The sequence below is a fragment of the Agelaius phoeniceus genome, chromosome 1 (genome assembly GCF_051311805.1).
Source record: "Agelaius phoeniceus isolate bAgePho1 chromosome 1, bAgePho1.hap1, whole genome shotgun sequence".
Classification (NCBI taxonomy): Eukaryota; Metazoa; Chordata; class Aves; order Passeriformes; family Icteridae; genus Agelaius; species Agelaius phoeniceus.
Window position 1 is genome coordinate 144,045,796 of NC_135265.1, and position 144,179 is coordinate 144,189,974.

Consider the following 144,179-nt stretch of genomic DNA (forward strand, 5'->3'; position numbering starts at 1 on the left):
ATCTGATAGACTAATTCTGCACAAAATTAGGTACAACAAATCTCACTCTCTTTAGCACTCTGCCTTTCTACAAAATGTGTACTGCTTTTAGACCAGTTTTTGAGGTGTTAAATAAATCTAGGTGGGCAGAATAAAGACCAATGCATCCAGATTTATCAAGACTTTTCTCTGTATTCTCTTTTCTTGGCTTTCCTCACCTTTCATAAGAGACTTGCTCACAATAGAGAATGGCAATCCAAAAAACCACATGAGCTTCTGGAAGTGTGAATTTCAACTATGAGTCTCAGCTTTGTCTTGCCTGATGTTACACTTGAGACTTTGAAAAACAAAAGTCTGATCTTAATCTCATTTAAGATGTTATAAATCAGGGATTATTCCACTGAGCTCAATGTAAATTTGTGGTGAAGCTGATATGAGTAATAAATATCTAGTTCATAGACTTGAGCAAAACAAGTTGGGCTAGTAACTGAATATGTTATCATGAGGGCTTTGAGTTAGATATGATGGAAAAAATTACAGGATGGCTTCCTTCTAAGAAGGATGATTTTCCCTCTTGCTTTTGTCCACTTTTTGCAGTGTTGTCTCCTATACCAGTTTGTTATTTCTTCTCCTTGCTCCATTCCAGGCTGCAGTTTACCTTTCTTGTGTGCAGATAATTGACACTTTGGACTCAAGGTAGAGTTATATAAATATAAATACTTGACCATACCGGACCAGATGATGTAACTGAGCTTCCACAGTGTTGACTTATTCCTGCAGAGGAGTCAACCTGGTCTTAAGCAGCCACACAAAGGCTTGTTGTATCTCTTGCATTTTCCCCCTTCACTTTGACACTTCATGCTCACCTGCCAGCCAGTATGACTGCTTTTCTCATTCCATGTAAGTCTGTGTTTGCAAGCAAAGGTACCAAATTGAGGCTAAATTTTATGCAAGATTTTATCTGTCAGCTGCATCTGCCTATTTGCTGTGTCTATCCCTCCTGTCTGCAAGATGTGGCAGAGACTTCAAGAAAGGATGGTCTCATAAAGATGACATGAAAGGAGATTTTGAGGTGAGGGTAAAGGTAATAAAGGTCAAAGCTATAATTATCTCCATGTAGAGGTATTAAGACTGAGTACTGCATAATCTTACATCTGAAACCTCTTAATATATTCAGACACATTAACATACATTCCTCTGCCTGTGTTCTGAGCCAGCCAGCTCTGTAAGCAGGAAGGAACTGGCACAGGGCATGTTACAGTGTGGCATTACACATTTTAATGGACCCACTTTGAGCCAATCTCACCACCAAGGACCTGTGCAAATACAGCCTGGATGTTTCCTTCCAGCTGCCTGGGCTTGTGTCTTTCCCCCTTATTGCTGAGCCTCCTAAGATAGGAACTGTACATACTTTTACCTCTTCCTCTTGGATGAAATCCACACTTTCTCCATTTCTCCATCTCCCTCATGGATGTGAAGAGCATTTTCACACCTTTCATGTGATCCCCTGGGATTCTCAAAGACTTGTGTTTGCATTCATTCCCATACTTTTGGTTATGAAAACTCTTATGATACCCATATTATTTTACCTTTCTTTACTATTATGAATATGCCTGATGATGCTAACTCTGAGATTTTTTTTATCAGAGACCGGTAGGACTTGTGGACTTAAATAGCTGCATAAGGATATTGAGGATATGAGCCAAGGCTGCATGACAGTGCTCTTCTGTGTCCTAAGCGCAGAAGGGCATTATATGCAACTTTTGAAAAAACATGAGGTCAACCTCTCTGTGTATCCCTATTCTGTGCATCACACAATCAATCACTAGAACTCTATGGAATTTCAACAGAGCTGTAAACATATACATCATGTCACATGATAACTGTGCCTGTGTTCTCTGGAGAGGACCCTTAGAAGGTCACTTGCCACAGTATGTGAGCATGTAAACAACACCTGACGGCTACACTTGCATTTAACCATTATTTTGGGTATGAAACTAATGGGAGATATAGGCCTGTATATTCTTGATGTCCATTAGATTTTTCATTTTTGGAGTCAAGCATAACTTAACTCGCTATTGAAGCACTGTGCTCCTCTCCCTGAAAATGTTGGGGAAACTTTAACCATGTTGGAGGAAGGAAGAGCAATGCCTTTTGCTCATGATAACCAAGCATGAAAATGCTTCAATGCCACCACCCATCAGGAGAAAAAGGGCTTTTTGTTATAATCAATTACTTTCTTTTTCTCTATACACTGCCTGGATGTTGAATGGCAGTTTTGTGGAAGATGTAACACCTGTATTACATAAGCTTTGATATCAGTATCCCACTTGGATATCCTTGGTGTCTATGTTAGTAAAAAGAATGATGAGTAGAAATTTTTGACCAAAGCTTTTGTGACACAAAATGTTAAAATATTTGAGTCCTTATCTTTGCCAGTTACGGCATGACAAAGACAAAGATGAAACCATTAATCACCCACAGCCCTGTAAAATTCTGTTTTGATCATGAGACAGTACTTGAAGTGATGATGTGCCAGTACTGTTATTTTGACATGATAAAGCAATACAGAGTATCTGTTTCGTACTTTCATCTCTTGAACTTCTCCTGAAAGGAAAGTGAAGAATGAGAGACTACAAAAACATGTAAACATAACTGTATGACAAACCTCAGAAAGGAATGAAAGTTAAGTGTTGAAAGCCTGCTGATGTTTCTTTTATCCTTTTCTTGCATGAGACATGCAAACTTCTGTTGTTTCTCTTCCACTTACTGATTTATTGCTTGGTGGTACTATTGAAATTGGAAACTTTCTTGGATGCTGCTTTAATATTTGCCTTCTTCAATCCCTTTTTTAAACATTAACATAAGCAACTTCACTTCTAGTCCACCACAGTTTAAAACTTTAATAATTGTATTGATTTCCAATTAACAAACACTAATTCATTATTATTTTTAAGCAGAGAGGAAAAATAAAAGAATGACTGCTTTGAAGCATCAACCCTGATGGTGACAAAACCATGATCCCAGTGGTTAGCCAACTACTAACTCAGGTAGAGTCAACTGGAGCAGATTGCTCAAAGCTACAGCAGACATCAGGCAGTCCAAGTCTTAAGGAGGACTGCAAGGTTGTTCACAAATTATGAGAGAAATTCTGTCATCTCCCATCAAAATGTGAGGTGTAACAGAAGTCTGTGACGTGTAACAGAAGTCTGAAGGGGCAGGGATAACTTGCAGCATGGAAGTCCTGTCTATATTGCCACATCTTTATTGCAAGATGTGTATTGCAACAACTGCATGAACCAAATATATCTGATAGACAAGTTTCTCCTTAAACTCACTGACTGTGAGAGGGGTGAGGCACTGGAACAAACCAGAGAACTTGTGGCTGACCCATCCCAGGTGGTGTTCAAGGCTAGGCTGGAAGAGGCTTTGATCAACCTGGTCTACCATTTCAGAGCAAAGAGGAACTAGATGAACTTTAGGGTTCATCACATCCTAAATTATTCTGTGTCCGAGATCAAATGTACACTACAGACAGTGACAAAAGCTCACTCAGTTCACCAAGAGCAGTGTGATCACATCACTGAAATATAAAACTTGGGTTAATATATTCTTTAACTGAAGGGGAGATAGGATTTAGATTGGGTAGTAGGAAAAATTCCATACTGAAAGCATTGTCAAACTTTGGACCAGGCTGTCCAGGGAAGTGGTGGAGTCACCATCTCTGGAATTATTTTAAAGATCTGTAGATGTAACACTTAAGGACATGGTTTAGTGGTTGACTTGGAGTGCTGAGCGAATTGTTGGACTTGACAACATTAAGGATCTTTTCCAGCATAGACAATCCTATAATTCTTCGATTCTAGGATGTATTAGCTGGGCTTGGCTCCCGGTTGACAGCCAGCCTGGCACGGCTGCTGGCTCCTGCTGTGGGCCAGGCCACAGGGCAGGCTCACGCTGGCTTGTAAGGAATCCTGTGGCCATATCCCATGCTGCTTCTCTGTTGAGTGGGTGCAGCCACCAGTAGTGCAGTCATTCCTGAGGAATTGGGATTTAAAAGGGCGTAGGCAGTGCTTGGCAGGCTGTAAGTTTGAGGTATTGGTTAATTAAATTCCTTGTAGGTTTTCCCTTCATGATAATGCTAAATCCAGGGATAAGTTGTCCTGGCAACAGCTTTGGCTACCGTTCTTTCCACCCTTGCTTTTAGGATTGTGATTAGAGGTACTTGAGTATGTAAATCACCATCTGAGGCTGGTGGATGTATTTATTTATTTCACAGAAAGTGGTGCCCATATGAATTGAAAATACAGTGCACTTTCACTTGTGTTTGAATAATAAAACAATATACTCACTCTTCAGAGCTCAGTCTTTAGCCAACAACATATATATTATTCATTGTTTCAAAATGTAATAAAGATACATACTTAATATCTGCTTTCCAATTAAACTTTATGAGTGGGGGCTGACTGTGGTTATATTTTTTGGCTGTGCTTTTTAATTTTCTTCCAATGCCTCCCTGGGAATTCAAGAGGCAGCTTCAAGCATAAACATGTTGAGTGTTAAAATAGTGCAGTGTATTTTATGGCCAAAATTTTATGGCCACACAGATTTGTGGGGCTGTCAAATGTGGTGACTGAAAGTAGGCGTTGAACCCGCTACACTTGATTTCTTCAGTAAGCTTCAGTATTTGCAATTTCAGGTAAAGCCAATGGAACCAGGGGTAAGTGGCCTGTTCTTTTTTTGTTTGACAAATAGTGTCAATTATTGAAAACTGTGGATTCTTGGTACTCCTAGAGATTCAATCATTATTCTTATTCTTATTCTTCTTATTCTTATTCTTATTCTTATTCTTATTCTTATTCATTATGTTCACTTATGAGTACTCAGAGATAAGTGAGATATGCACCATAGGATTACATATTTTGCTTTAGTTGGATCTGTTTATATGTTGGGTTCTTTACAAAAATTATAATTTTAGTCTCAGGCACTTCTGGGAGAGGGGTAACTAATTAAAATGGTTCCTCTTTGTAGGCATGTGCAGGTTTTTTTACTGCCTCCATCTTGTTCTTCCCATGATTAAAATCCTGGCAGATGACACTTTGGCACATCTGTGAGGCTGTGTGGCTGGGACATTGGAGACAGAGGTCATCGTCTGTTTTGGAGGGGACAGTCCCCTTCTGCCAACAGGCTGCTGGGGCAGGGCAGTAGCAATAGCAAATGTCTAATTGGGATGCTTGTGTAATTTAGAAAATACTATTTGACAGCATTTATACTTTGCTTTAAATGATCCACATATTATTCTGTATACAATGGCTTGAGATGGAACAGTGACTGTGTCTATAATTGGGTTTGTTTCATTGGTTTCTTTTTCCTGCCTGAAGCCAGAAAAGATTTTCTCAATCTGAATACAAGTCAGTGGCCATACTTAAAGGAAAAATTGGAAGAACAAATGCAGATATCACATGCTATGACTAAATGACTAAAGAGCTGCTGAATAAGGAAATGGAGGATGCATCAGTTTTGAAATTACAAATCTCCAATAAGGACATTTACACTGGTTAACAGAGGCTGAAATGTCAATGTGTCAACCAAGCATGTAACATGGCTCAGGGCAGGTGACAATGGCTGTGAAATCAAGATATCCAGACCTCCTGATCTGGCACTTTGTGTAATTGGTGAGTTATAGAGGCACTTTCCTTTGTTCTGTCTAGCCAATGCCATTGGAAAGGGGATGCCTCTAAGAACTGCTCTCCTAATGACTGTTATTTATATGCCTGAATAATTTCTTGAAGGGATTTGCTATTTTCCTGTGGCTGCAGAAGAAGTCTAAGGAAATTTGCATCGAAACTCAGCCAATAAAGTTATATCATGTAACACTCTCCTTTACAGCTCCTTCAGTTCAACCTGGCAAAGAGGAAAAGTAATAGGTTGGAGGTATTTTTTAAGTAATTTGAGGTAGCCCTTTTATTTTCATGCCTCCAATATGAAAACAGCAGAACCTGTTGCTGGAGACACAGCTGGCTGTCTGAACTAGACAGTGATGAGGTGACATACCTGTGGCTGGCTGGCAGCCCAGTCTGCAACACAAGTGAGCGTGTCTAAATGGAGATCTCCAGCAGGCTAAAGAGAAAAGATGGTCCTGTTAGCAATTCTGTGCCAAAAAAACCAAGTGAAAATATTTTCAAGGAACAAGTAAAAAGGCTGTGCACTTTCCAGAATGATGATAGGAAATGGGAATCAAGAGCTAGAAAGGCTTCTGGCTCTGAGGCAGTGGGTCTGTTGGTGATGAAGGGTATGGACAATGGGGAAGGGGTTAAAACAAAGAGAGCTCAAGAAACTTTTGAAGAAGGGAAACCAAAGTAAAGAAAGAGCATTCAGCAAATGAGCAGATCACTTGGTAAGAGGGGTAGCTCTTTTGCTCTGGAAATCTGATTCTCTTACTAAGAAGACAGGTGAAAGAGAGTTTCAATCCTCAAAACCAGAAGAGCAGCCATATTTCTGAAAAAGGAGGATGCTACCAGAGGAGGTTAAATTAATAACAAAATGAATTAAAATGAGAACTCAAGATAATGTAAAAGGGTCTTGAGAATAAAATGAATCAAAGTATCAAGAGACATGGAAAGGAGGTTTTGATTAGCTTTATGCCAATAACTGGGAGATGGAATGATAAGTAGTAAGGATTTGAAATTATTTCCATGTAAGAATTTATGAATAAGCTTGAAATTTATAAAGCCTGATAGGAAAGTCTGTGTGACTGAAATTTTTTTAAAAAAGAACCCCATGGTGAATTTTGTGAGTGGACTATGCAAAAAGGACAAATTCTTCTGAAGTTCACATACAAATTGCCAGACCAATCACAACTTGACAGCATCTGTAGCAGATCACCAAGGCAAGAGAGACAGCAGGATGAATGACCTCTCATTTTACAGCAAGGAAAAGCTGTACTAACATGTACTGTGGGAGACTGTGTGACATACATTTGAGTTCTCCTGCTGAAAGAAGATAAAAGTTCTTTAATTTTATCATCTAAGCTTGGGGAACTCTAACTGAAACATCATTTTGAAAGATTGAGAAATAGATCACAAACCTGAAAGATAGTGTTGCTTAGTTACAAATGATTTTTGCTTGATTACATTTGCAAGCAAAATAACAGCAGTAAGATCAATGGACTAAAATAGATAGTTGATGTTTTAAAACTTTCTGTTCCACAGAAATGAAAACAATTAAGAGGTAAATCAGCTGTGGAAAAGACTATCAACAAACTGATGAATTATTATCAAGAGAGGATGCAAAATGTTTCACTGCATCCTTGAATGCCACATTCTGACAATGGAAAAAGAAGACTTTGCCACTTTTGAAAACAAAGCAGAAGGGTTAGAAAGCTTGAGTCAGGGGTGAGGTGAAAGGTGTCTACAAAAGCACTGAAAATCAGTGGGGCCCTTATAGGGAAAAAATTCGACACGCATCATGGAAGCAGGTAATGTGTATTTCAGTGCTGCTATGTGTGAATATTTCATAATATTTCATAATATTTGCAGGTTTTACCACAATGGTGAAGCAATGAGTAACCAGCAACAAGGTACAATTTAGCAAGAGCAACGATGAAGATTCTTGCTTATCTCTAAGGTGAAAATTTAAATTGCTTTCTAAAAGCAGTTTAGTTCAGATGGGGTTAATCCAACAAAATGTTTTATTTCTTTCATGTAGTTCATCTTTTGCTTATACAAGGAACTGTTCCTGTGCTTGCTTTACTTTCTCAAGGAATTAAAGACATCGGAGGGTCCAGTGCGGGATCATGACCTGGTACTGAGGTCATAGTTTGGTACAATGACCCACAAATATTAAGTAGCAGAAGTAGATGGTTTTTTGCAGAGCATTTGGTTCTGTTTTCTGGGATGTGTGCACATATACTGCTTTTGTGGACTTTGCCATCACTCAGCCCTGAGCTTGAGTCATAATCCACTGTGTAAAATATTTGTATTTCAAGGTCTTTGAAGAAGAAATTTGTTTCTGGGAACCTAAAATATATCCAGAGTCTGTGATATCGCAGGAAAATTGAGTTGTTGGAGGCATTGATGAGACAGCGTGAACATAAAAATTATCTCTTCTTGTAAATATACACATATATTAGCTACTTCTTATGCACCCTGAATCCTATGTGCTACTTTCTCTTTTTCCTCATAGCGTTTTTTCTTGGCAGAGTTCTTTGATGAGGTTATTGACAGAGAAGTTTAGTGCAAAAGTCAGTATCTAATAAGTTGCTAAGACTTTACGGGAAAACAAACTAAGGGATGTTTCCTCGGCTCCAGGCTGTCAGACAGAGAAACGAGCATCCTGCAGCTTTGGAACTGCATCTTCTCTGCTTTTGTTGCATCTGTATTGCTTAAAGAGATGGCTACAAAGACAGAGGAAACTAACTGGGCTCTAAAGGAAACTCTCTGTTTTTCCAGCCTGGACCAGCCTGGACAACCAAGGTTACAAGGAACTTTTTCCAGCTGCAAGCCAGCTGTGCATTGCAAGAACAGGGAAGAAGACATTACAGGGCTTTTATATTTCTATACTGCAATGACAGCACACCTTCCATGATGTATCCACAGAGGTACGCATGCATCCAAGGAAGTTGTGTCTCTGCAACATCCCCCACTTTACCTCTTCATCTGGTAGTTAAAATCAATCTATTCAGGTCTATTGGTTCAGCTCAGGACAACTGCCCAACAAAGTGGCTACCAGTGAACTCTCAGTATCTCAATAAAGATACCTCAACATTTTAGACTGAAAAGTCTATTAGCTGCCATTTTATGCTGCCTGTGCAACCCTCTTTGTCCTTCTTCTCCTTTGATTTTGAATGCTTTCAGTCGGAGAAAATAAAAATCTTCTATGAGTGTCCTTTGTAACCCATAGGGTAACTTCAGCTGCCCATCCTTGTGTCTTATGCTCTGTTGAAGGTGGCCACATTGCCCACTTTCCTGCTGGTGTCTGAAGGCATGAGATGAATTGGGCTAATACAGGTGGTGTCTGATCCATGCATATTCCCCAGGATGAGGTACCTGGGACACCTTCAGCTGAGGCAATTCACCTGGCTGGTAGTTCACTCCCTTCTGCAAAGGCCCTTTGGATATGACCTGCTGGCCACTCAGGGAAGGAGATGGGTAACTATCAGCAGTGCCCTGATCTGGGTTCCCAGGACCTCTCTGCTCCCAGGAGCCTGGTATGACTCCCATGAGACAGGAATGCTCCATTGTGGAAAATGGTATCTGAGAGCAGACTAGAGGAATTATCCTCTGGTTAATAACAAGAGTTATTTCCCATGGACTGCAGATTGTTCATCCATTAGTCATCAGAAGAGAAGATTCTGGAGGGAAATGTAAACTTCTCAGGTTTGTGAAGATAAGGAAATGTCTTAATTACAATTGCTGATATGACAACATCATCTTGTCAATCTAAAAATCAGAGAACAGCAGATTATGTGGTGATATGCTGCCCAACTTTAACTCAGTGGAATGGCCTCCACCACAGAGGACTGTTATAAATCATTCACAAACCTTGCAAAAACTTCATATCTACAACTACTTTATATCCATGCCTTCATGATTTCATACCTGTGGTTTCAGACATTCTGTTGCCATTTCTCTTTATATAGGTGTTCCTGCCCTTCTTTTCCATTTTGCTAAACTTTTTGCATTTGGACATTAAACCCTTAATGACCTCCTTCATGAGGTTTTGGTTCTTGTTCCTTTATTAGTACTCTCAAATCCCAAATTTAATCTCTGAGTTAGTTAATTTCTTTTGCAAGCACTGTAATCCCTTTTGTTTTTCTCTTCAGCCACATCCTCAGGCTTTTTACTTTTCTTCCCCTGTGTGTAGTTCTGTTCTCCCACAAGCTATTTCTCTGGAGTTTATTATTTCAATAAAATCACTGTTTGGATGAATTCTGTCCCATCAGGACAGGGTTTTTGTACATCAAAATGACATTTAACATCACAGAAGGAAAATCTTCCTTCTTTTTTCTTCATATAAACTCTCCAGTCATTCAGTGAAGTCCCTATTCTGTCCTCTCCCTCCTTTGCTCTGAGTGAGTAATATGTAATACTGCAGAGGTTACTTTTACAAAAGTCACCCTCACCCTTTGTCCTACACCTTATATTAGTTCCTCTTATTTCTTGTCTGATTGCAGTCTGGTTCTGGTGACCTTGGTGCCTTGAAGTATGCTGATATTTTTTTTTCATGTTCGTTTCTTATATTGTAACTTAAGAGATTTTACTGCTGCTTTTGCTTTACCGACCACACTTTTTAACTCTGAAGGCCCTTGGCAAAATACTATAATTTTATAGGTCAGTACATCCTCCTGACCTGGAGGGAGATCTGTACTTACAGTTGAATCTTCATCTGTGATTTCTCATGGTAAATTCATTATTCTTGCATAGGCATGGCAGTGAATGTTTTTCACTGTGGAGTTCTCTCTCATTCTGCAACATGATTTAAGATCCCCGCTGCAGCTTTGGCTAGTAAAGACCTCTGTACTGTCAGTATGTGCTCTTCTTCCACTATCCAAAGGCTCTATATTGTCTTTCCACTACCCTCAGACACATTCCTAATTCCTATTTAATCCAGGAATAGAGTTTGGGAGTGAGTGCAGCAAAACCAGGGTAGGGTTGACAGTTATGGCCCCTATAACAGCCACAGAGGGAATGAGGCATATCTAAGTGACTGATTGTTATACATAAAAAAATCTTCAGCAATCATAGATTATTTGTCTGCAATTCCACTCTCATTTTTCACTGGTTATTGTTAGTGTTATTTGACATTCCATCTTCCAATTTGCTGTGGTAATGGACTCAAAGCTGACAAACAAAGTGATGAAATACTGCTTATCTCAGCTTTATTTCTTCTCTGAATAAAACCCTGGTGGACAAAACCATCTTGGATAGAAAACTACTCTCAGTAATGATGCAATTCATGATCATCCACCATCTCAGCTCTCCTGAGCTGATCCTACAGCCAAAGTTATCTTCTATATTCCAGCAATATAAAATTTGCTAATTGTCTCACTAATTGGTCATATGCCTTGCTTATTGTGTTGAAACAGGGTTTCCTACTCTCCCAAGTGTAGGAGATTGTTAGGCATGTTCATACCTGAAAACTTGTGAAACACAAAGGTTCCACAGGTGTTTATTGTGGTTTATTCATGCAAGTTTTTTGGTACAGGGAACAGGCTGGGACTCGAGCCAGGATCTCCTGATACTGTGCCCTGTCAGGATTTGTCCTGGGTTAAACCAGGATCTTCTCCATGTTACAGGATGAGGATGGCAGAGTTATCAAGTTCTGCTGCATAAACTAATGATGGAGATACTGACCTCTCTGTTGCATTATTGGGAGAGAGAGAGAAACTCTAATTCTGGTTGAACATTTAAGTAGCATAGTCCAAGTAGACCAAGACTTCATAATATTATATTCTCTGGGAAGTTTTCTGAACTGTTATCAGTCAGAAGATTTCTGCTGAAGAGAGTCCCCTTGTAAAAGAAAATCTGACAAGGTAGAGTGTGTATTCATTTAGTTGTCTTGTAAATAACTGCCTTAAATTACAAATTATAGGCTTTTACTCTATATCTGGAATGTACCTAGCTGACTCCTTCTGCCATAGTACATCCATGGTGGCTGAGCACTGAATAATGCTGTACATATAATTTATATTGGTATGTCTTGAAGTTCACTTTTGCCCCAAATGATTAAGCTACAAGAAGCTGAATGCTTGCAAACTTACTATAAAATGAGACAATTTAGCAGAAAATTGAAGAAATACTCTTCCAAACATTTTGATTCATGTTTCTTATTTCTGTTTCTGAGTGAATTTTTTTTAGGTGTTTGAATTTTTGTGAATTCCTGACCAATTTCCTATGCCCTGTCTTGTAAGTCCTTTGCCATATGTAGATCAATAGAGATTTGTGGATTGTGAGAACACAGCCCCAACTTTGTTTCAAGAGGAGAAACTGTGCAATGCTATAATGAAGGGGATTCCCTGAGATGCAGGAAAGGAATAACTTATTCTTTTTTGTCATTTTTGTATCTGTATCTCTCTGAAATATGTTTTAATCTGTTTTTATGTGTATCAGAAAAATTCAAGAATTATGAAGAGTTCTGTGAAACTGACATGACTTCTGAAAAGTTAGACAAGGTAACTGGAAAAAAATTTGTAATGAAAAGATTGTTTATTCTTAATAGCTGAGGAGATTAGCATTTTTCTGTAATTCATTGAATTTATGGCTGATATGCCAGGAATAGAAGTGTAATAGAAACATCTTACTTCAGAGGATGACTGCATATTTTTTACTGCCTGCGTTTGATTGCAAATTTTTTGATGTGTTGAAAGTTAAAAATTGCACAGTACTCAGGCAAAAAAACCCCAACTATATCTAGTTCTGAAAGGTTTCTGACGAGTTTTTAATTTTTTTGAGGATTAACATAGAGCTTGCTCCCAGCATTTACAGCTGCTTTAACTCAATTGTAGTTGACACAATGTCTACATTTACACCAGACAGTCTCTGCACTGGCAAATCTTAAGAGATTTAAGATGCCTATTTTTATCCAGACAGAAATAGGCAGTGCAATTCTCTCCTCTTGTAATCATGCTAGTGTCACCAACTGATATAAAATTTGCTTTAATGTCAAAATGATTGACATTGCACAGTCTTAAAGTCTATTTTGTTTGTTCATTGTTACTCACAGCCAACTGTTGATTTTGACTACTCATTAAGGTACCATTTTTTTTCATCTGCATTAAACATATTCCAAAACCTCACAAGAAAATCTCCTGCAAGTGTATTTGGATAGCTCTATTTGGGCATCATCAATTAGCAAAAGCTCTGATGAAACTGGTGGAAATATTGGCTACTTCAGTGCTGTAAATTCATCCATTGCCTTTCCAGAGGTGAGAAATGCTTAAGACATTTCTTTTAGACATTAATTGATAAAATATGTCCTTAGGATGGAAACTGAGTCTCTACAGGCTCCCAGGCTCTTGCCAATACAAAATCTTCACTGTATTTAGCAGGAGAATGCCTGCTTGAGGGTTGCTCCCAGTGTGACAGCTCAGGAACGAAGCAGCTGAGATTCTCAGAGCCTGCCCCAGTGTTTCTGACAAATTCCACAACTGAAGGACTGTGGGCAGGGAGACAAAGGCTCAGCTGGAGACAAGCCCTGGAGCAGCCTCTGATACACCTGATGCTGGCCACTTGTTATGGAGAATCTTCCACTTGTGGAATGACACAAGTGGGCTGAGAGGGCTCCAAGGGGAGTGGGCAGAAAAGGGTGCAGGAAGGATGTCCAAGTTCCAAACATCCCCAAAAATATGGATGTGTTAAAAAAGGTGTGGGGGTGGGGGAGCAAAACTAAATGGGAAGCAAAAGATATAGGAACATTTGAGATTGCAGAGGGCTTTTTTCAGTTTGATGAGTTCCACAGAGGAAAATGAACAACAGTACTACTACTACTACTACTACTACTACTACTACTACTCTACTACTACTATAGCGATTGCATGGGCAAACTTTTGGAAAAAAGAGAATAAAAGAAGTTTTACTTAGTTACTTACACCCCTAGACAGGTGTCAGACACACTCACAGCCCTTTTGTTCTCCCTGAATATAAACAATCCAGTACTTACAGTACATAATAAAGTGTGTTCTGCAGCCTTACTCTCAGCAACAGCTGTGCTATTCTGGCTCCAAAGGCACTGTGCCTGTTGGAAGCAAAATGCTGGTAAAGATTGATGGAAGAGGCATCATCATACCACCTCCTCAGCCCCACGGCACAAAACATGCCTTAAAGGATGATAAAAACCAGTTAATTCTCCACTAACTTTTCAAATCAAAACCAGACCTACAAGCTGAATTTTCCATAGCAAATCTATCTTTACGTTTTGATTTTACGCATATATGGAACGGTGTGGATAAAATTGTTATAAAACAATTATAAAATTGTGTGATAAAATTGTGGATAAAACAGTTGGAGCTGTTTCAGTCACTTGTTTTTATATTTGTGGTGTAAAGACCCCAAATCTAAAAAGAAAGCATTTGTTTGGAAGTAAAACTCTAGTCTGTTTTTTCTAAACTTGGGAACTTCTAGCACTTGGTATATAGCTTTAATTAAGAGCAGCTAACCTCCACAAACACTACTTCACCTACAAAGGGAAGTTAATTAGTGGTTGGGAAAGAGTTGAAGGGAAAATCTAAAGGTCCAGTTTACCTTGAATCTGTTGTGGTTTTAAGCCCAGATGAACATGAAACACCACACAGCCTCTCACTCAACCCCTCCCTCTTCCCCCAGCCCTGGTGGAGTGGGGAGGAGAATTGAAGTAAAACTTTTACATTCAGATAAGAACATTTTAATAATTGAAAATACAGTACAGTGCAATAATAGGAATGGTAAATTATAGTTATAATAAAAAGGAAAAAAGGTTATGCACAATGCAATTTCTCACCACCCATTGACTGATGCCAGACACCCTCCCCAAACCCAGACTGGCCCCCTCTGGGTAACTCCCCCCAGTTTGTGTACTGGGCATGGCATTCCATGGTGTGAACATCCCTTTGCTCAGTTTGGGTCACCTGTCCCAGCTGGGCTCCCTCCCAGTTTCTTTCATGTTCCTCCTCACTGGCAGAGCAGGAGACGAGGAGAAAAAAAGTTCTTGACTTAGGATAAACACACTGAAGCAAAAAACCAAAACATCAGTGTGTTATCAACACCATTCTCATCCCAAATCCAAACCACAGCACTGTAACAGCTGCTGGGAAGAAGTGAGCACTACCTGAGCTGAAATCCGGACAGAATCACACCTGGTCTTTCTCAGTTATAAATCTAAACTCCCCAGATTGAATAAACTCTGATCCAGACTTTGAGTCTTGTGAAAGGATCATCTCTAAAACCCTTAGAAATCAGTGTATTTGTTCTTGCTTTTGGAAAAGAATTCTTGGTTTTCTTGGGCTTTAACTGCAAGGTGATTTATTTTAAGTCTATCTACTCATGTTCAAATCCTGTTTACTTCTCAATGCCTGCAAAATTCCATGAGTTCAAAACTATGAGGAAGGTTCCCACAGACTCTGAGATTGTTAAAATAAAAGGTTTCAATTTTCCATCTTGTCTCTGATCCCTTCAATTAAACTGTATTCATTGCAGCTTGGCAAACTTAATTGCGTGCTTCAAAAAATTCAAAAAGAGAAGAAACAAAAATCAGAATGATGAAGAAAGATGAGGTTTTTTTTAATTGTATGTCTCAGACCAAAAAAAAAAAAAAAAAAGAAAAGACACAATAAGACATGGAAAGCCAAGAAGGCATAATTTTGATTGTAGCTTTATCTTGCTAAATTTTGGTGGGAAAATGAGACCTTGTTAACTGTGGTGAAAGAAAAAGGTTTGAAGGGGAGCTGGTTTTTAAATTTTATTTTATGATACCAAAAAAAAAAATACAAAATGGCCAGAAATCTGTGTAATGAATGCCTATCAATCCCATTTCTGATTCTGTGTTTTTTCACTTGCAAGAATAGAATTTACCTAATAAAGTTGGAGCCAGTCCAAAACTAAAGAGTTTGTTTCTTGTATTCATATGTAAGACCTCCAATATTTTGGGTGCTCGTTCCTAGTAAAAATCAGGGGACAGCAATCACATATCTTGCTATTACACATGCATGATTTACCTTAGGAAAGATAAGAGTGGGTGGGAGTTATTTTTATCTTCACATGGCAACAAAACTCCTTGCACCCACGCTGCCAATGCAATTTACAGAGGGTTAAAGGGATTTTGTTTCCTTGGGAAGGGAGGGGAGTCAGTGAGGCAGGAATGCTTGAGAGATGAAATGATCCTTACTTCTAATCAGAAATATTTAGACTCTCCAGACCCTATAACAGAACCAGCTAGAGAATTTGTTGCTATGTGTGAAGAACATTAGAAGAAGGGTATGAACTTGAAATGTGCACAGAGGAATCTTAAAACTGCCTGTATACTGTGTGGTGCTGGGTGTGGCCTGATTATTGCTGTGGAATGGTTCTTACAGCCAACTCTTGCCAGAGTATGAGTTGTTGTGGCTGTGTCTGATCTCGAATCCAGCTGCATGGAGAGGAAGGAAAATAGGTCAACAAAAGACAGCTCAGATGTGTGTGATATGTTCAAAAGGGTGACAGCATCCTTCTGAGAGCACCCTGATATTTTCTGGACTCAAAATAATTTAGCTTGGAAGAGATCTCAGCAGAACCTCTAGCTTTACCTCCCACTAAAAGCAGGATCAATTGCATGGTGGAAATCTAAGAGGTCATTTCCAGTATAAAGGATTTAAAGTACTGCTGAAAGTTGGAGTTGTTTGGTTTGTTTTCCAGTAATAATACACCTCTTTGGGATTATTTTATTGGATTATGAGGTATTCTTAGAAAGAGAGGTGCTCAGCAGTTATATATCTTGGGTATGGACATCTAGAAATCCTGTATAGTATTTTAGGGAAGGCTTCTCTTTTGACCCAGCTGACATGGTAGTAGAGATGTAAAGCTAAGGGCAACAGCATAACCTTTATTTTTCTGGCAAGACAAGGAGGCTCACACTGGCTGTTTTTCAAAATATCATCTTTTCTCAGGTTCCAAGGTTTTAATCAGGTCAAATGCACAGCACAAACCCTACATTCAAGGACTCTGAATTCTGGTCTGCTAGGAGTTTGACATACAAGAAAAAGAAAAATAAACACACAGTGGACTGGAGTCCTCCATTTTAGAACTTTGTTTTCAGGTAGGCTTGAATTCCAGAGAAGGATGAGAAAGGTACTTTGTATTCTATTGAGTCAGCTTACCCTATTTACACTTGAATTCAAAGAAATTACAAAATATAGTGCTTAAAAACATCACTTCAACACTTATTTTACCCATAGATGCTCACAGAATGTCTCAATGTGACCTGACATGGCTGTAAAGGGCTGAGCATGTGTGCTTTTGTGGAGGGAGGGGAAGCAACCTGGTGTAAGTGAAGTAAGAGAGAGACAAACCTGCAGGTTTTCAGTCCTTACATTTGAATGGCACTGAAATCCAGAACCTGAGCCCTGCTTTACCAACACAGGACATCCAAGGTTTGTTACAGCTTGAAGTACTTTGAATCCAAGAAATTGGTACAACAACTGGTGTCTGTCTGCTTGACACCCAGCGTTGACCTTTCCCGCCCCGCTGTGCTTTATCAGCCTGAGACATCAGCTTTTGTTTAACAGAGGCTGCTCACAAATTTTGAGTGTCTTCATGGTCAGTGTGCAATGCCCTCGTGGCCCTGAGCTCTGGCACATTTCTCTCCATGGCTGGATTCCCATGTAACAGTTGGGTCTCCAGCAGCAGGGGGACCTGTCTGGAGGGCAGAGAGGCTGCGTGGACAATGACAGTGTGTCCCAGCTAAGGACCAGATCAACTCCAGACCTGAATGATCCATACAGGCAAATACTTTGTGTGAACACACTCCAAAACACAAGCTGATGTAATCCTGCATGTTTGGAATTTTTTTGGATAATATTAAAGTCATGGACAGAATTGCTATGTGACAAAAAACACACGATGTTTTTTTCTCTTCCTAAAAATGCATCATTTAACTTCCTTAGAGGAATCTAGAATTACTTTCCCTGAAACATACTGGCTGAAGAACATCTATTTCATATGGTTTGCTTAACACATTCTGAGAGAAATACAATTAAATTTCATGAATAAGATCCTTCCACTTGCATGCATGCCTTGATTCAGAAATTCAAAGTCAGTAAGCAGCTGCAATAGAAACAGTAGTCTTTATAGGGAGTTGCACAATATATAGTAACTTTCTAACTTGTTTAAAAAGAAGGGTTATATTTTTCATTCCAGTGTCAACCTTGCTTTCTGCATTATAGGTCTAATACACAGGATGAATGATTTTATTCTGCAAATAATTGCATGATGATTAATCCTACAAAGTATCTGTTGTCTCCATAAAGCAGAATTGAATCAAACATGATCCCAAGCCTCCTGTTAGTCTTTACCAAAAATGTGGCACTAGTTTGTCCTCTATTTGCCCTCAGTGCTGGTTGTAAATGCCATACTACTGTGTTAATATATATATAATATATATAATAATGAATATATCTATGAAATGGCTAAAGCTGTGCCACTTGATGGGAAAGGAGAGAGGGCAGACACCTGTAGGACATTCCTAGTGCTGTGCACAGGCCTGACCCCAAGACACAGCAGGAAGGGTGATGCTCACGTGTGTGGGAAAACTGAAATTTTTGCTTGTGGGAAAGTGTTTTCAAATCTGGGAGAACCTGGAAAGGCAGAGGTTTGTGTTTGCCATAGGCAAATCTGTAGGTCATAGGCATATTTATGTTCTTCAGGCATTCCTCTCCTTTTCCATTTTTCTTTGCATGTCTCTCCTTCTATTTAAACATCTACATATGTCAGAGACATCTTAAAGGTTAAAGCAGTCCATGCTGTATTTATTCCACCTGCCCAGTACTACTTGATATGTAAGATTTTCTGCCTCCAGCCCTGAATTTTTCTTTCACCAAATAACCCAGGGAGCAAGTGGATTCAGGGTATCTGAGCAGGAAGCTGAACAAAAGTCTTTGACTAAAACATTTGAAACAACCAAACCTATCTGCATAACCAAGCACTCCCCTATAGGCAGGAAAACCACAGTAGCTTCATATAAACTCTAACTACTATTCACTTATTTTCCTTCCTGTTTGAACCCTGCAACCTTTTTAAGGTCTGATTTAATTGCTAGAAAGCAAACATAAGAGAAGGTATTTTGCAGCATAAGGGCAGAAATACCAAAATTAGTGCATAATGTGGTCTTATAAGCATAACAGCAACCCATAACTGGAAGCATTGTGTAGAAACATTAACCCCAAATTTCTGTTTTGAAGAATGTGCAGCAAGTTCAACTAACCCCCCTGTGTGGGTTAGTGACTTAAGAGTTGATGACCTTTGTGGGTCCCTTCCATCTCCCTTCCTGTGACTTGGAAGTGTGACAAATATGGTTCTTACTGTAAAAACAACACTGTCAAACTGGACTCAATGCAGTGTCACTCTGTTCTCAAGGCTCTCATATGAGCTTGCAAGACCATTTTTTTCATTTTTGCCATGCAACACTAATGAAATCAATGGCATAAATAATGCAAAATTTTCTGTGGGACTTTGGTCTTTATTAAAAACAAGGTTAATTACAGTGATGAGTTTTTAATATGTTGCTATTTACCTTCATTTACAATGTCAAGGTCTGGGACTCTACTGGTCAATTAAATTTCATCTTCAAATCTGCAGCATCAGATTTTATTGACTCATTAGATTCATTAGATGTTTAGGAGTAGGTGTTTGTTTGCATAGGTTTTTCTTTCTTTTCCAAACTTCAGCAGATCCAAATTCTTTGACCAGCAACTCTCACACAAGAAATTGTTGTTGCTTCATTTGGAGCTGTGACCCTTGGATGTGGTGGGTAGGGAAGAGCAGGGACTCAGCTCTCAGAATTGCATGGATCTGTAGTGTATATCTATCTATCTATCTATCTATCTATCTATCTATCTATCTATCTATCTATCTATCTATCTATCTTTCAGTTACTCCACTTTACATGGAAGCAATCCAATGCAGAATGTGATCCATGAACATCAATATAAGTTGGTCTATAAATAGTTAACTTTAAGTGACAGTCTCTCACTCTGTTCCAAATGATGGAAATCCCAGCTGGTAAATTTTATATCTTGTGTATATGTGTGTGTGTAAGTTACATGTATGATACATGTTAAATAGACAATTTACATATTATTTCCTCTGTCTAGGGACCTACCTTGCTCGATTTGCTTACAAAAAATTTGCTTTGCTACCTTTGGTCACAGTGACATTAGACACCTTCAAAGGTCTGCAAGGGGGAGTGTGGATTACTCTTCTCATTATGTCTGAGGGAGTGACTGGGAGATATTTGCTCTGCACTATACATAATGCCAGATGATCACTGTCCCCCAGCAAAAACACAGCATGGGAGTAAGAATCAAAGTGTCCACTTTTATTCCCAGCTCAAAGCACTTGGCAGCTGTGAATCTGCTCTCTTCACTTCTCCAAGAACTTCCAAGACTGATCTTTTGTATATCGGGTTGTTAATCATAGAATTGTTTAAGTTACAAAAGATCTTGAAGATCTTCAAGTCCTGCCATTAACTCAGTACTGCCAAGTGCGCCACTAAACCATGTCCCCTGGAGCCACATCTATACCTACACCTACACATAATTACAGATCTTTAAAATACTTCTAGGCATGGTCCTTAGAGCAGTCTGTACCAGAGCTTGAAAACCCTTGTGGTGAAGATTCTTTCCCTAATATCCACTGCAAACTGCAGCTCTGCTGACACCCCTTCTTACTTCTCCAAGAACTGAAAAGTCAATCATTTCATGATGTCTTTGCTCAAGAGTCCAACCTTTGCATCACCCACCAGTCCTTCTGTGTTCACAAACAGCAGGTCCAGAGGGGCATATCCACGAGTTGCCTCCCTTGCCAACTGTGTCAGGAAGTTCTGTTCCACACACTCTGGAGCCTCCTGGACTGTTTGCTCCCTCCTCTGTTGTATTTCCAGCAGACCTCTGGCAAGCTGGGTCCCCCATGAGAACAGGGCCAGAGACTGGGAAGCTTCTCCCAGTTGCTTATAGAATATTTCATCTGCCTCTTCATTCTGGTTAGGTGCTCTGTGGTAGAATTCCACCATGATATCTGCCTTGTGACCATCACCATCAAGCTCAAGGCAGTCAAAACAGTCCCTAACACACAGGGCTAACCCATCACTCTCCTTCCTTGCCTGCCCAATCTGAAGAGTTTATAGCTATCCATTGCAGCACTCCAGCTGTGTGAGTCATCCCAACATGTTTCCATGATGGCAGCTGTGTCAGTTTTCCTGCTGCACAAAGACCCCAGCTCCTCCTGTGTGCTGCCTGTGCTGCAGGCACTGGTACAGGTGCAGTTGGACTATCGAGCCCAGCACCTTTTTTGGGGGAGAGGCCCTAATTTGTATTTGACTTTTCTCAGCTTCTTTGGTGTTTTCTAGCATTGATAACCCCACATCTTAATGCATATTTAAGAAATGAAAGGCTGATCTTGGTTGACTTTGGGTTTTTTTTGAGCCTTGCATATTCTGTCTTTCCTTCCTGACCCTGAGGTCTAGAAACTTCCTCTTTTTAAAAGAAACAAAATTTCTTATTTAGTCACAAGATGCTGGGAGCTGGAGTTTGTGAGAAAATATTGGTACACTGGTGACATAATCAGAAAACTCAACAGATCTTCCAGCAGTGCAGAATTTCTGTCAGCTTTCTCTCTGGGTATGAATACTCAACTGCTCTGAGCCTGAAACCCCAGGTCTGGGGCTTTAGCTGTCTGCAGCACAAGGGCTAGAGCCCAGGGGTCAGCCTCCCCCTCTAACTTGCTGTTGCAATTAGGGAAAGCATGGGCTGTGGGATGGAACCCACCTGGAGAGAAAGACACCACAGCTGTATCCTTTCCACATTCATTTGCACAGCTGCTGAGGGCCAGTGACAGTGTGGTCCACTGGTTAGGGCCATTACCCAATGGCACAAGGTCGTATGCTAAAAAACAATAAGTTTTTAATTACAAACCTTGTTTTTGGTTAACCTTGACAGGCAGCTAAGCACCACAGAGCTGTTCACTCCCTGCTTCCAAACCAAAGTCCTAGGAAGGAGGAGAGAGAAAAGGAAAAGCAAGAAAACTTGTGGGTAAAGATAAAAAAACCCAAACCCCAAACAAACAAGCAAAAAACAAACTTAAAAAGAAGAAATGGAAGAAGAAAGCAAACAAAACAAGTGATACTAAATGCCTACTTGTTTTCCTGAGCAAAACACAGGCAACTTCCCTAAACCCCATGGAATCTGCCTGGTTATGTCCCCTCCACACATATTGTGCAGGCCCAATCCATTCACCAAGGGTGGGGAGCAGAGTAAGAAAGAGAGAAGGCCCTGTTCAGCAGCAGGTAAAACCCTGGTCTATTACTGGCATTGTTTTGGTCATAAATCTAAATCACAGAACCATACAAGCGCCTATGAAGAAAATTGACTTCAACCTGGTTAGGACCAGTATAATCCCCTGTCTTTGAAAAGAAAAGATTAATCCAGGGCTGCTGTTAGGAAATGCTAGCAATGATTTCAATAGAATTTAGTACCTGCTTCTTATTCTTTTTCATTTGTATAGCTCCTCTGAGCTGCAGGAAAGGATTTGAATAAAAGAAAAGGCAAAGTAAACCCTCATCCTCCTGGGACAAAATGTTCCTGCTGGTTTCCTACAATGTTCAAAGTAAGAATATCGGGAACAGCTACAGCACTGAGTATGATGAACCATGGGTGTACTTAATGTTATTCAATAGAAAATGTGTCAGGAGAAAGTAATCCAGGAATATCACTCACTGTTGTGCTGGGAATGATGAGTCAGATGGGTGCTCAGTGCAATACATCACCCTCTGAACACTTGCACGGAGGCTCAAGAAGTGCACGTGTCACTCCTCACTCTGCTTGCAGCCATGATTAAACATGAGCTGGTACTGTTGTTTTTTGGGGCCATTGGGTCATATTTTCCTGGAAATCCAGAATCTTTGGCAGCAATGCTTAAATTTGGAGGGACACCTGTGTTTCCCATTACTTGCCAAGGCAATCATTCACACAGAATCACAAGGTTGGAAGAGACCCTCAAGATCAACAAGTCCAACCCATGCCCTAAACACCTTAACTAAGCCATGGCACCAAGTGCCACATCCAGTCTTTTTTTGAACACACCCAGGGATGGTGACTCCACCACCTCCCTAGGCAGGCCATTTCAATATTTTATCACTCGTTCTGTAAAAAACTTCTTCCTAATATCCAACCTATATTCCCCTGATGCAGCTTGAGACTGTGTCCTTTGGTTCTGACATTTGCTGCCTGGAGAAAAAGACCAATCCCACCTGACTACATCCACCTTTCAGGAGGTTGTAGAGAGTAATAAGGTCAGAACTGAGTCTCCTTTTCTCCAGGCTAAACAACCCCACCTCCCTCAGTTGCTCCTCACAGGATTTGTGTTTTAAGCCCCTCACCAGCCTTGTTGCTCTTCTCTGGAAGCACTCAAGTGTCTCAACATCCTTCCTAAACTGAGGGGCCCAGAACTGGACACAGCACTCAAGGTGTGGCCTCACCAGTGTGAGTACAGAGAAGAATGACCTCCCTGCTCCTCCTGGCCACACTTGATATACAAATGATACATTTGCATTGTCTTATCTTGATCTTTACTCAATACAAGGCTGCCTCATTTGGGAGTGGGTGGGCTCTTTGTTGGTCCTATTTTAGTTATGTGGGGTCTTCTTCAGCAAGTCAGTTCCCAGGATAATTTTTTAAGCTGTTATTGAAGGGTTTTAAAGGACAGAGGTGGAGGAGATATGTGAACAGTGTTTTGGATTTAATAAATGTGTTCTGAGCATGTGTATGTGTGTAGGGTATGTACTGCATGATGTGAGGGCAATACTCACCATGGACCTTACACAAACTGATGACCCATGATCTCAGAATGACAGAAAATGCCAAGCTGGAAGGGACCCACAAGGACCACTGAGTCCAACTCCTGGCCCAGCACCAAGAGTCACACCCTGTGCCTGAGAGCATTGTCCAAATGCTTCTTGAACTCTCAGGCTTGGTGCTGTCACCGCTTCCCTGGGGAGCCTGGGTGCCCAGCTGGGACTGAGAACAAAACCTCAAGCTCCTCTAGTTTGTTCCTTGCACTGCCTCATTAATGTAGAGACATTTCAGGTGCAGTACTTTGTAGCAAGACTTCTTAAAGCAGATTGAGGGATCCCATTAGTGCTCATTTAGTCAAATTCTGGTACACCATCCCAGCACTCATCATGGCAAGCCTGCTATTTTCCTTTTCCCATTTCCAAGCTGGTTTAAAGCTCTATCAAAGAGCACTGTTAGCCCCTGTGCTAGACCCTTTTCCCCTCTGAGAAATCCTGGGGAATTCATGATGAATGCCCATCAGGTATCAGTAGACCAGGTGTTGAGTAGATTATGATCAACAACCCAAAAATTTTTCCATTGTTACCAGCCTTGGAGCCATGCATTGACTTGATGCCTTACTAGTCTGGAGAGTTTTGCAGGATGTCCCTTATTTGTGCCCCTAGGAGACAGGTAACTTCTCTGTGAGACACAGTCTGTGTATTGGATCCTCTGTTTCCTTTAGAAGGGAGCTCCTATTACAACCACCCTTCCTTTCCTCCTAACAAAGGAGGTTTTTTGATGTGAGGTACAGGTGGTGTTGATTTAGGGAGCTTCACTATCCCAGAAGGACCTTCACCCACCTTATCAGGTGCCTGGCCTTCTGTTCCAGAGCCTCACACCTGCTGCAGAAGATACCAGTCCTACTTTGTCAGATTCTGGGAAGGAGGAGGAATCTTCTGGTACGTGCAGTGACCTGCTTCCAGCCTTTGAGAGACCCTGGGCTAACAGCCCTTGGACTAATTGCCCTGCAGGGTTCTGAGTCCATGATGAAGATGCTACAGACATTTTTCTGCATGGCATTTTTTGAATCTCACTCCTTTTGATAACATTAAGCACAGATAAAAATAGCAATTATACCACAGAGAAGCCTGTGTTCTAGAGTGTGTCCTCAAAAGGAGCAAACCCAGTTGAGGTGACTGAATTCCCCATAAGTGTCAGGAGGCTGCACTGAATGCATTTGCACAAACCTGTGCTCTGCCCTGTTCTTTATAGGCTACAAACTCACAGCTAGGGACACTCACCAGAAACAGTCTCTTCAAGGATCTTCTTCTCATAACAAAGAAAGATATTGTATTTATTGCTTTTCTTGTGAGAAAAGCATTTCCCTTACATATATGCTAGGGTATTGCTATGCCTTTCTCTCTAAAAAGCATAGACAACTTTTATGGTACTTAAAAGTCCTTCCTTTAGTAAACAGCTCCAGAATTATTAAACCCTTCAAGGGCTCTTGTAGCAAGATTTCTCTTACCATGCAGGTAGTACAAGAGATGCCAGAAGCAGATGTTGTGAAAGTTGCAGAGAAGAATCAGTGTTTAGTACAGAAGGTAGAAAAAGACAGTGATGAGAATAAATGAAAATAAATTTGTCTCAACAAACATTTGTCAAGGAGCCTAATTTCTGTGGTACGGACCAAAATTGCTGCTGACATTTTCTGTAATGAAGTTTCTTCTGATTTGTTCAAAGTCTCCATCTGCACTCTGACTCATCCACTTTATTCCTGGACTGGGCATGTAAGACAGACCTCCACATCTGCAGGACCCTGGCATCCTTCTGCAAAATGCTCAACCAAGGAAAGGCTGAGGCAGATGGGTACATACAGACCTGGGGCTGTCCATTTACCACTATATAAAATAAGGCCTTCACTGAGAAAATTCAGCTTTGTATCCAGATCCTTCCTTCTGCCTTTTTTCTTTTCCTAATATGAAGTGTTCATTAAACTTTGTTCTGAATGCTTAAAAGAGTGGTTGTGTTGCATTTTTATGGTTTTTTTCTTTTCTGGCTGGATTTATAAGCAATACAGGTTGGCATAGCTCTATTGAAATCAGAGGAGTTATCCCAATTTCCACCAAATGATGCAGATCTGGGGTTTAAAATGCATATTCAGAATGAAAGAGTCATGTAAAGAAAGTAGCTGTGGGTAATGAGGCAAGGATTTCAGCTAGAGATTTCAGAAGTGTATTTATGAGCCTTAGAGCCACATTTCTCATAGCTAGGGAAATAATATCTGTTCTGTTGCTTGCTTAATAAAATTATTCTCTGTTTCAGGAGAACTAGCAAGCCACAGTGCATTTAGAAACTGCTGCATTGGCATTTTGTAAAGTTGAAAAGGACAAGATGTTTGACACATTTAGTGGTCCAACATGTATGTTGTGTTTGTCTTTGGACACACATTCTGTTACCTCTCCTTCTCTGCAGACAATCATTGGCCCATCAGCATGAATAATTTGTTTTGCTCTGGAAAATTTCAGCCCCTGCTAGGATTGACTAAGAGGAGTTGTTGCTTCAGCAATAATCTCTGTTGATATGCTGTGTATTAAGCAATAAGTGGCTGTTGAAATTGATTAATTGTTGAGGTGGAGATGAGATTTTAAGGAAATTTCAAATTCTGTTCATTGCACTCATATTTTTTTATTAACTATCCTTTGTTGTGCTGCTATGTACAAGATGAATAGAACTTTTTTTTATAAGGCTTTTCAGTGTCATACATTACCTTCTAAATGTTTAGGATGTTTGAAAATCCCAGATATCAGCAGCTCTATTTCCAAGCCTTCACCAAGGAAGGAGACAAGGATAACCTTGTCTTTTAAAACATATTTGTCTGTGGTTTCTTGTGTGACAGCAGACCTTTTTTTCCACTTTGATATATATAGGACAAGGAGAAGCACTAGAGCAGGTCTGACCCAAGGTTGATGAAGGCCAGTCTTCTGCAGCTGGCAGCAGACAGCACCAGCTGCTTGAAAAGAGCAGACAAGAAGTTTCACAGCTAGTGGCAATTTGAAAATTAACCTTTCAGACATTTTCTCCCAACTTCCATGGGTGGAAAATTCATTTATGCCTGGAGGCAAGAAGGTTTGCAGGTCTTCCTTTCTTTTTTTCCCTCTCTTTTTTTTTTTCTTTTTCCTTTAGGGTTTGCTACTATAATTCTGTCCATTCTTGATACTTGTAGAAAATCTTGGATCTTTTTTCTTGCTGTGAAGCTCTTTGGCTGTGATGGTATACTGTGCCAAAGACAGGTGAATTGAAATTGGTGTGAAACACCGTATCATTGTATCAGTACAAAATATGTCCCTTTCCAATCTCAGCAAATCTATTGTGTTTCTAAGAGTTTGTGTTATCTGTGCCTGATTAGTTGCAAATTTTAGGCCACAGTTGTTTTTTGTTTACTTACTGTTATCCCTGTCCCCTTTTTAGCTCTTTGGTCCTTTGAGTGCAAGTTCTTCAAAGCAGGCTGGTCCTTACACAGCTTTTGTACAGCACTCAGTTCATTGTGAACATCAGCTATTTGCAAAAGAAAGATATGCATCAAGGTCTAGGGGAACTAAACATTATTAACATATTCTGACTCTTATTTGACTAAATATGACTCGGAAAACTAAAAAAAAACCGAGCAAAATGAACACCTCTGCAAATGAAATGCGTTAACAATGTCACTTGCTCCCAGTGAATACTAAGGTACTGGGTCTTCTGATCCACCAAAGACTTGAGGTACCTGGAGGAGTTGTGAGGATGGAGTATTTTGATGGCCATATAACTGGTTTCAGGCCTCTGCTTCCTGCTTTTCTGGGGTTTCTTATCTGTAATGTGAATGATCATGAAAATGATGGCATATTTAATTCTGTGAGAGTGTTGTATGAGGTCAGAGTTCTTCCACTGAGACTGCTGGAGCTGCTCCTGTTTGCACTATGCAAGGTGAGAATGCTGAAGTGCTGTGTTGGCTGGGGAGCATGAGCTACTTCCCTGCTGCTCCTTATGGCTGATCTCTGAGCTGTCCAAATTTAAAGAATCTAAAAACACCTAAACTTGACATCAATTTATACTTTCACTCAGAGCCTTTCTGAAGAATTTGACTTAAAGGGAACAGCTTTCACATTAAGACAAAATGGAGTCTATCTTTATTATGTTTTTGGAGGAGAGGAGGTAGGTTTGCAGCAGAGTCTACATAAAAAAATGTCTTTTTTTTTTGTCTTTGTTTAACTCCTGATCAGCAGGAGTGGAGTTGGAAAGGTCTACTGAGAGAGATAGAAAAGTTCAAGCTCAACAGTAAGTGAAGGACTTTGCTCTTCTGGTTTGCCACTTGTCTTTTTGAAGAGCTGCATATTGATTGTTGCATGGTGCTTTCTTCAGAAGGTGTTTTGTGGGAAATCTAGAGTGGATGGAGCAAGCTAGGGGTGACAATGGCCAACCTTTAAACCTGATGAAAACTTAAATTCATATAGTGTGGCCATTATAAACTCAATGCTCAACTCTTTATGCATCTGAAAAAATATCTGACTGCCTTTGCGGTTCAGGAAGGAACCTGGATCTTAAAGCAACTTCTTTTTATGCAAAGACTCCTCATAGCAACTTTTACAGCACAGATTGTCACTCTGTTTAGTTTTGCTACAGTCCTAATTCTTGTGTAAATGTGGGTTGCACAATAAATACATATAATGTCTATGTGTGTTTGAGGAGGGGAGGGATCTGGGTCTCATCATACTTGTGAATTTTGTGTGAGATTATAGAGTCACATCAGGGCAATCATGTTCTAGCTGATCTTTAAAGCCAGTTCTCAGGGTATTTAAAATTCAAGGTAAATAAATGCTAGCCTTTTCACTACAAGTAGTCCAAGGTGATATGAAGTAGGGGCACAGCCCTGTAGAAATGGAGTAACTGAGATTGTTTCCATTCATTGTTGGCAGCATGGCAGTGAGTTATACCAGCTGAAATCAGACTGGATGACACACCTCGCAGGAACACGGCATTTCTGGTATCAAAAACTGGTGGAGCTTTTTGTGTTTGTCCCATATTTTCCTGTTTTCTGAGTGCTACTTTGTCAAACAATAGCCATTTCAGTGCTGGTTTATCAAGTCTTCGTGGGTTTGTGCTAATCAGTATTTGTCAGAAAGCAACATATTTCTTTTCAGCCCAGGAAAATAATTCAATTGGAGAAAAAAATCATTCCATTGCCATAGTTAATCTGCATGATATATACATCAGTGCATAGTAGTGGTATCTCAGGAGACCTCAAATGCAGAACCTGTACTAAGAAGAAAATATGAGAGCTAATTTTTCTTGTAAGTTACTCTTACAAGAGTTTATTTCTTATTTCCATTCTCAGATGAGGGAAGTAGCCTTTCTCTCCACGTGCCTGTGAGCTTTATGTGTGCTGGTCTTGGTGGAGGTTCCTATGCTATGAGCACTTTCTGTTCAGGCAGAGACTTGTGCAAATCTTGGGCACCTGCCAACCCTTCCAGCGCTTCACCAAAATGGGAATTACAGATGGCAGCACAAGGAAGCACAGGTGGGGCCAGCACTCACAGAGAGAGAGGAAATATTTTGCTGGACATCATGAACATTTTCAACTTTTTGTATGATGACACAGTTCTGCCCTCCAAATCTGCCCTTGAATGATTCAAGAAAGAGGTGCAACTTCCGATGAATCAGATGATGGGGTTAGAACCATTAAATTTCACAGGAAAGATTTGCTTCATATTCCAGATTTTTCTAAGCCTGGAGGAACCAAAAAGATGCAAGTAGTGCTTTCAGGGAGGGGAAATGTTGTAGTGGTATTGATTAGGGAAATTTCTATATCCCAGGCCTATTTAATTTCCCTTTGGCCTCTTTGTTTTATACTGTTAGGTCCTGCACAGTGCTTTATAAGTTTCCTTGGCAGAGCTCTCTCATTTATGGTTATCTGACTCTGCTTCATTTTTATGCCCATATCGTGGGTTTATTGGATTGGAAAGTTGACTACAAGCCATCTAGGGAGGCTGTCAGCAGTAGAATATCACATTACTGAAGTGAACAGAAATTCAGCTCCTGTATGTTTCGATGGTATTTGCTGAACTAAACAGAAACATCCTGAGATATTTCCCAGAAGAGGACAATTTTTCATTCAGATATGGTCATGCTATCAACAGGCAACTGGCCATGGCTAAAATAATGCCCTCAGCATCGTACAAACTCACATAAAACATGAGTTAAGGATGTGTGAAGCAGCTGGAATATGGCATAGCTCAATGCAGTTTACACCCTAGGTCCAAATCCGGCTCTGCTCATGAAAGGGAACATCAGTGCAAATGTTATGGACAGATTTTGGGGATCTTGGATTAACCACAGGCTAAAGGTGTAACTAACAACAATTAACCCCAAACTGCACTCTAAAGTCTTATCCCATTTTCAAATTCTCCATGGGACTTATACTCCAAAAATCATTGCATCATAACTAAAAACATTTGTGTATAGTCTTTGTTTTTGACTGCACACCTGAACAAAGAGCTATAAAGCTCAACTGAAGCACCCCTCCCTCTTTCAGAATCATTACTCAATTTGAATATTACGTATTGATGCAAAATTTCTTAATATCATGGCTGGAGGAAAAGCTGTCTCTCTTTTTAAATAGAGATGGAGCCACCTGCTAACCAGAGAGCAGCACAATATATTAAATTGACATTGATTTTGCAGACAGTATTGTTTTCACACATTAAAAAAAAAAACAGTCACATTTTTGTCATGAGACTAAGCTGGTGCTGTACATGACATTAAATAACACTTCCTGGATGGAGCAGTTAGAGAGGTGGAGAAACTAATAACAATTTAAGTTCTTTGGTGCAAAATCAGTTTATTGTATTGGCAGACACATAAAGAAACAGGCTGCAGGGTGGTGAAAAGGTAGGCAGGTTGACTGATATTAGAATGTATAACTAGGAATAATGGGATGAGTTAAACAGAGAGACCCTCATAACATGAACATCTTGCACTGCAAAATAGTCTCCCCTAGGATAAGAAGAAACAGTTAGCTTATTAAATGAGTCATTTAATATGATTGGAAAAAAAGTTGGAAAATATGCTGTAGGGAACAATCCTGGAGACAGACTACTAGACATTACTCTTCATTGCCTGTGGATTATCTGCAGTCACATTTTTTTCCTCATATTCAAAATGTGGCAGTGAGGTAAATGGAGGTTGTGCCTTTCAATTGCTCAGTTGCACAAGCTGAAAAAAAATGCGGGTTGCTTTCTTAATGGCATTATTTAAGTGAAGAGCACTGACCTTTTCTTTAGAAAGGAGAACAGGAGACACACTTATAAACTGACAAAACAAAGAATTGCCAGCATGTGAGTTCAAGCTCAGGTAGGAAGATCAAACACTGAATTCCAGTGCAACGACAGGAAGACCCCTCAGATACTTCCAGCAGTAATGCATGCTTAATCATTTTTTTTTCTTATACAAGCATTTGGAATCTCAAATTAATTTGTGCAATATTTATTAAAATCATGCCTAAGGAGTTTGCTTTGTCATCATTTTTATTCTCTTCCTACTCTCAAATACTCAGAGAGGCAACTACTTTTTTTGTATGGTTTGAGTTTCTGTTAAATGTTACATATCTCTGATGATGAAGAGTCATTTGTGCATGCAAACAGAATAAATTATAGTTTTCCCCACCTGACAGAGTCCGTTATGCTGCTAGAATGGTCTACATGGTGGAAATATACTCGAAACTTCAGGTTTGTAGTGATTTAAATGCACAAGGATGTTTCTGCTTCTGAAATAAGTGAAATAGTTATTAACTTCAGTTGACACAGCTTTATACCCTAAGTTAGGAGAAAGAAACTTAAGGAAACTCTCCTCTCCCCCATCACTTTGTGAGAAACTTCAAATTGCTTTGCTGAAAATTTCCTATTACTACTGACTCCTACAGATTAAACTCAACAGAAAAAAATGGAAGTGAGATATGACCTGAGCAGAAATCCCCTTATTCTCCTGGACATTAAGACACTTTTTCACTCAACAGCTTTCTTACAATCTTTACGCTGTAGTTTCTCAGTACACTGTCACACAGTAATAGGCAAAGTGATCCAAGAGTGCTGTAGGAGCTCTGGTCCAGAGGGCAAAATGGACCCACAGAACCCCTGAGGAAAGCAAATTCTGTTTAGTATCCACTCACTCCTGCTTTGCACTCAGTGAGAAAGAGTGCCTGGCTGTGTGAATTCAGATTTGGCAACTCAATGACCAGTAACAGCAATAAAGTGCTTTCTCATTGATTTTGGCTTTGGGAACAGATAAGCAGTGGGCCAGACACAGCATTCAGGTGCTTTTTCTTGCCTGTTAGACACTGAAAGACAAAGAATTAGCATGTGCATGGATGTCTATGTATGAATGTCCACCTATACACAAATACGTACCATTACTAGTCTATCTGCTTGCATACCTAGGGCTTATGAAATGAAAAGCAGATGTCACAGACAGATATTTAACTAGCAAAGCTTTAGCAATGTCCATTATCTCTGGATAAAGAAGGTGATTGAGATTTAATGCTCTTCTCTTCCTAAGCCTGTGTGAATGGTGGAGCCCAATACTGTTCAAATTATTGAAGAGAGGTCCTCACAAGCACAGGTATTTATAAGAGAAATGGGCAGTCAAGTAGGGAATGCTCTAGGGTTGAAGAAGCTGTTTCTGTGTCAGTCAGTGCTCTGCTTCATGACTCTTATCCATTAGCTTGCAATGTCTCTGGAGCCAAAGTTAATCCCTCTGGTACACAGAGACTCTTCCCATCTGGGAAGCTCACTCGAGGCCTCTCTCTGCTGCTGGGCTGCCAACAGCAAATGGCATAAACTGAAATTCAGACATATTGGGAGATTAAATTCCTCTTACACTGCTAATCCTCGGGGGTTTTAGGCATAGCCAAGTGCTAATGCCTTATCTTGCCACCTCTAAAAATGCTCATGTGACTGAGAGGCACCAGATGGGTGAGGAAGCTGGGCAATGTTGGTCTTTTTCCCTCCTTCCTCCCCAGCTCTCAGATAAGGCCCACAGCCCTTCCTTCTGCTCCCAAAGCAAAACGTTCAGGTCACTATCCCTGCTCTCAACCACCCCACTCCCAGCTCTGGTTGCCACACCCAACCCTTATTTTGCTGGGTGTGCAGATGCAGCCTGGCTAACTCTTACCCTGTATGGTCTGAAACAGGTGTGCAGCAAACAAGGAAGCCCTGACATGCAGCCTTGGACAGAAAGCAAGCTGCAATTTATAAGTTTCTGCTTTATGGATATGTATTTCTATTCAGAACCAATTTGGCAATGTCCAGATGGTCTTGCTAAAACACACATAGCCCAAAAGGAATTCAAATACTCAGTTGTGGGCATAATGCTTGTGCAATTGCATAATGCTGCGTGCAATTTTTCTCTTCATATGGGTTTGATTTGGTCACCACTGTTATGTCACAAAGGATCCTGAAGCATTTCAGATGTCATTTATGTCCCCCAAACTTGTTGCTCTTATGATAGTCTCCCTTGCATGTCACAAATCCAACTAAGAATAATCTTTCCTTCCATTTAAGATGTACTTTGTCTCTCCTTTAAAGCAGTATGGGAAAAATGTTTACATGCTGTCAGTAAAAGCTGTATGTAAGAAGCTACACTGCTTTCTTTTTCTTATTTTCATGTTTGGTTAAAGGTGAGCTTGATTGTTTTTTTATTTATAAACTTTATTTTTAAGGAATATCAACTGACCAACTGATAGCCCAAGAGTTATTCAGACTTTTATCTGGACATTTGTTACATCTGATTATAATTTTGTTTTGTATCTTCAAGAAATAAGGGACTAATCCTGCCTCAGTTAAAAAAAATTATAAACACATAACAGTTGCAGTCTTGCATACACCTGTTTGAATAGCATTGTAATTCTGTAAGAGATACTTGGAAACAGGGTAGGTGATCTCTGTGGATAAAGCATTATCATGCTGCAAGTGAAACTGAATATCCAGAGTTCTCAGTTGGTCCTTTCAGTTTGAATGGGCAATAATCAGGCTGTGAGACTCACCTTGGGGATGGATTGCAGACTGTTTTGAACAGAAAGAACTCTCTGGATTAGAAGAGGCCAGAGATTTGGTCTGTGCACAGACTCTCTCCTGCATCCTGATTTTTAGTGGGGCCATTTTTCTACTAGTTTGCTTTGATCATTCTGATTAATCATCCTCAGTGTGAGTATCTCACCATAGTGAACTAATGGCTTTTCAAGTCCTGATATCCTGGTACATGGTCAGAGCCCCAAAGGGAGAGGAAACACCCCCTTAACAAACTCTCTGTCTGGTCCCAGCATGGGTGAGGGCAGCCTCTACACAATCTGCAGCTAAAGGGAGGCGCTTCTGCCTCCCGTTCTGCCAGTGCAGCTCCTGGAGCCGTGCTGGGAGCTTGAGCACCTGCAGGGAGTGGGGTCAGGACTGCAGCAGGGCAGAGGGGATGGGGAGCTGCTGGGAAAATCTCCTCATTTCCTCATTCCTTGGCCCCCAAAATTTGTGTCTGTCTGCATTTAACACTGGAGAGGAGGATGGGGGGAATACTCTCTGATTGCTCCAACTTACACTTCATGCAGGTACTATTACCAAGGTATGTGCTGTTTTATGAAATTATCAGGTTCTTTCCTTAAACACATTTGTAATTTTTTATTTATTTCAGTCATCAACAGCTGGTAAGAAAGTGATTTCTTGCTGTATTTCAGCTCAATATTTGGATGGTTTAGCTTTTGATTAGAGGTTCATTTTTAAACTTAATTATTATGAGTTGTTAAAAAGAAGAAAATCAGTTTAGTTTTTTCCATGAAAAAGCATCTATGTCAGGGGAAGGCATGAGCAGAGTGTGCCTGTTTGCTAAAAAGCTGCTTTGCATCAGACCCTAGGTCCATTACACCAGCACGATGTTAGTGCCCAGGAAGAGTTTGCAAACCTGTTTATTTTTGTATGAACCTGCTATCTTTCATAGCCCAACAAGGAAAACAGCAGCCTTGAAAAGAATTTTGTACTGGATAAACATGAGAGGGTTCTCTGTCAGCCTCCCACTGAGCACGTACAGAGCAGTGGCTGTGACATGGGGTTTGAGGGATGGTGCCAGATCCCTTTCTGAGACAAACTGCTCTGACTGGTGCCTGGGATATGATGGATGAGGCTACATGGCCCAGCCTCCCCTGTGATGTCCCCTGCTTTTCCAGGACTGCCACCACCCCTCAAGGCTGGCTGCTGTGGCAGTGAGGCAGAGCCTTTCTGAGCTGCGCAGGCAGGTATGTAAAACAAGAACTAAATAACACGAGCTTTCCTCATTTTAACAGAATGAGAATACCAGAGCTATGGGTGTGAATTTCCTTTAAGAAAAGAGGTAACATGAAGGGATTTGCCTGATAAAACCCTTTGCCTCTTTGCTTTTCCCAAGGCTATTCCTGCAATCACAATATGGTATTTCTTCCAGAGCCAGTGAGCAAATCTCCCCATACCCTTTTTCCAATGAAGAGACAGGGATGAGCTGGTCCTGTGGGATGTGTGTGGGTTGTGGCTGTTTCACAGCAATAGCAAGGATGGGTGACAATCTTGCTGCACTGCAGCTTTGAACCCTCATGCAGACCAGGCTGAAGGGTCCAAAGAGACTGAGTAGGGACTGATTTGGGGTCCTGGTGTGGCAGCACTGCTGAGGAGGGTGAGGTGGAACCTGCAAACAGGGGCACTTCTGCCCCTCGCTGTCCAGAGGGCTCGGCTGGTCTGGGCAGTTACTCGTGGTCACTTCTCCACGTGAGACAGGCAGATTTCTGTGAGATCACCTTCCTGCCCAGGGCAAAGCAGCCCACCAAGCCCAAAGGCTGCTGCACCACAGCCCAGCCCATCTAATCCCTGCTGATGATTACAGACGAATCCCCAGCAGTTCCACGCTGTAGGAGATGGTGTCCTCTGCTGCAGAGGGAGTCACAGGGTTCAGTACGTCTCCAGTGAAGGTGCAGTGATAGAGAAATCTGGATGATTTGTCCCCTCTAGTGATGGTCTGTCCATTTGGACAGTGACACAACAGGGTGTGCTGGTGGGGCCTCTACATGGAAAAATCAGGCTGCAGCCTGCTGAACAGGCATTGCCATCATCTTTGAGGATGCATCCTTTTTTAGCAATGCCTAAAATTAGGATGTGGGCCAATTTTCATGTTGTTTTTTTCCATTTTCAACCATGAAATAGCTCATGGTTCCAGAGACAGAAATTCTGCCACCTTGAATATTTGAGATATTAAAACAATCATCTGGTTTAGCCCCTTTAGACTTCAGGCAAAAATGGTTTTAATTTGGTGCCCAACTAATTAGCTTGCTGAGAGATGTTAATAATTAAGCTAATAATTACTACACCTTTGCAATGGACCCTGAGGTAACTTTAATGCAGGTAATTTAAAGATAAAAAATAATTATTTCTGTGTTTTTTATTTTATTATTTTTATTTATATTTCTTTATATTCAGGATTATTTTATATTTATATTTCTTTCCCTATTTCAGATGATAAATATGAACCAAAACACATGAAAGTTCCCTAACTATTGACCAAAGGGAAAAGGAAAAATTGCCATGCTTCAGCATGCTATCAGAGACATTTGGGAAAAAGGACTTTGTTGCCTGGTGCAGTTCTTTTTTGAGTTATACTGCTGTTTCAGTTATTGAGAAAAAAAAGCACACCCAGCTTCCTTCTTTGTCCTCTTCTCTCCCCAAGCAGTGTTTAGCCAAGAGTGACCAGCACATCTGGGATGTGCAGAATTGGCAAAATAAATTACAAAAGTGAATTCTGTTCCAAGTTCAGGAAAAACCCAAACTTCAATCAAAAAAATGAGTGAAAACCAAACTTCTACAAAAAAAGTTACACACACTTTTAATGGACTTCTTTCCAGCAGAAGGGACAGTGCAACCTTGGAACAACCAATTTTTTCAGATGGGGACATAGGGATAGAGTCATTAAATGGCTTCCCTAAACCTTAGAGTGACCCATTCTGTGTGGATGGCAGAGCTGGGCACCAGGTGAACACTGTATCCAGGAGTTCATGTCTCACCCTTCCCAGCAACTGCAAGCAAAACACAGAAGTAAAAAGCTTTTTTCTGTTTTGGAGCTGAGGGACCTTCCTTCTGATCCCAGCACTCTGAGGTTACTGCACAGATGTGATTTATGCAGTAATTAAATCTGCAGAATATAGTTAGGCACCCAAATGCCTCTTAAAATGGTATTTAAAAGATGAATCCTTGAGGCCCTACATTCCAAGGCACTGACTCCCACTGCTCCCCACTTGGTGCTTAAGCCACAGCATAGCCTTAAGCCAGAGTGGAGTGTCATGATCCCAGCATGGCCTCTTCCAATGCACAGCTCTGTATTTCATGCTCATTTGGGAGACTTTGAAGCAGGAAGTCAGAATGGGGCAGTCTATCCCCTTGCTGAATAGCACCCTGGAAATTATTGCATTAGGTAGATACAGCAGGACTGACAAAGGAAATGTTGTTTTCTGAGGCCTGCAGGTGCCAGCTCCCTGAGCACTTGCTGTATTTGATCTGGCATTTGTCTGCTGTGACTCATTCCCTGTGGCCTCAGAAAATCAGCATTTTAGAGGCTCTATTGCTCAGTGTCAGGAAACAGAAGGAAATTCCTTCCAAATGTGTTTCACCAAAACAGTGGGCTAAATTTTCATAAGATATCAAGCCTGTTAGGAAAAGAGGCAAATGGCATACCTGTATGATCACAAAAGAGGAGGAATTTTGTTTACAGGCAAAGGCTGAAAGATGGTGACAACATGTTGTATTTATAAAGTGACATTTTTCTATATATTCCAGGGAAGAAGGGATTTCATGCTGGCCCTTTGGCACCCTGTCTTGCTCCCCACCTATTTCCTGCAAAGAAGTAAGTGGAAAATTTGTTCTTGCCTTTAAAACCAGAGCTGTGTGTGCTATGGTGACACAATTACCTAATTCTGTTACTCGATACTATATTACTCTGTATTATACCCATGCAAGGCCTGGCATCCTGTGACAGGAGCTGGGTGGTGTGTGGACAGCTGCTGGATGGTCTGTAAAAAAGGATCCACCTACACTGGGGGAGCTGAGCTCCCAAACACCATTTTCATTTGGTCTTCATGGATCAGGTTTGGACAAGGTAGCAGAGAAAACACCTGAAAGAGAAACTGGCCTCATGAATTCTCCCTGTTATTCAAAAAAGAGATGGTTGTATTTTAATCTAAAAAATGTGCATTATTTAAGATGAACTAGATAAATGGCTCTACTTTATATCTGCAATAGAGTGTGAAAAAGTGGATTTATAACTACCTTTTACCTCTTTGGGCCTGGATGGTGCCAGTTTTCAGACCTGTTCAGCAAAGACTCGGTGTGAACATTATTTTGTCCATGTACCTGGGCAGAAGAGAGGAGATGATGGACATTTTGGGCCAAATATACTCATTAAGCCCTTTTTTGTTTTCAGGTGTTGCTGATTTGGGTACAAATCAGGACAGGGATGGGACAGCTCAGCAGGTTTAAACAGCCCATGATGCTGCAGTGGGGCATGCCCAGAATCCCCAGTGTTTTCCCATGCCATCACAAGCACATCCTGTCCTTCCTAGCTCCCATTCATTCCAGTTCCTTCAAGGAATTAATTGCCTTTCCCAGACAAGCACAGAGAACTAGGCAATGGTTAGATGAAGTGGGCTTGATAGAAGATTTACCTGATGAGGGATTTAGCAAGGAAGGAGATTTAGCATATTTCCTCTCTGTTGACCTCATCCCCAACACAGAGCAGCTTCTCCTGCAGCTAGTCACCTCCCTGCAGATAATCTGACCTTTTCTTTCTGCAGTGCTGATAACATTTAGGAGAAAATGATATATTGGACAACAAACAGGTTTTATTGGCGGTTTAGAGGTATCCCAAAAACCCCAGAGGGCTGGGGCAGTTCTGGGGAGTGTGGGCAGCCCGGGGGCTGCTGAGGTGTGGTGCCCATGGCTTCCCCAGCACTGTCACTGCACAGCTGATGGGGGATCTTATCTCATGCATTCCTCCAGCCAGGCAGGCAGAGAGGATTTCAGCTCGAGTCCCCAACACACATGTCAGCAGAAATAATTTTAGTATTCTGCAGGTTAAATCAGAGTTCCTTTCTTCCTTCTTTGTGTGTCATGTTCTGATGAACGCTGCTTTGTCTTGGCAGGCAATTGCTATTCCTAATTTGTATAATAAAATCTGTTGTCTCCTTGGACAGAAGTTTTCCTCTGAACTACATAGATGCCAATTGTTGTTGAAATGCATGACATTCATTTTGTGTGTTTGTTCTCAGGAAACAAAATGAGCAGATTTTTCATTTTGTTCCTGTGGTTTTGCTAAGCTAGCAGGCCATATTTTATCAACACCAGACCTGTAAGCATCTGCTCTTTTGAAAAATTTAAACAGAATTCCTGCTTTGCTCTGTGTAAATATGGGGGAAAAGGAGCAGGAACTGTGAATCTACTCTTTATAATGTCTCATTATAAACTCCCTATGATGTCTCATACAGTGAGTTGCATCAAAGCAGTCCTGAGAGGGGAGCAGTGAGATTATACACACTTTTACAGGTGGGAAAACTGAGGCAAAGCTTGGTGGTAAAGCTGGAATAGAGCTGAGATGTGATTCCCAAAGCTCTTTGTTGCCATGTCAGGCAGCCCCCTTCACAGTGCTTGCATTATCAGGGCTGACAACCTCTTCTTCAGTGCTGCTGAGTTCATCCCTGTAACACATCCATGAAGTACTGAAGCTTTGCTTGTGTAGGTGGGATATCAAAGCAAATATGTGTGTGTGTGTACTTTACAAGCAGGGGAAGGAGTTGCACACAGGCACACATGCACAGAGAAGGAAGGAGAAACATATTGCAAACCCTGATCTACTGGGGAAAAAGAAAACTTTATTAATTTTAAACATTCTTCTTCTTGCTCTGCTCTGTGGGGCCCAAAATGTTCCATTCTTAATATGGCTCTTACTGACCTGAGGCCCTGGTGCTCAGTGAAATTTGTGGCTCCTCTTACTGGGAATCCCAGGCTGAGCCCAGCAGCAGGCACTGTCCAAGGCTGAACATGGACTCAGAAACTTGCACCATGTGAAGTTCTATAGACCTGGGTCTTTTTTCTTCAGAGCTCATGGAGCTCTTTGCCATGGAGAGGGGTCCTGCCACATCCTGAATCTTGCTCAGTGAAGTGTCAGCTGTGTAATCCCAGTGGCTCCCCAAAATAGCCTCATTTTGTACTTTGGCTAATGGAGAATCTCTTTTTGGGAAGGACTCTTCCAGAGAGTGGAAATCACAAGAAATCTACAGTGGACAGGAAGTATGGGAAAATATTTGCTGGTGTCAAGGAGCTGACCCAAAACTTTGTACCCCTTTATTATCTCCCTGGGGAAATGGGTTAGAAAGCACCACTGAAATACCTCAAGTACACCAAGCAGAAGGGTCTCTTCCTTAAATTTCTTGCTGGAGTAAGGCAAGGGCACATAAAGCCATGGATTTATATTTGCAAAGATCCAATAATCTCAGGGTTTTAAAAAGCTGATAGGGGAATGTATTTGCTGCATGCTGGGGGAGAGAGTGAGAGAGCAAGCAGATCTGGAGACTGGCTTGTGAATTTGTTTCACCCCTGCAAGCATCCCCTCCCCTCATGCAGAACCTGATTTTGAAAGGTTCATACGGCTGCAGCAAATTTCAGCTTATAAATATATTAATTTTTGGGTTGTGCACTTTGTGCAACATTGCAGTGCTTCAAATGTTGTCTCAGCATGTTGTTCATTACTGAATCATGGGGAACATACAGTAAGAAGTATGTGGGCTGAGAAACATTTTGTTTTTGTAATGCTTGGCTTGAGTCTGTGCAGCATTTAACTTCCAGTCTACATTTGAAGTGTATAGGTTATAATCATGTTTGACATGGGTGTCACATCTGTTCATCTAGCTAGAATAAATCCTATTTCTCTTCTACATTTATCAGTCCAAAACCATGGGAAGATTTCTGTCAAAAATGAAGGCAAGGAGGTTTCTTTCTTCAGAAAAGGAAAAATAGAATATCAATGTATCTATTCTAAGGTCAAAAGTACAAGAACAAATGCAGAGTTATCATAATTTTGACAGCTGTGTTATCTTTCTCATGGCAAAAAAAGAATTTTCAGAGAATTTTCTCTATTGCTTTCACAGAATATCCTGGAAGTTAGCCTACTAGAAGGATTTTTAAAAATATTGAAATCTTTCTTTTTAATGCCAATATGTCCAACTACTTTGAGAAAAAAAAAGGAGGAGCAATGAGAAATTATTGTATCAGAATTTGATTTTCAAACTTTTTGCTAACATTTCTGAAATCTACATGTGTAAATATATAGGTTACAATCTATCTCCATATTTATGCTTGGAAATGTAAATAAGAGAATACTATATGTGAAGTTGGCAGGAAAAAAAGAAGTTGGGAGATGGAAATCTATTGTCAAAAATCTGGCCAGGAGTAGTTGTTTAAAATATTTTTATAACAAAATATATGGTTTCTATTTTGTGATTTACATTTTCAAGCGATCGTGGAATGAAAAGAATGCTGTCAAAATATGTAAAACAGAAATAATTCTTTTTTAAAAAATCCATTGTTTAGAGTCCTACCCTAAAATACCAAATAATCAGTGCCTATCTAATCTTTAACATCTTCTTGCATTTATGTGACTTCTGTGACTTCATTTATTTTTTATAAGAAAAAATATTCCTTATATTTTTATTAGGCTCAGCTAACAGACAGGTGAGGCTCACAGACACTGCCTGAACTGTCTGTCTGCAGAGAGTTACCAGAGAGGCTCCAGCCAAGCTCATATAGGCAGAAAAGGAGAATTTGTCTTTGCTTTAATCTGGACTGAGCTCCCTGGAATGTCAAATTTGAGCTGGCTGCAAAATGGAGACAAATTTTCATTTTAAAATTGGCAAGATAAAAATTGTCACCATTTTCTTGCTCCCTTGCCCTCAAATTTCAGCAGTGGTAATGTGGGCAGAGGAATTGTCAAGCTGAGAAAATGTATTTAGAGGCTCACTACAAATGTAGTCCTGGCTGTTTGCTTTTAAAGAGTGGAAAGATGGATTTATACAGGAACTCCAAAAGACCCTGAAACTGCTTCTCCTTCGGTGGATAAGAGCAAATGCCAACAATCAGCTCCACTACTTAAGTTAATGCTGACCTTGGCCAGCTGCAATTTATAGAATTCTTCCTTTAAACTTCCTAATGCTGGGGAGATTATTGCTTTCTTGTGAAAAAAAAAAATGAACAACTTTTTTTCCCTCAATTTGAAGTTACAGCTTAATACAAATACAGGACAGAGCTGCACAGGCTTTTAGGCAAACATCCAGGGACCATGAAGTGACACACTTAAACAAGGACACCTTTCCTGAGACACAGGTAAAAGTACCTGTAGGTGCTGTAGCCCTGACCTGACTGCTCACACTGACATTGCCACTGCTTCCAATAGGATTTGTTACACTAAGGATCAGGGATTTTGTGAATAATGTTCTAGAAGCAGAGGCTGTTTCTCCCAGTGCCTGCTTCCCCAAGCCTCTCCCCCTTGGTCCCCCACCACTGAGATAAAAGAGCTCTCAAGTGTCCATTAATGCCAACCTCTGCCAAAGCCCACAGGCCTGAAAGCAAAAGTAGCATGTGAAATACCAGTGGGGATGGTCCCAATGCAGTGTAAGGCTTGGCAAAGGGAATAGAAGAGTTAAAACACCAGAACTCTGCTTTCCACTTGACTGTGAGCTCTAATATGGTCTTTGATAGGACGTTTTGGGGCTTTGGGTTCCATTCTGGAAACTTTCATGTGAACTCAGCAAAAGCAAGTCCTCACTGGGATAATGAGAATCTTCTGGGACACAGAGTATAATTCCTAATTAGTGTCACTGGAAATGGTACACGAAAAGTGAGGTCATAGGCTATTTCCAAGAGGTTTTTCATATAAAGGAAAATTAATTTTTCACTGCCAAATAGAATGAATGCCAGGCCCTAGTAATCAAAGAGAGATTCTTGACCAAAATGTTAAATATCCAAATACAGCAGATATAACTCTGCTGATTTGAAATAACCTTTTTGTATAGGACTATACTGGGAAATCAGTGGCTCCCAAAATCAATTAAGTTCACAAATATAGCTGGGCAGGATTAGTTGCCCACCTAAACTTATTTTCTTCATTTGAGGCTTTAAATATTGATCCATGACAAACTCAAAGTGCAGGGTCAGGACTGCACTCAGTTCTGACACCTGAATGACAAATTGTGAGTTTAGTGGCACCTGTCCAGTTGTTATAATTTCCATAGATAAGCTCAGATGGACCTAGCAGGACATTAATGAGCAAATCAGTAATCAGTGGAAAAGAATGAATAGAAACATGGCTCTTAACTTTGAATAAAACTCTGGCACTACAGAACTTCTGGATGTATCACAGTGGAATTTAATGTTGAATTATTTTCACCTGAGCCTGGTTTGAGCATTCTAGACTCTGCTGCCTTTCTTGGAGAAGAAGTCATTGCTCTATTTGTTCTGATATCTGGAAAGGTAGATTCTGGGAAGGGTTTGGAAGAAGCGATACAAAATCCAGTCCACTTCCATTTTCAAAAAATCTCTGTCCCTTGCGTTTTAATGTTATCACATAAATCACAGTATATTTTTGGAAATTCTTTTTTAAACTGAATCTCTGTCTTATGCTTCTTTATGCAATTACAGAGCAAAGGACAAAGATTGGGGGTTCCCTTTCTGGTTTTCTGCCAACTCTAGATCAAGGACACTTTCAATGACAGAAGGAGATGGCAACATCCAAACTGCATAAAGAACTTATTTCTTCATGCAGCTTTTAATTTATGCTTGAACTCACAGCTTCATCATAGAGGCCAGAATGGTACAGATTTGTCTCAATAAGGATAGAAAGTATATAGGGATAATAAAATATAGTGCTATGAACTTGTAAAAGCTAACATTTTGGGAAACATTTAGGTTTATTTTTCCCTCCTGGATTTGAGCCAAATGCTATTCAAGATTAGAAGACACCAGAGGTTGGAGGTGTATTAAAAACCATCTGCCAAGTCTGGGAAATCTTTTGCCTTCTGAAACATGGAACACAATCTCCTAACAGAAACTGAACTGATGGACTGGAGGACATGGATTTCTGTTTTCCCATACTGATATGAAAAAAAAAAAAACCTGCAGACATTTGTATGTCTAAAAAAATGTATGCATATGGTCCTGGAAAATTTACTTTATTCATTAATTTATGAACCATAGAACTTGTCTTCACTTAGCCCAAGCCCTAAAGTGGACTGAAGATGGACAACTTTCCATAAAGCAGCAAAGGAAGTTAGCTTGCTTAATGACACTGCTGGCTGTTTAGTTATGCAAAGGAATTATCTTCTCCCCTTCACTGTTTGTAAAAATGAGCTTGCTACTTTCAGATTTTAAGTGGCATATCCATAAATTTAAGTTTAATGCTGCTGTACAGAGGCTTTCCCAGATAATTCAAAAGCCTATCTCCTTGAAGTCATAGACACTGTCATTCTGACTAGACAAATTTTATGTTCTGTGTATAATAGCAAAGATGGATGATATGAGCTGTGCTGAGAGTGCTCCCAAGCTTTGGGAAGATCTGTGTGGATATCTGATTTTGGCTTATGATTCTTCCAATCTCTATACACTGGTACCAGAGGTTTAAATGCAGCAATGTTACCTAACACCTGCTTCCTGCTCTGTTAAAACTAGTTGAGATCAGCACGATTACCTGGACTTCAATAGGGTCAGAGTGGTTTATGCTGCCTGGACATTTTGCCCTGCTAAGCTGGAATTCAAGGCAATTCCTGGTCAAACTGAGCTGAGCTTTTTTTATGTGTCTGAAGTTTCATCTTTATCTAATTTAGTTATCCATTAATTCCACAAGGATAACAGCACCTTTTTAAAAGTCTGAATTGCCCCACTCAGCTTGATCAAAATTTCTCTGCCAGACACAGAAAAGTTGTTGCCCATCTCTTCAGAGTGGGCAGGATTGCATCAGTGAAATGACTCTCCCAGTTCTCTTGGAACCCTTTGAGGTGAATACATTGGGGACATTATTGGACTTGGAAAGGCATGGGAAAATACACATAGTGGTTAGCATGTGGAGAAGGAAAAACTAATTCAAACACAAATATTTGTTTCAGCACCCTCTTGTTAACGTTCACCACAGTGCAGAGGGATTTACTTCCTCAACTTCCATTAAATATATATTAATGGAAGTTTCGTAGATAAATCCCTAAGCTTCTCTAGGAACAGCTCTTCTGTATTTATTACTCCTCTTGAATTTCAATGCCCCTCAAAGCTTAAGGAACCTCAGATTTTATTTTACTTCTCTGGTAGTTTCAGTAAGTTGTGATAACATCCTGGGAACATGACAAGTGTGACAAAGACTGTTCTCTTTATTGCACTGATCACAGCACTTGCATATGAAGGGAGAACATTTCTGTTTCTCAAACTTCAGTTTGTGCTGATGCAATATTTGTGTCAGCAGCTATCTGCAACCCCCTGAGAAAGGAAGAAACTGTGAGAAAGGGTTCTTGGGTAATTCATTCTTAATGTTGAATTTTTCCAGTATTGGTATGACTTCTCTTATGAAATACAAATTGATCTGTCCAAAAGGATAAAGTAAACTGGGTAATGTCATTAGCTCTGGGACTGTCAAAGGTTAGTGAGATTAATCACTGGTTTCTCCAGATACTGTCCCCCATATTCCTATGGAGGTCATCCCACAGTAACTGGGACCACCCAGGAGTCACTCTGGCAGTCACACACCCCTCACTGGAGCATCTCACTGCTGGCATCAAAGCCCCTTTACATGAGACCCCACTTGGCTCCACACACACCCCACTCATGCAAAGTCAGACCAGGCTTCCTCACCAGTTCCACCCTGGGTTTTCCATAGCAGGCAGTCTCAGATGTCTCATTCCAGAGAGCAATTTATTCACAGCACAGGAACACAGAAACAGCTCCAGGTGGTGCCTCCAAGGAGGGACCCCTGGGCTTTAATCCCCTCACAGTTTAAGCTTGTTGAGGTCTCACCCTTCCTCCTGAGCCATTGGATCCTGGTGTGTCTCTGAGTGTCTGGTCACCTGGCTGGAGCCACTGGTCCCTGCATCCTTTGCTGTGCAAAGAGCCAGCAATTCATGGCCTCTTGCCTTGGGCTCCCATCCCATGGAGCTCCATCTTTAGCTCATATGCAGCTTGTATTCCTCAGCACTAGCAGTGTTATTTCCTTCTGACTGATGACCTTTGACGGTATAGAGTTGTCTGTCAAATACAAGGTTGCTCATAATAGCTGCTAGGTTAGGAATGGATTTTACCTTACTATTGATTAAGGTCATGCTCTTCCTTTCCACAAGCTGCATTGAAGTGACATGGTCTGTGGGCTGTCTGAGTGCTTTACTCCTTTATTACTTTAGTACTATGCCAAAGACGAAAGAAATATTTTTGTTCTTCATGTTCCTTATTCTCTTTAGTTCTCAGACTTTCAACTGAATTTTCATGTCTGTAAAGAATTTCCCCCATTCATCTCTGCTTTCTGGAACTGCTGTGTAAAATATGTGGTCTGAGCTCTGCATGAAGATAATCCAGAAGCTGCAAATGGTCTCTCTAAGCTATTCATCTATATACAGTATGTGTAGGTTAAAGACAGGTTTTAAAGAGAAGCTGTGCTTTAGACTCGTTTTAGTGTCTCTTCAATTTAAACCTACCAGGGAGAGATTTCACCTGTTAAACCAAAATTGAATGACATTACATGACACTTTCACACTTTCAGCTTGGTTTACCAGCATTCAAAGGCCCTTACCCTCTGAGGGCAGGAAATAACATGTCACAGGAACAATCTTTTGGAAGCAAAGCAGTCTTTGTTTGTCAAAAAGGTGTCATACAGAGCACAAAGAGTAAAGTCAGAAAAGATTTATATGATGATGATTCTTTCATCCAAACTGTAGTTTTTTCTCTCAGACAGTGAACTGTCTCCTTAAAAGCATGCAATGCTCAGGATCAGGCAAGTGCCTTTAAATTGCTTGGTCCCTCTCTAATCACATCTGCTTGACTTGACTGAATACCCTGTAACCTGAAAATTGCACCTGCACTGCTAAGTGCATATTCTCCTGAGAGTAAAACCTGGCTCCCAGGACAGGTGGTGTGAATTGGCTTTTGCTGCATTGCTGTGAGCAAATTTCAGAGCACACTGACTGCATTCACCCTACACAATCCTTGGCCCAGACCTCTTCTACGTCCCCTGTCACAACTCTGTGATTTTAAAATACAATTATATTTTTGGGTGCAATTTATTCATTTCAGTGTTCATAAATAATGACAAATGCCCAACTGCTGAAATATTAGCAAGCTTTCCTTAAAGACAAACTGTACTGTAACAGGAAGCTTTGTAAGGCGTTAATTAATTCCCATTTTATTGTTGCTAGATTTATTTTTTTCCCTTACTTGGCATTTCTCCAGAAGTATCCATGTTTTTTTCTAGACTTTTAATTTATCTTCCTCTCTAAAGCAGAGGGAACCTAGAAACAGAGCAACATAGTAGTTCAGGAGTACTGGAGAAGTTTGAGGTTTTGGACACCTTTGCATGACACGGGACAAAAAGAATTTTCTCAGCTTGACTCTGGATGTTGCCATGGTGCTCTGCCTGTCTAATACTGTGCTAGTGCAAAAAGGTATTTCCCCACCCAGGCTGTTGTGCAGAGCCATGTGAAATGACTTACCCTTTAGGAATCCAATTGCTCAAGAATTTCTGTACCATTTTGCCTTTTTCAGGCAAAACTTGCAGTTGAGGATGCAATGTGTTCTCTTGAATCATTACCATTGCCAAAGATACTCAAGGAAAGGAGATCTTAGTGTGAGCTATGAGATTTCAAGTAGAGTTTGCATGGAGGGTTCTACAATATTTATAAAGTCAGTGTGTTTGATCTAGAAATCATGAGAAAAAGCAAACAGAATTCTGTCACAGCATGATTTTTTCAAAACTAAGTCACAGTCCCTAGTGTAAAATATCCTAAAATATGTTAAAAATTCTTGTGATTAGTACTACCAAATGAGAAATGTAGTAAAATACCAGAGTCTGCTCAAATCACCAGAGATCAAGAGCACATTGAATCTTCCTTTGTAAATAAAGAAGTAGTGTGGGATTTTTATTAGATTCTTGCAAAGAATTTTATTTTTTAGCTGTGATGTAAATCAGGACTAACTCTCCTTTTATCACCAGTTGTGCCTAGCTATGTCTAAAAGAAATGTTATTATATTTTAATGCTGTAGGGGATCTTAGAAAATGAATGGTCTTGGGAAAAATATGAAACGCAAAAATCTCCTTGTACAAATCCCGAGTAATAATAAAAATTAACAAAAAGACACCAAATTCTTCATGCCTGCTCCATGAGTTCAGAAGCTTGCAGGAAATGGACAGCCTGGAGTGTATTAAAGTGTCGCTGCTACTTTAATAGAGGAAGATAAGTGAGCTCTCAAAAAGTCTTGAATTTACTGACCTTCTCTTCCAATTTGAGCTAATTCATTAGCTTCATAAAAGCCTTTCACCACTCTCTCAATAATTATTTTTTTCCACGTAGTTGAGTTCTAAATTAGTATTCAGCCCTCTGAAGAAAAGAGAGTGTTATAAACATTCTTTCTAATGGGTGGATCTGAAAATCACTTGTCCTGATGGCTGTGATACATCTGTGGGGAATTTTCTGTGATTCCTCTGAGGAATTTTTCTACAAGACCACTCCATGCTTTTATCTTGCCAAGTTTTCAATGAGGGAGCATTAGTATAGCCCCAGAATAGATGGACAGTGCTCTAACATAGCTACAGGTTTTCCATTTGGCTTTCAAAAGTATGAAGTACATGGAGCTTTTCTTTCCCTGAAGGCAATTTAGTGATACTCTGCGGACCCCCAGCTTGCCCTTATTCATAAAATGGGATCCATAATGACTCATATTTCCACACTTATGAGCTTCTAAGCTTTCTTAAATGACCACTTGTACTGAGAGACAATTTCTGTTTCACTTCTTTAACATTTGGCTGAGATATGACATATTTCAGTTGGAGTAGGTGGAGTTCTGCATCTTTCTAATGACAAATGTGCCTGCAGTTGTTGGAAGCCAAACCATAGCTATCCTTGTTTGCTACAAAGCCACCATATATTATGGCTATGCTATCCAAACTATTTGTTACCAGAATGTCATTAAGGCTGTAAAGGTTCAGTGGAATTTGTTCACTTTAGATATACAAAAGCTGTGATCTGAGCTCTATTGCCTGCAGAAGGTTTTTACTGCCTGAGACAGTACCTGATAGGAAGATGGTGAAACAGATGCAAGAACAAGAGATGACTTCCTTGCCTGCATGGTGCTAGGCTGGGAAAGGGTGTTATGAAGTAGTTTGTGGCTGAAAAAAGCAAGTTTTTAGGTGCAAATGAAAAGCCTGAGAGAATATTCCTATGTTGGCTAAACTCCATGGATCTGTTCTAGCTTCAGCCTGGTGTGCTCTCTAATGGCTATACTTTATCCAATTTTAGACACACAATTTTAGATGGCAGTACCTTGGAATAGGTCTAAAATTCTGTCAAGGATAAAAATAAGCTCATTTTTTTTCAAACTTCTATTCCTACCTTTTCAAATTATGAATGTTTTCAACACTATTGTAAATCTGGTTTATTCCAGAAGTGTATATTGGTAGTGGTTACAGTATATCCAAAGTAATTCAAAAAATCCTGCTGGAAATTTCTGTCTCCTTCAGTTTAGAGCAGCGTTGCCTCAAAAATAGAGCCTCAGGGTTTGGCCTATGAATAATCACCTTTCTTTGTGTCTTCAGAAAATAGTTTCTTGGATATGCTTCAGGGAAAAAAATTTTTGTGACTATACCTGATTTTTGATCCTACTCTGCAATATCATTTGTGTGTGCATGTGTCTATGATTGCTTGCATGATTATGATTAATACAACATTGACTATTAATGTTGTGGCTCAAGTGGGAAAAAACCAACATCCATAAACCTTCCTAGTGACACAATTTCTAAATTGTACTGTACTGAAAGGAGTTTGCACCTGCATCACAAGACCAATATAGACATATTTGAAGCTGTCATATTTCAGGCTTCACTGAGGGTGAGTGAAGGGAGCCATGAGAAGGTTGAGTACTGCAATGGTAATAAAAAGTAAGAAAAGTCCCTGCTGCAGTAATGGTGGCACTCAGTGACAGTGAAGCAATAGTGAGAATGGGAAAGGGCTTCCTGACACTGGGTATGAATTCAGAGGCTAAGAAATTGTTTGACAAATTGAATGTGTGGGAAGAAGACAGGAGAAAACCAACAGAAAACTAGAAAAACAGCTGTGAGTGTATCCCTGAGGAAAAAACAGCAGGAAGAGATTTTAGGGAATGTAATGAACTGAAAAAGTAGGTTTGGAAATTGTGAATGAAAGATTTGTGTGCTGTCATTTGGTTTTGCCTATTCAAAAGACAGAGTTTTGTTGGTCCCTTGCAAAGAAATAAGGTTACATCAAAACTTTAACTTGTTTTGTACCAGACTTCCCTTTAAAAGGAAATATTTCCACAAGTTCCTATTTACTGCTTTGGTCAACATGCTAACAACATTTAAACCTTAAGGAAAAGTGCCAAAGTAACCGGGGGAGACTCTTTTGATACTGCCCAGCAGCTTCCTCTGTGTATGTATGCTGGTAATTTTATTGCAATTAGCACTAGCACTACAGTTGCTTAGCTGCCAGCTTTTGATAAATGAGGGTTGGGAGCTCGTGGGGATGTTTTAAAAGAGCAGCTCCTGCAGGTAACACTTTTCCATATTTCAAGCTTTTGTGGAATGTCTTAACTACTTGGCAATGAGCACAAAGGATTTGCAATAAGGCTTACCTTAAATCACTTCTTTTTATATAGATATCACTTTTAAGTAATCACATTCCTCTTATTTAAATGTGCAGTGATTCTCTAAAAAGAAAACTATGCTATTTGATTTACTCCAGTGGCACTTAAACAATACTGACTGGGTCCTATTCTCCCTGCATAATATATGGACTAAGCAGGGCAAAGAAAAGATTTCTATTTTGTCTAATTATGAACCTTCCCTAACAATATGAAGAGGATAAAAAGGTCAACTTGAATGTGAATGTCACTGAGGATGTAGAAAGTACTTTAAAAACAAGTGATAAAGACAAAACTCATGACAATCCAATCAATACAGTTAACAGAGCATTCAGAGCACTCTTCAGGAAGCAGAAGGAGTTCAATCCAGCAGGTGAGATACAAATAGGTGTCCAAGCTCCAGCTCAAGCCACATTTTTTAGCCCCTTAGGGCTTCCTCAAATAACTAAAAGCATGTTAAAGAGATCTGGACAGTTGGGTTAGGCAACTGGACTGAGTCTCAGTTAAACAGCTGCATGTTGCTTTGTGAGGAGGACTTTAATTTTGTTCTCCACCAATAAGTATTTCTTGCAGTTTGAATTATCCTGTATTGCTCTGCCTGGTCTTCATTTATAACTCTCAAGGAGGGCAGGTCTCCCATAGGTCTCTTGCCACATCTACCAGCCCCATGCAGGTACCTCAGGCAGCCAAACCATGACCTTATATCTTTATACCTCTGTGCCTGGCCAGCTTAATTGAACATCACTATCTACATCTTAATTTCATCTGCATTTCACCTGATGTTTCTCAGCTCCTGATCACTCAGTGGCAGATGAGATGCCCAGTGCCATCACTGACAGTTGCCTGTAACTGGATTCCTCCTTCCTGCCTTACACAGGCATGCTGGGGGTGAAGGATAAGATGGTCAGGTCAATGTATGTTGTGACATCCCTGAAAGAAAGCACAGCAATGAATGGTATCAGATGAGGGGAGCTAATGATCAAAATGGGCTCTTATTTAATTGTACATCTCTTCTACAAAAATAAAGTTATGATCTCTGATTTACTGGGGTGGCATTTAAACAATACTGATTGGGTTTTATTCCCAACACAGGAATTAAGCAGGGAAACATATTCTTTTGAATGCATGATGTATTGGGTTTTTTAAATTTATTTTTAGAATTCTTTTAATATTCAAAGCTTAAGTAAGCTTAGGTTGTTATCATAATGAAATGACATATGTTAAGGCATATCTCACTCCTATAATGAATATTACTGCTGAAAATGTGGGGCATAATGATATGGGGCCAAGACCAGGTCTAGATCCCCATTCCAGCAGTGCTGGAAGCTCCCACTGTCAGGTAAAACTGTCAGGAAAAGGAAGAGAAATGCAGAGTAAGACTGCAGAGCTTCTACCCATGGGCCTTCCTCTTAACTGTGTTGCAAATTTTTTCTGCATCATTGATTTAAAACAGGCCTGACAAAATAAATCATGCTTTAAAATTAAGGCAGTAAATAATGGATGCATTACTGGAAGAACACTATAGAGGGTCAGCATGCCATTTAATTCCTGCAGACATTTAAAACAAAAGAAGCACAGTTCTAGAAAAAATAGGGGTAGAGAGTGTGATAGAAACCATTGCAATTAGTATCACATCAGTCTGATGGGCACAAAACACAGGAATAGGAGGAAAATGTGACATTTCAAACCACACCAAGAAATCTGGCTGAAACAAAGATGACTTTCTGGAGAGACATTACTGATGTGGAGACACGATTCTTTGAAGCTGATTTTTCCATTTGGCGTATTTATAGTTCAATCAAATATTCCTATTGATCTGAGAATGTGGTATTTTCCTTAGGAAAGGGATAATGAGTGTCTAGGTGTCTAGTAAATCCTCCAGAGGTTTGAGCTGCCTGGATGCTGATTAAGGCTGACACTGTTGGAACACTGACTGTGTTGCTCTGCTTGGCTGCCTACTGTGCCATGCCTCAAAGATCAGGTGTAGACCAATTAGTTAATTTTAATTGTGCTTATATTAATTTCAATTAGCCTATCAGATGTCAGAGAAGCTAAGAGAGCTTTTTATTCTCACTCTAAAAATCAGTAGAATCAAAGAAAGTCTCAGGGAGAATTTGTATATGTTTCAGTGTTTTGGAAAAGATGCAGAGCGGGTCTTCCTGATCACAGTCAGAACTAAAATGAGACTTTAATAGAGTGAGACCTTAAAAGAAGCCAATTTTCTTGACTCCTGGTTGATTTTTTTTTTTTAACCTTTGCAAATAAAATAATTTTAATTGTGCGTGTGATTTAAGAACTTACATCTCAGAGTCACAGAATCACCTAGACTGGAAAAGACATTTGAGATCATTGAGTCCAACCTATGGCCTAACACAGCCTTGTCAACAAGACCACGGCACTGAGTGCCACATCCAGTCTTCCCTTGAACAGCTCCAGGGACAGTGACTTTGCCACCTCCCTGGGCAGCCCATTCCAATGCCCAATCACCCTTTCTGTGAAGAACTTCTTCCTAATGTCCAACCTAAGCCTCCCCTGGTGCAGCTGAAGACTGTGTCCTCTTGTCCTGTCACCGTTCCCTGGGAGATGAGACCAGTCCACACCTGGCTGCAGCCTCCTTTCAGGGAGCTGTAGAGAGTGACAGGGTTCCCCCTGAGCCTCCTTTTCTCCAGGCTAAACACCCCCAGCTCTCTCAGCTGCCCCTCCTAGGACTGGTGCTCCAGACCCTTCACCAGCCTTGTTGCTCTTTTCTGCACACACTCCAGCAGCTCAGGAGACTCCCCAGTGTAGAAAGCCACTCCTCCACCTCTCCTACCTCACCTGTCTCTTCTGAAGAGCCTGAAGCCACCCACCCACTGTGGCACTGCAGTCATGAGAGCATCTCACCACATTTCCATGGTGACTATTATGTCACAGCTTTCCTGCTGTACCATGGCTCCCAGCTCCTGTTTGCCACCCGTGCTATGTTCATTCCTGTAACTCCACCACTCCATTTCTTTTTCACTCTCCCTAATACTCCCTAGCCTTTCAGTTTTTTCCTTAAGCTTGGCCACTAGACAGAGCATCTCATTCACTTCCTCCCACCACATGCAGCCCTGTCCTCCAGGCTCAGATGCTCCCTGCAGCCGCTGACCTGGAGAGCTGTGTCCTTCTTGGGGTTCTGTTTGGGCCAGCACACTCTGGCTGCATGCACCAGCAATGGCTTTTGGCTGTTTGTAAAACATCACTGGCTCAATTCAAATTGTGGGGAAAAAACTCCAGTAAAAACACCACACCCACCTAACACCTGGTGCACCACCAGCAGCCAGGGTGTGGCTGTGTCCTTCCTGGTGTGGAAACTGCCCCTGCCATGGCCCTGTTTGCCTGTTCCTGCACTCACAGAGTTGTTTAAATCTCCTGCCAATGGTCCTGGCACTGCCCCTTGCTCACCCGATTAAAGTGAGTTTTGGAACATTAGGGTGAGCCTGGAAATTACTTTTAGTGAAACTTTAGGTTCATATGAGTCTGTCTTAGACAAAGACACTCATCTTTGCAAATCTGAAGTTCTCTTTCAAAGCCCCAGAAGAGTATTTTTGAAGATTCCCCTTCTCCCAATGCTTTGAGACTGTATTCAGTACCTTGCAAGTCTGATGAAGTGAGATTTCCATGCATTTGGAAATCTTAGCTGTATTTGAAGTTCTCAGCTTCTGAGTGTATGACTCTTGGTGGGTCAGTTTATGCAGTGACATGGGTTCTACCAGAAAGTCAGCAGACAAAGTCTGCTTTTCTTTGTGGAAAAATAGGTATGGATGAAACCAAGTCAACTTTGATGCTGTAAAAAGACCTCCCTGAATCAAATTCCATTGTCTTTAACATCTTATCCCACTGGTTACTGCCATATTTTATCCTGCATTTTGCATATGCTGTTTATCATTGGAAACCCCACAGTGAATGATGTTGCTGGTGTCCTGTGCATGGTGAAAATCACACACACCTGCTGAATACCATACCCCTGGAGGTGAGGGATATCTAGTTTTCATTCTGTCCTAACTCCATGGAATCCCATGAAGCTAAGCCAGCAAAACTGTCCATGATGTTTAGCTCATTAACAGAGATCAAAGCAATGGAGCTTGCTTTGGGATGCTTGGGTAATATTCTGTGATAAAATTTTGCAGTTTTCTCTACCCAGACTCTGGAACATAAATCACAGCTTGAACTAAAAAGCAGTCTGGGACATTACAAAGAAGAAAGAAATTGGGTAGCAGTTACAAGGGGTTTGTTTTTTTTTTTTTGCATACAAAGCCTCTGTTTATGCTGACAAAAATTATTTTTCTCATTGATAATTAGGTAAATAAATTTTAAAAGATATAATTTTCTGCCTGGGAAGAGATTCAGTTGCAAAAAGCAGTACATTAATTCATTTAAATAGAGATATTTCATGAATTGTTGTGAAGACTAGACCCATATGCACAGAGCCACTAGAGAATATTTTGATGACTGGTTTGTACATGACCTTGACTCAGAGGTAAGAGATGTTTTAATTGTCCCTTAGATTACTATTTCAACCAATAAGCAGAAAGTTTTTTGCTCGAGTACTGATAAATCTCACTACTGACAATTTCACATAATAATAATTTTCAGAAGATTTCTCTCTTGGAATTCAAAATTACTCAGGCCAAATCCATTAAAAAACCCAAGAAGCTGCAGTCCAGGAGCATCTCTAAGAATACAGCAGCTGGAAAACACAAACTTTCAAGGTTCCACTTTGATAACCTTGAGGAAGGCTGAAGACAGTGGCCCTAGCCCCAGCCTGCAGCACACTTTTACTCAGCATGGACCAACCACAGGAAAAGAAAGCTGTATAAAAATCCAGGACTGTTTTAATTTGCATGTGTTTGTCTGTAACCATTAGTGACAAAGAAAGCCCAAGTGGAATTGCTGATGTCACACCCCCATATGTGATAGAAATGTAAGAGGGCCATGTTCCAGCTGCATCTCCTGAAAGTCCCATAGTTATGGATGCTCTTCTGAGCCAGCAATACTGCTGTGTAATTTGTTTTGTGTCTGTTGCTGAAATGGGTTTATTTAAATTTTTCATTTATCCACATTTATCTGTTTTAAAGCCTGTGCTAAACCTTTTGTGCTTACAGAACTGCTGTGCCAGTGACATGGCTTTGCTGAGTATGGGCAGTATTTCACTAACTGGAATTTATGAGATTCTAAGGAGAGAAGTTTCAGCAGCTTGAAATATAAATGTTTCAGGATGATGGTGATAATAAGGTGTGACATAAGACATGCTCTGATACACTGGGAAATAGTGAGGAACAAGTTTATGACTCCAGAAGGTATTATTGGAGAGGGATCCAGTTCCCATATATCTTCTCATCTATGTGGGGATGGAGTAAGGCCAGTCTGAGCTCCTACCAGCATGAGTTGGCTCTGGATACCTTCCCTCAGAGCAAGGTCAAACATATTTAGAATAAGGCAGCTCACAGAGGGGCAAGCTGCCATTTGGGCCAAGATCCTGGGAAATGGGCCAAGGAGCACAGCTGGGTCAGGAGGGGGCCATGGGTTCCCAGCAAACCAGACCACTGGCAGCACCATGTCATCTGCACGGCCTGGAGATCCTGGATCTGTTCAGCTCTGCAGATCATCTGGAGGAAAAAACTTTTTGGGGCTTTTTGTCTAATCTACAGAGCTAAAGCTACCTGGGGAAAAAAAAGTAGGCAGAGAGAAGTGTGTGCTTTTTTGAGTCCTGCATGTGATACCTTTAGGGGTTTAATTTGGATGCCAGCTGTGTCTTAGGATTTTAGCAGCTACAATTTTCAAAGAAACAAATTAAAGCTACAGCAAACTGGTCTGAGAGCCTTGTTTTCCCTCAAACCTTCCTGTTGCTTTATTTATTTAGTCTTCTCTCTCTTTCCACCTATCATTTTGTCAGGTTTAATAGGGCCTGAAAATAAGACATCAGAAAACACTAGTGGCACATCTGATCTATGTGTGATTAGCCCTTGGCTACATTACCTGCAAATTGAAATATATAAACAACATATAGCTGTTATGTGAGTGTTCTGACCATAAATAGCTTCAGGTGCAGTAATCTAAAACAAAACTGGAAACCACCATATGGTCACAGACACAGATAGCACTGTTTGAAAAATCCCTGCGTTTTGTATTACCTTCCAGTGGGGGAAAAAAGGCATGAAGCCACCTTTGGAATATCAATCTGAAGAGCAAATTATACACATTTAACATAGCTTGAATAAAAAATGTTGTCCCTCTAAGCCATTTTTCACATACTAATTTTGCATTCGTTTCGCTGTGTAACATTAGTAGGAAAAGAAATCTTGAAGTCTAAAACTCTATTGATAAACAGTTCAGCTAAAAAAGTAATTATTCTCAGAAGTTTTTTCTTTAAAATATACTATTCACTTAGAACAGCTCTTACATTGTTAGCACAAGCATAATGAAACAATGGGCCATTTAGTGGGCTAATGTATTTTTCACTTGCTTTTTATCAACTTTCTTTAAAAAAAAAATCACTGCTGAGGGTGAAATAGTATAATAAGGTTAATGAGTAAAGAAATAACACAGAACTGCTTTTATTGTACTTAGCATCTCTAAATCACAAAACAGGCGGAACAGATGCTTTGGAACGCAGCCGAGGAGTTGATCAGTAGAAGCTGATTATCTATTAATGAGGGGTTTTTAGTGCTGTACCCTAGTGTAAAAATCACTAGACTCCATTCAGGCAGTCATCAGCTGCAAATGCCATGTATATGAATCACTTGATTGATGTACAAAATTCAAAACAGATTTCCCCTGGTGCCCTATGGGTTGTCATGCACTGATGATCCCCTATCTGTTTATGTTAATGAAACAGGGTTTTTCAGTAAGTAAATATGTGTAGTATTTAATTAAACTCACTGCTGAGCTCTGTGTGAAAGTGTAGCCCCATTGTTCAGAAGTATTTTCTGACTGCAGTTCTTTGTTTTCATCCCAGCTTTTTTTCCCAGTTGCCTCAGTCCCCTGTCTGAAGAGCATCTGGGTTTGTCCCATGCCAAGATGTTGGGGGCACCACTGCTCACAAGAAAAAGGTGCCTTTGAATTCAGCAATGGCAGGAACCAACCCTCAGCTCCCATCACCAGCTCCACAGCTGGCAGGATTGCAATCAGGGGTCCTCTGGAGAGTGAAGTCTGTTGGCATTCTGCAAATTGCTCTGCTGCTGATCCCCTCTGGGGGCTGGGCAGTGACTGGGGAACTGGTTTTTTTCATGCAGTTTGATGCTGCATTTAGGAGATAAAGATTTTCAAAGTATTTTGAGGCTGAATGGTTAAAACAGTTTTATAAAAATATATATACACTATTAGAACAGGAGTGAAGCTCCTGATTCCTGCTTCAAGGTCCTACATGTAGTCAGGACACTGCAAAAGAGCCATGGAAAGAATAAAAATCAGGCCTAAGGTAGAAGCCTGTAAAAATATCTCCCTCAGCTGAAACAAAGATCTTATATCTTTTGTTAATAAGGAAGGAAAATTAATATTTATATTATTATTATGTAATCTCAATGACTTTTGCAGATTTTTTCTTTTTCTTTCTTTTTCTTTTTCTTTTCCTTTTTCTTTTTCTTTTTCTTTTTCTTTTCCTTTTTCTTTTTCTTCTTTTTTCTTTTTCTTTTTCTTCTTTTTTTCTTTGTTCATTGTGATGATTATTTCCTGAATAGAAATAGAGCAGTTGCTGATACACTCTGCAGCACTCACAGTGAGTCCTGGCATGATTTGTGGCTTTTTTTCTTGAAGAGCTGGTTAATAGTTTACATTTATTAGTGGCTGCTTGCCCTTTGCTGTGGCATGTGTTTGCAATTTAATGCTGCCATGTATCAATAGTATTTGCATGTTTGGTATTTTATTAGGTACCAGCAGTGCTCATGCATTTTATTTAGGCCATCCTATAATTTTCTTCATTTGCTTGTGGGACTGCACATAAGGAAGGCTCAGTGTCTCAGCTTCCTTCACATTTCCATGAATACAAAAGCTGCAAGGGCCAGGCTAGTTCTGATTTCTCTTCTTACCTTGTAAGATATCAGGGATCTTTCCTGGACTAATAGGGTTAGGAAAACTTTGCTGAATATGATCTTTCCTGTTATGGAATCATTAATCTACTGAGAAAGCAATTTAAATGGAATAATGGATTCTGCTTTGACTGTTTTATCTGGTTTTTTTTCCTGAGGTTTGGTACAGAGGGGGGGCTCAGAATCCTATTGAAGTTATTGTTACTGAAGTTATTGAATGAATATTGTTATATTCATGAACAGCTGCTCTTTCTGCTGTAGCCTCACTAACACATAAATGTTTCAGAAATCCTACTTGCTCACAGTTATTTTATTTATTTATTTATTTATTTATTTATTTATATTATGAACAAAAATATTTTCAACATCATTCCAAATCAGTGATACACAGCACATGACCAAAGGAAGCAGAAAAGCCACCTCCAGCCATGGCTATGCCTACACCCTGTCAATATGTATGAGAATGGTGGCTTTGTTCCTACTGACAGCAGACCTTTCCCCTAAATGAATAAACATGTTACCAAGTGGTCCTTCTCTTGTGCTGCACAAGTTCTGCTTTCACAGAACTGGGGGAAAACATCTCCAAAGGATTTATATTCTCTTTCTGGAAGTAGAGTAAACGCACCAAGTTGAAGATTGGCATCAGTTCTGTTCACTTGTTGAGTTACTGCCTACCACCAGATTTGTGAGAACTTTGTAATCTGCTTAGAGATTGCTGGGCAGAGCTGGAGAAAATGTGTGGAATATTACTTGCAAAATAGTCTTCAAATTAAATTCCCCAAATTGCCTTTTGCTGTGTTTTTTTTAATCACCTACTGGTCTTGTTTACAAACCTTCATGCAAATGGCATATCAAAACATGGTTATTTATGAAGAAAACAAATCATCCAAAACGACAAGTTCTTTCATATAAAATGGAATATTTTTTACATATTGGATGCATTCTCTATTTCCAGACCCTGAGCTGTCATGAGACTGGTTTACATATCTTAAGGCTGTGGTGATATTTTGTTTGAAAGATCATAAAGTCAGTGTTCTTTAGTGTCATTTGTTTGGTTTCAGAGCTTCTCATATTCACAATTCTAAGGTTTATTTCCACCTGTGTGCGTTGCAGAAAGAGAGACTCTCCTGGCACTCTGGCTCCTGAGAGTCAAAACTCTCAAGGTACCAAAACCAGTGTGTTCTTAATGAGGAAATCATTAGATTTGGCAATTTCTGAAACCCCATGAGGTGGATAGAAAAACCTCCACTGATTTTTTTATGCAGCCCAGATTTTACTCCATGTGAAATCAAGTATTTAGTCAAATTCTGTAATGCTGTAAAATATAGCAAAATGAAAGCAGCTGTGAGAACATCTACAATTGATTTTGGTACTGGATGGCCACATTCTGCATCCAAGTCTGACATCTACTTCAAAATTCTTGTGTAACATCTAAGGCATGAAAGAGCTGAAATCATGCTTTTTTGTTTTTCTTAGTCCTACATGGATTTACAGTCGAGATGATTCTGCACTAAGATTCTTGAATATAGGATGTGAACAGGGAGATAATGGTCTCATTTTCTGTTTTAGGCCTTCCACAAAGAATAACAGCAGAGGCACACTAAATAGTCAAGCAACCATTAAGGTGTTTAAAAGCTTTGATTTAAATTCAGCCTCCAAACATAGTCTTTCTTTGTAACTCTTATAGCAAACTTTCAGCTGAGTGCCCCAGACAGGTAAGGTATTCTCAGGTGGCTCTCTTACAGTCTTTCATAGCAAAAGTATTTCCTATCCAACTAGTTAATCATCACTGCATATGACACAGGAATAAGAATCACTGTGGGAAAGATAATTTTTCTAGTGGAAACACCCCCCTCCCCCATCTATGGTGATGTTGAGCAAGTGGGACCAGTCCTCAAACCCATCACCTTGAGAAACTTGAGAAACAGATTCTTTTTTCTATTTTTTTTTTTTTTTTGTTGTTGTTGTTTTTTTTTTTTTTTCCTGGGGTTGTTTTTTTTTTTTTTGTCTAAACTTTTTGGTTAATATAACACAGAACTAAAATGAATTTGCTTTGTCTTATGAGGAATAAAACCTTTTGTTGCAGAAAAGAGACAATCTGTAGCAAATAAATAAGAGTGATTTGTCAATTTCTTCAAATGGATCCTGCTTTTATGACAGTGAAAGTTCTTCAGCACCTTTCTTTCATCATTGCCTGTAGTGGGGATAGGGAAATTTGAGGCAGATATTAAAAATGCTGGATCCTCTATGGGTAAAAGCAATACCACTGGGAAAAGAGTAATTCAGAACAAACTCCTCAATTTCTTACAAGTTGCCTTAAGTCAATATGGTAACCAAAAGTAATTTTCTGTGAGTGCAAGAGTAGAATCATGAAAAAATCTACTGCATCCTGATGTGTTATATATTATTAGAGCCTGATTTTCTAACAGGTCAAAGTATGTAGGGAAGTGAAACCAAATTACAACTCCATAGATGTGTCCTTGTCTGACAGGGTGTTGCCAGTCAGGAGATGGGATGAAATTCTATTGTTGTTCAGTATGTATTTATTGGAATTTTATATACAAGCATAAAAGCATAGATGCACTCTGAAAGTCTCTGTGTTTAGGTTGGGTCTTGAGGAATTATTTTGTGTCTCTTTGATTTGGAGTAGCATGGGTCACACATAAAAAAGGAAAGGGCAACTTGTGTGCCTTGAATCTCTATGTTCATAATGGTAAGGAAAAGTAAAAGGGTTATTTGTAAAAATTGCAGATATTGAAAGAGGAAAAGCAAGAGGAGACTGGTTTAGATCAGCAGAGATGTTCCTGTGCAGTGTGGTCTGTGGCTTATTTTGTACATTAAATAACTGAATGATTAAACCCTGCCTCTAGCATTTAAGGTGAGGAACACAGGGGTTGACAATTGTCACAGATGTCCTAGACAGCCACAGGACATGACTTTAGGTCTTTGAGGTGCTTGCCTGTCAACTGCACCACAAAAATGATGAAGAGGAGGACTCCCATGCTTTGACTGGAGGAAGGAGAGGGATAAGCTGGCTCAGCTGTCAAGTGCTGCAGAAAACTTGTGAGGCTCCTGATGGCTCACAGGATTGTGCCCACAGGCAGGTGGAAAGACAGAGCAAGATTAAACATCAAAGACTTAATTACATTACTGTTCTTTATCAGGAATATAATTAAATTGCTTTGGATTTTTACATTTTTTAAGGCAGTTGTAAAGCTTTAGAAAGAGAATCTGAGACGATGGCCTGCTGAAATATTTTATGTTAACTGAAAAAATCATTCTTCTAAATTTACAGTCCTCACTGAATCATTCTAGACTTTCCATTAAAAGTGTATCATAATAATCTTAATTTTTTAATCTTTATTTCTTTGAGTGGTTTTTCATCTGATGGGGAAGCCACAGCTTTTTTAAGAGCACCGTGAGAGAAATTATCTCTTTCAGACTGTCTGCATTAGAGGGCAGTCCCGAGGCACCAAGGAAAAGAGAGATGCTTTAACTGTGACTGGTGGCTGAGGAACAACCTGCCAAAGGAAGAGATCCTTAGGTTTATGAGTCAAAGCAGGGTCTGGGAGCATGGATGTGTGCACAACTGAGAGCAAGGGACTGGAACGTGCACAGAATGTTTCACATTCTCCACATAACCACCAGCTGCTGAGCATCCTCTTGTGTATTGTAGAAACTATATTAAAAGAAATATTCTCCACCTAGGGCATTGGTGTACTGGCTGGTCCTCTCTGTGATCCTGCAGCTATTCCTGATCAGGAGACTAGAAGTGCTGGGAAATCTAATTAGGTGTTTTATACTCAGAATGGATCAAAATTGGCAGAATTGGAGAAATGTTCTGATAAAACAGCTTCTTCTAACCATTCTGTTAAAACCAAAAATATTTAGTTGGGAAAGGTCAGAAAAATTTTAGAAAAGTTCTCACAGATTTCAATCTTAAATTGTTTTCCTGTATGATGTTCCGATTTCAAGAATGCAAATTCTTTCTTTCAAAAATTAAATTAATTGTAATAATTAACCACATTGATAAAGAGTAGTTAAGGTGAAAGCAAATGTTTGAACTAAACTCAACAAAAACATTTTGGAAAAATTAGTTTAGTTTATCTTAAACTTTGATCTGTGTAGCAATTTGGAGAGATTAGCATGTACACAACTTGAAACACAGGAAAAAGGTTTTTTTTATCCAAATGAATGTGTTTCTGAATATTTTTCATTTTCTCCTAAAACCATTCTGATTATAATGCAAATGTACACAACTGGGATGCATTTCTCACTGTCTTTTAATCTGTATTTATTCTTTGTGACCCTTTTAGCTGATTTGCTAGTATCTTTCTTCAAATTTGGTATGATCACATCAACCAGGAAATTGCCTGACAGTGTCAGGCTCAGTTTTATTACAGTCTTTGTTTCATGACAGCCAGCTGGAATGTACATGGTGCAAGTCCAGATTTCCCCAAACATTGCTCAGCTGCTTTCAAGTCATAGTAAGGTAAATATTGGCTTGACAGTGATGCTATAACAGGAGACTGCAGAAGTTATGGATCTATTTTCTCAATGTACTCTTACTATATCTTGTGAGGTGCCAAGAATCAAACCCCAAGGAAATGCCAAGTTATTTGTACAGAAATACCTTTGCAGGAATTTTGGGCTGTTACCTTGATTCCTTTGATTCCCCACACAGAGCTGAGCTCTGTTAGGCCCAGGTTTCATGAACTGGCTCTCATTTTTTAGGAACTTTCCTGTAGCCTACTTCTCTCTAAGGCTCAGAGTCACAGACAGGGTAAAATCCATTTCAATTAATGTTGGGTGTGAGGTGTAGGTGTTTGTGTTAGAGATAATCACTAGGTAGCTTTTAAAATCAATGCAGAGAAATGGGTTCCTCTACTGCATGATCCATCTTATCCCAAGATAAATATGTAGAATAGATAATTGCATCTTGCAGATGCCCATGTCTCCCCATTGACTGTAGGAAGAGGTTAGATGGCAAGGTGCTCTAAAAGTGGAAGAAATGGGTATTGCTGAAGGAGTCTTCCAGCACTGCAGTGAAGACAGGTTTTTCTTCTTATCTGGCTCTGGCAGTTCTCCAGATGCAGATTGATGCCTCACAATTGATGGAGCAGTGTGCAGGGAGGTTTTCACAGAAGTCTTGCAGCAGGAGTTAACACAGCATGGTATTTCCAGTATTTCCAGGAGAGCTTGTATTACATTTCCCTGGCCAGAGTGGAGGTCTCCATTGTGCAGTTGGACCACATTGTCAGCCTAGTCTGAATACAGTACTATTAGTGCTTTGAGTTTTAAATCATTGATATTAATATCTTATTTTGTAAAACTTACTATCAAAAAAGTTGTTGAAGAAGTTTAAAGCCCAAGTTGCACTTAAAAGGTTCCCTTAATTTTATGTTTTCAAAAGACATAAAATATGAGGGTGAACTCATGTACACATACACACAAATTCAAAAGAAAAAGGGTTTTTTTAGCATAGCTACTTCTATAGCTGAACTAAAGCACAATGCCTGAGGAAATCTATAGTTGTGGGTTATATTATCTGAAGATACTTTTCCACTGAAGGCTCATTTATTATAAGACCTAATATAAAATAATGAATATTTGCTTTAAGTCAGGTCAGGACCAGAACTTATCTCCCAGGGAATATGTGTAATTTTTGTGATAACCAGAAAATACTTTCTTCCCCTGGAGTGAACTCCACTGGATTTAGTGCTGCATTAGCAGGCTGAGCATCTGAACTGTGCTTATTGGTAATTTAGCTTCTCTTCAGCAGAGCACTAGGGTGTTTCTTTTCTTAAACATGCACATAGTTACAGAGATTGATTTCAATGGAACTACTCAGGAAATGAAGATGAAAATTATTTCTGCTTATTTCACAGAACTAATACTTCTGATTTTAAAGGAATAGGCTTTTCTAAAAATTGGATTTTAAGACCACCACAATAATTTTTTGGTTCTCAAAGTATTACATAAATATTAGTACTAATAGAATTAGTATTAGGAAAATGAAGCTGCCCATCAAAATTAATTTTATGAGAAAAAATTATGCCATTTACATTTGGATTAAGCTTGTAAATATATAGACGGGCTCTTGTACACTTAGATGCTGTATACCTAAAATTACTTGCATTGTACTTTTTTCTATATTCTATATTTTTTCTATATTGTAGTCACAGTATAGATGAAAACTTTCAGGTTTCAGTTCTTCCTCTGCTTTGATAACTCACCATAAAGGCTTTAACCCTTTAGGTTGGTTTTCTGCAGCTTGAACAACAGGAATCTCACACTACAGATTTAGTACCTCTCACTTGGAGAAAGCCTGAGCTTTTTATGGAGGTCTCTTGGTGAGTCCTTTACTGAGGAAAGCCAGTGGGGGAAGACAACCTCCTGCTTCATCCTCCAGTGCTCCTACTCAGGGCTTGGTCCTGGGTCTGAGATTGTTTAATGTCTTCAGTAATGAGGGGGAGGATTGGACAGACAGACAGCAACCCAAGAGATAGGTGATGCCAACTGAGGAGCAGTCTAGATCTGAAATCAGAGCTCCTCTGAATACAGGATAGACCCAGCCACCCTTCAGGGCACCCACCCAACCTGATTCATTCAATGACTGTTGGTTTTGCAATGAACTGCAGAAGTGTTGCACTTTGGGAAAAGCTCTGGTGACATTAATCTCAGTTTGACAGCAAAGCTCCTATGACACTGACTTTCATAATTTACTCCCTCTCTATAGCCCATAAAAACTAGTTAAACAGCTTCATGTCCTTCAAGTTGGTTCTTTTTGCTCAATGGATCCTAAAGTCTTCATAGCACCTTCAACAGGACAGGTCCACCTACTCATTTGCATCTCATTCTACAGCTGATGATTTCAGCACCCCAGGGTTTCACTGTCATAGAAGCCAAGCTTCTATCTGTCTTGTGCTTCTCAAATATCATGCTCAAAATAGGCTTTAGCTTTCTAAAGGTGAGCAGATACTGTTGGAGGTGAGCCATGAGTGTAGCAACAACCACAGGTTTGGGTTAGCCAAATAATACACTTTTATATTCAGCACCTCCACCCCAGAGAATATGCTGATCATTTATACAAGCTTGTGCCTCGAGACTGACAGAATTTATTTCCCATATTTCAAGTTCATAAATTGTTTGAAGACTATTGTATCACCATAATAATCCCTAGAACAAAAGTTATTCCCATGAAAGTGGGTCACCAAACAAAAATACCATTACATGATTCTGGAAACACAAGGCCTAAAGATCTTGAGCAGGGTATATAATTTAATGAGCAGATTAGGCAAAAACAGGTAATAATGAGGATATAACAATGACTACGGAACAGTTTCATTGAAAAGTGTGAAGACCATATCTCAGCAGAGAATGCCTAAAATCTGTATTCTACAGATTGAGAAAATTCACAGTTTGAGCAGATCTGTTGTTCATCTTACAGAAACTCAGCTTTAATTATAATGAAGCTGATGACCTTTGTGATGGCCTGATAGTCTCCAGGCAAACCTTCAAATAGAGATGCTGGAAGAATAGTAAGTGAGAATGTCTCCCTTTTCTCAGCACTGATTCTAAAGCCCAGGTATCTAATTCTAACATTTAATTTACAATCACAGTGGTAACTGTCCAATAGTTTTTCATGTTACTGGTAACAGGCTAGTTCTGCTGTTACATAGAGGCTAAAAATGTTTGCAAAAACCTTACCCCAAATATTTTGAATATTTAAACAGGTATAAAAAGTGATGAGTGTAGAGATATAGTTTCCTGTGTTAGAGAACCCCTCAGGTTTTGATGTGTCACAGCAATACTAACAGGAATGTTCAGAGGAACTTTAAAATCTCTGTTGACAGGAGGAAAAGTGCCAGCAAAACCTCCACTCTGGCCTCAGGAGAACAGACCTCAGTCTGCTCAGGAAACTAATAGATAAAGTACCCTGGAAAAACATTTTTGTAGGTGCTAGAGTTCTTCAGTGCTGGTCACTTTTTAAACATCCTTTCCTAAGGGCACAGAAGCAGCAATTCCCAAATACTGGAAATCAAGCAGGCAAGGCCAAAGGCTTGGCCTTTGCCTTTGGAATAAGACAAAAAAGGAAGGTGTATGCCCAGTGGAGACAAGGTTAGGTGATGTGGGAAGAGTACAGAGATGCTGCTTGCCACTGGAGGGACAAAAATCATGTGGCCAAAGCTCAGCTGGAAATGAAACTGCCAGAAATGCTGGGGAATTTTTTCAAATACATTACTGGCAAAAGGCAGCACAGAAGTAACATTGGCCTGATAGAGGATGAGGATGGTCAGCTCACAAACAGGGACATGGACAAGGCAGAGATGTTTGATCATTCTTTGCCTCTTGTCTTCAACATGGGTGATGGACCAAGGGAGTCACACAGCCCTGAGCTTGAGGACTATGACTGTGAGATTGATAACTCCCAGTTGATCCTGAACTTGTGTGGGATCTCTTACTCCAGCTGGATCCCTACAGATCTGTGAGGTCTGATGGGATTCATCCAAGAATCCTCAAAGAGTGGGCTGATGTCATTGCAAAGCCTTTCTAAAGGATTTTTGAATGATCTTGGGAATCCTGAGAGGTTCAAGCTGACTGGAAACTGGTCAACATTGTACCTGTTTTCAATAAGGGTAAAAAGGTTAACCCCAGGAACTATAGGCTTCAGTGGTCTAAAGTCTCACTTCAGTGATTGGTAAAATTATGGAAAAGATTATTCTTCTGGGAGGTATTGAAAAGCACCTGAAGGACAAATGCCATCAGTGGTCTCAGCCAGCATGGCTTCATGAGGGGAAAGTCCTACTTGTTGAAACTAATTTCCTTTTATGACAAGATAACCCACCTGATCAAGGGAAGCCAGCTGATCTATCCTTTTTTTCATTTCTGTAATGCTTTTGATGCTGACTCTCACAGGATCCTCTGGACAAAATGTATATCACTTACTGGGATAAACACATCCTGAGATGGGTGAGCTGGGTCGTGGGTTGGGCAGAAAGGGTTGTAGAGAAAGGGGTGACATCAGATTGGGACCTGTAACCAGTGGGGTTCCACAGGGCTCCATCCTGGGCCCAGTGGTTCCTCAACATCTTCATAAATCACCTGGATGCAGGCCTTGAGGAAATACTAAGTTTGGTGATAATACTAAATTGGGAGGAGCTGTTGATTCTCTTGAGGGCAGAGAGGACCTGCAGAGAGACCTTGAAAAATTAGAGGTGGGCAATCATGAACTGTTTGAATTTTAACCAGGGCAAGTGCCAGATTGTTCACTTGGGACAGGGTAACTCTGGTAGTGTGTACAGACCAGGGAATGAGAGGCTGAGAGCAGCTTTGTGGAAAGGGCTCCCCAAAGAAGTGGTCCCAGCACCAAACCTGACAGAGTTCAAGGAGCATTTGGACAAAGCTCTCTGACATGGGGTGTGAATCTTGGTGTGTCTTGTTCAGGGCCATTAGCTGGACTTGATGATCCTGATTGGTGCCTTCCAGCTCAGCATATTCTATGGCTTTATGATTTCAAAGAGGATAGCTAGATCACAAAAGTGTCAATTGGTGAATTCCAGCTGAAACTGGAGATAGAAAGAGCCTGAATATATTTGAAACCTTGGTGGTAAAGACTTGTGTACCAGATGCCTGCAAAATAATACAGGTGCTCCACCTGTGTGTCCCAAGAGATACTCAAAAGTAATTGATTTCTCTTTTACTTCTGCTAGTGATAGTAGAAAATAGTAGAAAATTGTGCTTAGTAAGGTCAGTTTTTAAAATGCTTTGCTTGACTAAAATTAATTAGGTATCACAGCATCCTCAGAATAACTTACAGGATAACTGTTTATTAGCTAGTAAACTGAAAGGAGGGACTGAAATTACTTTGCCGAAGCCACACATCAAGTCAGGATTACAATTTTGTGCTGTAACAGCCTGATTATACTGCCAGCAGTTTATCACCTTGCCAGTGCAGTACTGCTCCCCTAGGTCCCCTTCTTCCTAATAGTGGTTAACTTTCAGACCCTGTTAAATGCTCACTGGAAATGTGGATCAGGGGGATTGGCCAAAGCTGTTACCCTGGCTTTTTTTTACAGAGTTTTTAAAGCCAACATAAATTTTTTATTCTGTGGATGCCTAGAGCTGCATTATGTGCCCAAATTAAGGTAGACCTGATTTCTTCAGAGTTGTTAGGAACCATAATGCTTAATTGAATCAGTGGGTGTATTTATTGTTGGTGAGCATCCCTGAAAACCAAGAAACTTTTATTTAGCTGTCTGAAGGCAGGCACTTAAGACTAAAACTCAAGTCCTGATTTTTAAGTGAGATTCATTATCAAGTGAGAAAATACTTTTCTGTACAGTATGCTTCAGAGTGGTGCTGGGAGAATTAATTTTTTTAAAGAAGAAAAGACAGATTTCCAATGTGTAGTGTCATGTTCTTAAATCAATGAAGTAAGAATAAATAGTGAAGGGTTTTTTTAAGATTAATTTAGTTTGTCCCTAGACTTGGTAGGCAATACAGAATGCCTGTTCTTATGAGAACAAAGAATGTGTATGGGATATATTCTTTTAGATGCAATGAGGCCATTTGTTAACATTTTCCCAGAAAAGGTCTGTAACCTTTATCAGTTATGAGGACTGGTTTTCACTGCATTAGGCTGACCCACTCCTAGTACAGCAGTTCACTAAAAAGAAAGAAACCACATGAATGCAATGGAAGTTCAAATTCCGACTTATAGCCTTATAGCCTTATAGAATGTGTTAATGAAGAAAGAAAGATAATGCTAAATAAAAAAAAAATAAAAAAAGGAAAAGTATTATCTGATTTCTGTCCTGTAGTACCTGCTCAGGAAAGCTGAAAGCGAGCAGCCCAAAGCTTTAATGCAGAAGCACTTCCAGAATGTTATAAGCAGGCCCTCAGCTCTGGTGGACTGATAAGGAAAGAGTAAGCATTCTTGAAGTCATTAAAGGAAATTATGTTAAAACTCTCACACACCTCAGGTCTGTGGGATGATAGTATTAAATGTCATCCCTCTGCCATCAGATGTCCAGTTAAGGACCTGACAGATTGCCTTCCACAAAACAACAGGTTAAGTATGTATGTTTTACTCGTGTTGAAGTTATTTTTAAGAGGCAGTTATCAACAAAGGAGTTTTTTACATGTTTATCTGTCCCAACCACACCAGGCAGTACTGCTGAAAAAGCCCATGAAATAGTAAAAAATGAGTACAGACATGGTCATGTCCATTAGGAAATTAGTCATGAAAAAAACAGAACCAGCACCTAGAAGCAACTTCACCACAACTGCTGGTACAAGTGGCACTAATGGAGAGCTGCCATGGGGCTCAGACCTGATGAAAAGGTGGGTCACCAGGAGACAACCCAGGGCTCAGACAGCTGTAGTGCAAGAGAGCAAAGGAGTGGGAGGAGGAGAGACTTGTACCCATAAATCCAGTGCCAGGCTTTGCAAGAATGAAAAAGAGTTTATGCCATGTTGTTCTTTGTTGTGTATTACTCTCCCCCTGTTTACAGGACCATCTGAAGTGTCTGTGCTGTCAGGTCTTCTTTCCTCCGGGCTGTGTAAGGCCATCTGTGTTTAAGAGAGATTAAAGCAATGGTCAGACCTCTCCATTGTGCCTCAGCTGCAGTGAATTTCCCCACTGGCAGTGCTGGCAGCCCAGTGACACAGCAGCAGCCTCCACCAGCCCCAGGGACTGCTCTGTGTGTGGGAGCAGCAGGAAGCCTGAACAGCAGCTCTGCTGACTGATCTGAACCCAGGGACAGCAGCTGCCAGGCCAGTTTCACCATGTCAGAATGGGATTTTGTAAAAGACCGTGTGAAGTTGGGATGAAACCTCCATTTCTCTGATTTAAGCCAGCCAAGCAGAGTACATGGGCTTGCTGCATTTACTGGAGCAGGTAACATTCCACTATCACACTCTTGGCATAGCTGCAAGTAGGGGAGAGCTGACCTCCACAATCCAGCTTTTCCTGTTACCCTCTCACAATTACAAGCAAGCATTACAATATAAACACCGCTATAAGGAGAGCATAAAAAGCAGCCATGTAATTACAGTGACTTAGTGGTCCTTTGCAGTGGGCATATAATTAACTGCTGGCACACAGTAGCACATCCCCCCTGCATGCAAAGTGAGGCAGAAGATTGTGACACATGGCAGCAGTGTCCTGTGGCTGCCCCAAGGACACTTGCTGCTGTTTGTTTCTCAAAGCCTCTGCCTTCCCAGGATGATGGCTGGTGAGCTTTTTAGGCATTCCATTATAGAAATGACTTATTTCTCAGCATTACTAAAATAAAGGAAAATCTAATTATCCAACAGTTCCTTCCTTTGCCTTGTGTTTTAAATAAACTTACACATAGGAATTTTACCTGTTTCCCAAACCCTTGTTAAGACAGTCTGATTTAATTTTAAAGCAGAAAATTCAGTGATTAGATATACCAGTATTTTAAATGAAATCACATCCCTACCTGTGCATCCCTTTCAGGCTTACTTTCCATCATTCCTAAATAAACATGCCTGGATATTGCAGACAAATGAACATCCAGATAATTCTTTACATCCAAGGTCTCATTCCAAAGAGTCTGCTTATTCAATGAGGCATTTCAATTAGATATTTGACTTGTCATGGCCTATCAAAATGTGTCAGGATAAATTCTGAGCTAGCCTAAATCAGCACAGTTCCATGTTACCTGTGGACCATGGACCAAAGCTAACTTCAACAGGAGAGAATCTGTCTCACTGCTATTTCTGGCCTTGCAATATGTTGCTTATGAAAGAGCTCCTGCCAAGAATTATTCATAGGAATTGGAAAATAACTTCAAACATAAAATAAATCAGACAGAATAGAAATGTCTCTGCATTCACTCTGTGAACACAACTCAGAATTCATCATTTCTGGGAGAAGTTTTCATTAAGCAGAAGTGTCTGCCAGAGCACTATCTCTGCTGGGTAGCAGTGTCATTGCTACCAATAACTTCATGGTCAGGGCATTCTTCTAGGGGCTGGGAAATGTAGATCCAATTTAAATACACTGGGGACCACAGTGACACAATGTCACAGTCTCCCTGTGACACTGGGACAGGTTCCCATGTGTTCCCTCAGTAGTACAGTGGCTTGGTTTCAGTGTGCTGAGTTAAAATCTCTAGCTGTGTGATGGTTGACTTACAGCAACAATGGGAACCTATACTCTTCTACTGGGATGCTGGGGCTTTTCACAAAAGAAATCAGAATTGTCCCTTTGTTTGTCAGGAGGTTTGGCAACTCTGCTTGTAGCAGCTGCCTCACAGGCTTTGGTCCCAAAAGGACTATCTAGAGATGCCTAAATCCTATTAAATCTAGGTCATCCTTTACTGCCACTGGCTTTTTCTGTCCAAACTGCCCTTCAAGCTCATTGTAGTATTATTTTCAGGTTGTCATAATTAAAAAAGCCAAGTCTACTTTTCTTAAAATTGCTATAAGTCCTTCAGTTGGTTTAGAATAACTTCACCAGGACTGAAACGATTTGAATAAGCAGGTTTCTCATTTGCAAACTAACCTCTCTTTCCTCTGACTATCACTTCACTGAAGTGAATCGATGGCTTTTGACTTCCACTAATACAAATAATCCATTTTTTAGCCAACCACATTTATTTTGTCTATTTATACACCAAGCACACATTTATCTGAAGCCAATGGCACTTTCTCCTCATTGTGAATTCTAGTGTGCAGAGAAAATGAAAGAGACTGATCTCAAGCTTAGAAAACCCAAACTCTGAGAAAAAAAAAAATTCATGGAGGGCTATCTGATATCTCAAGAAATAAATTCTGTATCTCTTCATTCTGCATCTCTTCATTCTGCTTTTGTGCCCATCTCTAGTGTCTAGTCACATGTACAGTGAACTTTCCATACATGACTAGGCTTCTTCTTTATTCCTTTTTTTCTGATGTCTTATTGTGAGGTGCCATTTAAAATTATCTTAAAAAATCAGAAAGTTATACCATGTGTGACCTTTCTTTATTTTTCATAACAAAGATACCTGCCATTTGACCTTGTCATCTAGACATTTGTTGCTGTCAGCTTGGGATTCCAGAAAGGTTTTCATTTTCTTTGAAACACTGTCCTTCTCACTTTGGCAGTGAAGCAGTTCTGGAGAGGTCAGCATGGGCTCTTGATACTTGCACTCACAACAAACCAAAATTGTAAATTTTTTTTGCAAATCAAATACTGCATCAAATACTGCAGCTGTCTCATCATGTTCAGCCTCCTAGGGAGAATAACTACTGATCTTTTAAAAAGTAGAGAGCCAATCAAGAGATCTATCAGCTCAGCAAGAGTTGCTAGATGGAATTTTCTGGCCCGCATTATGCAGGAAGACAGACTAGGATGATCTAATAGGTTTTTTCATCTTAAAACTGATGTCTCTGGCAGCCATTTCATTGGAATCACCTGAAATTGCGCCAGTTGACATTCTGACCCATTTCTTTCTTTCATCCTTTTTTTTTTTTTTTTTTTTCTGGGGAAGGAATAGTTTTTATGCCTGTAACTCCAATTAGTAACTTTGACTTTTTTCCTTCTTAAAGGAAAAGCGTACAGTTCCCCATACTCTGATACACTAAGATTAATTATTCTCCAAAGATCAGTAAGTTTTTTGAAATAGGGAAGGAACATATAAATGGAAAGGTCACAGATTTATCCTGTGTTGCCTCTCATGAAGCATACAGTGTGCCTAACACCTTCTGGAAACTCTCATTGTGTACTCAGTTGGTATGTTACACACATTTTGTCTCAGCATTTCTTTTGTTCACATTATCGCAGCATTCTGTTCTCAGTTACAAAACTGTGATCTTGAAATAGTTTATAATGGGATACTTAGATTTATTTTTAACATGCTTAAATATTTCAAATGCACTAAGAATTCTAAATCAAGCACTAGCTAGACTAGCACAGTTAGTTCACAAGGCATTTGAAAATAAATTCTTCACTCTGTAGTGAAGCAAACACATGCGCACAAATGTATATCTTACATACTGTAAAAATAATGGAATAAAATTGAAGTCATCATTCAAAAATACAATTTAAGATGAGGAAAAATATTAATGCTTCTGTCCCCTAAACAAATTGCAAAAATTATGTAGTCAAAGTTAAATGTAGAAGAAATGAAAGGTATGGAAATGTACAGTTAAGGCATCCAGACAATCTTAATGTGGGCCAGTGTAATAAGAAAAATATCCATTAAAATCAATCTACATGGTGTTGTGCCCAATTGGTATTAATTTGAATTTCCAGACTTATTTTTCCTGTTTTTCTTTTCATGATGTCACTCAAAGGTAGAACTGAGGTTATTTTATTATCTTATTGGCATGGAGTCTGGTTCAGCATGTTTATTTCTTTTTATTCTAGAGTGAAATAAATCATCAAGCCTAAAGAGCAGATGAGAAGTCACTCAAAAGAGAAAAAAGTTATATGGAGCAAAATGCAGAGAATGGGAATGAATACATGATACTATGCACTGATCTACTTTCCCTTGTTTTCTCTTCCTGTGATAACAAAATCAAACAGCTTTATGGACTATGGCCAGATATAATCTAAATATCTAATGATATTTGAGTAGAGTTAATAGCATTAACCCATATTCCCTAAAGAGGGCTTATAAGAGAGCAGGAGAGAGACTTATTATAGGGATGTGTACAGGCAGCAAAAGGTAATGGCTTCAAACTGAAAGGAAATAGGTTTTGATGAGATATTGCCAGAAATTCTTTACTTTGGGGGTGGCAAGGCACTGGAACAAGTTATCCAAATAAAATCTGGCTGCCCCATCCCTGGAAGTGTTTGAGGCCAGGATGGATGGTCCTGTGAGCAACCAGGGCTAGTGGGATGTGTTCTTGCACATGGCAGGAGGGTGATTTTCAAAATCACCATGGAATGATGAAATTCATTCTTAATATACAAGGTATGTATAAAATGACTATTCAATTAAAATTTTTAATTAGGTATAGAATAGTGGGCTATAATTTAGGCATTTTGCAATTTCTGAATCAAAGTAAATAATTAAATATTACATTACAGCTTCTGGGAAATATTACCTACATTGTAAGCAGAAAGAGAAAAAAAGTTGAATATATTAATGAGGAGGTGCAAAGATTTATGCCTTCACTAAAAGAAACTGTAAACATTGCCATGATCAGATAAATCATTTTTATCTAGAAGCATAAAGAATAGGACATATGCATCAATTATATCTAAATTTTTAATAAATCTTGGCACATTTCAACTTTATGCATGCAAACATCTTGTCATCTTCTTGCTGTACTGTAAACTTCAAGATGGGTTTTTTAGCTAGTAGTCACCTGTTGAGCACCATCATAAGCCATTTATTTGGACTGTATTATAAAAAATACTGCAGTTTAGCTCACAGGTAAGTTAGAATAATGTTAAACAAATCATTTGTGCTCCCCTGGTTGCTTTTGCGTCAATGATTCCACAGCAATTTGCTCTTTTACTAGCTAAACAAAATTTTTCTCACCAGGTGCAATCTTTTATGTTTAGACTCATAAATAGTAAGTTTTTTCACTGTAATATATATTATATATATATTTCCACTTAGTGAGCTAATTCTTTTCTTAAAGTAAGTTTTGAAACTAAGTTGGTACCACAAACATCATCTGTTATGAATAATTTCTGTGATTTCATAGACTGCTGTTCAGACTTCAGTATTAGGATACACGGGGCTTCATTTTTTTAGGGGTAGAACCGAAACATAAACATTGGCATCATAAATCTCAACACTGTAGATGCAAACTTGTTTTGTCCTTAAAGCACAAGAATGTGCAGGCTGTCAGATCTTATTCTTATTATATTTCAGTTCTTTGATTGTGTTGAGTATTTCAGCCTTGTGAGTTAAGCAACTTCACATTAACTTAGCTCTCATTAGTCATTTAGCTGCAACAGCAGCAACTACCCAAAAAAAGGGGAAGCTTAAACCATAATTATTCTTTTTTTTGTTCTTGTTTTTCTTTCATTTCTTCATTTAGTTTCTAGTTTTTTCTTATGAAATATATACCCCCTGGCCTGAAAACCTTTTCTCCATAGTTTTAATATTGCAGGTGCTCTAAAAATAAATTAGGGAAAAAAATAAATAAGAGAAAATAACAAAAAACCTCCAAACAACTCCAAAATCATTGATATCATAGTCAAGCATCTCTCGCTATTTTACATCAGAAGCCCTTTTTAATATTTAATAAGCTTACTGCTGTTCCTGGTCTTTTGGACTACAGTGCCATTAGTAAAGAAAACTGCCATTTGACATTAAAGGAATGTAAGGAATAACCAAACAAAGAAATAAAATTGCCTTTTATGAAAAAAACTGTGAGCTTTCCAGAATAACACTGGAAAATAATTTGCAAAACCATTTTTCCTGTTCCTTGAGGAACCTGGGTAGGTTCTGAATGTATATTAATAGACATTTTTGTGTATAACTCTTCATTTGCATCTTGTCTCAATGTTACAATACTAAAATACTATTTAATTCAAGATAGGTGGCATTGAAAGAAAGAATCTCTCTTGTCTTAATTACAACTCAAGTGGAAAGTAATGAATAATGACCATGACCTAGGGCTCCTCATGATGTGAATGAACAGTTTTGCTATTAATATTATAATGATTGACTTATGGATTCTTCTTTGCATCCATGATGATCCACTATAACCTCAGTAAATACAAGTTTGCAGTTTCACACATGGTTAATACCAAAATATGGGTGCGTAATTCTGCATATCAGCCAAAAAGAAATATATTTAAGAACGCAGAGAAGAAAAAATTTATTCTCTCACCTAGTGGTAGTTCCTAGGCATCCCTATCGTGACCATTTGACCATGATGTGCAAATGGATAAAGACATGTTATTAATAACAAAACTCTTACAATGAAAGGACAGGCCCCCCCCAGCCTTAGCCTAATTCCCTGTGGAAGGGAAAAGTTTACTCCTGAGACATGTATAGCTTGATATAAAATGTGAATATGTTGTCTTCCTCTGTTAATTCTGAGACATATAAACATGTTATCTAAAAACCATTATTTTATTAATTGTTATCATCATTTAAGTTCAGGTATTGGAAAACCTTTTCTCGTGTTGGCGTAATTATCTTCCTTTTGAACATTTGATTTTTCTAATGCACTCTTGTTTCTGGCAACACTGAGGGATTTAAGCTAAATGATATTTACATATGATATATAATTTAAGTTAGGAACTTCAGTTCTGACACAGAAATAACTTTGGAAAGTCACCTTACTAATTAAGTTTTCTCACCCAAGGTCTTTAGGCAGGAAGGGTTTTGGTTTCTTAGCAGGTGAGGATGATATGTGAAACTGGTAGGTAAAACTCCTAGGTCAGTGCAACCTCTCTCTTAGGTTGGATCAAAAATATCCATTATCATTCCACTTATTATCACTGTCACATTCAATGAAAACCCTCTGTGTCAATAAATACAGAGACCAGTACTTCCTCAGTAGTCTGGACATTATAGCAACAGCAGCTTTACAGCAACCCAGAAGCCAGGCATATCTAGAACTTGGAGGAATCTTGAATTTCAAGAGTGACATCATCTGCACTTCAGTGTCATTCAAACCTAGATCATGTTTAATTTCTTACATTTCTTCCCTTTGGTCTGGTAAAAAACCTGCTGCATCTGAAAATACACAGTATGTGGCAGGGTACCAGAGAACTTGGATCCATCTAATAGATTTGTGAAGGGCTCTGGGTTTTCCAGCACAAGTGCTGACAGTGTTTCGCTGGAAGCCTTGAACATGGACATCATTCATTTGTCATTTATTTGGTCTGTTGTGTGGGTTTGGTACCCATAACAGCCATTTCCTCACTATTGGTATCTTGTGATCTGCAAATGCTACTTCACTGATGATCACTGACAGCACCTTTCTTGGTCTGCAAAGCTTCTTGTGTTCAGATATCAGTTTTTTCTTTTGTTGTTGCTGAAACATACTTTGCTCCCACCTCCCTCACATAACCTTGTAAAGAGGAACATCTGCTTTTGTTTATTTTGCCATTCATGTCAGCTGTGTTTTGCTGTACATTTTCTTGCCTTGGCTACATCCCAGCCTTAGTGTTCACAAAGGGGAGTCGAAGGGAACCTGATATGCCCTGAGCCAATTACAGCCCTGTCTTGGGGACTCAGCTGGCAGTTCAGCTGCAGCACATGGAGCACGGTATAACCCTGAGAAATGTCACCCATTTCTTCTCCAGGGAAGAAGAAATTGCCAGTACAATGAGAAAATGTCTTAGCAGACACCAGAATATTCGGAAGTAATTTTCTTGACTGACTTTTCCCGGTTCCTGTCATGAAGATTAAAAAGTTAAATTCCTATAAAAATCATTCAAGCTGCCCCAGGTGGCTGTCAGTGGGATCAGCTCAGCGTCTGTCCAAAGCAGGAACATATTAATTTTGTACTGGGGTATTTTAAAGGTCCACAGGAAACAAACAACAGTGCTGCATCCCTTGGGGTCATATTTGCTGTTGAACTTGGTCATCACACAATGGTCTTTCAATTTTCTCATGACGCAGGTAAAAGGTATCCTACTCCACAATACCTTCACCTGTTCCTGCTGCTAAACATCATGAGTTTGCAGAATGAAGCCTGGTTTGCACACAAGTGTCTCCCTGCAGAGAAAATGATGGTAATGACTCCCTGCATGCTGCTTTTGGTACCCACACAGTGTGTCATGGCCAAACATGAACACAGGTGAGAGCAGATATTATCCAGCACAAGGAAGAAGTGCCGTCCCCATTGCACATCTGTGGCACCAGCCCATGACACCTTCCTGGCATGTGACAGGGCTGGCCATGATGGTAGCACTGCCTGGGTACAGCACCTGTGCCTGGAAACATCACAGACAAGTCATGTCACTGTTTTAATGTACTCACCTGTCCAGGTTTGAAAAGGAAGTGAGTTTTTTGGGAGGCTGTGGTCAAACCAATGGTGCTCAGATTTGAATATTGGCACCTGGTGTGGCCACTGGGGACATGGATACATCTCTGACAACACAGGGGGTTAAAAGCAGTGAACTCCCAGGGGAACTTTCTCTTGGTTCCAATCCATGGAAGAGGTCAGAAGAAGTTGAGAAGAATCCTAGGTGGGAGGAGATGATGGACTTATCTCGAGTTTTCATTCTGAGTTCTGTGTGTTCTTTTTTTCATATTGTAAGTTAATAAAGTTCTTTCCTTTATTCCTAAGCTGGAGCCTGCTTTGCTCTATATCTGGTCACATCTCACAGCAGACATTAAGGAGAATATATTTTCATGGGGGCACTGGCATTGTGCCAGTGTCAAACCACAACACGACCCAAAACCTGCTTATTCCAGGTAAATGGGGATGAGACTTGATTGCTTTTTAGAAAAATCATGTTCCATGCACTGGCTGCAGAAAAGGGAGAGTGGTACTGGATGCCCCACTGACCCTCAAGTAGAGGGGACCAAAGGCATTTTCCAGGAACAACCTCAGGTAATGCTACCAGGTCAAAGCATGCTTGGTGCTTAAATGGTCTGAATACAGAAATTAAAAATATTAAAACTCAGGTTTCAAATAATGCAAGGAAAATGTCATCTGGTCACTGTTTTTATTGCAAGTGTCTTTTAAATAATTTACTAACTGCTTCATAAGAGTTAGCAGCCGTTTACAGATGTGAACAAGTAAAATTATACCTGGAGGATAAAATATGGAAAGCCTCAATCTCTGATTAAAGCTGTAACCAGCTGGATCTGTGCAAGTATGAAACCCCTGCATCCTCATTTCACACCAGCAACTTATAGGAACCATATATGCATTCATTTGACCATGTGGTTGTCTGTACCTGTCTTAGAAAAGTGGAATGTCTTATAGTCATTGCTCACACCACAGCCAGGGAGGTTTCTGGGTTATCTCTCTGCCTGCAAAACCTGCAGCCAGTCGTGCCAACAAAGAAAATGGGGAGCTCACATCAGGTATCTCACATCAGGTATCTGATTAACTAAGGTAAGAACTTCACATAAACTCACACTGTTTTAGATTTCAGGTAGCTTGCATGTCATACTTAATGTAAAAAGAAAGCAAAATCATATTCTAATGATACTTGATCCACGGTCTTATAAATATCTTCTTACCAGAATTGTTTGAACTTTTTGTGGCTAGTGTTAAAATGTGTTTTTAATAACAAGTGTCCAGATATCAAAGATAGTAACATCAGAAAATTGCATGTCACATAACTCTCTACTCATAACACCTTTCTGTCCTTATGTCTTGTAAGCCACAGAAGGAACTTCATGGGTCTCCCCATGGTCTCCAAAAAGCCAGCAGAGTAGACATGGTAAGGTACAAACAGAAAATATATGCAGACACACTCCAGAGATGCAGTGGCTCAGAGCTGGGTACTAACAAAAACCAGCATTAGAAAGTTTCACACAGAGTCCAAGAAGATCAGCAAAATTGGCTGTACAGAAGAGAAGGGAAAAAGCCTGGATGCACATGATTCTGTTCCAGACAGCAATTGTAATTATAACAATGCATAAGCCTTAGGTAAATGCATAACATCTTAGAAACAATCCTGGGCCAGGGATTTCTGATTAGAACCAAAAAGTGCAAGTACAAGTAATAAAGAAGATTTTTTTCAGAAGGAATGCTGTTTCCTTACAGCATCTCCACAACATTAATCCCAGACTATTGACAGGGTCCACTCTACATTAAAATCAGCAGTTTGGAAATTAGAAAAAAAATGCTGTGTTGGCTTGCAAAGGAAATGTGATTTGTGAAGCTCTCAAGGTTTCAGTCCAGGGGTTTTGTTCTAAATGTGCTGCCTACAACACTTTGATTACTCAGATGAAAACAAAGTGCTCCTCTAATGTGACATGTCATTTTGCATAGTGGTTTTTTTAGGTTCATTGCTCTGATTATTGTCTTTCTAGGAATAATACCAGTGCCTGCTTGAGATCTGGAAGATTAGCATTAACAGGATAGAAAAGAAGAGGGCAGCTGTTTCATGATGGCATTTAAACAGATGATCTGTCTGCTGCCTAATCCACATATCATCTACATATCCAGTCAGCACAATGCAAACTGCTAAAAAAGTGTATGTGAGAAAACACTCCAAATGTAGGTGTGTTTGCTTATCATGCTGCCTCTCCCACAGACAGAGTTCTGTTTCATAATTTTACTAGCCAGCCTGCTTCAGCTCTTTATGTAGGATAGTTTGGCTCTAAAACGACAATATCTACACCTGTAAATTCTATGTAATATTAAATTCTCAGGCTTCTGAAGCAGAGAAAAGGCCTTTCTGGTTGAGTTTTCACACTTTGGGGTACTTATTTCTAATGACTCATAGAGTCTTGTGAAATTCTCTTGTGATAGGCACAGGCACAATTGTAGTGATACCAAATTTTGATGGCTGTAAAAGGCTCCCCAGGGATCAGGAGCTCAGGTAGGATTTAATTGCAGTGGGGTCTGTAAATCTCAGGAACTCTTTGTAATCTCAGTCTACCATGAAGTCTGCTGTCTCTTGCTTACCACTATTGCCAGGTGTGAACATATTCTCCAGATGAAAACCATCTTGTGATTGAGTAAAGCTCACATGTTGTTGTGGTTGTGGTTGTTTTGTTTCTCAGTTTGTCTTAACAAAATCATCTCAATAGAAAACATAACCATAAGGAAAAATGTAACCAGATAAACAAGATTATTTAGGGCAAAGTAAATGTCAGTAAAAGAATGGAACAATAGTAATTTTCACTCAAGTGGAAAACTCTTAATTTTACAGCATATTTCCAGGACAGGAGACTGGAAGCTATTATAACTTACCTGCATTCAGTGCTTTGGGTTCTGTACCAGCCGACATTGCCATGCTTTATATCTTTTCAGAATATAGAATTTTGCCTGCTGAGAAAGCGTGTAACCTGGATTGACTAAAGTGTGGAGCTGCACACAGACATCAACTCATTCCTCCTTAACTCCTTGCAGCCTTTTTGAGAATTGCAGAGAATTGTTGCACTTTAAAAGCCTGTGTACCTCTCTAAAAATCTCCAACCCTCTTCCTTTTTACTGCTTAATCAAGGTGAACAATTATACTAATGGATAAGAATTGTGAGCCTAATGAGTAAGAATTGTGTTTTCCTTTCTGTAATGATTCCTTTACTTGCAGCTTTATACAAAGGGCTCCGGCTCCAAAGAAACCCTGGTAAACAAGGCAGACAAAACCAGGCTTCATGCTGTGAGGAAACCCAGTTGTTTATGTTGGTATCCTTAGTAGATATTTTCTTTAAAGCATACCTTTGGTTTAACAACATTTAAAATTCCGTTTATTATGATATTCTCCTCTTGTTCCTTGTGCTTTTGTTAAATTTTAAGAAGTTGCTTGAATAATGCATGATATCCTATGAAGCACAGAGTAAATCTGTTAATCGATGAGTATGAAATTAGAGTTGAAAACAAGATAAAAGCACCTTTTCAGTTATGTACTCCATATCCCTGTCAGAAAGTGATTTTTTTTTCCTTCTGTAATCATCATCACTTTGTTCCATTTCATTTTCAGTATAGTAAGAACTGGGAATTTCATCACTGCATTTGTGGGAATGAATTGGAATTTAGTCTTTGTCCAAATCCAGCATTTTGCCAAGCTTTTTGTACAGTATTTAAATTAGATCTCTTGAATATACCTCCAACAAATGATATTTTGTATGGCTTAATTCTATAGAAAAGTGTCGACTCTTCCACTGGCATTAAATTTCTTCAAATGCAATCTCAGTCTGCTATTTATGGCTCAGAAATCTGTGCGAGTTTTGCGTCCACACAGTGAGAAACTCTAAATAATTAAAACTTAAAATGCTTTTCAGAGAAGCCTTTTGGAATCACATCTGTTACTTTGTGTAGGAATTTTCCCTCGCAGATGTTTCTTTTTTTCCTATTTCTTTCAGGGTGCTAATGGCATTACAAGCTTGTCCTATACCAGACACCATTAATAAACTAAATCTTCATGATAAGCTTGTCCAGTCACAGGAGGACACCTGTGACAATAGACAGGATGTGACAGATGCTCTGCCCCAACCTCCTCCAGTGGGTGCCATCTTTCACCTGGTGTTTTTGTACTGCTCTGGCATAATAGATGGATGACATAATTTAAACACATCATAGAATAATTTGGGTTGGAAAGGACCTTAAAATCACCCAGTTCCCAATCCCCTTCCATGAACTGGGACACTGTCCATTTGACCATGTTGCTCTTATGCCAGACTAGCCAGTAATTGTCTGTTTCCTTTGGATCAGGAATTGCTCATATATAAACATATATACTTTTTTGTGTATTTATATACACAGAGGCAGCACCATCTGTGAATATAGAAAATCAGAACAAAATGCTGTCTTCAGAAGCATGTGCTGTATGAAGACAATGAGATAAAGCATTCCCAAGAAAGGCCACCCAAACCAGAAAAAAACAGGCAGCATGTCTTTGCTTTGAAAAATGTATTTTAAGGAGTTTTGTGCAAGTAGTGGGGAACTCCCCTTGGCACTGCTCTGGCAGAGCATATTGCTGCCTGTAAGGCACTTGTTGGTGCTGGCGCTCAGTTTCCTTGCCTTAATGTTGATGATCTTACAGAAAGTTCCAGGAGCTCTGGATGAATGACCAAAGAAAGAGAAGGTAGGAGGGTTCTGTGGCATGTCCTATTCCAGACCTGCTCTAGTCGAAGAAGGGAGAACATATAGTACAGAAGGAAAAGTGCAAAAGATACTTGAGAGGGAAAAAGAGGCAGAAGCCTGACCAGGTTTCAACATCATACACACTCTGTGGCCATTCCCTGGCAAATGTGTCCCTGAGTTCTGTTCCTCCCCACACTGCTGGGGCAGGACCTCCTCATGCAGCTCCTGTCCACCTATGGCACATTCTGTATCTTCCTACGCTCACGTGGTCCTACCTGGCTGCCCCAGGGAGCCCTACACTGACCAAAGCCAGCCCCCTTCCCCAGGCAGATCCCTGATCCCAGACAGTCTGGTCCTGACCTTCAGCCTCCACCAGAGAGGCACCAGTCTGATGTGGGCTCCTGTGGGGAAGCAGGATGGACTCTGTGGTTATTTTGGAACCAGCCTGAGACAAACAGCTGCAGTTTCAGGCTTTCTGCAGATTTCTTTCATGTCTTCTGAGTGCCCTTCTGGTTCCAATGACATCCTTTGTGTTACCTGAGGGGAGCCCTGGTTGGTGTGCTCTTTTTATGGGTGTCTGTTTAGACACCTCTTCCCCAGCATACACACCACCTGTAAGTATTTGCAAGTGGATAAGCAGGTGTCTCACTCAGGCTTCTGCTATCCCTGGGCTCACTCTTTTGTGAAGGTCCAGTTTACTTGGTGTAGACTGGCTCCTTGCCCCTGGCCACAGAATTGTATGGGTCCCTTCTGCCTCTGATTTTTTTCCTTTTCTCTTATTTACAGGCCATTCATCTTTCACCCAGCTCTTGGGTACTTGTACAGATTGGACACTGGAGAGATCACCAGCCTTTGGTGGTGACAGTTTTTGGAATTTTTGCCAGACTTCAACATTAAACTTAGTAAAATTAATTGTGCAATACAGCACTAATCCAAAAGGTTTTGTGGGAAGCACAGGGCAGTCACTAAATTACAACCAATAACAGTTTTACTAGTAACAGCTTCTTGTGGGAATATGTGTTCCAGGGACAAAATCCTTCCTTAACCTCACAGCTTGGGCTGCAGTGCAAGGATTACTGTCAAAAGACTAATATCCTCTCTGAGTTAGGCAGAAAGGGAACAATTTGATAGAGGCTTATGTCTGAAGAAGAGTGTTTTCCTGAAAAGCTTTATTTCAGAAAGAATATACTTAAACGTCCTTCTGTATCTCAGATATTTCCATATGCATTTTCTCCTGGAAGTATTTTTTCTCTCTAGGAGTTCTCACTACAATCATGTCAAGCTATAGAAAACAGCCAATACAAAACCCTGGGTGGCACATATTCTTTCACCCAGTTATTCTCCTTTTTGACTTGACTATGTCCTTGCAGAAATTTTCACTGTTCTTCTTGCCTCCTTCCCCTTCCCTGAATTGCCACTTAAACAGTAATCCTCTTCTAACTCTCTCTCCCTACAAAGAAAGGATGCTTTTCTTTACTTTTTCCTTACCAGGTAAAGACAAGCAAATACAACTCAACAGTTAAATGTAACAAAGATGTGACAGCTTGTGTGCAGTACCACATTTCTACCATTATAAGACCCCTTTGGCAATCAGAATGTACTCACTTGGGCTTATATGAGTCCAAATGACACCTCCATTACCCAGCACGTTTTGGAGAGCATTTTGAAAGGTGTGGGTATATACACTATGGAAAATGTGGAAAAAACAGAACAATCCAATGTGTCTTTAGGCTGCTTTCTGCTGATCCCTTTCATGTGTGCTTTTCAGACAACAACAGGGATCAGCTCATGCATTGGTTAATCTTTTTTTTCAGTGTGCCCCCTCATGTCCTTCTGCCTGCATGGTCAAGAGCATGTTTGCATGACCAGGGTGTGTAGGAGTTCCTTCTGTGGGACCTGTACATGTCTAACCACAATGACAAATGTTTGCACAGGCCATCGCTCAGGCAGCTGAAATCTGCGTGTCTGGGAACTCCTGAGGCACCTGAAATATCAGTGACAGAGAGATGTAGGACAGAGGAAATTGCTTTAGTGGAAAAAAAAGAGAGCTTTAAAATATTTATGTAAGCTTACCTAATGCTACAGGTTGGGGGGGGGGGTTTGGGTTGGTTTTTGTGGTTTTTTTTTGTTTGGTTTGGTTTGGGTTTTTTTTTTTTTTGTTTGTTTTGGTTTTTTTGCTGTTTTTTTTAATTTTAATTGTGAATATCTACTGTTTAATTGTGAAAGTGAAAATATTACTCAAGGTATATCTGTAATACCCATTGTGCAGTTATGAGCACATCACTTTCTCAAAGTACTTTCCTGTGTCTGCATTAAATTGCAAAGAAGGTACCTCGTAGAATTAGGATAGCCCTTACATGTTTGTTAAGATAAGCTTCTTGCTAAAAAATTACCTCCTGGTGAATAATAATACAGCACTAGGAAATAAATTGAGAAGTTATTCAAATTTTCAATCTCCAAGGTGACTATGGCACAAGATACCAGCTATTTTTGAAGAGTAAGTGAAAGCTTTTTTAACCTGCTGGAATGCACTGAAAATGCTGAAGGAAGTGGTGGGTGAGGGAGAATGAATGAGTATAATAAAATTGAGAACAAAGAACTCTGCTGAAGGTCTTCACAAGAGACTATTAAGAAACTTTAGTGGTCAGAGGTTAGATCCTGCCATGGATTAAAGTGGTTAAAAGATAGACAAAGAAGTCAAAATAAATAACCAATTTTTCAGAAGAAAAGAAGGTTAATAGTGAGTTGCCCCAGAGCTGAGCATTAGGAATTACCAGTCTGTTATGAAATCGGTGTACAAATGACCTGGAGGAAGAATGAACTTGAGCAATTGCACAATTATTTCAGGTAATCAGAAAAAGATGGGCAAAGTCTGGACATTTTCAAGACATGATACAATTAGATTGGAAAGTTTCAATAGATAAACCATTAAACTGTGAGTCAGGAGGTGCTGGTCCCAGAGTATAGCCAGAAGAAAATCAGTAAAAGTATTTCAGTTCACATTGCCAATATGCAGTTATGATTTTTCAAGCTGTTTGCACAGATCTGCTTATTCTGACGAAATTTGTTTGGTAATATAATAAGATGTTTTAGTGTTAGGATTTAATTTCTATTGTAATTCAGGGACTTATGCAGACAAAAAACTTAGCCTGGTGATTGAAGTGACTACCTAGTCTGTAGACATTCTTTTCCTTATTTGGATTTTGCTTTGTCTTTACTTCACAAGAAGGTGTAAGAGCCATCATATGACTTTTAACTTTTTTTTTTAATTGATATTTTGTGTTGTATGTCTAATGTTGGTTACAATTTTATGTTTTTTTCAGTAGGAAAATGTTCATGGTCTTGATTGTTGTGAGAAGTTGATTTTTGAAAATTTGGAAAGCCTCAACTTAGGAAATAGCAAATGTAGCCTTTGATGGAATTTTCAGCATTGTTTTGTTTGTTTGAGTCCCAGGAGATATCTGAAATCCTTCATTGATCTTTAGTCACACACTTTCAAGAAATGCTCATTCTTATAGCACAAGTTTCAGAGGTGGGGTTTATCATGAATAACTGGATTAAGTCTCTGCTCTTGCAGACCATAGATTTGAGGTTTAGCTTTCACCTGGATCATTCTCCAATCTGAGTCATTGAGGTTGTATGAATGTATGCACACTCTGAAAAGGGAGAAGGGGCTGTTTACCTCTTTTAAAACCTGACATGATTTCTACCTAATTGGAACACAATTAACACAGAGCTTTAAATCACAAGAACTTGTCTTGACTAGATCAGAAAAATAACTATTAAAAATACTTCTACAGGTAAGAGTTGTCATGAGACCTAATTGTATCTGACTAAATTTAGATGAGTAATTAAAAGACTCTCAGGTTTGAAGACCATGGTGGAGATCAGAGAAGAGCAAGAATGTGCTGAGAATGGAATATGGAGGGAGTCTGCAACTTCAGCAGGGACAAGTGAGGATGCTTAGAAGACACTGCAGTAGGTAGCCAGCCCTGCCTGAGCCTGGCCTTTCCTGGGAACCCTTTTCTAGGACTGGGTGAAACTTCTGCAAAACAGGAAAGTGGTGAAAATTTCAGGAAACGAAGAAAGCCTAATGGGGCAGGGCACAGTGTCAGAGGTGCTGTGTATGAGTGTGTGTGTGTGCACATACAATTGTGTGCCTGTGAAATCTGGGTGCTTTCATTTCCATCACCACCACAACTTTTCTAGTTAAAGAGGAGGTGCTGAAACTTGTACTGCATTGACCTTAACAGGAAGGCATGGAATTCCTCTGTGCTTTGAATTTCTTGGAATCTGGCCATGCCTCCACAAGATGCCTGAGGAAAATCATGCAGATTTTATTTCTGAGTGTTAACAGACTGTGTGCAACCTGGTTTCCACACAGATAGTCTTTCCTTGAGCTTATTTTGTGTGGGATGGGATAACCATTCTTCACTGACTTACTCTGCCAGCTCTTGTACTTTTCCGTTTTGGATCAGCAATTTTATGACATTAGGTCTTTACAATGGATCATCTTTTACTACAGGTTTTATTGCTTGCATCAAAATAGGTCAGTAAAGGTTTTGAGATGCCGTGATAATTGAAATGATCAAAATATGCAAAAGAACTCATTATGTCTACTGGTATGCTGTCAAAGTCAGAAAGCTAAATTAATAAAAAAAGGAGGACATAAAATAGCCATTTAATGTAATTGCATCCATTAGTGGTATAAGATGTCCTTCACTTGACACCCATTTGATGTTGGTTCCTGGTCCTACAAAATGGACTAAAAAGCTTGATATAAAAATACCCAGTGGCTCAGATGAACATTACAGGTCTTCAAAATAAACAAATATGAAAAAGTTTAACACCTATGGTGTGTGGTCCTTAGTTACTACAGGGATTACAAATACATTGCATTCTGCTTCTTCTAGGTGATCCCATGCATTTGAGTGTATTTACAAGATCATGGTAAAAAAATATCAGTCAGGGTAGGAAGGGTCTCATTTGTAAGTGATAGGAGAGCTTCAGACAATTGATGGTGTATGCAAAGATGTGGAAAATTTTTCATTAAAATAAAGGTTGTACAGATATACACCTGTGCTTAGACATTACCCTTTCCCTGTGGACAACTCTACCCACTGATTCTTCCCATCTCGTTCCCACTGTACACTGTCAGAGGAGGCTGAAGAGCAATGAATCTCCACTGAGCTTTACCTATATGATGCCTGAAATCTCTTGGAGGGAAAAAAGAAATTAGCATGTCATGAAGCCCTTCCCTTGGCAGACAATTAATGCCTTCTGGTACTGAAAACAAAATAATATACTTTATATACTTAAGGAGTATCTGGCAGACCAATATAATGTCAAAATTTTCAACCCCTGCTGAGGACATGGGCACCCAAGCCCCAGAGAGGGACTGCCTGGAAGGGAGGGAGGGAGGGAGCAGTGTTGCAGTGTTTGATGTTGAGGTAGCTGCCCCCGATTGCAAATGTGCTCCTGGGACCTTCCAAACACCCTCTGCTCTTCTGTGATTCCTCTTTGCTGTCTGTCCATCCCTGTGCTTTGTAATAATTCTTTTAGATAGTGAAGAGTGCTCCATTCCCTTTTTCATGCTTGTGAAGAGCAGAACTGGAGATGGGGCAGATGTCTGGCAAAATCACATTCCCCTCCAGTTTAAAGAGACTTATTCTTTTATGTTGCTGTTAATCCTGTGCCAAGTATTCAATGAAGAGAGTAAAATTCAGCTTTTACAATGGCCACTGGGAACTTGTCTTAAGGGAGGTATTCCCAGAAACACAAAAAATAGAGAAACCCTCTCCTTCTTTTCCTCTGGAGATTGTTTGCAGTACACCTGAATACTCAAAATACTCAGATACTTCAGTCATATCTATCCAGAAAAGAGACATATCTATCCAGAAAAAGGTTAAAGGGATACTTTTTCTAATATTTATATAGAAACTGTGAAACTTCCTACTACAAATTAAAAGGTTTGCAACATTTCTTAAAGGTTTGTTCATTTGGGTACTAATAGTTATCTCCAATTTCAGAGAAAAATAACAGCTCATCTCTGACATATCTTCTAAGAAAAATGATACTTCATTGGAATTTCAATAGGTCTGAACTGTCACTATTCTCAAAAACTTGGGAGTAAAGCTCAGTATAGGTCAAAAGTAGCTTGGACCTTTGCAGAGCAGAGGGTGTGTTAGCATGAGTTGTTAATGAACAGAAGTTGTAAAAAAATGGCTCTTTTGATTTTCAACTGTCCTAGTCTTCCCCTCTCATCTTGATTTTTCTCTTCTTTTTCTCTTCAGTTCCAACATTTCAATCTTTCTCCTCTTGTTCTCCTAAGATGCAAAGATTTCTGCTCCTGCCCTAAGGTCTGTGCTTGATGTATTGGTTTTGCCCATGTCAAACCTAAATAGGTGAAGCCATTTGCCTTTTCTTCCTCTGAGTATGAAATCATCTCTTTAGGCATAGCTGTCAAAACACAGGCTCCTTACTAAATTGTCTTCTCAGAGGGTTTTTTCCTTAATGTAATTATTGCAAAGGAGATATGCATGTATGCAAAAAATTGCTGTCTATGGTGGTGATTGGACAACCTGCAGGAAAGGAGGAATGGCCTCTGTCTGAGTACAACTTGTGCAAAGCTTGTGCTCTCATTAGGGACACATCTCCTCCTCTAGGTTGGTCACCTTGCTTCTGGCCCTGCCTCACAAAGTGATCAAGAGGCCTTCAGAGAGTTCTAGGTTTGAGGGTTAAATTGAGGTGATGAAATCTTCTCGCTCAGAAAAAGAGATGCTCTCATTTTTATTAGCTTGATTTGTTAGAATAATAAAAATCTGGTTTGGATAACTAATAATAGAAGAGAAGCTTATAAAGAATTAGGAGAGGTAAAACTTTGAATTTCTGTACAGGCAAAACTGGAAACCAAGGAGGACTGAAGAATTTGAGCGTGTCAACAGATTGAAGGAATTATTCTGGCAAACAGAAGTCTGTATAGCCAATTCTTTCCACATGTTTATTGCTGATATTTTTATACAGTAAAGTGTTGGAGTTTACTTATGAAAGAAAAGCACTTTCATATCACTGCAGCCTAGTCATTTTTCTTTGGGAATGTATAATCAGAATGGCTTTTACTGAACCTTTTAATGGGTGATGGTAACAGAGTATTGCTAGGGGTCTGAACTGTGGTGGGGTAATGTGAGCTTTGTGGTATGTTATGGTATGCAATGGCAATATATGGGCTTTTCCCTCCAGCTTAGTTGCTTTTAATGAAAATAATTAAAATACAGGTGATACAGTTGAAGTTATATCCTACTTGTCAAATGTAAAAGCCTTGTACTAGCACTGAGTAACTGATGACTTAAATGTGCTGTACTAGAATAGCATACCAATAGGCTTGTTTTTCATTTGTTTTGTGTGGGACAACTAGTTGCTTAACCAATCCATTATTTCTTACATTGATTGAGCATTTTGATATGACATTTTCTTTTATCAGTCTCCTTGAGCTGATAAACAGGCTTGTTTGCAATAAAGGAAGGATTCCTGCTTTATTGTAGTGACTAATTGTCTGTCTTTGGAGTTGTCAGGAACTCCTTCATGCTAGTAAATGAAAGTAGACAGAAAATTCTAGAGCATCCTACAGCACTTCTACAACTGTCAGCATTAAAGGTTCTGCTTCCAAAAGATGAGTTTCCATCTCATTGCATAGAAATCTTACATGGGAGGCTTTTGTGTCTTTCCAGAAGATAACAAAAAAGATACAGTGATGTAAAAAAGCTAGTTCTGAGAATTATTTTTATTGGGTAATACCTTGACTACTCCTCAGCCTTCTAAGTCTTTCCAGAGCCACATCAACTTCTTTGTTCACCTCTTTTCTTCTGACTCTCTTTCATTGCATCTTCATTTGCTCCACAAAGCTGTTGCAGGTGGGCAGGCAGTAAAGCAACAGGTACTGGCCTCTATTTTCCTTGCCTTATGATTTTTTCACATCTTTCAATCCCAGTAAATATCCCTCCCTTTCACTGTAAACCTGTACATAAGTCATCAGCCGGGTGATGAGTTTGTTGCCATGCTCCTCATTTCAGTCCAACTCTGGTCACATCTCCTGGGTCTGTGGAGAATTTTGTGATTGTTCATACAGAGACAGCTTGTAACAGCAGTTCCTCCTTTCCAGTAGGAAGCTGTGAGCTCCTACCTGGAACAAAATTGTTCACTGGTTAAGATAAGAAGACACCAAGCCCTGCCCTATGGAATGTACAGTCTCAGTTAATGCCAGGACTGAGACTGGCAGTGATTAATGTTTGGGACTAGAGAAGGGAGTTGAAGTAACAGTAAATAGCATGGGGACTAGCACACAGGTCTGCATCTGCCCATCTCTTGTCATCTGGAAATATCCCTTGCTAGAGTTATAGAAATGGGAATTGATTGAGGGTGTAGGGTGCAGGATTTGGGACTCGTTGAGCTAGGGGAGATCTGTGTTTAGGGACAGTTTAAGGAAGCTTTGGAATGCTTGGGTGGCATCATGGTAGAAATTTTGTAGATTACAGATCTGCTTCACTCTGTGTTTATTTAAATTATAAGTGAAGGTGGAACTCTGGATGAACATCTTTTTAACACATACATCTGAATGTGAAGAAAAACCAAATCTTGCTAAGCTCTTAGATTTGGTGATATAATGGGCTGGGATTCATATGAGGTGATTGTGTATTGTGGGTGAAATATTTCTCTGTCCTAAGGGCAGGCATAGAGCCTGTGAACTGTTGGAAGTCTCAGGAAAGCTCTCAGGGTAGGGAGAGACAGCTAAAGCAGAGCCTGGGCCTTCTGCTGACTTTCTGCATGGGGTAAATTTTAACATATGCAAAAAATTGAAGTCTTTGATCCACTTTAATTTTGTTGCCTTTCTGTTTGGCTACGCATCTCTTTTATTTTAGTTTGTTTTGGTGGTGCGTAGTGGGTTTTTCTGTTTGTTTTAATACTGAAATTGATCTTTTTCTCTTTTGGCATGCATAATATTTGTTTTGTTCTAAACCAAGAAGACCTAACCTTTCCCTTAGGCCTTGGAAATGTTTCTCTATGTTTATTTCTAAAAGACTTATTTTTTCTTGCATCTTTTGCCAAGGTAGAAAGAAACTCCGAATACAGTTTGCCTAGGAGGGCTGTAAACAGGCAGACACTGCAACATTCCTCTGAAACACTTGCTGCTGACCACCAGGAGATGCTGAGTACCTCAGGTATGATCCAATATACCAACTGCTGTGTTCCTATAGAGTTTTCAGAGACTTACAGGATTCGTTGCCTATTCCTGTAGGCTTCAGGGATATAATTCTAACTACAGTTGGATAAATGAATACATATAAATTATTTGACCCTCCCTTTCTCCTCTTAATGGACCACTTTTGATTTTAGCGCATATAAAGATTTATGGACCATCCCGGAGAGTCACCCAGGTTGATAGTAGGTACTATCTTCAAAAATTTTTCATGAGTTCCTTTTTTTGCCATCTGCAAATGCTGCCTGAATCACAGTAGCTTTTATATAATCTTTCATTCAACATCCACCAAGGGATTAACACAAATAAAAGGTGGGAAAATAATGAATAAATGTGGAAAATATAAATATGAAAAATCTTAACTAGCAAATATCTGTGAATATTCAAGGGTTGTAGGCACTAAGGGATGCATTTATTAGCTGTCTGAATTTGAATAAAGATTTGCAAGCAACTAATTTTCCTAGTGAATAGCTAGCTCAGCCCTTTAACCTTTCAGGGAAAAAGGTGAGGCAGAACAAAGAGCCTCTTGAAGCAAAGTTGTGCTACAGCTTTAGCTGACTTTAGGAAGCTTTTGAGCAGCACATGGCATTATGCAGCAAGAGGACACCAAACATATGTGCTTTGGAATATGTGTCTCTTATCTGAAAAGTGTTGCTCCACATTGTAAATCATATCCTGGCAGAAATTAGAATGAAGGCAATTCCAGAAGGAAAGGAATTGTGCTTCACAAGTTAAACTTGTATATTACTTATTTGGTAGCCAAATTTAAAACTATTTATTGAGTGATGACTCAGGTTTTTACCTGTGATATGACTTGAAAAGGCTGGAATCTTATTGAAGTAATTTCTTTAATGGAAGAAAGATGGTGCTATTATAAAATGTGACAGTTAACAATATCTTTGGGTGGGAGTGAGAGAAAGAGTCTGCAACAAAATTACTTAACTTTGCATAAGAAATTGCTGGCTCACATTATGAATTCATAAATATAAACTTGCAGGGGGGCTAGCTCATTAAATCAAATAAAAGCAGTGGGGGGGAAAAAAGAAAAGCACTGAGAATCACTTTCCCTACTCCAGGCCCACGGGAAAAGCAGAACCATGTGAGGTGGAACACATTCTGCTTTCAAGCTTTTGCTTCCTTTATGTGTGTGTTAATAATTTAAATAATTTTGAATGCATAAAGCCAAAATTTCAGTATTAGACAAAGCTGGCAAATAATTTATCAACTGCAGAACAAATAATTACCTTTAATTGAAAGGAATCTTTCTGCATCCTGCAACAATAACCTAATGACTGGGGCTGATAATAAAATTACCCGACTTCTTTAAGCCAGATCTCTAGAATAATGTAATATTCTAAGATTTACATTATTAATTTATTTATTCTTAACATTCGTTTTTGTATAATTAACTGAAAGCTATATAGCTACATTTTCTCCCTCCTTCTGAACTGTTGCACCGATCTACACCTCTGTATGTGTACAAAGGCAAGGACACATGGCTGTATTCCCATATCAGGACACCTCTTACTTCCCTGGTGTGCATTGTGTTATTTTATTACATTGGATTGTAAGCTCCTGACTGTGGATTTGACTATGTGACCCTAACACTGGCAAATGGAACTCAGTGAGACTGCCTGAGTTCACTGAGATTACTCACCCACTTACTAACACTAGGCATGTGCACAAATCATCACAAGATTTAGCAAAATCGACAACAGAAAGTAAACACAAGAAAGAAAGAAGAGAGAGAAAAAATGGTGATAGATATTTAAACATCAGTCATACACCTGCATAAATGGCTTGTTGTAAGAAGCAGCTGATCATTGCTCATGGATATAGCTGTTGAAATTTGCAAAAATTTGAAATTATTTCCTAACAGTAAAAATAGGATTTTGATTTTTTTTTTTGTTACTTTGATTTTGTTTCTGCACTGGATTTCATTGTTCTGGTGGCAGGCTGCTTTTGGAAGGACAGGGTGAACTTTGCAGGAGACTGAAGACCTCTCGACCACTGAGTCCTGCAGCAGTCCAGGCAGCAGCAGCCCAAGCTTTATGATTGTCCCTGGCTAACCCTGAATGGGACAGTTAAGGTCATGGTACATGTATCCCAGCCTGTGAGCAGTTCTATTCCTAATCTCTGTGAGTGAGACTGTAAGAAGTGCTAGGATGATCATTCTACTGATTTTTACTCTGCTACTTCTTGTTACATATGATAGATGGAATGATAAATACCTGCAAATAGGAGCTTACATCCACTGGCATCTGGGTTGAGGCCACCAAATCTGACCATTATGACATGTCACTGATTTGCTCCTTCATCAGTCCTGTGGAGCTAAAACTTTCATTTTCCTCTAAGGCAAGAGTGAGTGGCAGTTCAGATTGATTTTATGCATGTGAAAAGCAGGAGATGTAAATGACAGAAAGGTTAATGATAGGATAGATGATCTTTTAAAGCTTTCAGCTATTAGCATTCTTTCAAACTTTCTATCATGCTTCAGATAAATGATTCAGGGTTTTTTTTAGCTGCAGTCACAAGAACAGGACAGATTTTGTGAAGCTTGCTGACTCCTGTGTGAAAACTCCAGGCATTGCTGGGGACATGTATTCCTCTTGTGTTTGTTCTCTCTAGAATGATGTTTTTCCAACTGAGCAATAGAGGATATCAAAGGGAGCTTAGGCCCAATGTTGTGTTAGGCTGGCAGCCAGTACTGTGATGCCAGTATTTCAGTGCCTGTGAGCTGGAAGGCAGATTGCTGACCCTCTGCTGAAATGGCACTGGCAATAAGATGGACCAGGCATGGCTACATGTCTCTTTTACCAAAGCAGCAGTGCCTGGGGTGGATGGAGCCCAAAGACACTCTTAGAGCCAGCTTGTTTTGCCATGAGCTTGGATGTCTTCCAGAGGGAGCTTCTTTCCAGACTAAGACTGCAGAAAACTGTGGTAGAGAAAAATAACAAAACACAGGAACAATGTCAAAGCAAGGCTGGTGTAGTGGCAGAATCTCAGCCAATTATTAGGCGGTGTTTAACTCTTCAAGAAATACTCTAAAAGATATGTAGAGGTGTGCTACCTCATAAAAAGGTCCTGCTGTGGCAGTGAGGGATGGTGGAATTAACAGCAATCACAAAAGCAATGTCTGAAATCCTGACTGTAGCTGTATGTTTCTGCAGGTGTGTGGGTGCTGCTGCTGGTGATGCTGTGAAGTGAAATACAATGTAGAAACTGGTCAGCAGAAACAAGAGAGACACATGGACACCACCAAAGTCAACATGCAAAGCTGGCATCATAATACCTATCCAAATGTTTCCTTCTGTTACCCTCTTTCTCAGAATGCATTTCTTTTCTAGATATATTTCACTCTGCAGACTTTCCCAAAATTTATATTTCTCCAAAACATTCCTTCTTTCTATATGACACTATCTTTCTCTCTTGGGCCAAAAGGTTGCTTGCTAGCTTACTGCTAGCAATGTGAACAGTGCATTATGTGGGTTCATTCATAGTTTGGACATTGGAAACATAACTGTAAAGGTTAACATAGCAAAATAGGAGAGTCATCTACAGCAGATATCTGTGATGTTACAAAATCAGAGACCAAATTTTTGCTCAAAAATACGTAATATAGTTAATTACTGTTCATCTTCTGTTAGTAGTTATCTAGTGGTTAATATATCAACAGTTGTAGGCCAAATACAGTGTGGTTACAATATATATTTTCTCTCCCTCATTTAATATTATTTTTATTTAAATAATGAAGTTCCAACTTGAGCATGCTGGTTGATTGACTCATACTTAAAATTTCAATACAAATTAAAAAACCTAAAAATGTCTGAGGGAATAATTCCAAACTAAACTGCATAATGCCATCTGAATCTTGGGCAGAAGGATGTCTTATATCCTTCAGAAATAATCACACTACCTGTGGAATTGACTGATGAGGGTTTAGATATTGTTTCCAAACAGTGGGATAAAGTAGCCTCTAGGGCTCAGAGAAGTTTCCAAGTTGTTGAATATTCATAAGGAACTTTATTGTTCTGATGAACAGATGTAGTGGTGTAGCTGTGTAAAAGCCACTGGCTTTGGAATCCATGCTGCACAATGACGTTCATATTTTTGTGATAGTCTAAACACACATGATTCCCTAAGGCTGTGACATCTGAGTGCAGATTTCACAGAGATTTAGAAAAGAAATTCTAACTGGAGTGTTTTGGGTTTTTTCCATCAGAAATTTAAAAACTTGTCAGAGACATGCAGTGAAAAATAGATTTACTGTGAAGATGGCCAGGAGTAGAAAGAGCCCTGGGGAAAAAAAACTGCATTAAGATTGGAATGTTGCAGGACATCTGAACTTCACAGAGAAACACAAGTAGCTAAGAGACCATGCATGTAAAATAAACTTTTTTTATGATAATTCACACATCTAAACCTGAAATTCTCAATTAAAATGATGATAATATATATAGTGAAACATCATTTTGAATTTGCCTGCCTGCATGAAAAGGAAGAGACATTTGTCAAAACCAAGACCTCCTTTAAACAAACATTTCATTCCACCAGAGACAGGGATTACTGGTGTATCCTAATGGAGGTGTCATTTCTTCATAACTGAGAATAAACTACAAGGTTTATAGAATAGAATATCTAGAGCAATATGTTAATAATACTCTGCTAAATTCTCTGTTTGCACAGAACACCTTTGAGTACAGTAAGATGCAATTGAATATGAATAAATATTGAAAGGGCTGCTCTTTAAAACTCCTGTTAATTTGGCAACTGCTCTAGATCAACCTGAATCATATGCAATTAGATGAAGTTATCCTCTCTTCACAAAAGGAGCAGATGTGTTCAGTCCTGAACTAAGACCTAACTTCAACCTCCCAAAATGCCAGGAGTTTTCATGTGTATTCTACTGCTCTGACTTTTCAACTGATACAGCATATCACTAAAGCACAGACTCCTTGATGAGACAGACATTCTAAATGTTTGGTGACATAACATTAAATCATAGAATCATAGAATCATTAAGGTTGGAAAAACCTCCAGGACCCTCCAGTCCAACACTCAATCTAAAATCAGCATCATGTTCACCACTAAACCATGTCTCTATGTGCCATATCCGCACATTTTTTGACACTTTTAGGATGGTGACTCCAGTCACCAGACTTCCCTCGGCAGCCTGTTCCAATGCTGACAACCCTTTCCATGAAGAAATTTTTCCTAATACATGATCTGAACCCCCCCTGGTAGAAGGCTAAGATTAGGCATTATTAAATAGGATCATGTTACAGGTTCAACATCCCAGCAGAAGTGCATCAACACCAATGCACACAGCGTGGGCAATGAACAGGAGGGGCTGGAAGCCATGGTGCAGCAGGAAACTGTGACACTGTGACATGACTGTCATCATGGAAACATGGTGGGATGACTCACACAGCTGGAATGCTGCAATGGATGGCTATAAACTCTTCAGCAGACAGGCAAAGGAGAGGCGATGGGGTAGCCCTGTATGTAAGGGAGTGTTTTGACTGTCTAGAGCATGATGATGGTGATGAAAGGGTGAAGAGTTTATGGATAAGATTCAGGAGGAAGGCCAACACACAGGTATCACGGTGGGAGTCTGTTACAGACCACCCAAGCAGGACGAAAAAGCAGACAAAATAATCTATAAGCATCTGGGAGAATCATAGAACCATAGAAAATGTTGAATTGAAAGGAACCCATCAGGATCATTGAGCCCAACTCCTGGCCCTGCACAGGAAACCCTAAGACTCACACCATGTGCTTGAGACTGTTGTCTAAATCCTTGAACTCTGACAAGCTTGGTGCTGTGAGCACTTCCCTGGAGAACATGTTCCAGTGAAGACCTTTTCCTGATATCCAACCTAAATGTTCCCTGACTCAGCTTCATGCCATTTCCTTGGGTCCTGTCACTGGTTACAAGAGTGAAGAGATCAGTGCCTGCCCCTTCGCTCCCCCTTATAAGGATGTGGAAGACCACAGTGAGGTCTCCCCTCAGCCTCCTCTTCTCAAGGCTCAACAGAACAAGTGACCTCAGCCACCCCTCATAAAGCTTCCCTGCCAGCCCCTTCGCCATCCTCATGCAATCCTTTGGATGCTGTCTAATAAGTTAACATATTTTCCCTTTTTCTTATGTTCTTGTCTTTTCCCTTGTTCCCTTCAAGTTAACAGATGTCTGCAGCAAATACAAGACAGTAGAGAGGAAAGAAATCTGGGAATTGGAGTATGTGGATGAGAACTTCCTGAGACAACTGGTAAGGGGGTCAGCTTGGGAATGCATCAAGTGGATCTGCTATCTGTGAACAGAGAAGGACTTTTGGTTGTTGAAGGCCATCTTGAGCAAAGTGATCATGAAATGATAGAGCTCTCAATTCTTCTCAGTTCTCAAAGAACCTCAGATTTCTGGATGGCAGACTTTGTACTGTTTAGAAGATTGGTTGACAGAGTCCCCTGGGAGGCAGTCCCAAAGTGCAAAGGAATCCAGGAAGGCAGAACATTCTTCAAGAAGGAAATCCTAAAGGGGCAGGGACAGTCTGTCCTCATGTGCCGAAAGATGAAATGGGTGGGGAAGAAGACCAGCCTGACTGAACAGAGAGCTTTGGCTGGAATTCAGAAAGGAAAAGAGTTTTGGCCTTTGGAAGAAAGGGTGTGGACTACAAGGATGTTGTGAGTTTAATGCAGTGAGAAAATAAGAAGGGCTTTGGCCACAGAACTTGATCTACCTACTGCTGTAAAAGACAGTAAAAATGTTTATATAAATACATTAACAACAAAAGGAGAACTAAGGAGAACCTTCATCATTTATTGGATGCCTTGGAGACATAACAACAAAAAAATATAAAAAGGCTGAGATGCATGGCAGCCTGCCTTGTATCAGCAATAATGTGGCCATCAGGACCAGGGCAGTGATTGTCCCCTGTGCTTGGCACTGCTGAGGCCACACCTCAAATCCTGTATCCAATTTTGGGCCCCTCACTACAAGAAAGACATTGAGGGCCTGGAGTGTCCAGAGGAGAGCAGTGGAGCACAAGAGGAAGGGACTGGAGCACAAGTGCTATGAGGAGCAGCTGAGGGAGCTGGGGGTGTTCAGCTTGGAGGAAAGGAGGCTCAGGGGAGACCTTATCACTCTCTACAGCTGCCTGACAGGAGGGTGTAGCCAGGCAAGGGTCAGCCTCTCCTCCCAGGGAGGAAACAGAGGAAATGGCCTCAAGTTTCACCAGGAGACGTTTAGATTGGATATTAGAAAAAATTTCTTCATCAATAGTGTTATTTAGCATTGGAACAAGCTGCCCAGGGAAGTGGTGGACTCACTGTTCCTGGAAGTACTTGAAAGATGTCTAGATGTGGTATTTAGGTTTAGTGGTGAACCTGGCAGTGTTGTATGAAAGGTTGGACTTGCTGATCCTCGAGGTCTTCTCCAAACTAAATGATTCTATGAGTCTATGGTTCCATGGCTAATTATAAGATGTTTGAGAAGTGATTTTTTTTTTTTTTTGAGAATGTGCTTCAACACTGAAAAAGCAACAGGAGACTAGAAAACACTAATTATATTTACGTCATATAAGGGAAGAGTCTGGGAAAGATGATGAAAATTAAGTTCATTAAATCCAACAACAGTATTAAGACATTTTTGAGATAATGTTCACAGAGAGTTTAAAGCTGCATTTGAAGAATGAAAATGTAATAAGAATGAATCAGCATAGGTTTGGGAAGAAGAAATTATGACAAACAATTCTGATTACATTTTTAAATGGAATAATAATTGGCTTACATAGAAAGAAGCCTGGTAGACATTTTACAGATGGATTTTCAGGGAAGCTCTCAACAAGGTTTCACATGATGGATTACTGCATAAAGCCTTCTAAATATGGATTAAGGGATGAATGCTTAAGATGTCTAAGGAATTGCTTAGATGATAAAAATGGAGGAATTAAAAGTGCATTTTTGTTCACCCGAGCTAGGTTCTTTCATGGGAGTCCTTTTAGTGTCTTCAGCAGGACTTATCCCAGGACTGTCATTTGAAGCAGAGGCCCACAGGGCCCTTGATGGATGGCTGTGTGCCCTCATATTGATAATTTAGATGGTTCTGTAATACAGGAGAGTGACATTTCAAGTAGCTGACATGGGCTGTTTTAATACCATGTGGTAGAATATAATTTGAAGGGCTCTGAAGAAGTTCTGGACACACTGGTACTTCCACAGTTTTAGCACAGGAGCTAGCAGGGCTCATAGGTTGAGCTTTCAAAGGCATAAGGCAGGCTTGCCAGTGATAAGCAATGAGATAGCACACCAAAACCTGAGGACCTGAATGATAGTAGGATCCCATAATCTGCTCCATGAAGCATTGTCTACAATGAAACACACTTGAAATGCTTCTGTCCCAATGCACACAGCATAAGGAACAAACAACAGGAGTTTGAAGCTTTGGCCTGGTCCCAGAGATTTGACATCACTGGCATAAGGAAAATCTGATGGGATGATTCCTGTGAGTGGGGTGCCCCATTGGATGGTTACAGGCTCCTCAGGAGGGACAGGCAGGGCAGGCAAGGCAGAGGGGTGATGTTGGATATTAGGAAAACATTCCATACAGAGGGGGTGGCTGGGGCCTGGAACAGGCTCCCTGGGGAAGTGGACACAGCACCAATCCTTACATAGCCCAAGAAGTGTTTGGATGATGCTCTCAGGCACATGGTGTGACTCTTGGGGATGGTCCTGTGCAGGGTTAATTGTTGGACTCTGTGATGCTTGTGGGTTCCTCCCCACTCAGCATGTTCTGTGACTCTGTGATTTAGTGATTCTGTGAAGTGGACTAATATGAGAGAACCAGGAATCTGAATCTGTTATAAACAATCAATTCACAGTGGACTTGTAGGACTTTATTTTCAGAAATTTGTATCGCAGTCCATTTAGAGTTTAGGCCAGTAGGCTGCATTTCTGCTTCTTCGGTTAGATCTCTCTGGGAGAAGGTGATCTTGGTCTGGCATGCTGAAGAAAGATGTATACTTTAAAACACTGTATCTAAGGCTCATCAAAATAAATCATTATCTTCCAATACAGCTAAGGGAACTAATTCATAGAAAACTGAAACAATCTGTTGCAGAGGTCCACTGCTCTGTTAATGCTAACATTAACAGAGGTAATGACTTATAAGACTGGATAAAATGCCCCATTCACTACTCTAACTAGAAAAATGTATCAGTTTAAGAAGGATGAATGATACAGTCTAGAAGATGATAAGAGAAATATGCACATTTGGCATAGAGCCATTCTGTCTCCAGAATGAAACTGAGCTTGTGAGAACTGGTGCGACTTAAATTTACAAAAAAAAATTAATTGATGACACAATATTTTTGAACTACTAAAGAACCGGTACAAATTTTGGAAGTTTTAAAGGAATCAGAAAGACATTAAATTATCACTCTAATCTGTTGAATTGGTTTTACATAGACATAGGAAGTAACTATATTTTCTCTTCTGAACTTGTATTTTGAGAAGCTGCAAAATGCAAGCAAGTATGTGGAAGTGTCAAAATTCCTTTGGTTTCGCTTGTGGAGTTCTGAGTACATTGGCATACCATGAAACTTGTGCAGGCTTTTTGAAAAGGAGTTTATTTTACTAAAAAGCATCTCTTGGTTGTCTCATCTTCTTGTTTTCCTTTTCAGTTACTTCTTTAAAGTGTTGCACAGTTTGGGGATAGTTTTGGTCTAAAAACATGTTTTGGTCTATTAAAATACTTCACATCTTGAGCTGATGTTTTGGAAATCTGAAATCTAGTATTTCCTAAAATATAAAACAAGGATTAGTGGGAGGAGAGATGGATGGAGAAATGACAGGTAATCATCATAAGTGTTCAGGAAAATTTAAGGATTAATTTGTCCAATGTACATTAACTTAGATCCAAAGTAGTGGGGAATAGGAACAACTAAGAATACATGCAGAGAAAATAACCTGGGAAATATTGACAGAATAATGAAGTGCCCCTTTGTTTTCCTCTTGTAACTAAAGTGGCCACATTGCATATAGAGATTTCACTTTGCTGTTGATATTTTTTTGGTGTACAGTTTGTTTGATTTAAAGACCAAAGACTTGAGACAGTAAATACAAAGCTCCAGATTTTATGTCCTCTTAGAAGACCTGACTGTTTAATATATAGATCCAAACTCTATAAATACCTTCTAACATAAATCCTACTTTGACTTAAGTCTATACATATTTTCAAGCATTGCTGATGATATAAATATGCTGTTTGATTAGAGGGACAAGAAAATAAATCCAATAATATTCAAACCGGTCATGAGTTTAGGAAAAAAAACAAAACAACTGTAAGAATGGTGCAGCACTGGATAAGGTGCCCAGAGAGATTGTGAAATCTTCATCCTTAGAGAGGTTCAAAACTAGTCTTGTCATGACCCTAAGCAAGACCCAGATCTATCTTTCAAGGCAGTCCTGCTTTGATCAAGAGATCTCCTCCAATATTTATCTTTATGTGTTTCTGTGACACCTGGATATTTTTTGTTGTTGTTTCTGCTTTTCAAACATATCAACCTATTTGATTCAGTCAAGAATAAAATGATAGTAAAAACATTTGTAATTCTAATGTTGACAGATTTTTTTTTGTTTGTTTTTTGGGTTTTTTTGTTTTACAAAAAACATTTGTAATTCTAATGTTGACGGATAAATTTTCCTCAGGCTTTTAAAATTTAAAAATGTTTTGAGGTACTTCTTGGGTTTGTGGGACAATAGCCATCATTAAATTGTTTTTTAGTTGGATGTTGAAGAGTTAGGATTTATAATATCAGTAAATAAGCAAACCTACCATTCAAAGCTTTGAGCTTATCTAACATTTCCTCTGCATGCAAAGACTTTCAGTGGGATGATTGTAAAGTCTCTGCCTTGCAGTAGTGAGCTGAGCCACAGATAGTGCTATCCCCAGCAGAAACCTGGTGATGCTGTGAGAGCTGAACAAAGAGCTGGCAATGAAAACATAATAGCCCATGGCCAATGGCATATCTCCCACAATATTTTCCTCTGCAATGGGTAAGGCTGTGCATATTTCAATTTCACTTTAAAATCTTCATTCCCTATTTTCTCATCTTTCTCCTTTTTAAATGTCCTACCCAGTAAATTCAAAATAATTTTTGAATAAGTGCAACTATATAAAGAAAATGAAGACTGAGGATCACACCGCAAAAATGAACTTTTTCAAGTCAAGTGGCTGTAGAATTATCTATACAACCCCAATGTTTGAATCCCCAGAGACAGGAACTTTAGCAGAATCTCTTGCAAATTGCATTTGTGATAAAAGTTTTAAATGATACTCAATTTTCACCAGCTCGCAATAAATATAGTGCAATGCTGTGTGTTGACCTTGCAAAGGCACCAGATAGAACAGATTGTAGTCAGCTGTAGGGATTTGCTTCCAAACTGTAGCAAACTAGATGTGGAAAAGGCAGTGCTATAACATATAATCCCCTCTCTAGATTTTGAACAGATTGAAAGGGAATACAGTCAGCATTCAAATAATTTTTCGTTGCCATGCATATTAAAAGCCCAGGGTAAAACTTTGCATTTTTATTCCTGACTGTGTACATAGATAGTGCTATTCTCCATCCAAATATGCAATATGAAAACTTGTCTGCATCAGTCATTTTGAAATAATTGCTTTAATTTGGGTCTGTGGCTGAAAGTGAACACAAGACTGGTGTCAGCTCCTAGCAGTCACTTTTCCCAACAATTTAATTTTTTTCCAGCTTGACAAATAAAAAATGCTTAATAATAACTTTAAATTTAAAATTCAGTGCCAACTGATAAGAGACTTATCAAATACTGGATTTCTCTATATAAATAGGCATATCCAAAGTACAAAGATTCCAATGACTTTCATTTGTTGTACTGCCTTTGTTATCAAATTTCCCACAAATCAAAACTGTCCCTTCACTTCTGTCATGTCTCTGACAGCTTTACATATCATATTTATTTATTCTACACCTCAGTTTATCAAAGTTTTGTTTACAACATATCTATGGTGGAGAAATGATACCCTGCATACACAAATGTGGCTGGTATCTGAGATTTTGACTTGCAATCATGTGAGTTTTAGGCTAAGATTTAAAGGATAAAGGAAAATTGTCATTGTTTGTGAGCATGAGAACAAAATGCACAAGGATGGCAGAGACTGTAGTGCAAGGTGCTTAGAAATCCCATTTAGTGAGTGGTAAAGAAGCTAAAAAAGGACTTTGATTGCCCACATATACTAGATGCTGAGTTTGCAAGCAAAATTTAGTACTTGATTTTTTTTAAATGACTTGGTGTAATTTATAGGATTAACAGCATCTTTGGAATATTTGTTTCCTACATTTGCTTCTCTGAGGTCTCATCTTTTGCTCTTTCACATATCTTAGAATGGTCTCCCTTGCCCAGTCTCAAATGTGACTCACAGGAGAACATTCCCTATAGTCACCAACAAAGCAAATGAGGTTTTGTGGTTTTATGGGTGATGGCCCAATAATAGACCCTTCATAAACATAGTTGTTTTGGCAATGGAAAGAATGAAATTAAAAGAAAACCATTTAAAAGCAAAAATTGTTACACAGGTTTGTCTTGCTTTGGTTTACTTCATTCCTTAATGGGATGTCTCATTTTCCATCCGTTTTCTATATTGGCACTTGAACTTTCAAATGACAATTAAGTTCCTGAAGGTAGTGAGGAAAAAAGAGAAACAAATGCCTTGTTTCTCTCTCCCCTTTGAAGAAATGCCTGTAAGTTTATTAAAGTGAAAAAAAAAAAAAAGTTCTAAACTTAAAAAATGATAATGCAGAAAACTGGAAAATAAGAAGTGTCTGGCAGGACTGACTGTTCTTTTTCAGAGTTGAAGGGTTACTCAGTTTTCTCATTTCTCTTAGGTAAAATCTTCAGTTATAAACACAAAGAGCCTGGCACTTGAACTGGCAGATGTCTCTAATGTCTGCAAACAAGCCCTGCTTACACAGTTTGCCAAGCCTGGGTGTTGAGAATGAATTTGATTATGGAGATGGCAAGAAGACCTTGTGGAGGAGTTCAGGCAGTTCCTACAAGAGAAGGAAGCTGTGGCAGGGGATGTGACATTGGTAATTTGGGATTTTAGTCATGGTGCAGGAAACCAGCAAGGACATATGCACTACTGGGGTAATTAATGCTCATGTGCATCCAAGTCACATTTTTTAAAGAGAAACTTAGTTTCTCTTTAGTGATGTAGCATTCTCAGAAAGATGTTTTGGGATTTGTCCCGTCGCAGAGACTTAACTCTTATCCTGCTCACCAAGAGGTACCCAGTCTGAGGAAAGAGCAGAAGCTTTTACTCGTGCAATACATTTTTAGTAGAATTTCTGTGGTGATAAATTATTTATGTGATTAAATCTGAAAGCAACAGCAGATGTCTCATTACTTTTATGCAGAGATGGATCTGAGTCAGTATGAAATTTTAGTGATTCTTGATCAGCCCTGACCATAAGCTGAGAAAGAGGATTCTTGTGAACAGGCATTTATGGCTGCTTAGAGTAGATTCCTCAGGCAATTTCCAGCAACTGGGAGATCTGCAGATCTTAATGTGGGATCATATTGAATCTGAAATTCTTATTTTCATTTACAGTTTTGTAGAACTACAGTTCCTGGAAGATCCATTATATGATCTGGGACTGCAAGTTTTCTATTGTAACATGATTTGGTTGGAGCCTAAAATATGGTATAATAATTTCAGCTGTGGAAATTGCATTTAAAAGTTTACTTCATTTGTTTACATTCTTTCAGTCACTGGTTTCCATGTGTTAATGGGTATTAATGGATTTTAGTAGTTGACTGTATATAGTTTTAATTTTCCAGTACTGAGTTTAGGCTGGTAGCTGTTTAATCCTAAATTTCCCTCAAATCACGAACATGGCTCTTTCAAATTTATTCTCACAGGCAATTTTCAATACGTTTTCTTCCTCTGTTAAGATTAGTCTCTAATAATATTTTTTTTCATTCTTAAAGGTGTCTCGAATTCATCATAATCTAAGACAAGATAAATTTTCTTTATTCTTCTAGCCTTTCCCTTGTTCAGTATTGCTGCTGATCAAACAGAAATTTGAAGGAGCCCTCATTTGCAACAAATTCTTTAGCTTTGTAGTGCTTCTCTTTTGTTTTGCTACTTTATACCATCCTTTTCTTCTCATTCTAGAGGCTGTAAAACCATAGCAAACAAATTACAGTTTATAATGCATGATAATTTCTCTTGCATGATAATTATGTTTTACGAACAAACAAAGTGATAGGTTGATCTGCTGCAGACAAGAAGCTAGTGAAAATCAGAGAGTGAGAAGCTCTTGATACTCTTTGATCTAACTTTTATGGTATGTGCATTCACTTAATGGGTCATTGAAATAAGAATCAGGATTTTTTTCAAATCAGAAGCCACATAATTTTATCCAGCCATATACAACTATTCTATAAAACAATAGAGAAAACCAGAAGTGCAAAACAGGAGAAGAAACATTACTCAAAGAGTAGTGATCACTTGTCATTTTCTAACTGTAGTTTTCCTGAGAACAACTACATTGGTACCTTTTCAGAGGCCAGTGCTGTTTAATAGACTCATAACAGTTTGATTAACAGAATTAAAAACATTAACAGAATTAAAAATACGCTGCTAAAATTACATAAAATATGGAGCAGGTAGAGGAAATTAGGGACCAGATCAAAACTGAAAATAATCTTGACAAACTGGAGGAATGGTCTCCAAACAGGGCCCAGAGAGTGGTGGTGGAAGGTGTTGCCTCCAGTTGGCAGCCAGTCACCAGTGATGTCCCCCAGGGATCAGTGTTAGGCCCAGTCCTGTTTCATGTCTTTACATTTATATTTACATCAGAAAATTTGCAGATGACACCATGTTGGGTGCAAGTGTGTCAATCTGCTGGAGGGTGGGAGGGTTCTGCAGAGCAACCTGTACAGGACAGGCTGGATAGATGGGCCAAATCCAACAATATGAGGTTTAACAAGACCAAATGCCAGGTCCTGCACTTTGGCCACAACAACCCCCTGCAGCACAACAGGCTGGGGACAGAGTGGGTGGACAGTGGCCAGGCAGAGAGGAACCTGAGGGTAGTGATTGACAGGAGGCTGAACACGAGCCAGCAGTGTGCCCAGGGGGCCAAGAAGGGCATTGGCATCCTGGCCTGGATTGGGAACAGTGTGACCAGCAGGAGCAGGGAGGTCATTCTTCCCCTGTACTTGGAACCTTGAGTGCTGTATCCAGTTCAGGTCCCCTCAGTTTAGGAAGGTGGTTGAGCTGCTGGAGTGTGTCCAGAAAAAAGCAACAAGGCTGGTGAAGGGTCTGGAGCACCAGTCCTATGAGGAGCAGCTGAGGGAGCTGGGGGTGTTTAGCCTGGAGAAAAGGAGGCTCAGGGGGAACCCTGTCGCTCTCTACAGCTCCCTGAAAGGAGGCTGTAGACAGGTGTGGACTGGTCTCATCTCCCAGGGAACGGTGACAGGACAAGAGGACACAGTCTTCAGCTGCACCAGGGGAGGCTTAGGTTGGACATTAGGAAGAAGTTCTTCACAGAAAGCGTGACTGGGCATTGGAATGGGCTGCCCAGGGAGGTGGTGAAGTCATCATTCCTGAAGGCATTTCTGAAGAAAAGACTGGATGTGGCACTCAGTGCCGTGGTCTCGTTGATAAGGTGGTGTTAGGCCATGGGTTGTGGACCAATGAGCTCAAAGATCTCTTCCAACCTAGTTTCTTCTGTCACTCTGTAAAATGCAACAGTTCATGTAAAAGACATTGAATTTACACAGGGAGAACAAACTGAACAAATACAAATCAGACAGATCAGCAACAATTCATCAAATCAAGCCCTTGGGGCAGAATGGGGGTAGAATATGGGTAACAATGTACATATCAATACAAGGGGAATGCCCATAACAAAGTCATGTTAGTGTAAACCAGGTGAGCACCATGATAAGATGTATAAACAGAAGGGATAACAGCCTGCTGGAACTGTAAAGAGATCTTTTTGCACTTTCCATGTTGAAAAGAATATCTGGAGTATGTGTCTTCATCTTTGGACACTGTGGCTCAAGAAAGATACAGGCCAATTTAAAGGAAGCTGGCAGTGGGAGAAGTCTAGAAAGAATGAGCTAAGATAAAAGGATGAAACAAATGGAGAAGATTAACAAGGAGAACATTAAGTAACAGAAGACAAGTCTTAGAAAATGCAGGAATATTGCAGAGGGAGAAATTTGTTCATTTTCCATGTCCAGGATGAATGGGCAAGAAGTCCTGGCTTAAACCATAAAACTTGGTAAAATCTTTCCAGTAGTAAAATTAGGCAATCACTGGGACAGGTGGAATTAGAATCTCCATTGCTGGAAATCTTTGCAGATGGTTCAGGAGTAAATCTGGCAGACTGCTCTGCTGTGGAGCACAGGGTGGCCCAGATTGCCTTCCAAGTCCTTCCTTGACACAGCTTCTCATGATCTTGTGGAAAGGCAGGAGCAGAAATAAATATGCTGTTGTGAGAAGGAAATGTGAAGTCACTGTGAAATATAGGACACGATTTACTCAGGTTTGCACTGCGCAGGATTTTATCCTACTTTCTTTGTAAATTGGTGTAAGATACAGCCACACAACAACTAGTGTACCTCAACAGTTTACCACTGGAACACCTGTGGTGTGAGTTATGGAGTTAAAGAGAAAACTGTGAGGGGAGCAGTGACTGACTCTAGAGCTGACAATGCTGTCTGTGGAACTGCAGAAAGGTGCTCTGAATGGTGATTTGGCTAAAAGGAAACATGGACAGACCTGAGACTGCCAAGCTGATCAGGGAAAAGTGACCACTTTGTGGATGTGGAATCTTTTAGTCAGGGAAAGAGTATTTTTTAAGTTCCTACCAAAATATACATCACCCTGGATATAGCTTATAGATTTATCTTTCCTTGCCAGCTGAGCCTAAATCACTTAGCCTGAGTCAGGGGATTGGGTGCCTGGCTGTGACTGGTTTGTGCTTGCTTTTTGTAGGAAAGTGTTTGCCAGCAGCTCTCCTTTTCCCCAAACACTGAAGAATCTAGGTGACATGCTTGTTCTGGTCAGAAAGTCTCAGAAATCAGATGTGAATGAAGGTGGAAGGGGAACATGACTCCTACAGGATAGAAGTGCAAAAGCCTGAAGAAGGCTTGCACTTAAACTAGGAGCTTGAGAACAGTAAAGGCAGAATAACAGCCACCTGTAATATTGTTCCAGTAGCCTTTTCTGTGTTACTTCTTCATCCAACACAGACAAAATGGAATACCAAGGCTCTCATCAAACAAACCTTTCCAGATGATCAGAACCAGAACTGCCCAATCTGTTTCTGGACTTGATTTGTAACTGCTGGATTAATTAAGCAATCCAGAGGCAGCTGAAAACATCTCAGGTGTTGCTGTGCTGCATTCTCCAGCAAGGTGGTATTTTCCACTGCTGCTGTAAGGGGCATTCTCAAATGCTCAGCCTTTAGGGACTGGACTGGAAAGCAACTTCTGTGGCACTGAATTGATCTGACCAGGGATTTGAGTCCAAGCAGCATGGCAGTGGATCACCTCCATATGCTCAAGCTTGCTTCCTTTATCCTCAAAACATGATGTCCATGTCCGAATTGTCATCTGGAAGCAATCCTTGGCATCTGGTGTCTCCTGAGCTGAGCCTGGGTGGTGTCTGGACAGTGCTACTTGGCCTGAGCCAAAACTGTGCAAGAATCTGTGCTTGCAGTTAAAACAGAACAGATGATTGTGGACCATTGCCAGTATCTGTGCCTTGGCCCTGCTTTATTTGTATTGAAGTAGCCTAAGAGAAGATCTGCTAATAAAATGACTGTTCTGTGCAATACAGTAGTTCTGATTGAAGCCATATGGGATATTTCAAGGGGCTAAGGCAGCTGCATGCATATGTCAACATATGTGGCTTCCAGAAGGCAGCTGCTCTGGGAACCAGACCATCAGATTTGAAATTACCAGACACCAGGTAATCAGCTCACTCTCCACTTTTGGTGAGAATAAATTTTGCAGGTAAGTTTTCAGCCAAATCACTTCTCTGGCTGTGGTGTGTATACCTTGACTGCATGCTAAGTGCCCACCAGAGCCATTCTATCACTTCCCAGTCTCAGCTGGACAGGAAGACAGAAAAACACAACAGAAGGCTTATGGGCTAAAATAAAGCCAGAGGAAGATCACTCACTGATTACTGTCATGGGCAAAGTAGACTTAGGGAAATTAGTTTAATTTATTACCAATCAAAGCAGAGCAAGATCGCATGAAATAAAGCTAGATCTCAAAACATCTTTGCTCCATCCTTCCCTTCCTGGGCTCAGCTTCACTCCCAATTTCTCTACCTCTTCTCACTGAGTGGCATGTGGGGACAGGGGAATGGAGTCTGTGGTCAGTTCATCACACATCATCTCTGTTGCTCCTTCTTCCTCAGGGGAGGGACTCCTCACAACCTTGTCCTGCTCCAGTGTGTCCCTTGTAGGCTCACAGGTCCTGCCAGCAAATCTGCTCCAGCTTTTTTTCCATGGGGCCACAGATCCTGCCAGGACCCAGCTCCAGCATGGCCTTCCCACATGGTCACAGCCTCCTTCAGGCATCCACCTGCTCTGGCATGGGCTCTTCCATGGGCTGCAGGTGGATCTCTGCTCCCCCATTGTCATGGGTGGAGTGGGAGCTTCAGACAAAATCTAGTAGAGAAGCCCTGCCACAGAGCACTTAATGAGTGCAGAAAAGATCCCCTTGTACTCTAAAATGCTTTTCAGAGAGGACCCTTGGGGCAGCTGGATCTAATCTCAGCCTCAGGCTGTCAATAGTTTAAATAACTTTGTCCCACAGGTTTTACTGATGGGAAATCATATTATTTATATAAAATTAGTTATTTACTATGAGAAATGACCAGACAAAAGACCTTAATCAGAATTATTTATTATGCAGTAAAAGCTAAAACTACTAATTGTGTCTAGTATACTATAGTGCACTATATTAAAACAATTATATTAAAGCTAGCAAAAAGAAACTATTATTAATTAGAGATTGATGTAACTCATCAATATCAACATTTCTGGGCAAGTCTCTTTCTCTTAACCTTGAGGAGTATCCTTGATGAGTGTCCCTGACAACCAAGGAAGCAGTCTCCACATATTCTAAGGAGGAATATGTCAGAAGAACCTAACTGTATGAAAGTGAACTGGACTTTTACAGTATAAATTGATTGACTGTCCATCATATATCCCCAGATCATCTGTAACAGCTTTTAGATAAGGATACTTTTTTAGATTTTTAGATAAGGATACTTTACCATGTCTGCCTCACTATCAGGGTGAGTCAGACTGGTTTCAGCATAATTCAACCCCAAAACCTGCATGACATCCCCTCTCCGTCCACCATAGCCTTGCAAACAGGGCATTATTTGAGTTGCTTGACCACATTCCAGGTTGGAGCATCCTGCTACATCCATGGGCCTCCATGGGCTCAGGGGCACAGCTGCCTCACCTTGGGCTGCAAAATTGGCTGCAGGGGAATCTTTGCTCTGGTGCTTGGAGCACCTGGTTCTCCTTTTTCCTCACTGACCTGGGTGTCTGCAGGGCTGCTTCTCTTGCCTAATCTGACTGCTCTCTCCAGCTGCTGCCACCATCACTCATGGGCTCAGCTTTGGCCTGTGGTGGGTCCATCTTGGAGATGGCTGACACAGGCTCCATTGGAAATGGGGAGGATTCTGGCAGCTTCTCACAGAAACCACACCTGGAGTCCTCCACTGCCCAGGCCGTGCCATGCAAACCCAGTGCAGTGCCCAAGCACGTGGTGTGGCTCTGTGAATGTGGTGTATCAGACTAAGCTCTGTGAATTCTTGTACTGTCTCAGGGCAGGCACCTGGACTGCATGATGGGCAAATTTGGGATGACTGCTTCCAGTGGAAACATGGATTTTGATACATTTTAAGGCAATCATAACATGTCAGTTTCAGAAAGCTGTGTGTTATTGTCCCTGAAGATCTAATTTTTGCCCTGGATCCTTAAGAGACCAACTAGCTTGCAAATATTCATTCTTTCAAGTGCCTAAGCATGAAAGCAATAAGACTTGTAGGTTGAATGAAGTTACATATGCATACCTAATTAATAACACTTATTTTATTTTGAAAATGTGCTAATATATATATTTTACTGTAATTATAAAAATGAAAAGCAGAAATATCAGAACGAATATTCTAACACCAATTATTGCTGTGTCTTGGTTTTGAATTAATTTTTGTATTTCTCATGTAAAATATCAGCTCCTGAGGTTGCTGAGACCTTCTGTTTGTAAGTAGAGGGCTTGGTGAACTTGTGCGTCCACTTCATTAATTTAAGTAATTTTAAAAAGTAATATGACACTAAAATAAAGGTTAGCTAACTAATTAACAAGAAGAAAGCTTCAGTTCTTTACTTCCAATCTGTAGTTGGCATACTGGCTTTTTTCACTGCTTATTTGCCTGTACTGTACCCTCTGGCTTAGTTAGACAGAGTAGCAGAAACTGCTAAAATCACCATGTGTGGTTTTTTTTGATTCTTTCGACTATGTGCATTTCTGAAAACTATCAGGTGACTATTTTGACATGCCACAAATCTACTTTCTTTTATTCTGCTTTTAAATCAATGCCTGCTCTGAAGCCAATTTAGTCACTAGAATATTATTGTCTTCCAGGGAATCTGGGCTGTGTCCTGAAAAACAGATAAAATATAGTGCAGTTCCTTTAAATAACAAGAAGAAAGAGGTTAGTTTGTGACTTTGCATTTCTACCAGGTCTGTTAGTGTACTAGTTTACTTCTTCTTTCAAAATTGTAAAACATGTAGTATATGAAGAGGAAAAAGATGAAGGTAGGAAATATTTGGAAAATAGTACAGAAAAAAAATCTGATAATAATGCTTATTATGCTTTAAATAGAAAAACCAGGGTTGTTTGTTTAGGGATTTTTTGGTCACAAGAAAGAAGCCTAGTGCAGAATTCCATAGGTAATTTTCCTATTAATTTATTAAATATTATTGTGTTTAAACCCAACCATAGAAACACAGAGAAGAAAGAAACACTCTTGTCTCAAATGGTCTATCACAAGGCAAACTTAAACAGATTTCTTTTTACTATTGAATTTGGACAGATTTTCTTGAAACTCAAGCTCTCAGGATAAATCCATGGTCCCAGTGGGTCTATCACCATAGCACAAAAAACACCTTCTGTAATTCATGGTAACAGCAGGGTGTTCAGTTTTTCTGTAGACCAGTCACAAACCCCCCACTGATACAGGCAGGTTGTGGTACAGAGGCATCTGGTAAGCAAGAGGAGGCCAAGGCTGTACAGAGGAACCCATTCAGCTGAACAAGAGGATGACTCTGGCTCTGAAGCATTGACTGTCTAATCCAACATAATCAGCCCTAAAATGGCCTTTCAGAATCTGGATGGACATGTCATCAAATAGACACAGAGCTAAAAAATAACCCTGTTTATCTGAGTCATAGCTGAGGCAAGATTTCATTCAGCAATGTATTTTGCCGTTTCCCTGGATGAAAATAGCAGCACTTTGGATTTCATTTTCAGAAATTGTGAATCTAGCAGTTTTCATGAGCCCACAGATACAGTGAGAAGTAGAGGTGCCCTATAACTTATAACATCATCCTGAGATGGTGGGAGTATTGTATGACACAGCCTGACACGAGACACTAAACAGAAAACTGTACATCTGACACTCCCTTTTCCTTGGAGATTGGCAACTGGTTCACAGTCTATGATCACACACTGCTGAAAAAGTTCTTGCTGTTGCTGACATATCATTGAAGATGGGGCAAAATACTGTTCTTTAATTTCACTGCTTTTCCCCCATTAGAATCATAGGTACTTTTCAGCAAAAAATATCAGCTGCTTTCATATTGATATTAAGCTGATAAATAACAAAGTAAATGCTACTGCTATAAAATGTGAAAACCTGCACTACCTGCTAGGTTTTCAATATTACTGTGGTGGTCCAAGAAGAGAGCATTGGTGGGTACCACCTGAGATGTGAGTTTAACTACTGATGAGCAAAACTGGCCGTGGCCTTAGCAAACTGAGACCCTACTTGCTGTAAAGAGTTTTGCAAGTGGTGCAGAGAGGAAGTCCTCTGAGATATGCTTTGTAAGCTGATAAGTGGTTTGGGACATGTTTGTGAAGATTTCTTTAGCTATGAGGACCAGTATAGGATTCTCCAACACAGAGGTGCTCTGGTTTCAGAACGGGGGTGTGGGTAGCAAAGCTGAGTGGGAGCAGAGATTATCAAACATGTTATGTCAAGAGAATGATTGGCTGTCTCTGGAAGGAGGCTGATTACTCAGACCCCTTGAAGCTACTCAGCACTGAGAGAGATTCCAGGGACAGTAACTGTGGTGGACAAGATGGTCATCATGGATAGCCTGTACCTCATGTAGAGGCCATGCTGAAGGACAGGGATGAGCCAGCCACCTTCCACAGAAGACAGAAGAATGTCCTTAGGACCCTGCCACTCGGTGACACAGAGAACTACTGAAAGCAAGCCCCTACCATGGGGTGGGGAAGGTGCAAACTCAGACCATTCTATTTATGTTGCATTAGATTTCACTGCTTTGATTGTAGTTGACATAAAAAAATATATTTTTCTAGCTTTTATTATACAATATTTATTATTTTTTAGTTGGATGAAACCTAGTTGGGAGAGAAAAGGGTATGTTTGCATTCTAAAGCCTGCTAATCTCCTATGGAATCTCAATATAAGGGACAGGTTTAAGCCTATTTCTCCATTATTGTGACTGACTTGGGCTCTCATGACACAGACATTTTGAACACAGACAAGAGCTGATATGAAAAATAAAAGGTAAGTGACAAAGATCGCTGAAACTTAATGATGTACTAGGGAATTGGGGAGGGCAGAGGGGCTGCTGTGGAGGGACAAAAATACAAGTACATATTCCAAAGCAATAAGCCAATAAAAGCAGTCTTTGTGGTAGCACTCCAAGTTTCTTTGAGATAAGGAAAAATTGCATTCATCAAGACTAATGAAAAGTGATGGACCAGACCAGAAGTTGTGAGCCCTAAGTGTATCAAAGTTAGACAAGGGGATGTCTTACTATCAGGTGGAAGAGTGCACACCACTGGAAGATTTTCCAGGGAGCTTGTGGGGTCTCTGTCACCCAGAACAGATTAGGAACACATCTGCTAAGAATAAAATAGATAATGTTTGATCCTGATTAAGGACTGGGTAAAGCAGGGCAGACTACCTGACCTCTTACAGGTTTGATTTGTTGATTGCAGCACAGGAGGATAACAAAGACGGTGCTGTTTGGACAGATAAGAAAACCTGAAATCCAGAGATTTTCTACGCTATGAAATTTAGTTATGACTGACATGTTAATGATACAGGGACAGGAATACACATTCTGAGCTCTAGCAATAATGAGACAATGGGAGTTTCTGAGGTAGACTTGGAGAAGCCAGGCTGGAGGATTATCAAGGTTCAAATTAGAGAAGGTTTCAAGATGTAGTAAATGGAATCAGAGGGAGAAGATGGCAAGATGCAAAAATATCTGGAAAGAGAAATGGAGAAATTCTGTGATTGTAAATGGCAGAGAGATTGGGAAAAAATGAAGAGAGGTGATCAGGATGTTCATAAAGGACAAATACCAAGAAATGGGGGAGTGGGCATGGGGGTGAGAAGAAGATGTAGAGGAGTGGCTATATTGAAGTGAAGATATCCATATAATCAGTCCCAAATTATCAGTCCTTAATGACAGAAGAAGAAAGAGGCAGGGTAAAGAAAGAAGGATGTATTCCTTCAAGTACAGTTTCTGAAGGCTGCCTTCTCATTTCAGCCTTCACTGGGACTACTTGGAGTTTCTTATTGAAAAAAGCACATTATTATCTGGCATGTGAAGGGTTCTGTTAGCAGTGGACTGCTCAGGAAGGCAACTGCAAAAATTATTTATTTCCGTAAGGCGTAACTTGTTGGTTTGTGTTTCAGGAGTTATGCAGGCTTCTGTAAAAACAAGACTAAAGCAGCTGCTTTTGATGTCAGCTGTGAATGTCAAGCCTGGTTTTCAGACTGGTATTTTGATACTATTGGAGGAACTATCAGTCTGTCTTTGTAGAAGCCCTTTTACAATACTCTAAATATGAAGAAATTATATGATACTACTTGTACTTACATGAGGATCTTCCTTGCAGATCTGCCATGGGCTGTTAAGGCAGGTTTGAACCAGGCATGTTAGAGCCCAGCATTTAAACATTGCTATAATTCTCTTGGAAGTATCTGCAAAGGCTTTTATTTGTTTCTCTTCTCCAGTGAAAAGAGTTTTTGATTTACATGTATCCCCTCACAGTATGTGCAACCAAAGATTACCACCAAATGCACAGGGAGGAGAGACAAACTTGTGAGACTTTTGTACAAGGTAAATGAGGTTGCTGGACACAAACAGATGCCCCCTACCTGCCCCAGCCCCATGGTCTCCCCTGCTTGGGTGGAACCCTCTGTGCAAGTACAGCTGAATGAGCTGTGTCAGCACAAGGCTTCCTGAAGGACAAGGTCCTAATACCCAGGAAACTAAAGCAGGTTTTTAAATCCTTCTGGCACAATAAGCAGCTTTTGCAGAGCAGGGCAGGCTATGTGGGGTTTTGTTTTTGTTTTGTAAATGGGGGTTGTGAACTTTATAATACTTGAAGAAAATTATTATTGTGTGGAACTGGTTTCAACTATGCACATGCAAAATACCCTTTCTGCTAATGTTTGGAGGAACCTCATGGCTTTTCTACCTTTAAAAGTCTGGCTGAGGGTTCCAGAGAAGCAGGTTAGATTAAGCAGGATAATAAACATCTTTCTTCCTGTTTAGATTCCCCAGGTACTCCTAAGAGGCACATATGTTTTGCTGAGTACTCTCTCCTCCTTATACCTACACTGTGCAATTCAGTGGGAAACACTTCAAAAAATTCTCCTCTGGGAAACTTGGCCTTAACCTTTCATTAGGTTCAATAATGATCTGCAAAGTAGGTTGTTCTACACTCTTCAGATAATCACTCATGTTAAAAATATGGGAAACAGAATACCCTGAAAATTGGAAGAAACTTCTTTTATGAAACATTTCAGCATGAATTTCACTGTTCAAGGAGCAAAACCATTTATTAGAAAAGAGATGAACTTTGGAGTGGAATTAAGAGAAGAATTAGACAATCCTGGCTAAAATTTGCCTGGTTCAGAACTCCACTGAGAAGCTGTATCAGTGTGTTACAAGTCCAGTGGCACCCTCCCACTGCACAGTCCAGGGCACATCAACAGCACACTGGCTGTGTGGAAAAGGATGACCTTGAGCACTGAACCCCAGCTACTTCACCTCTTGTCTCAGTCTGGGAACTGCTCCAACATCTCCAAGGCAAAGGCCCCTGCAGGTCTGCACCCCATGGGGTAGCCTGGCTGTCCTGCCTCAGAACACCCATCTGAGGGAGAACTGGTGACCTCCCATAAAGTCATTCAAGACACTTGTAATGGAAAAAGCATCCAATACATTAATTCTCTCTTAGTGTGAGAGGGGCACCACAGACTCAGAGGAGATGGAGGGCCAAAGGATCTGCAGTGAGAATCTGCCCTCTGTTTTCAAGAGAGGCAGTATTCTCTCTTGAAGGAGAGAATATGCTGTCCAGTCCTTTAGGAAGAAGCCTTGGATGGGGCTGTTAGCTTGGTCACAACATTGCACTGTCAGATTTTAATGCCTTTTGCTTTGGAATTGCCTCAGATCTGCCCAGCAGAGAAGTTCAAGTCTGTGGGTATCCCTATGTCTGAGTCATCATAGACAGTACGAGAGTATCACTTAGTATTTTGTTCCCTCACTTCCTTTTATGAGACTGTTATTTTAATTGTGGATAACTTGGCCAGATTTTTTAGGACTGTGTTTTACATGCCAGTATCCTGAAGATTTTAGCCGATGTGGTTTCATTGTGTTGTTCATTTTCCAAAATCTGATGTTGGAATGATAATGTTCATATTTTATTTGTAAAAGGGAAACTAGGGGAGGTGGTGAATGTGAAATAGAAAGAGTTGTATTTCTTTTTTTCTACAGCAGTGAAAAAACAATATTTAAGAGGGAATGGATGTAAAAGGAAACTTTCTGGTTGTAAATCAGAGAATTTCTGACCATTTCAGATGGGGTCGTAAGTTAAATTGTTTCATGTTTATAGAAACAATTATTTATACAAATAATTACATTTTAAATTATTATAATTATGCAGAGAACTGCTACATGATTGCTTGTAATAAGAGACTTGATTTATTAGCCAAGGACAGCCTTTCTATGAGTTTGTATTTTCAAGTCCTTCATTCTGTGTTAATGTAGTTCACCTTTGTAACTGTACAATTTCATCCATTCTTGGGTCTTGACTAACATTCCAGTAGTATTCTAGTCCCCAAGACAAAAGGTTTTCTTATGTATTTCCAGTGGTAGATCAGACTGGAAAATTTTATTCTATTCTTTTCTAGTAATTTCTGTGTAAATAGGGGAGAGAGAACATTGGGTTTGCTTTTACATTTTTCTACAGTTTTAAATTAAAATCCCAACTCTGCATTCCATTGTGTGAAAATCAGCAAATACCATGTGTTTTCTTTGCAGCTGGCATTTTGAAAGGATATTAACTTGCTGTGGCACTGCTGCTTGAGAAACAGACTTCCAGCAAAATCATGATGTATGCTGTTAAGTGAACTTCAAGGAGCTCTGAATTGCAGATCAAAACCTCTCTGAATAAGAAGAAAACTGGTAAAATTGTCTCAATCAATCCAGTGTCTTACATTTACACTAAAGGAAAACAAAAGGATGAACCTTTCCCCACTCTGTCTCAAAGAGTACCTGTAATGCAGCTCCATGGGACGACTCTTTTTATCTATTAGCCATCTATTTTCAACCCAGTTTTGTTTCAGTGTTGAGGAGATTAATTAGAGGAGATTAAAGATGTATTTTAGGGTCAGCTAAATGGTGTTTTTCTTTGCTTGTCCTCTTGGCCCTTAGGCTTGTCTGTCTTGAGCAAGGTGGATTCCAACACCGGGAGCTCTGTTCCAGGGATGCACTGGTCCTGCTGTATGCTGCACCTTTATGCATTCCAAAGCTGATGCTGATACTGCCACTTCAAAGGCTCCATTTTGCTTCAGGGGATTCTATCTTTAAAGCACTCAACATCAGTGGGAGGATTTGCACGTCATGTCACATCCCACTTTTGAAGTTTCTTGTTAATAGGGGTCGCCTTTGAAGACTTCCCACTCCTGAGAGGTTCTTCTCCCAGTTCTTCTTGTTGCAGGGATGTCTCTCACAAGATCTTTTTAGAAGCCCTCCTGAGGATTTTCTATCTTTAGGAACATCCCTTAAGAGCTTCTTAGTGTTTAGGCCTGAGTCTTCAGAAGAGTTTTGATATCCTTTAACAAGTTCCTGCTTGTGAGACAAGCCATGCAGCCTCTCCTCAGTGTGGAGTTCACTGTAACCAACTCACCTAAGTAAGATGAGTGTGACCTGGAGAAAACTTTTCTTTAGGAGCAGATTTCACCCTTCTCCCATTATTCAATTTTATTTAAAATTTTAATATCTATTATAAAAATGAAGAAACAACTTGTGATAATTATGGTTTTAATTAGTGATGGACAATTGCATTTTTATCAAACCAACTAACTCATGCTCAAATCCTTCGCCTTTTTGGAGTAAAGTCATCTTAATTTTGTTTTCTTATGTTTCCTTTCCTCTTGGTGTTGCACCACCTTGTCCAGATTGGAAAATACCACTCTATTTAGTATTACAGGCCTTAATAAAAACAGAAGGTACTGGAAAACTTATTTGAAAGTCTCTTATGAGATTCTGAAACCCCAGAGGTTTACATAGAAAACTAAACTATTGAGCATGTGCATGAGGCAAGTTTTGAGCTTTCTGAGTTTGTTACATGCCTTAGTATGAGTGTTGTCAGATGAATTGTTTCAGAATACTGGTGCATGATTTGAGAATCTACTGTAATTTTTGTGGAAAGTTCTGTAAGTGAAAGGAGAAGGCAAATGTGGATATTAAAAGTTTAAAATTATATGTAAATTGCATACATTTTTTACAAGTTCATGTATTCCCATCATCCCAATTTTCATTCCAATGAATTGGGAATGTGCTTGTAGAATTCTTCACTGTCAGATGTCTTTCTTGTTGTGTTTACATTTTATTGGGTTTTTTTAAGTTGACCTCCCTGGCATTGTGACCTTGGAATATGTGAGAAAGATGGATGAGAAGCTCCCTTGGAAAGTTACAAAGAGGAAAGATTTTACAGCAACATAATGCAAGTCAGGCTACAAAACATGAAAATACTTTTTGAAAGCATTTAATGGAGGAGAAAATAGTTACATTAGCATAGGAATAAAGTAAATCTGGTGTTCAGTGTGCTTGTACCCTCAGACTGATTCACATGTTAACCAGGAGAAAGGACAGCAGGTGCACTGGGGAGAGCCTGGGAACCTTGACCAGCACCTGGATCAGTGCTGGACCTTTCACTCTTGAGATGATCTAGGGAGAGAACTCACTGGAGCAGGAAAGAATGGGAGGTTGGTTGAGATGTGTTTTGAACTACTTGAGAGAGAAAGCTAAGTAGCAGCTCTAGGAGCTGCAAAGCAAAGGTGTGGGGAGCTACTTCAGAACAAAGAGCTCAGATGTAGCTAAATGCCAAAAACCTTGCTTGGGAATAATTTAGTCCCTTGAATTGAAAAAAAAAAAAAAAAGAAAAATTGAGACAACAGGCAAGAGGAAATACTTAAATCAATGAGGAAATGAGGAAAGAAGGTTATGTAAATGAGACAGTCTGTGGGCCAATTATCTTCACTCTCAGACAGAAAATATCTTCCTTTGGAAGCTCACAGATGAAAACTTGATGTGAAAGTTTTTTTGATTCTAAAATCCTGCATTCTTGGTATGCCATAAAGTGGATTTTGTGTAATAACATCTATTATGAAATTAATAGTGCATTCTTTTGAATAGGCTTTAATTTTAAAATGCATTCTACTTTTTACAGAGAACAATATTTGTTCTTCTTGAAGAGAGGACAAAGCAAGATACATCTGCTGGCATGCCAAGAATGTTTTTTTTTTTTCTTCTTAAGATATTAAAAGTTTTGTGAAGAGCTATTTTAGTAGAAGGTTTCATGGTGGTTCAAGAATCATAAGATGCTTTGAAGAAGAAAATATAAGGAGATGTTTTACTTGGTAGTATAATATGAGCTGGTTGTGATATCCTGGAAAAATTGTTGCTGGCAAAGGATGGTGAAGAGAAAACCCTTACTTCTTGTATATCAATTGGAGAAAAGAAACATAAGTGTATTGATTACTATATCATGATATAGGCTGAAATCAATACATGCTTAAAGAAAATACTTGTTTTCACAAAACTAGATTGTTTTTCTCTGGAAAATTGTTTCTTCAGGCATTCCAGCATTGTCTAGTCATGTCTAGTTCCCAAAACAAAAAAAAAAGCCCTTAGGCTGTTTGCAATAAGGTTTTTACTCTGACCAATACTTGTGCTGTCTCAGCCTCTGATAGTCAGGCTTATGTTGAAGTACGTTCCATTATAATCAGTTTTGTTTGATATCTCTCATTTAAATTCTCAAACACAATTTTCTAGTTCTCCTTTTAAAGATACTAGTGTTTTCATCAGTGATGTCAAGTTCTAATCAAAAATCAATGTTTTTTTCTGCTCTTACTTCTGAAATCAAGACTCTTCCAATCTCAAATTACTCACATTCATACTGTGTGCAACAAATTAAGTTTTCTGCTCATAATGAGAGATTATTGTGATAAATATCAAACATGACTTTGAATGAAATGCAGAGCCATAAAATCCATACTTAGTAAGAGATACCATCTTGAATAAGGTCAGAATCATTTTTGAAGCTAAGAAAGATCATTTGGAGCAGAAATAGCTAGTTAGGAAAAAACCAAACCCTAGCCAAACAAGAAAAACCTCAAGAATGGCTCCTCTCAGTGTTATCTCAAACAGCAAAATCTGCTTGTTTAAGGACCTATTAATCATGGTGTGAAATGCTGTCCAATTTACATAACTGAGCAACAGAATATAAAATTTGACAGAGGAAAGTGAACATTAATTAGGCAACTCTGGTAAGTGACAATGAGCTTCCCTGTTCTCCCTGAATTTTTTTTTAGTACATACCAGTAATTTCACACAAAATTTGGAATGTCTTGCAGGAGTTAGCTGGCACTTGTCTTTGTTTCTTATCTCTGATATGCCCTTAATAATGGATGTTGCAGGGGACACAGTTCATCTCTGCCAGGTGAGCACTGGGAAGCTGTTCTCCCTCCCAAGCTGTGGCTGCAGCTGTCTGCAGCCTGGTGTGCACCTGGGATGAGTGACAGCCCGCAGCAATGGACAGTGCAGCAAATGGACAGTGCCAGCCCCTCAGAGGCTGGCCCCACTCCCAGGTGCTCTGCTGGGTGTGTGCCCTTCCAGCGCACTGCCTGCACCTGGCACAGGGGAGGGAGCTCTTTACTCCCCTGCAGCCTTCTTAGACTGTGTTTGCTGCATTTCATTTCTAACAACGGGATAAGAAGTGCCCTGGCATTGCAATGGTTGCTGTACATGCCACAGCCCCTTGGCACCTCAGGGCAACACCAGGGGGGTGACCTGGATCTGTGCCCTCCACAAGGACTCTGCCCCAGCCAGGGCAGTGACTGGGAGCACTGTGACACCGGTAAAGGAAATTTGCACAGCTATTAGGTCATATTCTCACCATGTTTTGTCTTTAATTAGGGGAATTCATCTTCAGAATTCTCCTAAGTTGCATAGTGACATATTTTCATTGTATTTCCTTTGAAGACACTGGAATTAGTGTATCCAGTTACCAAAGGGATGACTGGGAGCAGATAAAGGCTGAGGCAAACCTGGCTGCACTGCTCACAGCTGTTCAGGAGGTTATCTTGGCATTCAAAAAGGTGAAAGATTGTTCTGCTCTGCTGTGAAATGGTTCAGATTCTTTGGATCTTGTATTACTGATAATATGGCAGAAAAAAATATTACTTTGTAACAGAAAAAGTAACATGCTGCCAATTTCCTTTAGGTTAGCACAAATCATTTGTTTCTACCACTACCAATATAAATATTAATGCAGGGACTGGAACTTGACTTTTTCCTGCCAATTTCTGGCTCTTTTAGACTGTTTTTTAAAGACAATTTTAGCTTTCACTATAGTTTTACCACCATCAGTAGGAAACTACTCTAAAACCAGTAATTCTGGGTTACAAATTGCTTAGCTAGAAAGACAGAATGTTAATATTTATTCTAAAGACTAATAATTGGAAAGATTTTGTGTGAGAGAAAAGACTCCAAAACTATTTCTCTTCACTGGTAGCTGGATTATATTATTATTTTAGGAAATTAATATTGAAAATATTAAAAATAATTATAAGCATTTACATTCCATATATGGTTCCATGTCTAATACTTGGATTTTAGCTTTGCATTAAAATACACTGTCTAGAAACTGATCCTCTCTGTCAGGAGCTGGTAACAGATTTTTGAGCAACTAATAATTTAAAGTTTTGAATTGACTCTAAAAATGTCAGTAGAATTCTATCACCAGAATTACAGTATTTACATCAAGGCCACAATATACTCCTTGCCTGCGTAGATGTAGTGACATGAGAGATATTTTATTAATCCACTGTTTACTTAAAGGAAACCCTTGCTTACAACCATTTTGTATAACCTTTTGAAAGGAATCTAGAGACCAATATGAATCACAGATTGTTGTGTGACATTGATAGAGAACTTAAAGGCTCCCTAAATCAAAATCCTGTGCAGGCATATGATAAACCTTCAGCAGGAAGGTTTCTGGATAAAGCATCTATATCACTTTGAACAACATAAATATTTTGCAGAAATATTAATTTACATTTCATTGCTTTTGTATCACCAGTGTAACAGGTGCTTCCAAATGCTCTGGGAGCAAATGATGAAGCAGATATTAAATGGGGTATGCAGAAATATTCTCAGTAAGTTGTCCCAAGCAACTGGTAAGGCAAATATGGATTAAAACCCACAATAAGCAAGGAGCAGATGCAAACTGCTGGGAATGCAGATGTTTGTACATATCTGGGAAAGGTTTGATTTCTGCCAAAATTCTCTTTACTGCTTATTCATTGCCCAGAACTGTCTTTTTTGCTGTACAGAGCAAAGAAAACAGAAAAAAATCTTGAAAAAAGTTACAGCATTACAGTAGAAGGGAAAAAAAAAGTGTGAAAAAATGAGCCAGCTGGTTGAGGTGTCCCAAATATGGTTCCATGTTTATGGCACAGTCAATTGTTTATCTGTAGTTGGACTGTAAATCAGTGAAAGATGTCTAAATGAATGCTAGGACAAATTTATCTCCTCCTGTCCCCTTCATTTGCTCTCTTTCTGTGGCAATAAACCATAAGATCTCAGTATATTTCTGATACCTGTAATTAGCACCGTAATTTTCCTTAAAAGAGGACCACTACCACTGCCTCAACCTCCCCCAAACTGTTGATTTTTGTATGCAAATTCTCATGTAGCCCAGAAAAACATCATTGCAGCTCAATAGAATAGAAGTTCACTGTCCTGCCAACTGGCAGTACTTGAGGAATCTGCCTCTGGGGTGGATAACAACAAATCCTATGCAAAAGCCACATCACCCTTGTATGTATCAAAGCTATTCAACACTGAGCATCACTAACACTGACTGCCCCAGGAAGGAAAGTGCACAGTGGGTATTAACCAACAAAGAGACTGGTTTTCATCTCTTATACAGAGAGACTGCAGGAGCTTGGCCTGTTCAGTTTAGAGGAGAGAAGACTGAGAGGGGACCTCATTAATCCATGTAAGTATCTCAAAAGCAGGTGCCAAGAGGGTGTGCCAGACTCTTTCCAGTGGTGCCCTGCAACAGGACAAGGGGCAACGGGCATAAACTAAAACACAAGAAGCTTCACCTCTGCATGAGGAGCATCTTTATATTGAGGATGGCAGAGCCCCAGAACAGGCTGCCCAGGGAGGTCATGGAGTCTCCCTCTCTGGAGTCATTCCACACCCATCTGGTTGATTTCCTCTGTCACCTGTTCTTAGTGACCCTGCCATAGCAGGGGGGTTGGACTGGTTGATCTGCAGAGGTCCCTTCCAACCCTAAAAATTCTGTGGTTCTGTGATCAGGTGTCTGCTCACTGGATGGTATACCATAGACATGGACAAGGTGGGGAGGTCTTGCTGTCTCAGAGGCCTGAGATGTCTCTCTTAACAGCCAGGGAACATATCCTGCATACATGATGTTTCTAGATGTACAAGCAATGGAAAAAGCAAGGTAGTTTTTTAGGCCAAGTTTTTTTTTTTTTTTTGGTTTTGATATATGGAGGCCATACAGCATTGCAGGCAGAGTCTCTGAGATCTCTGTGGTTGCTACAGTGAGGAGCTTTAAGCTGTGTACTTGACCTATGTAGCTCTTCCTTCACAGTCTGTTTCTGGTTAATAAGTGAAGCATCATTTCCGTTTTGCACTGGACAGACCCTGCGCCTGTCCCAGCAGCAGATGTGGAAGCAGTAGGGAGCTGAGGAGGGCAGAGGGGCCATCAGCTGCAGAAACACCTGTCAGTAAAGCAGAACACATCAACCTTTCTGCTGGGATGCCAGCAGGGCTCATGGCTACATCCTGAGTCCTCAGGAATCATCCCCAGGGTGAAGCTGGAGGAGCCTGTCTGCCAGGTGCCATTCAGGCTCTGCCCACATGGACACCCCTTCCAACACACAAGTCATTTCCTGGAAAGCTGGGAAAAGAAAGGGACCAGAAGGAAACTTTTAAGAGGGCCAGCTTTTGTCTCTGCTGGTGTATAAGAGAAATGATGGAGATGTTTTGTTGGCATATATCAGAAAGGGGACAATAAGACACATTTGAGAGGAGTGTAAGGAAGAGTTTACAGATGTGATATCTCACCAGTTTGGAAGCCTTCCAGGGATGGATATTGCCTCTTGACCAGCTGCTGATCTTTCCCTTCTCCCTTCCAAATGCCTTCACAGTTTTGACCTCTATGAATCACTGGAAGAGCTAAGTTCTTCAGCTGACATTTGAATCATGCTAACATCAGTTAAAATTCATTGTCAGATACTTTTACCACACCACCAAGATTGAACCTTTCCCATACCATTCAAGGTTTTCTACTATTTCCTTTCTACCATTTCATTCTTTCACCACATTTCAGCCCCAAAATCATCCCTGCTGCGCTTTGTATCTTTGCTGTCTGAAGATGTGCAGGGCTGCATGCCATATCCAGGAAATGTCACACTGTGAATTTATCCAGGGACCCAAGGAAAGAACATTCTCCCTGTGTCTTTCCTAATAATTCTAAATGCTTCATTTGCCTCTTTGACTGCTTCAGGGCATTGAACTGACATTTTTTAAAAAGTCTGTCCTCAACAACTTTAAAATCTCTTTCCTGAGTATATAAAACAAACCAAGTTTTAACAATAGAGAAAAGACAGAAATAGTTTATTAAAAACATCACAAGTGTGAGTGACCAGTAGAAGTATGCAAAGAAGCTAAATGTGTTCCCACAGTATTTGCATGTGCAGCTATTTGTAGTTTTGCCATAGAATATATCTGGATCAATTTTTTTTTCCTTTTGAATGCTTTTTTCCTCTTTGGTTTTTTACAACCTTTGGTGGACAGCTTGTTCTCACTGGCTGTTGAAACCACTGGAAGAAGTCTATCTCATGCCTTTTGTCCCATCTGGATGTTCCTTACCTGGGCAAGACCAAGACTTGTCACCCACCCTGCCCCTGAAATGCCATAATCCCATAATCTCCCTGTGGGTAAATGAGGGTGGCAGAGGGATGAGGGGAGAGTCACTGTAGGATCCTTCCTTCGTTCGTTCGTTCGTTCGTTCGTTCGTTCCTTCCTTCCTTCCTTCCTTCCTCCCTCCCTCCCTCATTTTATACTCCTCTTCCTCACTTCCAGCTCCTGCATCTCATCAGTGCACAGCAGCTGTGTTCTCTGGTGACATGGGGGTGTCACTTTGTCTGGGTTGCCTCACCTGGTGTCACCAGTGCCTGCTGTCTTCAGCCTTCTCACGTGCACACAATGTCTGTGCTTCCTGCAAAGCCTGGCTGGCATCAGAGCCACGTGGCCACGTGAGCTGGTTTCACTCTCACTCCAGTACAAAGACTAAAGGTCCTCATGCAGAGGTGTTAGAGCAGGAATTAGATCTTCCCTCGTACCTTGTCCCTTCTGCCCCAGACTGTTCTGTCTCACCGGAAATAAAAGTGGCTGATTAATATATCCTGAATTAATTGACTGTGTTGGTGGGTCTAAGCAGGCATCACCCAGCATGCACAAAGCTCCAAGGGCTACTCAGACTGAGGATCTGTCAGACAGCACCTGTGCATTGAAATCAGGTCATGGGAAACAAGCAGTAAGGAAGAAAAGTCTGGTTCCTACCCAAGTCTTGCCCTGATATGAAGATGAGATGTGGGCAGTGTGTATATCCAGGTTATAAGGTCTCCCCAAGCTCCTATCAAGTCTTTTTTCATTGTCTACTAATAGTATATCATAGTTTGATTTCCCTATGTGTATCATCATCAAGTTTTTAAAAGGATTGTAACTAAAGCAGCCATGCATCAGCATTCATAGAGCCATCTGTGCAAATGGAGCAGTTCCCACCTGTCCTCTGGTTCCTCAGGCAGCAGAAGTGCTTTCCCCCATGAGCTTCAGCATCAATATGTTGCTGTAAAAGGAATTTAGGAGTAATTGCCATAATTAATAACAGTGTTTCAACTGACTTTGCAAACACGCACTAGCTCTGCCCCACAGCTCTCCAGAGGTGGATGGAGGGAGAGAAAAGCGTAAGCTTCTTTGTAATAAATACCTGGGTACCTGATACAGCTATAAACCCAGGTAGTGTTAGCAGCACTTGGCACTTTTGGGTTTGCATTTTTGTTCTGACACCTGCATTATTAAATAATGCCTCAGCATAGATTGAAGGTGGCTGGTGTAAGAGGCGCACAGCTCAAGCCCTCTGGCGAGGCTCATACAGTGTTTTCCTGTGACATATGTAGGGAATCCTCACTGCAAAAGACATCATAGCCTTGATCCTGTCTAAGCAATTCCTGCAAGGTGAGGAACAGATGCACAATCCTCCTCAAAAATGTGGGTACACAAGAAAGGTGACATACACTGTGTTGCATCCCTGAGAACAGTCTGTCATCAGAAATGCTGGGCCTTGCTTTACTGGCACAAATATGGACTTTGTGCTCTGAAACCAAACAAAGTACTTTGTGAGGCACGTGACATGCCACAACCTGCTGTTTCTGCTGGCTTGGATGATGCTACTTAGAGCTGAACCACTTGGCTTTCCTTTCTCCTTCTCCCTTCTGCTACTGCTACCACTTAAGTGAAGATGCTGCCTGCTGGGTCTGAAACTGATTTATGCTCTCACAGAAGAGGAAGTGTACTGCAGTGCACAGAGGAAAAACTCCAAAAAGCAGTCTGAAAATAAAGGTTGATTTTTGATTAACCATAACATCTTTGCCCTGATTGCTATTAGAAATGAGCATGTCCATCTTCCTAGCAGGACATAAGACACAGGCATAAGACACTGCTCAAGAACTCAGAAGTTTGGCTTTATTTAGATAAATGCCTCCCACTGAAACCAGTGGGAATAAGTTTTATAAATATCACCGAAGATCAGGGCCATTGAGGTAAGGCAATATTAAGGAATAATCCAGTGAATCTTTAAAAGCACTTTCTATTAGAGTTAAGCTGTAACTAATGCTCCATTACAATTGCATACTGGAGTCCTTGGAGACTTCTTAAGTACCCACTTCAGGGAAGAGCTGCTTTATTCCAGTATGCAGTGAGTATTTGGGCAGTCCTTGCCTTTGTCCCTGGAATCTCGAGTGAGTCTTATGTCTCTGTTCCCACTTACAAAGTGGGAAAAAGTGCCATTAAAATAAGGCACTTGGGAATGCTCAGACACTGTGATGATTATGACAATGAGGAAGGGACATTTTAAGCATCTGGATAAATCAGAGCTAGATGCTAAAGGAGGGCAAGCATGACATTTGAGCCAGGTGCTTTTTGCATAGCAGCTCTTTCCATTTACCACTCCTTCAGGGCTGAAACTTTAGTTCAGTAATTTTTGTTGCCTTCTATTGACATTCTTTCCAAGTTTAGTGCCCTGTTTCTGAGGAAATAAATTAGACTGTGGTATAAAAATTTTAACTCAAGGCCACTCGATGTATTGACAGATTTCTTTATGCTGGGTACAAATTAGCACCTCTTTCCAAAACACCTTGTATTTCCAGTTACTGCTGGGAACTCCTGTTCAGTTTATTAATTTCTGAGATTTAAGCCAGGTTGGGGGTAGAGACAGAAAGAGGAAGCATATAGATTTTTAACTCTGAACTACCCTGTCTTTTAATCTGGGATGTCTGCTTACAACATTAGCTATTCTGTGCAGAACTGGGGGAAATATTATCCCAGGTCTTATCAAACTTGCAGACATATTAGGAATGTTCAGGATTTACACCTCACAGCACAACTCACTCAGCTGACTCCCACCTCTTCCAGTGAACAAGCTGATGTGTGAGCATCATGCCTTGAGCAGAAAGACCATTACAAGTTTTGTGTATGGACCATGTGCCTGAATTCTGCCACTCTCCCACAGCTCCACCAGATTTCAGCTCGACCATCTCTCCTAGACAATGCCTCTGTCCTCAGTGCTCGTTGCCTGATCTCATCTAGTGTCTGCCTGAGGTGTGCAAAACATGGGCACAGGGAACCAAGCTGAGGGTTTCATGCTGTCTCTGCTTATGCACTGAGGCCTTTTCTGAAGTGTGCTCCTGTATAAAAACAGGAATTCAAAACCAGTGTTCTGAGCCATGTTCCAGCCTGCAAGCCTGGGCCTGCTGATACAGGCTGCTATTTGGCTAGGAGCACTCATCAATCAGGCTTCAGGAGTGGACAGAAAGCATTTACAGCCAGCAGCCTGAGCCACAAAATCTAAAACTCAGCAAGAGCTGCTTATAAATAGTATGAAACAAAGTAGTGAAAATTAATCTTGTGTATCTGCAGGGGTTTTTAGGTTAGATCTTTTTCAAGATGGAAAACAAAGGTCTATTTCTGCAGCAGTCATGAGGGTTTTTCACTTTGAATTATCAAAGTTATTTCAGAGGAAAAAAAGATGAAAGGTTACCAAAAAAAAAAAAAAAAAAAATCCCTCCTGCCTTCTCTTCTCTTCTCTTCTCTTCTCTTCTCTTCTCTTCTCTTCTCTTCTCTTCTCTTCTCTTCTCTTCTCTTCTCTTCTCTTCTCTTCTCTTCTCTCTCCTTGCTATGGCCTAAGTTCAATCATGGCAGCACAAAGCATTGATGTGACACCTGGCACAACCAAGCTGATGAGGAATGCCAGGGAGTCATAGAATCATACAATGGCTTTTGTTGGAAGGAAAACTAAAGATCATATAGCTCCAGCCCCCTGCCATGGGCAGGGACACCTCCATTAGACCGAGTTTCTGAGAACCACGTCCAACCTGGCCTTGAACATCGCCTGGGGCAACCTGTTCCAGCGTCTCACCACCCTCACAGTAAGGAATTTATTCCTAATATCTAATCTAAACCTATTCTCCTTCATCTTAAAACCATTTTTCCTTATCCTATCCACCCCATGCCCTTGTGAAGAGTCCAGCTCTCTTGGAGTCTATTTAGGTACTGGAAAAGGCTATAAAGCCTCCTGGAGCCTTCTCTTTTCTAGCCTGGACAGCCCCAGCAAGGTTAAGTGAGCACTGAGGTGGTGGTGGGTGTGTGAGCTGCACCCTAAAGAAGATCAGTGACTGATGATCCAAATTCTTCCTCTGATGGTAGCTGATCCAGTGTGGTGCCCCTGCCCATTTCTCCTCCCTCCTCTGAAAAGGCTGGTACCCCCACCTCTGTGCTGGATGCCAACAAGCTCTTTGTGTAGCTGCCATCCAATCACACCAGTGGAAACCTGGATGGAGAGCAGGACCTCCTGATCCAGTGTGGAAAGAGGAGCATCTTAAACCCAGAAAAGTAAGTCACCCCCTTGGTCATTAAAATGTTGAGGGGCAGTTGGCTTCCCATGCAGCAGCACTATTTCTTATAACTGGGAGGGAGCAGCTGATGAAACTGGCCTTGCTTGCATGAGCAGGGAGTAATGTCAAGACCTGAGACCTATCCTCAGGAGCTTTTTCAGCTTTTCCATAGCATGTTCAAAAGTAGGAAGACAGGGACATCAGCTGTGCAGGAATCTGGCCAGACAGCAGACAGACTGGTGATAAGGGTTCTCAGGAAACAGAGCACAGCATGGCGGCACTTGTCTGAGGACCCTCCAGGAATCTCAGCAAGATGGGTCTTTTAGGGAGTGTCAGCAAAGGAAGATTATGTCCCTCAAAAATAATTGGTGTTTTTCTGATATCTTCCAAGTGAATTTCAGATGCAGCTCTATGCTATTATTAAATTTGAAATAGGTGCTAATGCAGAGGGAGGAGGAAGCAGCTCTGTGCACAGGTACTCTGCCAGCATTTTCTAACCTGTTTAAATCTTTTAGGCTCGGTGTCTGAAGCTGGCAGCGTCCAGGAGAGAAAGGGAAGGAGGGTGCAGAGAAAATAATTGCTGAAAAGTGTACATTACTCTAATAAGAAACAGCAATCAAAGAGTAAAGGGGCACATTTGAAAGAAAATAGACTTAGCTAGTTGTTCCTACCCCCTTCCTGTCCTTAGAGGATTTTGATTAGGCTTCTGTCTGACAAGCCTGAAGGAAGGACCTCAGTTGCTCATCTCAGCCTTATGGATTTGTGCCAGATTTCTGGTCACATTTATACAGACTTGTCCTCAGCAGAATAGAAAAATGTCCTATTTTTAGCAAACTCAAAGATCTAGCATATGGCCTGCAGTCTATCATCCTGAGCCCTGGATGCCACGTTGCATAAAAGGAGCAGGGTTATTTGGGATCACTGCCTGAATGGGAAGACCTCCAAGGACAATCTCAGTGGTGTCAGTGTTTCAGGAGGTGATATTCTTTCTTCTGAGTCCATGAGTCATCTTCCTTAATGTCACTAAATTCTTTCATGTGAAGCAAAAGTCATGAACCTCACTACTTTTGGCCAAGTTTCAAGTTTTACAGCCTCTACAATAATTTTTCAGAAGGGTGACTCTGCCTCCTGAGATAATAGTACAATATGGCTATCCCTCCTAAAAAGCTGTCTATGCAGTTCATGGATTTCTTTTGAAAATCTGGTCTCTTACTTTGTGTTTTATTGTGAATTCTTTGGCCAGTCTGACTGAATGATATGAGTTGTTGAAGGAAAAACAGTGATGTGAACCGTAAAATGATCTGTATTTATAAATGCTTTAGCAAGATCTACCTTGGTATCTTTGCCATTCTCTCTTTTCTTGAATTTGTTACCAAGAAAACAAGGGCACTGAAAATGCATTGGTTATTACCACCATAAAATTTGAACATTATCATGCAGAAATAAGGGAAAAATGTATTTTGACCTAATTGCTCTTCTGTGTGTATCTAACAGAGTACATCCGTGACATGGATATTAGACAATGCCTGCCATTGCTGTGGCCTGTTCAAGCCCTAAGTAAAGGGTGATGGATGGATGGATGAAGGGTTCAGGTCTGATCTAGATGCCTTCTCCTTCAACCTGAATGTTTTTGTCTGTGCAGACCAAAAAGTCCAAGACTCGTCAGCCCACAAGGGCTGGATGTGCAAGAAGGCCAGTAATTTCAACTAACCCATAATCTATAGACTTTCTGGATTACATCTGTTTGTTCAGGATAATGTCTGTTGTGTAGATGCAGCCTCGTTATTTGAGGCCTCTTTCTTTAGATGTAGGTGAGTTGCTGGCTTATCTTGGGTCATCTTGTCCTAAAATTCACCTATTCCTGAAACAGCCATATGTGAATTTTTCTCTGGGAGTAGCCACTGATTGTGAAGATAGGCTGTAATGACTGGCTTGGGTTAAAGCATCTTCTAAAAAGGTCTTGATGTTTTTAGTTAAAAGTACAAGATTAGATGAGGTAAATATAATTTTTTCCACATAAGCCTTTCAAACTCTGAAGTTGGAGGCATCTCGAGGTATTTATGAGCAAAATCTTTCCCCAATTAAGCATTACTTAATTTGGAGAGACTGATTATGATAAATCAATATTATTAAATGTTTTTTAAGAGTTTCTTCTTTCCTAAGAGGAAAATGAGTGAAGCAGAGTACAATTTTTTCTCTTTCCTTTCTTGTAAGAGAAAGAAGCATCTCTGTTTATTCCCAATAAGTGTCTCAACAAAATTCTTTCAGCTGCATACTATAATATCCCCTAACTACTGGGTGTGGTGAAATCACCTGAATAAAGATAACACAAAATTTCACTTTTTCCACAAGCTGCAGAATGGTACTCTTTTCACCTTTTGTTTGGTCTCTCCTGCATAGAAACTTTAGGTTTCTAAAAATGCTGGGGGTTTTGGTTGGTTTTTTTTTGTTTGTTTGTTTGTTTTCAGTAGAAGGGGTTTTCTTATTTCTTTGAGGGTTCTGGGATGTTTCATATTTTGCTTCTTCTTTTCATTATTGCTTCTTCATTTGGTTCACAGACACATGCAAACCTGTTCCTTCTACAATTCTCCTGCTCATACAAACTCACACAAATAGTTTGACCAGTTCAGTCCTGCCCAGGTTTATTTCCACCCATTCTGAAATGTTTCTACCTCACCTGTGTCAGTACTCTCACAACTAGAACACCTAGCACTATGTGTCAAAATAACGCTAATCCAATTTTTACTCTCCCTAAAGTTGCTGAGTTAGAATTTTATGGTGATGCAGGAGTTGTTATTAAAGCAGCTGTGTCACCCCTGCAACACAGATCAAGGGAAAGTCTGGAAGTGGGAAAATTAGACCTCTTTTATCCTAACTTTTAAGCCAGAGCTCCAGGCTTATGCATTGGTTGTATTTACATTGATAGTGAAACACTGACCTAAATCTGCCACCTGTTTTTACAGTATGTACTGTGCACCCTGTTTGTGCTACAAATGCACAGCTTCAGTTGACTCCAGAAGCTGTCCAGCCCCATCTGGGAAGTTCTGCTGAGGTCTGTCTGTGCCTATATTGTGTTCAGAACATCCTTGAACACCGTGGGCTGTGGGCAGTTGCCATCAGCAAACACCAACCCTGCCTCTCCTGCTCCTGATTTTCTTCCCTTTGCACCTGGCATCTTGTCCTATTTCCCAGCCTTAGAAACAAGCCCAGAAAATACAAGACCACTTCTGATAAGGACCTGACATGACAGAGATTATTGCAATCAAACATGTTATGAATTAGGGAAGAGTGACTTATCAATTTGATCTTGGGCAAGGACAGTTCTCAAATTTGGTCTGAAAGAGGTGGACCAATAGATCAATAGACCTCCCTAAAAGACAACCTCCATCAGCTTTCAAACGTTGACCTCTGTATCAGAGAGGCTTCACTCTCTGCTTCACATCAGGGGTGTACACTGTGACTTTGTAATCAGAAAGATATGGAATGTCTTACAGATGGAGACATTCCTAAACACCTGAGTTAGCCTCAAGTGAGATGTGCCAAAATGCAGGAAGAGTTCCAGTCAAAGCACCTCTCGGTGACCATATCTGCTCTGAGCTTTGTTGTTAAGGCCTCCCTGTAATCTGAAGCATTTTTAAACTTCTGCATTGCAAACTCTCCCCTCATTCTCAGCTCCCCTAGAACCCTGATGTTTTCTTTCAGCAACAGCAAATGTCGTTTTCTTCCTTCTTTTGTCTGGGTCTTCAGCAAACTCTCATTATCCCTCCTTGCTTTTCCACAAACCTTGAAAGGCAGCTGGGTGGTGAGCAGTTATTGCAGATGGCCTCATGGGGCCCATGGGTCCTGCCAGCTATTCCTGCACCCCTTTGATGCTGCTGAAACCTAATTCCTCACGCAAGGAGGGTCCACTCCCAGAGCACATTGTGCATCCCAGAGAGAACAAGCTCTGATTGTGCTGCCAGTCAAAGCACAGCAGAGTGCTGCTGGGGCTGACAATGGGAGACACAAAGGTGGCTGAGATCACACACTAAGGAGGGGAGGGAGAGAAAGACAGACAAACTTTATTGGAGTTCAGTGGCTGAGAAGAATAGCCAGGCTCAATTGGAAGATGGTGGAACAGAAAAGGAATTTCCACAGAGGTGGTGGAAAAGAAAAGCGATGGTGTTTTATCAGTTCAGTAAAGGGCTGGGATTTTTCTTTGAGCATTGACAGACCTTCTGTTTTTTGAGCTGGTTTTTTGGCTTCTAGCCCAACCTTTATAGTTCAAGGAAAACTACTACTTGCAGTGCTTTTGAGGCAGAGAGTATGTTAAAAATATTGGCTTTTTAGAATTACCAGATTATTTCCGTATGGGTAAAATCTTAAGAATTTTTCTCTTGCTTTATTCCTTTCTTCCTCCACCTTCCTCCTCCTCCCTTCCTTTTTAAGGTAACAAGCTAAAAATCAAACAACTTTTTTTCCCATTTTAGAAAATGCTTCCAGCTGGGGAAAGCCTTTGAACTGAGGCAAGGCCACCAGCCATTATAGGGACAAAGTGGAATAAGGATTATGAAAAGACTACTGGTGAATGGAGGGACTTATATTTAGAAATTAAATGGGAAGATCAATTCCTTGAAAACTAGATTTTAAAAAATAAATTTAGTAGACTTTTCCTAGTTTTTAATTGTAATTTATTCCATGCTGTGTATCCATTACATAATGTATTTTTGTGTAATTTATACCACTACTAGCCAGGTGTGCTGTGAATAGCTGTGCTGACTTTCAGGTCCATTGAATTTATCCAGCAATAAGGATGTGGCAGCATACATCATATTGTGCAATTAATAGAAATCTGAGCTGTAAAACAACATTTCAGATTTAAAGTGCTGCTTTTTGGAGGTGACAGAGTTTGAGATTATCTTGTTATTAGCATTCAATAGGACTGTAAATGAGACAATTACAATCAAGCACATATGAAGAGGATGAGAAAAATTGAGTGTAGGCCCTCTTCAATATAACAAACTTATTTCACTAAAATGATAAAATGAAGCAGAGTTTAAAAGGAAGATGATAAAGAGTTGGAGACAACAACAACATGCAGGGGGAAAAAAAAGTTTCTTATTCTCAGTTCTTTCCTTAGATGTTTTCAGGATGCTCTAATCATCACCCCACAAGCCTGAACTCTCTAGGTCCCTAGGATAGCATCCTTTTTCTGCCTTCCTGCCCCCTAGGTCTGAACACAAGTAGGGGAGATATCAATGTCAATAGGAATCTCTAACAATGATGTACAGTGTAGACTTTAAAAGGATGAATAATCAATTGTATTCCCGTTCTTGGTTTATATTATATGTTATATCCCTTTCCCTCCTTTCAAAAGCTTTTCTTTGCAATATGATGGTGCCCTTGTTCTTAAAACTCACTTTCAGTGTTTGGAAATCACCTACCACAGTTAAAAGAAAGGGGCCATATGAATAATAGATTTTGTAGATATGAAAGGATATGTTGAATAAATGCATTTACATTTTCTCTCTTTGCAATACTTTCTTTACACTATGTGCTTCAGACTGATCAAATATTATAACAGAAATAATTGGATAACTTATTCCATGAAAAGAGAACATATTGATATATAGAATATTATTCCTTTATCATATCAATTCACTTTTTAAACTACATTCGAATCACACTATGAATTTTGGCATTGAATTTCCTAGCATTTGTCAGATGACCAATCAGGTCAAAATCACTTTATTTCAACAAACTTGTGGTGGAATGATCTGCAATACCATGACACAAGTGGTTTGTGACATAAATATATGCATCTTCATTTGCATACAACCATTTCAGTTTTGCCATTTGGCACCTCCTTGAATAGAAAGTTAATTCCCCTTATTCCTTTAAATATTGGCCTGTGGCCTGTTCAATATTAAATTAATTTGCAGTTAGACTTCCTGAGACCATACCTTCCTCAAAATTAAGCAGAATTCATCTTCTTTGAAATAATTCCTTTGGGATCTCTGCCACCTCCTTGTTGCCTTCAAGAGTGCTTTCTTTATGGTCTGGTTGTTACCAGATATTATGGTTTTAACCAGTGATATATTGGATGAGAAATGGCAGGCCCATTTGAAACAAAACAAACAAAAAAATCCAGCAAAAGAATGTATGAAAGTACATATATGTAGGAAAGTCACCAATTTTGATAATGCCCCTTTAAAATTTTACTGTTGTACTTTCAGTGTAGTGCTTCAGTTTGTACCTGCACAGTGTCTGCTCTCACAGGTCAGCCCTTATGAGTTATGGTGAACCAAATCTGAGATCAGTATCCAGTCACTGAATTCTGTGACCAGCAGTGAATATTACCTGTGAGCTACAGATGAATTAGTGACACTACAGAACTAATGTGAGCTGGGATTTCTGAGGGATGTACTGTTGCACAGAGCAGCACCACTGATAAATACATTTTCATATTGTCCTTTTCAGCAAAACACAAGTGTTTTAATTCCTTGGGCGTTGTTGCTTGTCAAACAAGTACTTCACCAAACAGGTCTCCTCGTGCTGGGGGTATAGCAAAACTTAGGGAAAAAATGTTATTTATAAAAGAGGGACAATATTATGAGATCGCATGGTTCTTAGAAGATATAATGCAGGTGATTGCCCCTGATTTTGCCTCCAGCAAGAATGGCAAGCCAAGAAGGTTGTTGTGTGTTCCCCTTTTCTTCAAAAGGTGTTCCCCTTTGCTTCAAGACTTGTTACTGGAAGGGCAAATTCCAGCCTAATACCCTGGGATATTGTTAGGATGGTTATTTGACCCCAACATAAAATGGTAAATAAATTGTGCATTACTGCAACATCGATTCATGTTTTGTTCTAGTTCCAGGATCTGTTCTTTCTATCCCTTTAACTGCTTGACTGAAAGTCTTTCTCAAATGTAGCTATCTATGTTCATGCATGTGCTCATTTGGGCTGAGGCAGGGTTAATTTTCTTCATAGGGGCTGGTATAGAGTGATATTTTGGATTTGTGGAAATAATTTTGAATTCAAGGATGAAATTTGGAAATAATTTTGAATTCAAGGATGTTATCACAGTCAAGTAGGGCTTACACAGAGTCAAGGATGTCTCTGTTCCTCGTCTCACCAGTGAGGAGGCTGGGGCTGCACAAGGAGTTGGGAGGGGACACAGCCAGGACAGCTGACCCCAAGGGACCCAGGGGACATCCCACACCATGTGGTGTCATGGTCAGCACAAAAAACTGAGGAGAAGGAGGAAGGAGGGGGACATTTGGAGTGATAATGTCTGCCTCCCAAGTCAGTGTCATGGGTTGTTGCAGTAGGGACAGACACAATGACACGACACTCTGGGCTCAGGCGGCAGCAGCCAACTCCCGCTGGGCGCTGTTCTCCTTAGGTGGTTTTGGAAGTCCACACAGTTTTTCCTGATTGTCTGAATTAGTTGCCACCTGGCTAGCTGGCCAATGGCTGCCTGTGTCCCCAACGCCCTATACTGGCTGAGTTACATAACTGAGGTAGTTATAGAATTAGTTATATTTCAGTTATAAAAATTATAATTAGGATTATTTATAACTGTGAGGCCTCTAGGCCAGCTGTTAGCCACCACAATGGATGATGGAGCCCTGCTTTCCTGGGGGTGACTGAAAAGTGTCTGCCCATGGGAAGTGCCAAAAGAACTCCTTGTTCAGCTTTGCTGGCATGTGTGGCTTTTGCTTTACCTGTTAAACTATCTTTATCTCAAGCCACAAATTTTCTCACTTTTATCCTTTTGATTCTCTTCATCCCACTGGGGGAGTGAGTGAGTAACTGGTTGGTGAGTTGCCAGATGAGGTTAAACCACAACAGTACATACAGGATGAGAGATCTCTTCTAATCTTAACCATTTAATCATAAACATAAAAGATCCCACAAAATCTTCTGGGAGCAGGAGACTGCCAGCTGCCATGCCCTAGTCAGGGTCTAATTATATACAACACGACTAATTATATTTCACTTAAACAAAACTCTCCATAAAACTTCTATTTAAAAGTTTTTCTATATTGCTCCTAAAATCTGATTGCATTTGTGAAAGCATAATTTCCACACTACTGCCAAAATGTACTTCAAGAGTGTATGAGTTATCACTCACATACGCAGTTGTTAAGAAAGTACTTAGAAGACTTATGGGAGGAAAAGCACATCGTGTCACACACACAAAAACATGATTACTGGGTGAAATGATCACAGAACAAGGACAATAAACAATTACTTGGTTGTTACAGGCTGTGTCAATAAGGTGAATATATCTCTGTATTTTCACTCTATCTGAGCCTTTTTGTGGCAGATGGCATGCAAACCTGGTACAAACTCTGCCATGATCCCTGTGTCTGTAGAACCTACAGGACTTCTTACTTTCTAGAGGGACTTGACTTTTTGATTTGGTCTATCAGCTCCTTGATAACAGTAATATTTTGTCATTTTTTGCCCAAGTACTGTTCAGATTCCAAGATGATCCTGTATGTTTAAAATGGAAACTATCATCTGTGTCTGTCTTTCCTGTAACAACAAATGGGAAGCTCTTCCCTGGGTGAGAGAAGTTGTCACGCACCAGAATCTGGAGAAAAATCCTGTCCTGACAAAGTCTTGATCCCATGAGGAGGGATTATCCACACAACAGGTCTGCTGCTGTCAGCTAGACCATTCAAAAACACCATCTCCAAGGGTCAGTCTCAAAAAGTTTATCTTCCCACCCATAAAGTGATTTCTGCTGTTTACAGCTTCTGGGCAGAAATAAGATCAGTTAAAAAAGACTGTTAAATGAGGGAAGAATATGGTCTGACTGCTGCATGGCTCCCTTTTCAAGAACAAAATACATTCGTGGGAAAAAATTGTCTCCATCTTCTCTTTCTCAAGAGTTTCCAAATTTTCAGTGAGTGAAAACAGAGGAATGAATAATAAGTAATGAATCAAGAACTATTGATGCAGAGACTGTGAATATGTGAAACTCTCACACAGGCCTTTCCCTTCTGATTCTTAAGAATTCACCTTATTTTGAGCAGGAAATAGGACTTTTTACAGTGTCACAGCCTGTTTTCATCTGGTCATGGCTCACATGTGAAATGAAAACTCTTATCCTTTTGCCTCTCTTTTTTCCCAATTGCTTTTCTCCAAATAATGATTGTCTCCTGAAATTTGGTTAATACTTTCAATTTTTATTCCTTAAGGCTGTGAGCCACAAACTTCTCCCTTTAGGATCTTTGTAGTTAACTGAGCTCAGGAAATAATGGTTTTGGTTAAAATGTGTTGGGTTTTGGTTATGTTTTTTTCCTGACAATATTGTTTTTGTTAACAACATCACTTTTGTTTAGTAATGCTACTAGCCTTTTGAAGATCAGTGGCTTTGTTCAGCATTGCCTTGTGATGCCTTTTGACCATGATTCAGGAGCTATTTGAGGAGCTGCCTGGAGCTCAGTGACCTCACGGATTCCATATGACCAGACTCATCAGCAGTGCTTATTCATGTGAATGAAAGACTGCAGGTCTCTGTGGTTATAATTCGGACTCCATTGAAGGATTCAACTGAATGGGTTCTTCAGACTAATGAGAAACACTGACTGACCAGCCTTGGCTATGGCTTTTCATGTTATTTTTTTTCTTTCCCCTGAAGGTTAAGCTTGATATTAATAACTGATCACAGGAATAAAGAACAATGTAGAACAATGCATCAAATGAACCAGCCAGAAAGATAAGCTGGTAAACTTCCAATGAATTGAGTCTTCTTTATCTGAGGTGTAATGCTGACCACAATTACACAATCCATGGTTTTTGGTTTTGTTGAATGAATTGCTATAGCCTAAAAGGAGTCATTTGAGGAAGAAACATATGCTCAGTTATCATTTAGACATTCAGGCATCTCATTACATTGCAGCAATTTTTCCTTTGTCATAATTCAGCAGAAAATTCTATTTGCAATAGAAAATTAATTTTCCTACTTATGGTCTGCTACAGACATTATCATGATTTGTTGTCAACATAAATTATCAAGAGGTGTTACATTGTACAAAATTATTTAACATATAACAATACTTTAGAGGAAATACAGGATCCTCTCATATCCTTTGCCTGTGTGTCCCTCTAAGGGAATTTAATTTGGTTGATTTATAGTGGCAGAAGAAGGACACTAACTTTTGTTGTTTTACCTTCAGGTTCATTAATTTGTACCAGTTAGCTCCCTGAATGAAATTCTAATGCTGTTTTTCATTTATTTATGCCTTGCCAGATCATGCCAGATCCTGACCACATTTAGCTCTCACCTATATAAGGATTTAATCTGCTGACAATTTTATCTGGCAATATATTCCATTTGCTTTTTTGCTGGTAGATAATCTGTTAATAAAAAATAATCCAAATACAATTAATAACAACAAAATATAATCCAAATATAATTAATGATTAAAGTTGTCATTTGAAAGGCAAAAACATTTGGTCTTAAGAAAGGTGACTATGCTAGCAATTCAGCCAAGTATTTGAATAGGCATTTAAGTACCATGAGAGACAGCCAAGGAATGTGATGTGATGTGAGTCCCCTTAGTGAGGGCTTCTAAGGTTGATTGTTAAATAACCATGTGGGAATGATGACATTGAAGGAGCTGATTCAAGCTGAAGGCAGAGAGCTTAACTAGATGATAATTTTGTCCAGCTGACATTCTCTACCATTCAGTTTTCTGTGTGAGTAAACTCCAGTGCAGAAAAAACAACCAAGCAGTGTCTGAAAGAATTTGAATTAACTCTGGCTTAGGAAAGCAAAGCGAAAAAAGTTTGCTACCCTGTGAATGAGCATTGTTTGATGGGATGCACCCAGTGACCTCAAAAGAAGGTAACACCTGAAACTATTAATCCAGCAAGTGATATAAAAGGATATTATGAATACCTTGAATTGTTTATATTAACTAAAAAAAAAGGGGAGAGGGAAAGTGTGTTTCAATCTCATGAGTAGTGTGTTTATTTGTTCACTAATGCCTGAAAAGCAGCAAGTTCTGAACAAATGAATGAGTGAAGGGTTCTTGTATAAAAAGCTATAAATCATATGAATTCTAATTTAATAGCAGAATAGTAGGAAGCTTTAATAAGGATTGATTCTTGTTTGTTATAGCTGTTAACCAAACAGAAGAGTAAGATACCATCCTCAAGAAGACATCTGGAAAATAGTATGCACCACAATGGAATATTCATGGATCATGATAACATACAGTTCTGTTTGCTGATTTTTTATAGTGAAAGCAGTAAAGCTATTTAAAAAACAAAGTCACAGCTGATGAGTTTCAATTCTTATTTCAGTTTCTTTTAATTAAAAGCTCAATAGACAAAAGCTTACAATAAGTTTATCTTCTAGACTAACAGAGCACAGCCTTTCATTTGTTTGAAGTAACTCAGAGGACTGCAAAATAATAATAATTAAAAAGTTAGAAAATGAAACAAGTTTGTTTGGGGATGTTTGCATTCAGATCAATCCAAAATGATGAAGTATTTTGTATGTTTTCCATAGACCATGAACCAAATCCCTAATCACTGCTTAAACATAGCATCAATTTTGTTTTCATGATTTGCAGCTGATTTTGCACTCACTGCTCTGATCATGAAAAGCTGTGTGGTGTAAATCAGTATGTCCTCTCTACCACTGAAGAATATCAACCCAAAACTGCACAACTTTAACTGAGTGAAAATGTGGGCCAGTGAGGAATTTCCAATCTCCCAGGCTGAGAGCTTTTTTTGTCTGTCATTTGTTATTGGTCTCATGCAGAAGGTGAGACCCTTTGACAGCAAAGAGCCACCAATAAAGGTCAGGGCTCAAATTTGTTAGTGACTACACAGACTTCAAACACAAAAAGTAATCAAACCTCAACTGAAAATTAGTGGATTCAGACAGGACCAGGCTGAGGATTGCAAGAAATCTGGGGCCTTTTTGAACACTTGTCTAGCTACAAATGGTGTACAACGTTTGCTGTCCTCATTACTCATCATTTCCTTCTTCCTCATTCTTACTAGTAATACTAGTCTGGAGTTCAATAAACTTAGAACTACTATCGATATACAAGTCTACAGTAGTATAAAGATTTTTTAAAACATTAATTCTGTCTCTGTTTATCTTTATGCCTCCTTCACACCCCGAAAATCCGTTATCAAGTGATAGCAGGCTTCAGAAAGGTCACAGGGCAAACAGTGTGACAATTTTCATTGTAAAATCAAATCTTCCAGAAGCTTATTTCTAGATTCATGAACACTTTTCATAACATCTTGGTGATTTGTGCTGACATCAGTGTCCATATTCAAAATAAATGCAAAAATGCTGCTTTTAGTTAGAGTTTTGGTCACTTTGTAAACAGATTATATAACTCCCTTTGCAAACAGATTGTATAGGTATAGAAGGTAGGATTCATGGTATGACAGTGTGCCAAGGTGCATCCACATTGCCTATGGTAGATTCCCAAATGTTAGAGGCAGGAATTGGGCAACTATTTTTGGATAATTTTTTTGCCAAAAAAATACGCATATTTAGGGTGATATAAACAGTTCACAGATAATTTTGGGGGAGGCTAGAATGAAGTGGGGAGGAGATGGAGAAATGGAGAGTATAGGTAAATTCCTACAAATATATATTCAGAGATGGAGAAGGGGAGAGTATAGGTATATGTA

The 144,179-nt window shown here is 39.9% G+C and overlaps 1 long non-coding RNA gene across 2 annotated transcripts; it reads left to right on the forward strand.

Annotated features, from left to right (window-relative positions):
- Positions 1 to 4,515: 4,515 nt before the first annotated feature.
- LOC143695562 (uncharacterized) lies at positions 4,516 to 102,940 on the forward strand. 2 transcript variants are annotated; one of them, XR_013184906.1, is made up of 4 exons: positions 4,516 to 4,699; positions 7,518 to 7,605; positions 92,242 to 92,353; positions 95,562 to 102,940. It is a non-coding gene; the product is annotated as an uncharacterized LOC143695562 (long non-coding RNA). The 2 variants fall into 2 exon arrangements; XR_013184907.1 differs by having other exon boundaries at positions 92,246 to 92,353.
- The last annotated feature ends 41,239 nt before the right edge of the window (positions 102,941 to 144,179 follow it).